The sequence below is a fragment of the Sphaerodactylus townsendi genome, linkage group LG13 (genome assembly GCF_021028975.2).
Source record: "Sphaerodactylus townsendi isolate TG3544 linkage group LG13, MPM_Stown_v2.3, whole genome shotgun sequence".
Taxonomy (NCBI): domain Eukaryota; kingdom Metazoa; phylum Chordata; class Lepidosauria; order Squamata; family Sphaerodactylidae; genus Sphaerodactylus; species Sphaerodactylus townsendi.
Genome location: NC_059437.1, coordinates 8,678,421 through 8,817,136, shown reverse-complemented (window position 1 = coordinate 8,817,136; position 138,716 = coordinate 8,678,421). Strand labels below are relative to the sequence as shown.

Below are 138,716 nucleotides of genomic sequence, written 5' to 3'. Positions count from 1 at the left end.
CACCAGCTTCTCAGGAGCTATGAACGAAAGAGCAATGTTGTCAGGGTCTGTTACTTCAGTCAATAATTGAGACTCAAGATTGGTTCAAGAGCTTTATTCAGAGGTGGGATCCAGCAGGTTCTCACAGGTTCCCGAGAGTAGGTTACTAATTATTTGTGTGTACTGAGAGGGGGTTACTAACTGGTGATTTTGCCACGTGATTTTTGCCTTAGTTACGCCCCTCCTCTCAGCAGTAGGGCGCAGAACTTGAAGCAGTTTAGCAGGAGGTCACCGGCCTGCCTGGCAGTCTGCGCCTGCGTGCATTTGTTTCCCGCCCAAGGACCGGCCCATCGGCTGCGTCCTTGCCACAGCCCCACCCTGGAATGCCCCGCCCATGGAATGCCCGGCCATGCCCCCGTCATGCCCCGCTCAGCCCCCTTGGTGCTACGCCACAGTTCGAATCCCACCACCATGGGAACCTGTTACTAAAATTTTTGGATCCCACCACTGACTTTATTGGACTGTGTCAAGACCTGGGCTGCAAAAAGCCGAAGCTGGCGTTCAGCCTTTTGCAGCTCGTATATATCTTCAAACATTACCTATTCAGATGTTCCTCCCTTCCACTGATTCCCACGGTTCTATTTTTCAGTCATGCCGAAGCAAACATTCTCAGACTGCGCTTTAGGACATGCTAGCGTGCCATGGGAAATAAATTAAAGGCTCCCGGGAGTACAGGAGCTTGCTTGCTGCATCTCTGCATGACTTATTGTTAGAAACAGTATTGTGTTACTGAGCATTCACTCATGCAGTGACACAGTTCAGATAGGGTTGTCAACTTTGGATTGGGAAATTCCTGGAGATTTTTTTGGGGGGGTGGAGCTTGGGGAGAGTAAAGTTTTTTGGGGGGGTGAGGACTCAGCAGAGTATAATGCCGTGTACTCTGACCTCCAATTAATCCATTTTCTCCAGGGCAGGGCCAGATCTACATTTTTTTGAAGGGTTACAAAAGTGCAAAACAAAACACTCCCACATATTATATACATTTTTTTCTTCAAACATATGGACATAATCAATGTATATAATGTACATATTTAACAACTCCTTTAAACAATAGTGCAGTGTTGTGTAGATGACTGGGGAAGGCAACGGCAAACCACCCCGTAAATGTAGTCTGCCTAGTAAATGTCATGATGTGGCGTCACCCCATGGGTCAGTAATGGCCTGATGCTTTCGCAGGGGACTCCTCTACCTAAAGTGACAGAATAAATTGTGTTGACCTGTGTGAACTGTTAATGAACCGTCACACTTTTACACGACCTTATCGATCTGTTCTCTATGACTTACATTTGACGCAGTCAGAGGCGTTAACAGAATTGATGGCTCCCCTGACAAGAACGTGGGATGTAATATTAACCGACAGGCAAGAGTTGGTGGATGGAGCGAAGGTGGTGGGGATCTTAGGGGGCAGTGACCTAGAGTCCCTTTCTCTTTGAGGGATCAAGGACGTTCATAGCCGTGTGTGTGTGTTAGATTTTAGTCGGGCAAACTTTAATAAACTCGGAGGCACGATGAGCACCATTCCATGGCAATAATGCTGGAAGGGAGAGGAGCAAGTGAACATAAGAACATAAGAACTAGCCTGCTGGATCAGACCAGAGTCCATCTAGTCCAGCACTCTGCTCCTCGCAGTGGCCCACCAGGTGCCTTTGGGAGCTCACATGCAGGATGTGAAAGCAATGGCCTTCTCTGCTGCTGCTCCCGAGCACCTGGTCTGCTAAGGCATTTGCAATCTGAGATCAAGGAGGATCAAGATTGGTAGCCAGAGATCGACTTCTCCTCCATAAATCTGTCCAAGCCCTTTTTAAAGCTATCCAGGTTAGTGGCCATCACCACCTCCTGTGGCAGCATATTCCAAACACCAATCACACGTTGTGTGAAGAAGTGTTTCCTTTTATTAGTCCTAATTCTTCTCCCCAGCATTTTCAATGAATGCCCCCTGGTTCTAATATTGTGAGAAAGAGAGAAAAATTTCTCTCTGTCGACATTTTCTACCCCATGCATAATTTTATAGACTTCAATCATATTCCCCCCTCAGACGTCTCCTCTGCAAACTGAAGAGTCCCAAACGCTGCAGCCTCCCCTCATAAGGAAGGTGCTCCAGTCCCTCAATCATCCTCGTTGCCCTTCTCTGCACTGTTTCTATCTCTTCGATATCCTTTTTGAGATGTGGCGACCAGTGAAGGGTGGGGGGTCTCCTAAAACAAGTGAAGAGTGAGGGTCTCCTAAAACAAGAGCTCTTCCAAGTTCAAGCTGTCTGTATTCCAGTAAGACAGAAATGTGGTAGAGAATCTGACTCTCCAGGCCCCACCAGGAAGTTGGCAACCCTATGAAGGGATGAATCCCCTTTCTGTGCCTCTGCATCAGTTGGTTTCCTTACATTGTCGTTGTGTAAAATGTCCATGTAGGTGTCTGCAACAGCTTGTAAACAACCACGTGTTCTGAATTCTCAAGTTTGGGGTAGGGGTTGCTTCCTCCCCTATTCCTATGCTATTCCTAAGAGGCTGCTCCCCCACCCAACAAAATCAGAGGATCGGATCCTAGTGGGCTGCCAAAGGAGGAATAGCCAGAAATCACCACTACCTCTTCTAAAATCCTAAGTATCTGTGTGACTGACCCTTGAAGTTGCCAACTCCATGTTGGGGAATTCCTTGAGAGTTGGGCAGGGTGATTGGGGAAGGAGAGGTTTAGGGTACCTCGAGATCAGTTCTAATCCTAGGAGATCTCCAAGCCCTATATGAAAGTTAGCTAAGATGACCAGATTTTCACCTTTACAATGCGGGGCGCGCGCACACACACAGCCGCAGGAGCGCACTGCCTTTTGCGGCGCTCCCCGGTTTCCCGCCCTGTCACAGGGCGGCAGGGCGGCAGCACGGGAGCGTGCATGCGGCCACAGGAGCACACTGCCTGTGAAAGGGCGGGAAACTGGGGAGCGCTGCAAAAGGCAGTGCGCTCCTGCGGCCGCATGCACGCTCCCGCACTGCCGCACTACCTTCTGGGGCACTTCCCTGTTTCCCGCCCTGTGACAGGGTGGGAAACCAGGGAGCGTCGCAAAAGGCAGTGCGCTCCTGCGGCCGCGTGCGCGCTCCCGCGCTGCCACACTGCCTACTCGGGAGAATTAAAAAAGACAAATTGCTCAAAAGCGTGACTGTCCCGCCAAAAGCAGGACGTCTGGTCACCTTAAAGTTAGCAGCCCTTCCTCTCCCATTGGATAGTAGCACGGAAGTAGGCCGGGGCCTGGGAACAGAATGGGGGGAGGGAACAAAATAGCCAATCCCCCATCCCCAAACCCCTCAGATTGCAAATGTCACCCAGAGACATAACCTTCGTGACTGCCTTACACCCAAACAAGTTTTGTGGGCTATCCTCTGCAGCATTGAGGAGCATCCTTTCCCAATTCCAAGACGTTGAAGAAAAGCAAGCCATAGACTGAAATAAAAGAGAGATGAACTGTGGGACAAATAGAACAGTGAGAAACCCGGCACATTCCTTCAATGCCGTGAAGGTTATTGGAATCTTTGCCTGCTGGTCAAGCAATGTAAACAGACGTGGAAGCCCCCAAGAAGGTCACCGGGCAGACTTACGTGACATTATTCATCGCTGTACCAGTGGGAAATGTAAACACTGGCCACGGTGGGAACTAACAGGGCTTCTGAAAAGTGGAGAGGAGGATGTGCTCGGAATCCCCGAACAGACTGGGGTTCTGCTACTGCGGAGTGACTGGTGTGGTTCCTTCCTTCCACGTGGCATAAATGTGTCATACGCTCCATTGTGAGAACAGCACACACACACACAAAAAGACCCTTTTGTGCTTAACCAGGAACTATTTATATACAAAAAGACTTTGAACTTGTTAAGAAAGGAGAAACAATGTTGTCTTTGGGCTAAGCTGAGCTCACCCTGGACTCCCAGAGATGATGGAGAAACTGGCCATTGACGAAAGAGCCACCTGCTTCTCACTGAGTGAAGTGAATGCGGAGGTGCCATAAAGCACCTGCATGCGAAGGTGCCATAAAGCACGCTGCTGGAAAATGAAGTAAAGATGCCACACCCAAACGAATGCTGTTCGAGGCAAGAGCTCCAAAGAGCTCAAGACTCAATTCCTTTCGCTCTGATTCCCAGTCACCAGGGTTGATGCCAAATCAGGATATTTAGCAGCGATCTCTGCATCATAATTTGCAGAACAGAGAAGTGGTCAGGCGGCACCAAGGAGAGTTCTACATGTCCTACACAAAATAAAGCCCAATGTTGTTGCAAGCCGTGCTACATTATCAGTGCAGTCAGATTGCCAAATGTAACCTCCATCTAAAACTGAAGAGTTGATGTTGTCATCGTGTTGATGGACAACTTCAGTCCGTGCCATTGTCCTCTCCCCCCATCAGCTTTGTAAAATGAGTGCAAATTATAACAGCAGCTTGGGGAGAAGTCTGTGTTTTGTGGACGTCATGCGTGCCTACCAAATAAGACCAGATGAAACTTTTAAAAAATCAGAAATGACGTTGACTGTGTTTTCTCTGTCAAATCTTAGTTCTAGGAACTCGGTATGGGCGTCTCCAGTGATTTCCAGCAACAAGTGGAAACCTGGAGGGGGGTGGGGAATAAATGGCTTGATTGAATTCTGAAAAAAAGCAACTGCAGCATTCCAAACAAAGGTGGGATCCAGCAGGTTCTCACAGGTTCCCGAGAGTAGGTTGCTAATTATTTGTGTGTGCCGAGAGGGGGTTACTAATGGGTGATTTTGCCACGTGATTTTTGCCTTAGTTACGCCTTTCCTCTCAGCAGCAGTGCGCAGAACTTGAAGCAGTCTAGCAGGAGGTGCACTGGCGTGCGTGGCAGCCTGCACCTGCGTGCATTCGTTTCCCGCCCAAGAATCCCACCACCATGGGAACCTGTTACTTAAATTTTGGGATCCCACCACTGATTCCAAGGCACATTTTAGGGCAGAGAATGTGTTAAAATCAGTGGCGTATGTAAGGTATGGGACATAGGGCATGGGCCCTGATTGCCACTTGAAGGGGGCGCCATCTCTGCCTGCTTGCCTGCTCTCTCACTGCAGCCACACCATCATGTATGGCCAACCACCATATATGGCCAACTACCCAATGGCGCAGAGGCACACGGTGGGACAGGAAGTGTGTTGGGGCAATAAATCTTGTGCTGACACACTTCTTGTTTGGGCACATGCTTCTTGCTTTCCCTGGGGAAAGCAACAGCGCTTCTGGTGTGACTTTTTGCACCAGAGGCTGGGGAACGTCAGCAGTGGGTAATTGGCCTATGTCAGTTTTTATGCATAGAGTTCTGAAAAATACACAAGTAACACCAGTAAAAGCAGAGGCAGGCATTGTTTGGTATCATCCATGGGCACAGGGCAGAGTTCAAATGCAAGCACCAGTGTTGTGATTCAGCAGGTGCAAAGCTTCCTATTGATCCGCAAGGCCTCAATTGCTAGAAGGATCATGCATGAAACATACAAGAAATTGTCTTATAGGGAGTCAGACTACCAATGTCAGTATTGTATACTATGGTCGTTTCCCCACTTACCTCGACCACCCTTCGCTGTGCACTACTCCCAGCACGCGTCATTGCTGGTGCGCTCCCAGGCTTCCCCACGCCCCTGCGCTCTGCATGGAATCATCAAAAGGCGCCGTTTTGAGGAGCGCCAGGAATGACGTGCACTGAGGGGGCGCGACAGCGGCAGCGTCGGGGTGGCTGCGTTGTTGCCGCCCCTGTAGTGGGGAGTGTCGGGGGACCCCGCGCTACTTGGGGAGAGTAGTGCGCAGCAGCAGGTAAGTGGGAAAACGACCTATGATTGGCTGTGGCTCCCCAGTGTCTCAGTCACATCATCTCCCACCTGGCCCTTTTAACTGGAGAAACCAGGGATTGAACCCAGAATCTTCCGCATGCAAAGCTGAGCCTCTACCACTGAGGACAAAATCAGAGGCATATCGGGGGGGATGGTGCCCAGGGACAACACCTGCTCCGGGGGGGCCACACACACACTCAGGGGCAGGGCTCCTGGACAGGGCTCCGGGGCAGCTCAGACAGGCACCACAGTGGCAGGCCAGTCCATGGGCCAGCCTGCTGCCACAGCAACCGTCTGAGCCCACCCTGCCTCTCTGCAGGCCACCTCCTGTCCTCCCCAGGCCCTGGGGAGGGCAGAAGCTGGCCTGCAAGGAGGCGGGGGCAGGGCGCCTGCACGATCCCTCAGCGGAGGAGAGGCCTCACACGCTGTGGGAGAGGCCAGGCGCACCGGCAGAGGAGAGGCCAGGTGTAGGGACCCAGCCAGCGCCTGGCACCCCCCATGTGACCAAAAGACATGAGCCCGGGGACATGGGTTACCCTACGTCTCTATAGGTCCATGGTGGCGAACCTTTGGCACTCCAGATGTTATAGACTACAATAGACTACAATATAGACTACAACCCCAGCTGGCAGGGGTTGATGGGAATTGTAGTCCATAACGTCTGGAGTGCCACAGGTTTGCCACCACTGCTATAGGTGGTATGCCACTGGACAAAATATGCAAGGCATAAAAGTGAGGTGTTTGCCTCCCTGAGACAAATTCCTTACAAGGTAAAAAAAAGAGAAGTTGGATTAGAAATTTTAGGATACCTCAGCTCAACACAGACACTTCTGGTTACCTTTCTGTTTTGGTGGCTGGCAGGGGGCAAGAGGTGGAGCGCTAACTGCCAGGTGGCTCCTGGAGATTTCCTACTATTACAGTTGAAACTCCGGACAAACGACGTTATGACTTCTTTGAGGGATGTTCTGTATGGTGTTATACCCTGCTAAGGTTCCTCCCCTCCCTAAACTCCGCCCTCCCCAGGCGCTACCCTCAAATCTCCAGGTGTTTGTTCAACCAGACCTGGCAACCGTAGAGTAGTGTTGTCAGATCACATTAACTTCCCTCAGCCTGGAATGATTCCCATAGGCACAAAATTGAAGCAGGCTAGCAGGAGGTGCACCGGCGTGCCTGGCAGCCTGCGCCTGCATGCATTCATTTCCCGCCCAAGGACCGGCGCAGCGGCTGCGTCCTTTGCCACGGCCCCGCCCAGGAATGCCCTGCCCCTGGAATGCCCGGCCACGCCCCCGTTGTGCCCCGCCCAGCCCCATTGGCGCTATGCCACTGTTTGAATCCCACCACCATGGGAACCTGTTACTAAAATTTTTGGATCCCACCACTGCCCAGGAGGAAGTTTTGGGATGGCAGAGAAATGTGGAAAACATTTTAAGGAGTTTGCCCAGCATGTTATGAAAATGTTTCAGGCCAGAGAATCATTTTCAAGCGGGATTCATTTAAAACATTTTGAGGCTGGAAATAAAACTTTTTTAGGATGCGGGGGAGGGGGGATAATAGAACTCCATGGAGGAAACATTTTATTTCCTGCCTCAAAACACTTTACATGGTTTGTGTGGAAAGGGCCAATTTTTGTAGTTCTTTTTATCAAATCCAACCATTCTGAGAGCAATAAGAAGCCTTTGCCGCCCCTGTGGTGTGGAAAAGAAGAACCTGCTAAAAGAAATAACTACCCAAAAAACTGCTTGAAGTCCATTTTTACACAGAGAAACACAGTTGTGACTTAAAAGGTCATTCGGATGACTCTTTTTCTGAGGACATGGCTACCCATGCTATGATCTGGGCTCAAAGGAAAAGACTTCTCAGGGCTGTTAAACTGACAAGCTGAATTAAAGGGGGTGGGGGAATATATTAGAAAATGTGTGTGGCCATGACAAACCATATGGTCCATGTGTTTTGGCATTCTTTCTTGATAACATAATTACATTTGGAATGAGGCACACGTCATAAATCTCACCATTGTGACAACCTAAAACACAAAAATTTGGGAGAGTCCGGCTTTTCTCAGGAGGAGACTGTGAATTATAAAATATGGGTGAAAGAAGATTGAAATAAAGCTTCCTTTAAAGCTTAGATGTTAATATGTATTCAGGTACTATGTAGAAGGGTATATCTGCGTTAAATACTTAAATTGTTTTTAATCATTACCCCCCTTCTCCTCCCACCCTGGCCAGGAAAACTGGAAACTGTAGTTCTATGAAAGGGGTAAAGTTTCTCGAGGAAAGTTTCTCTTATCACTCTCACCAAACTACAATTCCCAGAGTACTTTGGGAGAAGCCATGCAAATTAAATAGATAAAAAACTCAGAGGTTTGTAGTGTAATTTTTTTGGTTTGGGGTTTTTTTTGGGGGGGGGGGTTTGCTATTAAGTCACAGTTGACTTGCGGTGACCCCATGAGGTTTTCATAGCAAGATAATTTAGAGGTGATTTATCATTGTCTGCCTTGCATTTGCCTGCCTTGCATAGCACACGCATAATCGGTTGCAGCCGTTATAAAGGAACCTATTTTCCTCTTCCCCATTTACATGTGCGCCCTGCAGCCATTCAGACAGTGATTGGAGCCCAAGAAAACACCCCAGGTTGCTTTTGCGCCTTCACGCAGAGACGCTTCTCTTTTTAAAAGGGGGGCGTGTCCCCTGGCCTCCACAACGCGAAAGAAGGCGACCAGAGGTAAGGAGCCTTTGGGAGTGGAGCAGCATGTGCAAAGGCTGCGCCGCCGCCACTGCTTCCAGCGGGACCGTCCATGCGAACGGTCCCGCGGGGGTGCACTGGCATAAACTATGCCGACGCACCCCCCCCCCCCTCGGTGCCCGTGCAAAAAGGGCTGCTGATTCCTCATGGGCCAAAAACAGCAGTGTGAAAACGGTGTGAAAATGGTGTAAAAGGGTTAATACTGTTTTCACACCGTTTTCACACCGGTGTTTTTGGCCCATGCGGAATCAGCCTGAGTGTGACTGATCTGATCTACAGCAACACTGTCCTGGAATCACAGCTGCTCTTCAGACTATAAACATTGCTGATTTATGTATGACCTATTTATTCAAAATATTTATTTCACTCTTCCTGGAGAAATGGCTGCTCAGGAAGATGGACCGCGTGGCATTATATTCTACTGAGGTCCCTTCCCTCTTGGAGCAACACTTTCCCAAACGCCCCCATGAAGTCTCCAGATGTTTCCAAACTTGGGGCTGGCAAGCTTAATTGGTGTGTGTAAGCTACCCACCACAGAAGAACAACTCCCATCAATATCTGACTTTCTCCCAAATATCTGGAACCAGGCATTAAAAATAATCTGACTTAACTCCACAGCTGAAGGGCATCTTTGTGTGGAGGATTCAAAAAAGCTGTTAAAGCTTACGTTTAATTCAGCGCCTGTTTGTTCCCCCTTCTGCCAAATATCAGCGGGGAAGGGCAGGAAAACAGTATGGAACCGTCGGCTCTGCCGGCGTTGTTTCCCCCAGTCCAATTCATCCCTCCTCCTGCTGCAGTTTGTTTATTTATTTATTTATTTATTTATTTATTTATTTATTTATTTATTTATATTTTAGATTTATAGGCCGCCTCTTCCCCGGAGGGCTCAGTTGGAACTACAAAGGGAAAAAACATGGGATACTCAGGCTGAACTTCTAAACACATTTATCTGGAGAATAAGTCCCGTTGAGTTCAATAGAACTCACTTCTGTGTGAACACACTCAGAAGTGCACCGTCGATCACAGCTCGGTATCTCATCTGCCATCGTCCTTAGTATCCTAGGGGGCAGAGCAGAGAGTTCTGGGAAACAATATTGAAGGTTGAGCACTTTTAGAAAAAGGCAGAACTCCAACACGAAGCTAGATGGCGCTGCCTCGCAACTAGAGCTCCTTGTAGTTTACTACGTGGCATTCTTGCCTTTAGTTAACAGCTCAGCTGATGTACAGTAACTGGACACACCTTATCGGTGAAGGTGAACTGTACCTGACCAATTGTCAAACTCTCAGTTCATAGAACAACTCGCTTGATAGGTTCGAGGACTTTATTCATGACAGCAGAGTAACGGCAGAAGTCAGTTCTGGCGAGAAGGCGCCAAACCTGTTGATAATATAATGTAGCAATTCCCACCCCCACCCCCCACCCCCCATGTGAACCAAAGTGACAGTAAGGCTCATTCCGCACATGCAGAATAATGCACTTTCAAACTGCTTTCAGTGCTCTTTGAAGCTGTGTGGAATAGCAAAATCCACTTGCAAGCAGTTGTGAAAGTGGTTTGAAAATGCATTATTTTGCGTGTGCGGAAGGGGCCTAAGAGTCCAGCCTGAGAGTCAGATTCAACCGCAGAACTTCAAGGGCAGGATTCGTGATAAGCCCCTACAAAGCAGAGGCAAAACAAAAGCAAAGCACATCCCCACTAGCCTCCCTCGCCCCATAGGAAGGGCATCCTGACACCAATGATATATTCAGGATTTTAAAAATGGGGCAAATGTCAGCTTGGAGCACTGACGCGTTTCAGTGTGGACAGTTGAGAGTCCCCTCTTTCTTTTCTTTTTTCAGAACATATAATTCATAGCTTGTATCTGCTGTCAGCCAGTTTTAGGTGATTAATTATCTGTTTTTGATGAATTGCTCCATTAAATACATTTGCATGTGGCCAGAAGCTTGATGTATGTGCCTTCTGGGTGCCAATGAAAGAAGAAATTGTCCCTCTTCGTGTCCATGATCGTTCAGATATCCATACTGTGACACAGGAAATGTTCGTGTCTACTTAACTTCCAACAGTGGTCATTCTTAGAACTTGGTTGTCCTAAGAATATTGAGAAGGTGTGGAGCAGCCGGAAAAGATGCAGTGTGAATCAACGTGGGGAGTTGTATTTGCAAGTACACAGGCAAAACTATACACCAATGACAAGGTATACATATATTATGCCATGTGAAAATCCTGTGCCAAACAGCAGAAATATGGGTGCGGCGGAGAACCAGAGTGTTAAATCAATCATTTGGCCTGTTAGATGTTTGCTGCTGAATTAAATTCTGCTTCTGGCCAAATTCCCACTGAAAATTTAATCTTGATACAACCAAGTTTCAAAAGAATCGGCACCTTTTCATCCAGGGTCCAACATCCTCACTGCAGCATGTTTCTAGTGAAGACATTCTAGAAGCCTGCCCCCCTGGGTGGGGGGGAGTGCCTCTGGCTGTCAGGGTGCAATTGTTCAAACTAAGGGGCAGCACTAAAATTTCTTTGTGAGTATTCTTTTAGGAGACCCTCCTGATGGTACCACCCAGGTTTGGGGAAGTTTGGTTCATGGGGGCCAAAGTTACGGACCCTCAAATGTGTAGCCCCCATCTCCTATTAGCTCCCATTGGAGTGTTTTTTTTCAAAAAGAAGAAGAAGAAGAAGAAGAAGAAGAAGAGGAGGAGGAGGAGGAGGAGGAGGAGGAGGAGGAGGAGGAGGAGGAGGAGGAGGAGGAGGAGGAGGAATTTATATCCCCCCTTTCTCTCCTGCAGGAGACTCAAAGGGGTTTACAATCTCCTTGCCCTTCCCCCCTCACAACAAACACCCTGTGAGGTAGGTGGGACTGAGAGAGCTCCGAGAAGCTGTGACTAGCCCAAGGTCACCCAGCTGGCATGTGTGGGAGTGTACAGGCTAATCTGAATTCCCCAGATAAGCCTCCACAGCTCAGGCGGCAGAGCTGGGAATCAAACCCGGTTCCTCCAGATTAGATACATGAGCTCTTAACCTCCTACACCACTGAGGTCCAGGAAAATCCCATGATAAGGGGGGCGGGGAGTGCCAGAAACGGGACTGTGTTCCGTGGTTCGGCAGTGGGGAAATCACGAGGAAACTTGGATATTTCGGGTGACTATCCCAGAATTAATCGCCAGTGGGAAATCACCCTCTGTCTCCGAGCAATTTCGTGAGCAATGTTTCCAGAACTGGTTTTAGTCCGTCTTCATGATATTTACACCTGCTCAAGAGAGAAACCACTTTGGTTTCTTTAAGCGACCACAAACTGGGTTTCTTTTTGCAAAAGGAAAACAGTTCATTGATTTCCTGGAGAGCAAACTACCGTATATATATATAGACAACATCTCTGTGCTTGGTTTCGACAGCTGCTGTTTTCTCTGAAAGATGTTTGGATATGAAGCTCATTTGCCCAGAGGGAATTGCTAGGGAGAAGCAAACAAGAACGTACGAGGGTTCAGCATCAGAGTCAACATAATTCTAATTAGGGGTGCGTAAAAAGAAAACAAGTAACGTTCAAACTTGAGTCTCGTGTTGTTTCAAAAACCTGAGTCGGATTCTTTGATATTGGAAATAAAAATATTAGGACCCTTCCTCAGCCTGTCATTTTAAACCCTTCTACCTGTTCCTCAGGTCTTGCACCTTGTATTCTCGATCACTTGCCTCGTGGTCGTTCACGGAGTCACATATTTCTACAGGCCGTGCAAACTTCCACGTATGATATGCTGGGTCAGCTCACCATTTGTGACAGATTAATTTTCTTTAGGTTAGGCTTTATTTCTGTCCTTTCAACTGTAACATGAAGGTGAACTTGATGAAGATGAATATTGGGATAAATAATGATTTAATGTTTATGGGTGTAATGGAGGATAGAAGGATAGATTTAAAAAATATAGCTATATGTATAAAATAATGATCAAAGCAGCACATGCAACAATAGTTTTAGGCTGGAAAGAAAAGAAAAAATGGGACAATCCAGAAATGGTTGGAATACATCTGGGAACAAGTGACACTGGACATTTTCGATATAATAACAAAAAAAAAAACGTGGCAAGATAAACAGAGGCCCCTTCCGCACACGCAAAATAATGCGTTTTCAAACCACTTTCACAACTGTTTGCAAGTGGATTTTGCCATTCCGCACAGCTTCAAAGAGCACTGAAAGCAGTTTGAAAGTGCATTATTCTGCATGTGCGGAATGAGCCAAAGTGAAATTCTGAAGATATGGACAATATATGTGGACTGGATGAAAGAAGCTGGAGTCAACGAGGAGATATGGGAGAAGAGATTACAAAGGATGAACTTATTGCTGTTTGTGGGATAAAACTATGAAGAAAATACAGGAGGGAGGGGAAAAAAGGGGGAAATGTATTGTTTGAAAACCAATGAAGAAAAGTATTAACATAAAATGGAATATTCAAATGATACAATAAAAATTATAAAATGAAAAAAAAACATGAAGGTGAACTTAATCTCCCTGCTGTGCGGGAGAAAAAAAAGCCCAAATGGTTCTTTTTTAAAACATCTGCAAGACATTATATTTGGGTTGTGCAGAATTGGCCATTGCTCCTAGGATTTGGCAAACCCTGCTGTATCTGTCAACTACATAGCCACAATAGCACAAACAGGCCAATGAAGACAATTCAGAAGCAGAAGCAAGCCTTTATTGGCATAGACAACAGTACAACAGTAATAAAAGCAGATTAAAAAGCATATACAATACAGGTCGAAGGAAATCTACTGGCGTTTAGTAATTTCCAGGAGAAAGTCTGCCACTATCATACAGAGAGAAGGATCCGGGTTGTCCAACAAGTAGTGTAATCTAATTAAATCGGGGAGATGAGGTAAATGTAAAGGAATAAGATTCACATACTTGGACCTGATTTCCTTGAATCTGAGACAGTGTAGTAATTGGTGGGCCAGAGATTCAACTGAGCCATCGTTACATGGGCACAATCTTTTAGCCTTTTCTTGCTTATTAAATCTGCCATGTAACAAGGCAGAAGGCATAACATTAAACCTGGCGAGCATTATGGCTCTCCTTTGAGCAGGGTTTATGAAGCAATACAGGTATTGTGCCAAGTGGCCCCGTTCAAATGGGAGAGAAAACTACAGGGGGGAGCACGTTTTCTTGGCTGCGGTGATTAGGGTAGAGAACTCTCTATCCGATAGTTGACCTTTTAATTTCCTATAAGCTTCTGAATAGGACAAAGGGCAAAGTGAATCCACTGACAGTCCAATAGAGGCCATGAAGACAATTCTGTTGTTCGAGAAGATGGGGCTGGTTGGAAAAGGTCCCCCTCAGTCACATATCTGTGGATGTCACTCCCACATACACACACATCGCAGTGCTTGGGGAAACACTGAGGTGCTGCCTTAACTATAAGACCAGATGTTTCTCAAACACTCCTGAAAGTCTTGGCAGAATCCCAGTTGTGTTTGAGGCATTTAATATATTTACAAATTGCTATTGGGTCAGGCTGAAACTTAAACTGTTTTATGAGCTTGAAGGGGTGATTGACCTTTTTCCTTTCATTCCCTCAGAAGCTAATCAATTTACAAGCTTTGAGTGCTGAATCTCCTTATTTGTCATTTTTTTGATATGAGGGATGAAAGGACTGGAACAAATTTGGCTACTGCCAAAGCAATCTCAGGATCGTTATCTCTAAGCAGATTAAACAAAGTTTCCAAGGGGTCGGGGGTGGGGGTATAACTGGTCAATAATAAATAACTTGATATAGTATTTCCTGACATTCTCAGAAAAAGGTGTTTAAGCAGAACATGAAAAGACGGGGCTCGGCAGCAGCGGCTGGCCCAGGTGGGTGCCATGGCCGCCCATTGCCAGCCCCCCCCCCCGCCTCCCTGCAGGCCGGCTCCTGAGGTGGGGGCAGGGCTCAGTGGCGTGCAGCTGGGGTGCACACTGTTTTGTCAGGTGGGAGGGCACCCGGCACCCCTCCCACATGACCAAAAGATGTGTGCCCGGGGATATGGGTGACCCCATGTCAAGCCCTTCCGGGATGAGGCGGCCTATAAATTTAATTAATACTAACACTAACACTAACACTAACACCAACGCATAAATTCGCATAAATCCATAACGACAATCGACCCATTAACGCATAACGCATAATCGCATAACGCATAAACAACAATAATAATAATAATAATAATAATAATAATAATAATAATAATAATAATAATAATAATAATAATAATAATAATAATAATAATAATAATAATAATAATAATAATAATAATAATAATAATAATAATAATAATAATAATATAGGCCAGCGGTTCTCAACCTGTGGGTCGTGAATGACCCTTTCACAGGGGTCGCCTAAGACTCTCTGCATCAGTGTTCTCCACCGGTAAAATGGATAAATGTTAGGGTTGGGGGTCACCACAACATGAGGAACTGCATCCAAGGGTCGTGGCATTAGGAAGGTTGAGAACCACTGCTATGGGCTGTACGCTTCTGATCTCTCATAATGGAACCTTGCTGGATGACCTTAGGCCCATCACACTCCCTCAGCTCTGAATCTGAGTAATATTTGGATGGGAGACCTTCAAGGAACAACAGGGTGATAAGGAGGCAAGCAATGGCAAAGCCCCTTGCCTTGAAAACTCGATAGGGTTTCCATAATCAACTGTGACTTGATGGCGGAAAAATGTTCCAGATCACAAAACATTTCAGATTGTCTGGCTCTTGTGGATTTCCTGCACTGTGTGGTTTTGGTCAAGTAGTTTTGATCCTAACGCTTGGCCTGCATCTATGGCTGCCATCTTCAGGGGCATGTCATGGTAAGATGTCCTTCTCTTCAGGGCACAGAGACGTCTCATTATGACGTGCCTCGGAAGATGTTTGTTTCCCCCCGTCCTCCACACGAGCAGCAGACGCTAATCTGGTGAACTGGGCTTCTTTTCCCCGCTCCTCCACATGAAACCTGCGGAGTGACCTTGGACTAACCACAGTTCTCTCGGATCTCTTTCAGCCCCACCTACCTTACAAGGAGGGGAAGGGGAAGGGAATGTAAACCGTTTTGAGACTCCTTACAGGAGAGAAAGGCAGGGTATAATAACCAAGGCATGGACGGTCCCAGAACCGGCTGGAACGACGGCGCCGCCGAGTGCCGTCGCCCGGCCAACCCGGCTTGTCCCTGGCCCTCCGGCACATCACCGAGGCCTGGAGACATGCCCCCCGGCCCTGCGTGCCTGCTTGAGTGTCGCAGGGCAGGGGGGCGTGTCCCCAGGCCTCGGCAACACGCCGGAGGGCCAGGGATCAGGTAAGTGACCGGTGGGAGTGGGGGGGGGGAGGCACCTTGGAGCCGCTGCCGTTCGCACAGCAGCAGCTCCAAGCCGGCATTTCCCAACAACCTTGCTCCCCAAGCAAGGTTGGGAAATGCCGGCTTCGCGCCGGTCGGGCGACGCGAGGGCGGCGCGGCTGCGAAACAGCTGCACCCCCTGTGCGAATGGCTCCCTGGGGACGGCGTTTTTGCCATGCCTAGGGCGCCATAAAACGCCCGTGCGGAAAGGGCACAACTTTGCTTCTTCTGCTTCTTTTGCCCTTTGGCCTGATCCCTGAAGCTGGTATTTTATATCTTCCATATTGCTTCTCTAAATATCGACTTCTCTTCAAGAACCTGCCATTTACTTACAATAAGACTATTTTGCTACATGCTCCTATATAAAATGCTGGCTGATGCTCCAAGTGATGGCAAGCCGGCATACTTGGTAGCTGAACAATAGAGGCCAATGTTGGCAAGATAAAGAGTTTCTTGGCTCCTTCAATACACAAAAGGCCGCTGTTCGTTTTCTTAGCAGCGTTCTCCTGGATGGCGCAGGAATTAAGGGCAATCTTTTTTAAAAAAACAAACAGGGAAAGGTTAAAATATCTGCAGTGTAACCTTTTATTACAGGCCAGGATTAACAAACCTTGTTGAAGGATGTCAGGACAACAGGCCAATCGTTTGCCTTTGCCTCCCCCCCCCCCCGCCCCAGTTTTATTCAATGAGAACACCCCTCACCCAGATGTGTGACTCTGTGTTTGGGTAGCTAAAATTCAAACAAAATTATTCAAGTAGCCACCAAAGGAATCTCTGAGCAAAGTACTTCTGAACCTCCTTATTGGTTTGGATCCTCTACAGATAGTCATAATTCTTCCCCTTTAGTTCTACGTTCCCCAAAAACAAGTTTCCAAAACATTCTTTGCCAGTCTATTTCCTTTTCTGCAATTGTCCAGAGTTCTTTCTGGGTCCCCTTCCTTGCCTTCTCGTTTCGGCACTATGACAACTGCCATAGGTCTTCTTCTCCTCTCCTTCCCTCCTTCCTTCCAGTTTCAGCAGAGTCCCAGTGTCCCAGCGCTATTATGGCTACCAGTGTTCTTCTTGTCTCCCCTTCCTTCTCTTTTTCTTACCTACTAGGGTTATCAAATTCACGCTGGGAAATTTCTGGAGATTTGAAGGCAGAGGCTAGAGAAGGAAGGATCTGGGGAAAAGAAGGACCTCATAGGACCTGCTCTCCAAAGCAGCTGTTTCCTCTAGGGCAGGGGTGTCCAACTCTGGCGCTTCAGATGTTCATGGACTACAATTCCCATCAGCCCCTGCTGACATGACCAGCAGGGATCCATGAACTCCCACTCACTCATGTCATCTTCTGCTCCCTGGTCACAAGTAAGGTCTTGGCGGGACGGCGAGAGGAGATGTTTGGCTGTTCATGAGAAGCTGAAGTTTGTTAATCAGGTCACTTTCCCTGTACTCAAACAATACAGCAGACTGTAGTCAGAAGGAGAGGAGTTTGGATTTATATTCCGCTTTTTTCAATTATAAGCCAACTCAAAGTGGTTTATAAACTCCTTCCCTTTTTCTCCCCACAACAGACTTCCTATGAGGTTGGTGGGGCTGAGACAGCACTAGACAGCACTTATTATTATTGCATTCTTACAGCATCTAATGGTAGTCCTAGTTTGCTACCTCCTCTACAAACCAGTTGTCACTGTTTGGCAACACAGAAATGTTTTATATGTGTGCACATAGCCACACATATGCATGCATGCATACATGCAAGTCTTACCATTTGATTCTACAACCACATTAATATCAAGATTACTTCATGAATGCACCTTTTCACTCAGCCTTGTTGGAGTCATAGTACTCCCCTCTCTCTCTATAATGTAATTATCAGACCTGACCATCCATGGCCCTGGGGAGACTCAATTTCAACTATTATGCAGATGCAAAATGGCTGGTGAAGCAGAGGGGAATGCAACTCACCACGGTCTCAGATCAGACTTTCTGTGTGCTTCCAAGACTGGCGAAAGTGTGACTTTTTGTCTCCCTTCACAGGGAAAGTGAAGGAGACCAAGATACATTCAGCTTTCTTTGGGTTTCCCCTCTCCTCCCTGCCTTCCCCCTCCTCCAAAGTTCTACCCACTCTTCCACCAGCTTTTCAGGAGAGTGAGAGGGGATTCATTTTCATATATTAATTTCCAAAACTTTTAACGAACAATGCAAGCAAGAAGAATTCTATTACAATCCATTGCACAAAACTTGTCATCTTACATTTTCCCTACTACTATAATTCATATCTATTAAAACTTTTTATATATTCATAAGTTTAGGAAACCTTTTTTCCCCTCTTCACTTGGATCATCTGAAAGCATATGTCTACTACCCTGTTTCCCTGAAAATAAGACGTAGCAGAGGTTTTGCTGAAGTCCTAAATATAAAGCATCCCCTGAAAGTAAGACGTGGCAAAGTTTTTGTTTGGAAGAATGCCCGTCAAACAGAACACCAGAGCATGCAGCTGTGGAGCGGAAAAATAAGACATCCCCTGAAAATAAGACATAGTGCATCTCTGGGAGCAAAAATTAATATAATAATAATAATAATAATAATAAGCCTTTATTTGGCATAACAATAATCATAACAATAAAAAACCTGAGATAAAAGGTATACAAATACAAAGGTTTAAGATAAAAGGTATACAAATACAAAGGTTTAAGATAAAATATAAATTATTGATTGTGCATCACCTCCAGTAAAAATTGTGCAACCAATTCACAAGTTTCATTGTCAGAATTGTCCAGAAGAAAAGGAAGTCTACTTGATTCTTCCATTTCACTAGGTATCCTAGAAAGAATGTTGGAATATTTTGATCTGATATTAGCAGATTTAGGGCAGCAAAGCAGTTGATGTGCCAATGTTTCAATTTGTTGTTCACCACAAGAGCATACCCTTTCGCTTCGTTCCAAGTTGTTAAATCTACAACGCAATAAAGCGGAGGGGAAAACATTGAAGCGAGCAAGTGTGAGGGCTCTTCTCTGCATTGGATTAGTCAAAAAATACAAATAGGGAGCCATCCTGTTTTGATATAGGGTATTGAAAGATGTAAGGGTGAACAAGTTTTCATAGCAGCCCTAAATAAATTAATCCATTCGCTTTCCAACAATTTTTGTTTTAACAAGTTGTAGGATTCTGAACTAGATAGCGGGAAAAGCGAGTCGAGAGATATACCAAGTGATTCAATCTTTCTTTCGATCAGAGAGAACCATGGATTAGCCTGAGTATCAGACAAAAGTAGGTGAATCAGCGAGTGCTCATCATGCGAGAAATGCAGGCGAAGCCAAAATTTAAAAGCTCTCAACCAAGCCCTATAAACTAATGAATTTTGGCCCAGTTCTAAACAGAGGGCCGCATACGGTACACAATTTGGCAGGCCCATAATTTTACGGAAAAATTTGGATTGGACAGTATTCAAGGAGTCGTCAACTGCTTGGAGCCAGATAGGTACTCCATAAAGTAACTGCGCTTCTATCTTAGAGTTAAAGATTTTTAGTGCTGCTGGGACAAGGGAGTGGCCCTTTCCATAAAAGAAGCGTGCAATGGCAGAATAACTGATGGTAGCACCTGCAATAGCAGCTTTTTTGTGGGGTAACCAGGAGAGGTTATAAGAAAATGTAATTCCAAGATATTTGTATTGGTTAACCTGCTCCACTGGCACTTTATTAATCGCCCAGTTATGTTTTTTGTATTGTTTGGCAAAGATATAAGACACTGTCTTATTTTCGGGGAAACACGGTATATATTCTTACTGGCTGATTTCGCACAGCGAGGTTCCTGCTTCTTCAAAGAGAATTGGCCAGGGAGCCTTTGTTATGGGGCAGGCGTTACCATCAGCGATGTTTCATGGGTTCTCTATTGAGCATGCGTGCTTTAATTTTTAATATACGGTAATCTTCAATGTTCCTCTTTAATCTTATCAGTAAATCAATATATCAATATGTCAGTCTATCAATGGATCGATATATCAACATAAAAAGCAAACTGTTAAAGAAAAGTCTTAAATACAACATCTGTACACTTTAACAACAGAAGAACATGAGAAAGAGATTGCTGGATCAGACCAGAGTCCATCTAATCGAGCACTCTGCTACTTGAAGTGGCCCACCAGATGCCTTTGGGAGCTCACTTGCAGGATGTGAAAGCAATGGCCTTCTGAGGATCAAGATTGGTAGCCATAGATCGACCTCTCCTCCATCAGGCTGCTCTGGGCTGCAAAGTCTGGCCAGTGGGGTGGGGCTGGGCAGGGGCACCCAGCAGCAGCCTACATCGGGCCTGGCCCAGCAAGGCTAGCCCGGCAGCGGCTTCTGCTGGTCCTGACGAGGTGGGGCGAGGGAGGAAAGGAGAGGGGTGTGACCCCTAATGGCACGTACCCGAGGCCATGCTCCCCCTACCCTGTGGTAGCTACGCCACTGGTCAGAGTCTACTCAGAGAGTTTCATGGCTTGAGTAAGGATTTCAACTCATGTCTCTCAGGTCGTAGACTGATATACTAGTCACAACACCACACTGTGCTGTTGTTAACCATCATTAAGAGAGGTCACAGCAGAGGTATATCACCACGAAATAACTTTCTTTTAATCACAATGGAAACTTTGATCTGAACTGGCTGCTAGCAATTGCCTAACTGAAGGGGAACTGGAAAGTGAAACTTCTTGTGTGACCAGGCTGAATTCCAGCACTTCCAAGTTCCAAGCATAGCAAGTTAAAAGGGACAATATATTACCTGCTTCCACACTTCTGTTTCCACAACCCATTTAATAGCAATATCACCTGGCTTCTTATTATGAAAAATGTGGGTTGCAGAATATATTGAATTTGGGGGAAGCCATATTACATACTAGCGGGGCCTGGCCACGCATTGCTGTGGCTTATTGTGGTGAAATGGGAAAGGAACAGTAGCAGCAAATCAACTGCAGAGGCCAGCAGTACGTGCTCATGGAAACGCCAAGAGACTGATACTGTGCAATGTCATTGATGTGTGTGACCACATCCTCCCTCACTTCTCTTCCCTTGCATGGCACCCCTCCCCCTACCTCCCTCCCCTTTCCCTTTGCTAGATTGGGTGGGCCATATCCAGATGCTGTGCCCCCTCCCTCCCCTCCCTTGTATGCCACCCCTCACTCTCTCCCCTCCCTAACTTCTGTTCCCTTGCATGCCTCCCCCTCCATCCCTTCCCTCTCCCACCCTCTCTGTTCCCTTGCATGCCACCCCTCCCTCCCTTCTGTCTCCCTCTGCAAGGTGGATGGGTCATATCCAGATGCTGGGCCTGCTCCCTCCCCTCCCTTGCATGCCACCCCTCCCTCTCTCCCCTTCCTAACTTCTGTTCCCTTGCATGCCTCCCCTCCCCCTCCCTTCTGTCTCCCTCTGCTAGGGTGGGTGGGTCATATCCAGATGCTGGGCCCCCTCCCTCCCCTCCCTTGCATGCCACCCCTCCCTCTCTCCCCTCCCTAACTTCTGTTCCCTTGCATGCCACCCCTCCCCCTCCCTTCTGTCTCCCTCTGCTAGGGTGGGTGGGTCATATCCAGATGCTGGGCCCGCTCCCTCCCCTCCCTTGCATGCCACCCCTCACTCTCTGTCCCCTCCCTCACTTTTCTTCCCTTGCATGCCTCCCACTCCTTCCCTTCCCTCTCCCTCTGCTGAATGTGTATGAGAGTAGGTGAGTTGTGTGGTAGCAGTGGGTGAGGCACAGAGAGTGAAAGGTACCTGCGTGTGGGGGGGAACCCCACCTGACGTCTCACACAGCAACGTGTGCATGTGTTTCACATCCACTCGAGTTATTGCCTATGTACCATTTCCACTGCCCATATCTGGCCATTTGAGCGAATATTCTAAGGGCACGAACATTCTGAGGGTGACAGTTACACACAGGCAGCGTCATGGCCTGGTGTGCCAGGAAAAGGATGTTTTACCTGGCTCAGGTGTGTTGTCAGACAGCGGGAGGTACATAAGAACACAGTCGGGGGAATGAGTACATGTCTGTGAAATTTTCAGAGCATTTGGGCCAGCAGGTGCAGAGTTATTCTCAAAGCAACAAACGCATAGTTCCATTTGTATATATATATATAGATAATTGGCTCGTAGTAATACCATCTTTCTTTGATACGGGACCTCGTTTATTAAAGCAGATTTGTTTCTGAACACTATGTACTGGAAAATGAAAAAGAGTGCCTAATGAGGCCTTTGATATAACACACTTTGCATGGGTTTGTTGACTGGTGACTTGATATCTCCTTTGAAGTCTTAGATGTCAGAATTAAATGTGTAGGAGGACTCAACTCTGTATTTCCCATTCAAATTCTACATTTTGAAACTGGGAGAGTGGAATAAAGATGCAAGTGCAATATCTGATTAAAAAACCGAGGACCTGACTGTATGATATACTAGCAGTAAAGCCTGTTGAGCTGAACAATACGACAGGCTCTAGCTAGCTGTTGGCGGCAGCCCCCCCTTCCTCTTTGAAAAGCACCAGCACAAAGGCAGCAGCCTTTCCTACATTGGCAGCCTTTGCAAGAGCTGCTGGGGAAGTGTCGTCGGTGCCCCTCTGGAAGGAAGTAGAATCTGGTCCTTCTGGATGACCCCAGACTACACTTCCCAGCAGTCCTCACTTTTTCTGGTTCGTCATCAGGAACACACTGCTCAGTCCTATAGTAAGGCTGTGTCTGTGCTGGTTGTTCCAATTCGCCTCCAGTTCAGTTCAGAGGTGGGATCCAGCAGGTTCTCACAGGTTCCCGAGAGTAGGTTACTAATTATTTGTGTGTGCCGAGAGGGGGTTACTAATGGGTGATTTTGCCACGTGATTTTTGCCTTACTTACACCCTCCTCTCAGCAGTAGCATGCAGAACTTGAAGCAGTCTAGCAGGAGGTGCACCGGCGTGCGTGGCAGCTCATGCTCATGCTGCGCGGCATTCGCTTTCCCCTCGCCCAAGGGATCGGCACAAGCGGCTAAGGGCCGCCCTGCCACAGCCCCACCCAGAAAATGCGTTCCCTCGCCTCCTTAGCACATGCCCGCCCACAATTCCCTGTCGCGTTCTCGGCTCCCAGCCCCATTGGCACTACGCCACGGTTTGAATCCCACCACCATGGGAACCTGTTACTAAAATGTTTGGATCCCACCACTGGTTCAGTTCCATTGGGGCCATTCCCTAATAACAATTAAGACTTGCAGGAACATGAAGAGGGGGGTGATTTGGATGGGGACCATAGTAATCAGGGAAATGAGTGTAACCCCCCCCCCCCACACACACACACACACCATTTTTCTGCTCTGAAATGGCCCCAGTATGGATACCAACCTCCAGGTGGGATCTGGAGATTTTCTAGAATTATAACTGGTTTCGGATCCTAGGCCCCTTTGGCATACACATTCAATCAATTTTCACAGTTGTTTGCAAGTGGATTTTGCTATTCCGCACAGTAAAATCCAGCTTCAAAGTGGATTGAAAGTGGATTGAAAGTGCATTATTCTGCATGTGCAGAAGGGGCCATAGAGATCTGTTCAGTGGTGGGATCCAAAAATTTTAGTAACAGGTTCCCATGGTGGTGGGATTCAAACTGTGGTGTAGCGCCAATGGGGCTGGGCGGGGCATGACGGGGCGTGGCCGGATATTCAGGGGGCGGGGCATTCCTGGGTGGGACTGTGGCAAGGACACAGCCACTGCGCCGGTCCTTGGGCGGGAAACGAATGCACGCAGGCGCAGGCTGCCACGCACGCCGATGCACCTCCTGCTAGACTGCTTCAAGTTCTGCGCGCAACTGCTGAGAGGAGGGGCATAACTAAGGCAAAAATCACGTGGCAAAATCACCAATTAGTAACCCCCTCTCGGCACACACAAATAATTAGTAACCTACTCTCGGGAACCTGTGAGAACCTGCTGGATCCCACCTCTGGATCTGTTCCCATGGAAGAAAGGGCTTTTTGGGGGGACAAACACTATGGTATTATACTCCACTGAGGTTCCATCCTCCCCCCCCAACCCTGCCTTTCCTAGACTCTATCCTAAAATCTCCAGTCATTTCCCAACCTGGACCTGGCAAACCTAGAAGAGACAGTATTTGCACCATTAAAGAAACTTGCTTGTAGCCCACTGGCCCATTTAACACCTTCCCATGATTACTTAATCCTTTTTTTAATGTGTTACTCAAGATGGGATTACAGCAAACAATGAAAAATAACAAATACTAAAATGTCCATTTCAAAGAAGCATCACAAGGAAGAGCTGACCTCAAACCGAGGTCCCGAAATTCAGTTTGATAACCAGCGTGGTATAGTGGTTAAGAGCAGCACATCTAATCTGGAGAATCTGGTTTGATTCCCCACTCCTCCACTCGAGCGGTGGGCTCTTTTCTGGTGAACTGGATGTGTTTTCTCTCTCCTAGGCCCCTTCCGCACACGCAAAATAATGTGTTTTCAAACTATTTTCACAACTGTTTGCAAGTAGATTTTGCTATTCCGCACAGCTTCAAAGAGCACCGAAAGCAGTTTGAAAGTGCATTATTCTGCATGTGCGGAATGAGCCCTACATTCCTGCTGGGTGACCTTGGGCTAGTCTGCATGTTCTGGCACTGTATCAAGACAGCCAAAGGCTGGTAAATGAATATATTGTAATAATTTCATAGACAGCCTGGAGCAAAGTGCAGGTGAGTTAATGTCAGTGTTTCATATCCATAAACAGAATGATCACAATTGGTGGGAAATTCTGACAGTAGAGAATGTTATGAATATCCTCAAATAGGAATTGAGAGCTTTTTTGACACTGTGGCCCCTTCCGCACATGCAAAATAATGCGTTTTCAAACCACTTTCACAACTGTTTGCAAGTGGATTTTGCTATTCCGCACAGCTTCAAAGAGCACTGAAAGCAGTTTGAAAGTGCATTATTCTGCATGTGCGGAATGAGCCATAGTTTCAGCGAGAACTCATGTCAATCTGCAGTAGAAATGCAAGATTCAACTGGCTGTTGTGGTTTTTCTGGGCTACATGATGGTGGTCTAGTAGTTTTTGCTCCATAACGTTTCACCCACATCTTGCCGTTCAACTGCAGACCAACATGAGTTCCCTCTGAAACTGAGGCCCCTTCTGCACATGCAGAATAATCCACTTTCAATCCACTTTCACAGCAAGGTGAGGGACAAAAAACAGTGGAGCAAACACCAAAGGGGAGGTTCGGCGACAGGGGTCTGTCGTTTTGGAAGGCCTGCCATTTTGGAAGGAAAAAAACAATCATTTCAGTAAGATTGCATTGTGAAGGAAGTCAGCTCGGAAACGGTTCAGCAAGAAATGTGGTTGCAAAACTGTTTTCAGAAAACAATGGGGAAAAAGCTGCTTGAAAATGTTTCCAAAACTAAATGGCAGAAAAAAATTGTGTGGAGGTCCACAGAAGAAACTTTTTATTATCACCCTGGAAACGCTGCGAGTAACTTGTGCGGGGAAGGCCAAAGACGACCTTCCCAGGGCTAATGAAGAACAGGAGAGGTGGCTCGCACTGTCTGAATTAGGCTCCTGCCCCCTCAGTTGCTCTCTGCTTTAAAAAGGTGCTTGGAAGATCTATTGATGGCTCTAGGCCTTTCCCCACTTACCTTAAGCCCCGGGCTACTTGAGGAGAGTAACGCGGGGTCCCCTGGCACTCCCCACGAGAGGGGCGGCGACAGCGCAGCCGCCCCGACGCTGCCGCTGTCGCGCCCCTCAGCGCGCGGCATCCCTGCGCGGCATTTTGATGCCCCCGCGGTCGTGGTGACGCCTGAGCGCGCGCCAGGGATGCCACGCGCTGAGAGCAGCGTGCGCATAGGGGGGCTAGGGGAGAGTGGGGAAACGCCCTCTTACTACACCTTGCCTAGTTTTGCCCCAAAGGGATGTAGGATGGGACTGTTTTAGCCTTTTCACTTAAGTTCACTGGAATGCTAAAAGGATGCCTAGAAAATATGCCTGGAATGTTGGTGGTTAAGGAGCTTTACACCCAATGGTGGGATTCACACCACTTCGGCAGAACCGGTTGTTAAAATGGTGCTTGTGAACAATCAGTTGTTAAATTATTTGAATACCACCACCAGAACCGGTTGTTAAATTATTTGAATCCCACCACTGTTTACACGCCATGCTTTCCACAGCATTTGTTTTTCTCCCCTTTCCTTAGGAACCTTTCAGCAGCAACCGGCTTGCTATGTTATAGATCAGTGATGGCGAACCTTTTCGAGACCGAGTGCCCAAATTGCAACCCGAAACCCACTTATTTATCGCAAAGTGCCAACACGGCCATTTAACCTGAATACTGAGGTTTTAGTTTAGAAAAAAATGGTTGGCTCCGAGGCGAGCGTTACTCAGGAGTAAGCTTGGTGGTAGTTGGTGGCTTTGCTTTGAAGCAACCGTGCAACTCTTCCAATGGGTGAATCATGACCCTAGGAGGGTTTACTCAGAAGCAAGCCCCATTGACAGCAACTGAGCTTACTCCCAGGTAAAGGATCGTGCTTTAGTTCTTCGCATGAAAATCAGTGGGGTTTAACAGTGCTTAACAGGGTCACCTACACTGCTTCCCCAAAACTAGGTCTTCAGTTTAATGCTAATAATCGAGCCCAGCAGCCCAGGCCAGCCTACATGTGTGTGGGGCACTCTGTTTGGCGCTGGGCATCTAAGGAGAGGGCTCTGAGTGCCACCTCTGGCACCCGTGACATAGGTTCGCCACCACTGTTATAGATCCACCTCAACTATCTTAAGGATGGAATTAAGGTTCACCCTCACTAGACCAGGTCATACCCTAAAAGTTTTCTGCAGTGGTGAAGGATGAAATTCCCTGCAAAGGTTAGCAAGGCAGAATTGAAAACCCAAGTTACCCTCATTGCAAAGAATGACACAATTCAGTAGCCAAAAAAGATCTCAGCATCTCAGAGCTGACCCTGTGAGTCTTTAAAATGTTCTTGAACACACCAAATGCAAAATTATTAATGACTAACAATAAAGCCTTGTTAGAAAAAAATCCAACGGGTTCTAGAAAACTGTTGCGGGCCATTTCTGTCACTGTTCATGAAACATTAAAATTCCACATGCCTGTGCAGCTCTTTAAAAACCTAGTTGTCGTCAAGACGCTTCGCCTTTTATATAGATAAAATATAAATATTTTATATAAAGCGAGGAATGTCTTTCCCTAGGGTAACGTTTCTATAGTGAGGAAGTCCCAATGTACCAGCAACAAATTCCACTTTAATTCCAAGTATTTGTTTTGATATTACTAATACATTGGAAGTGCTTGCATGGTCATAGCAAGTTCCTATTGGACAGCACCAGTGGTGGGATTCTAAATGATCAACCACCAGTTGGCCCCCCACCGCGTGCCCCCCCCCACCGCCCGTTTACCTGACTGCTGCACCCAGCCACCCCTTTCTGATGTTGGGCAGGGGGAGGTGAGAGAAGGTGGGGCAGTGGGAAGATGGCTGCAGGGGGCCAGCAAGGATCCAGACAGCCGCCGACCAAGCCACGCACCTCTGGGCCTGTGTAGGTGCATGACCCAATCTGCAGCCACCCTGGGATTCCAGCCGGTTAACTACTGGTTCAACAGAATGGTGCGAAACGGCTAAATCTCACCTCTGGATAGTGCCTGGGATGTCAGGTCCTCCAACCGCCAAGCTGGAATTGCTTTGCTTGTTTCATTTGTTACTGTTTGACTTCTTCTTTGTTTTGCAACTGCCAAAGCATAGGGAGGTCTACGCCAGTCATGAGAATCCGACGACACACGTGTCAAAGGTAACACACCACGACATTTGCGGTGACACGCTAGTGTTTACCAATACCCAACAACCATTCTCCCTGTTTGAGTTACTTCTCGTGAGTTTGAGTAATTTTTATAATTATTTAATGTTTCTTTGTATAATACATAGAATCACACATGATTGGACTAAAATTTTAAAATAAATGAATATGTAAATAATTGTTTCTCTTTTATTTGTGGGGGGGGAGGGTGACGCATATTAGGCATTTTTAGGATGTTTGACATGCCGAGCCCAAAAGGTTTACCATCGTTGGTTTATGCCATAGGTGTCAAACACGCGGCCCTCCAGATGTTATGGACTACAGTTCCCGTCATCTCCTGCCAGCATGACTAATTGCTCATGCTGGCAGGGAATGATGGGAACTGTAGTGCATAACATCTGGAGGGCCGCGTGTTTGACACCTGTGGTTTATGCTGTGAGAAGCAGTACCTTCTTTTCAATGAGGACTAAAACACAAAAATTACCATTTGTGTAAATTTTACAGGCCCATGTAAGGAATTGGTGTTCTAAGGACAATTTTTTAAAAAAACTTTGACAATGATATATAAGCAAATGCATTTAATGCACCAGAGACTTGCTTTGCAGAGTGAATGCTTCCTGGTTAAAAAGTGTTACTTTTAGAAGAACAATCCAAATGATTTATTTTTAAAAAGAGAAAAGGCCTGGAAAATTAAAGGGAAGGTTTGTTTAAAGAGGTAATTAAAGCAGTTCTACATCCATGCAGATTAAAAGCCCTGTGGAGCTACAACATTCCTGAGACAGAATGCTAAAGATTCCAGGAATTCTCTCAAAGGTAAAATGATTAACCAGCCTTTTGTTCGTGGTCAACAAACACATCCTGTATAAGAGTCTGTTTTCGTTCCGTGATGGACTGAACTTTGTACTTTCATATTGCTTTTTCCAAATAGTGAAGATATGCTTTGGTATAACGTTGCAAATCGCTGAGATCCGCTAAGCAATTACCAGCGGGTGTTTAAAAAATATAAAAATTCGAACTGTTCTTCAAAAGATTGTTTAGGATTTTGCTTGCTGGCTCACGTCTTTTGCTTTCATGCAGTGTTTAAGCTGCCAGCGTTAGATGGGTTGAACTGATATAAAAAGTTATACAGCCATAACGGGCCACGTAAAATGCAAAACCCATATAATATCTTTTATTAGAACCTACCAGACACAGCAAAGCCAGACAGGGAACACCCTGCCAGTTTGGTTGGCCTTAATAAAAAAGGTACTATTACATGGATTTTGTTTTCATTTTTAAATTGGCAGAGCAATTAATTAATTAATTAATTGGTTCACTGACTAGGCCAGGGGTAGGGAACCTGCGGCTCTCCAGATGTTCAGGAACTACAATTCCCATCAGCCCCTACCAGCATGGCCAATTGGCCATGCTGACAGAGGCTGATGGGAATTGTAGTTCCTGAACATCTGGAGAGCCGCAGGTTCCCTACCCCTGGACTAGGCCAAGGGGGTCTAATCAGCGAGGCTGCACAGTAACAGCAAACTTGTTAACATCTGTGTTACCATAAAAGGAAATCAAGAAAGGAAATATGAAGACAGGTCTTCTAAGACCCCTTCTGCACCTGCAGAGTAATGCACTTTCAATCCACTTTCAATGCACTTTGCCGCTGGATTTTACTGTGTGAAATAGAAAAATCCACTTGCAAACAATTATGAAAGTGGATTGAAAGTGCATTATTCTGCAGGTGCAGAATGGGCCTAACTGAATGAGAGCACGATCTCCCAATGACGTCAATTGGCTAGGTTCGGGAAGTAACAGGCCATATTTGGCAATACACCAATGAACCTTTGGAAATAGCCAGTATTATAATGCCCTCCTCTGAAATTCCCTCATAAATGGCAATAGGGGGGTTGATGTCTTTGTATATAAAGAACAACCAAATGGTGTAACATCAGAGGTGGGATCCAGCAGGTTCTCACAGGTTCCCAAGAGTCGGTTACTAATTATTTGTGTGTGCCAAGAGGGGGTTACTAATGGGTGATTTTGCCACGAGATTTTTGCCTTAGTTACACCCCTCCTCTCAGCAGTAGCAGACGCTGGTGAACTTCTTGAAGCAGTTCGGCAGGGAGGTGCATCATACGTGCGTGGCAGCCTGGAGGCTGCGTGCATTTCGTTTCCTGGCCCAAGCGACCGGCAAGAGCATCTGTGTCTCTGCCACAGCCACGCCCCCGTCGTGCCCTGCCCAGCCCCATTGGCGCTACGCCACAGTTCGAATCCCACCACCATGGGAACCTGTTACTAAAATTTTTGGATCCCACCACTGTGTAACGTTAGTACCTATGCACAACAAATCGCGTTACACCCACCACTATAAATTTTAATACCTGTGTCAATTATACAAATTATCACATATACAAAACTAACCAACAATTTCCTGTATGTATATCATTTTATATCAACCCTAACAAAAGTCCAACAAGAGTTTTTTTCACGTAAGATCATTGTCCAAATATTGTCCTACAACTATGGATGTGGCTCACACAGTTTGCTCAACATCCATAAGAACATAAGAACATAAGAACAAGCCAGCTGGATCAGACCAAAGTCCATCTAGTCCAGCTCTCTGCTACTCGCAGTGGCCCACCAGGTGCCTTTGGGAGCTCACATGTAGGATGTGAACGCTAATGGCCTTCTGCGGCTGTTGCTCCCCGGATCACCTGGTCTGTTAAGGCATTTGCAATCTCAGATCAAGGAGGATCAAGATTGGTAGCCATAAATCGACTTCTCCTCCATAAATCTGTCCAAGCCCCTTTTAAAGCTATCCAGGTTAGTGGCCATCACCACCTCCTGTGGCAGCATATTCCAAACACCAATCACACGTTGCGTGAAGAAGTGTTTCCTTTTATTAGTCCTAATTCTTCCCCAGCATTTCTTCAATGAATTTGCTCTTAGTTATTGACAGAGAAAGAGAGGAAAAAATTTCCTCTGTCAACATTTTCTACCCCATGCATAATTTTTGTAGACTTCAATCATATCCCCCCCCAGCCTCTCTCCAAACTAAAGAGTCCCAAACGCTGCAGCCTCTCCTCATAGGGAAGGTGCTTCAGTCCCTCAATCATCCTTGTTGCCCTTCTCTGCACTTTTTTCTATCTCCTCATTATCCTTTTTGAGATGCGGCGACCAGAACTGGACACAGTACTCCAAGCGGCTCACATCTCACTGTTTCTATATGTAAGAGCATGACAATCTTTTGCAGTTTTATTCTCAATTCCTTTCCTAATTATCCCCAGCATAGAGTTTGCTCTTTTTATTGTGCTGCCATGCATTGAGTTGACATTCCCATGGAACTATCAACAATTTAAGACTTAAATCCCTTTCCTGGTCTGTGACTGAAAGCACTGACCCCTCGTAGCTGCAGTATGTGACGCTTTGGATTTTTGCCCCTATGTAAATCACTCTTACATTTTGCTACATGACTCAACTGCATTTGCCATTTCTGGAGCCCTAATTCCCACCCACTCTTATCACAAGGTCCGGCTTTGGAGCTCTTCGCAATCCTTTGTGGTTCTCACCACCCTACATCCAATGATGGGTGATATAGTTCTTGTACCAATCAGGAAAATCCTTGCATGAGGAATCCTTGCATTAGAATGGGATATGCCGTTTTCAACCAAAGATCAGTTGATTAATGGTTAAGACAGTGTGGGCTTCTACAGGTGTGACTGAGTCACTTGGCAACATATACCCACTGATGTCACATATGAATGTCACATACAAGAATCGCATTACTGAAGAAGATCTTTGGTTGAAAACGGCATAATGACGCATATCCCATTCTAATGCAAAGATTAGAATTTACTCCCGAGTAGAAACACTTATTAGTGGTGGTGAAAAGTGCTGTCAAGTCATAGCCAGCTTATGACGAAACCCTTAAAGTTTTCAAGGCAACAGACAAACAGGTGGTTGCCATTGCCTGCCTCTGGGTCAGCCCCCTTGGACTTCCTTGATGTGGTCCCATCTAAGTACTTAATCAGGGCTGACCTTGCTTTGAAGTCAAGATCTGGCAAGAATGGGTTAGATCAGAACCAATACTTTATACCGCTGATTTATAACCTAACCTGTCCTGAAGACTTGGGATAGGTGACATTAAAAAGAAAAAGTTGACAGAGGTAAATAAAACATCATCAAATAAACCTACCTTTCCTCCACACATTCTCATTTGAACCAAGCTGGGCTATCTGTCAAGGCTAGTCCTGACAAGTAGGTTTTACAACACTTCCAAACAGTGCTTCAGCCTTTGAACCACATGAAGGCCCTTTATCCGAAAGAGTTCACGTGGTTAGGAGCAGCCTCCAGATATAAACACATTGAAGCTGCCACCTCTGGGTTAGGAAATTCCTTGAGATTTGGGGGTAGATCCCAGGGAGGGTGGGATTTGAGAAGGGACCAGTGGTCATCTAGTCCAGCCACCTGCCTCATACAGCAGACAACCAGTTCCCTTGGAGAGCCAACAACATGACACAGAGGCCAAGGCGTTTCCTGATGTTGCCTCCTGGCACTGATGTTCATAGGTTTACCGCTCTGAATACGGAGGTTCCCCTTTAGAATCATGGCTATGAAGCCATTAGCAGCCCTTTAAAAGTCATCATCACTACATAAGAACAAGCCAAAGCTGGATCAGACCAGAGTCCACCTCCAGTCTAGCCTCTTGCCATCAAGCAGTGGCCCACCAGGTGCCATGGCTGGGAGCTCACATGCAGGATGTGAAAGCAATGGTCTTTCTGTGGCTTGCTGCTCCCCGGTAATTCCTGGACTTCAGTTAAGGCATTTGCAATCTCAGATCAAAGAGGATCAAGATTGGTAGCCATAAATCGACTTCTCCTCCATAAATTCATGTCCAAGCCCCTTTTAAAGCTATCCATAGGTTAGTGGCCATCACCACCTCCTCGTGGCAGCATATTCCAAACACCAATCACACGTTGCGTGAAGAAGTGTTTCCCTCTTTATTAGTCCTAATTCTTCCCCAGTATTTTCAATGACTGCCCCTGGTTCTAGTATTGTGAAGTAGCTATATAATATTTCTGTCAACATTTTCTACCCCATGCATAATTTTATAGACTTCAACCATATCCCCTCAGACGCCTTCCTCTCCAAACTAAAGAGACCCAAACGCTGCAGCCTCTCCTCATAAGGAAGGTGCTCCAGTCCCTCAATCATCCCCGTTGCCCTTCTCTGCACTTTTTCTATCTCTTCAATATCCTTTTTGAGATGTGGCAACATTCACTCTGAGTAAATTTCACAATTTAATTACTCCTTGAGTAAAGACGTTGTTCTTTTTATCTGACCTGGCCTATCTCCTATCAATTACACTGGGTGTTCCCATGTGCTTGGATTATGTTATCGCATTATGTAGTAGTGTCTGTATTTGCAATCTTAAAATACTTGGAAAGCATGGACATTAATCGCTTATTGACTACACGCACAGGCATAATATTTACATGCATTTACAGAGAGAGAAAGAGAGGGAGAGATACATATACACACATAGATGGATACATACACTTATGTTATTTTAGCAGATAGTCAAGCTTGCAAACAACGGGTTGTGCATTGAATGGTGACTTGCAGCGTCCTACGGGGAATTGGCGTATAAGCATAAACGTATGATGGGCACTTATGTTGCTGGAGAGCCACACATCAGTGAAACACCCAGCCACCAACACAGCTGTGGTGCCAGGGCTCCTTCAGGAGTTCAGGCCAGCACCAAAGGGGGCATTCCTGGGGGGCGAAGCCAGCTTTTGTTGGCTTCCTGAGCCCTTTTGGTCTGGGAATGCCCCCTTTTGCTGCTACCGATTTACGCCAGCAAGATCAGTGGTGCAGCCCGTCGAGTTGCATATGCTGGATGCACAGGGAAAGGGGCAGCGTTGCTTTGTTGCTTCACGGCCACGACACAGCAAGCATCTTAGGAGACAGTGGGACTGCACCGTCTCTGGTTGGGACGCAATTACCCACCACTTCGGACGGTGTTCATATGCATATATCTGCATGGATGCATGCTAAGAAGAAGAGGCATCTGTTTGATAGTGGATTTTGCTATTCCGCACAGTAAAATCCAGCTGCAAAGTGGATTGAAAGCAGATTGAAAGTGCACTATTCTGTGTGTGCGGAAGAGGCCTTTGGGCCCTTGCATTCTCAACTGGATGGTATCCTTTCAAAGGGGCCCTTGGTGGATCTTCAATATCAGATGGGCCACAAAGGAGGAAACCGTATTTTAAGTACGTGGGCGGCCTAAGTATTTGCATGCAAATCCTGAAAGCGGAAGTAGCCACTTTTGCAAACTGTTTGGACGACTAACATAAAGGGAAATGCCAGAGGATCATGTGGTTTGATTTGAATAAACAAGATTCAGCGATAACGAGATCTCCGATAACTGGAGAGATTTTACTTTCCTTTGAACAGTGTTTATGTAATGCTTTTTGCCCTCTGCGTTGGCTATCCGAGATGGTAAATAATTTGCTAGAGCTGAACAAGCAGGGACAGCATATATGGCTTTTCTTCACACCTTTAGCCTGAAGCAATTGAATGTTCTTTTTTATTATTTACTGTTCTGAAAATTCTGTGTGAGAAAATTTTTTTGTAACCTCTGGACTAGAGAGGCACAAAAGAGAGAGAGAAAGAATTGTGAGATATCGACGGATGCTAAAAATTTCAACAGGTGATATTGTGAAGGCCAGTCAAAATCCTTAAGCAAAATAAATTCAAAATGATTTAGAGCCTTACGTGTTTCGTATGAAGTCCATATAGTGATCATCTGAGGGCAGATTCTCCTGTAGACCAACACAGCCCCCCTCTGAAACAGTCTGAGACCCAGTGCTCTTCAATGGGTTAGTGCAGAAGTTAGAACAAAGAGATCATGATTCAAACTCTCACTTACGGTATTTATGAACTTTATGAGATGACCTTGGGTCGGTCACCATTTCTCAGCCTAACCTACCTTATTGAGACATAAGGATACAATGAGGAAGTCATATCTATAATGCCCTGAGCTCCTTGGAAGATGATGATGATGAAGAAGAGTTGGATTTATATCCCCTTCTCTCCTGAAAGAAGCATTCCCTTCCTCCCACAAACACCCCAAGCAGGTAGGTGTGAGGCTGAGAGTCTGAAGAACTGTGATCAGCCCAAGGTCACCTAGCTGGGATGCAGGGTGGAGTGCACAGGTTAATCTCAATCCCCCCAGATAAGCCTCCACAGCTCAAGCAGCAGAGCGAATCAAACCCCGTTCCTTTCAGATTAGAATGCACCTGTTTTAACCATCAAGCACACTGTTGCTCTGTTTTATGAGAGTGGGCTAAAACAAGATAGATAATTCTTCTACATTTTCAGTGGCATTCTGCATAGACCAAATATAACAGGTTCAAAGCCTTTTAAAAAGCATTATTATTATTATTATTATTATTATTATTATTATTATTATTATTATTATTATTATTATTAATAATAATAATAATAATAATAATAATAATAATAATAATAATAATAATAATAATAATAATAATAATAATTTGATTTAATATACCACTCTATCCCCGAAGGACTCAGGGCGATGGACAATATAAAATATCACATATAAAAACATACATTCAATTTAAAACAGTTACGTTGTAAAACAATGTCCCACGAAACCCGAATACAACCCTCCCAGAAAAGAATAATGGGTCCCGATGATGTTAGGGACCCCTTTAAAGCAGAGGGGGGAGCACCCTCAGCAGCTGGTCTCTCCAAAGGCCCAGTGGAACAACTCGGTCTTACAGGCCCTGCGGAACTCTCCAAAGTCCCGCAGGGCCCGGACAGCTGGAGTTATGGAGGACCTATGGAGGAGAAGTTCCCGTGGAACTTGTCCCCCCAATGCTTCTAAGTCTGAACATGGGTTAAAGGAAAGTTGCTAAATTAGTGACTTTTTCCCTTCAACCCGGGTTTAAGGCGGCTCCTGCTTGCCTGTCCAAACTACAACAAGCGGGAAGCATTCTATTCCCACCCCGTTCCATCCACCATTATGGTGGATTCTCCAGCGACCGCCATTAGAGTGGATTCTCTAATAGGCAGCTGTCATGTTGTGCCAGTAGATGGTGGGGGGATTCTCAGGTGGGGGATTCTCAGCTGCGCAGTTTATAACTTTATATAATGTAAGACATCATATCTGTGCCCCAAGGAGCATTCAGGGGAGTCTCCAAAGCATAATGAGAGAGATGGAAAGAGAGGGATGAACAAATGCGGTTGCTCATCTCCAGGTGGGACTTCAAGATCTCCAGACAACAGACATCAGTTCCCCTGGATCAGTGGTGTACCACTAATGGGGATTGGGGTATCCCATGTCCCCGGGCGCATGCCATTTCATCACGCCAGGCACACACACCCCGTGAAGAAATGGCGTGCGCCCGAGTCGCACACTGCTGAGCCCCGCCCCCCCTCCCGGCCTGCAGGGGGATGGAGCTCGGCCGTGGGCACCTGTGGTGCCCGCCTGTGGAGGAGTAGTAGTAGTTTGGATTTATATCCCCCCTTTCTCTCCTGCAGGAGACTCAAAGGGGCTTACAAGCTCCTTGCCCTTCCCCCCTCACAACAAACACCCTGTGAGGTAGGTGGGGCTGAGAGAGCTCCGAGAAGCTGTGATTAGCCCAAAGTCACCCAGCTGGCATGTGTGGGAGAGTACAGGCTAATCTGAATTCCCCAGAGAAGCCTCCACAGCTCAGGCGGCAGAGCGGGGAATCAAACCCGGTTCCTTCAGATTAGATACATGAGCTCTCAACCTCCTACGCCACTGCTGCCACTGTGCCACCTATCACAGCACCCTGCCCTCACGGCAGGCTGGCTTCTGCCCTCTTCAGGCCCAGGAGCCCAGGAACTGGCCTGCCCCTTCCAAGCCCTCCCTGCCGGCTCCTGTAAGTGGGGCGCGGGGAGCTGGGGGGGGGGGAGCGTGCAGGAAGGCAGTCATGCCCCCGAGCGCCATTTAGGCCCCGTACGCCACTGCCCTGGATAAAACAGCTACATTAAAGATTGCTGAACCACCTCCTTCTCTAAACTCTGCCCTCATACAGAATAATGCACGTTCAATCCACTTTCACAATTGTTTGCAAGTGGATTTTTCTATTCCACACAGTAAAAGCCAGCTGCAAAGTGCACTGAAAGTGGATTGAAAGTGCATTATTCTCCGTATGCGGAAGGGGCTCAAGACTCCCGGAATTTCCCAACCGAGAGTTACGGCAATCCTATAAACAAGGGAGGAACATTCATTCATGTACTAGTTGACCATTTCTACGCAGAGTCTCCCAGAATGCACATAAATAAGTACTAGAAAACAGAAACTAGAAAATAAGTCAACTTGTGTTTCTATGAAACCATAGACAGGACAACTTCTAAGTATCTATTAAGTGACACTTGGGGAAAAGCTGGATGGAAGAAGAATTACATTTTGTGAAAAAGCCATCTAGTACAACTTTTGCTGCACAAACAAAGCCAGCGCGCGCAGTGGTGGGATCCAAAAATTTTAGTAACAGGTTCCCATGGTGGTGGGATTCAAACTGTGGTGTAGCACCAATGGGGCCTGGGTGGGGCACGGCGGGGGCGTGGCCGGGCATTCCGGGGGCAGGGCATTCCTGGGCAGGGCTGTGGCAAGGACGCAGCCGCTGCACTGGTCATTGGGCAGGAAACGCACGCCGGTGCACCTCCTGCTAGACTGCTTCAAGTTCTGCGCGCTACTGCTGAGAGGAGGGGCGTAACTAAGGCAAAAATCACGTGGCAAAATCACCCATTAGTAACCCCCTCTCAGCACGCACAAATAATTAGTAACCTACTCTCGGGAACCTGTGAGAACCTGCTGGATCCCACCTCTGAGCGCGCGCCTTCTCTGCTCACTGCACTTACCCATATCGAAAGTGTTTTCGATCTCATCGTTTACCTCAAAGTCTGTCCGCACTCCCCTTCTCGGGACGTTGTTTCTTGGTTGGCATCATTTTATTTTATGTTTTGCTTTTTTACATGGATGTCCTGATTCAATTATCTGGAAAAAACTGTTTTAAAAAGCCTCACAGAATAGTAAAAATCGAGAGGAGAGGGGTAAAGGCTAAGGGGGAGGGAACTGAAAAAAATGGCAGAGCAAGCCCTCAAAGGTAGGTTGGGAAACCACACAGGGGGCATGAATAACGGTCAGAGGTGGGATCCAGCAGTTTCTCACAGGTTCCCGAGAGTAGGTTACTAATTATTTGTGTGTGCCGAGAGGGGGTTACTAATGGGTGATTTTGCCACCTGATTTTGACCTTAGTTATGCCCCTCCTCTCAGCAGTAGCGCGCAGAACTTGAAGCAGTCTAGCAGGAGGTGCACAGGTGTGCGTGGCAGCCTGCGCCTGCGTGCATTCGTTTCCCGCTCAAGGACCAGCGCAGCGGCTGCGTCCTTGCCACAACCCCACCCAGGAATGCCCCGCCCCCTGGAATGCCCGGCCACGCCCCCATCGTGCCCCGCCCAGCCCCATTGGCGCTACGCCACAGTTTGAATCCCACCACCATGGGAACCTGTTACTAAAATTTTTGGATCCCACCACTGATAACGGCCCACCATTTCGCCAGGAAAGAAAATTGTGTCGAACATGTCTGTGCAGAAATGTTTCACCACAAAACAATGCGGTAAAAAGTGCTTTCGGAAACAACCAGGCACAAGGTGCTTGGAAACGTTTTCACAACCAAACAGGGTGGGGGACGTGCAAAGAAATGTGCATGGGAGAAACATTCCATTAGTGGGATGGAAAAGATGCTAACGGGAAAAGGCATGAAGGCTGGAGAACCCAGATTCAGATCCGCACTGGACCATAAAATATGCTGAGTGGCCTTAGGTTGCTCTGAGTATTATCCTAACCTACCCGAAGGCTTGTTGTGACTGTGAGGATAAATGGGGTTGGAAAGATCAGCTGTTTGGAGGAGGGGTAGGTTGAAATGTAATACTTCCTACCAAGTCAGACCATTGGTCTTTCTAGTCCAGCATTGCCGATTACTGTATTTGATTGTCGTACTATCAGAAATCTATTGTCTGATGCTTGGAAAACAAAACTTATCTCCAATCAGTTGTGTTTCCTTTTAATTATTATACTGGATGCCAATAAAGTCCTATATAACTAATCTAAAATAAATAATCTGGCTGGCACCAACTCTACGAGGTCGCAGGGTGGACCTTTACTCGTGGCACCTGCTGCTGTCTGAGATCTTTTATGCGGAGATGCCAACACACTTGCCAAATTGCCTGCAAAAGCGAATTCTAGACATTCTGCACATGTTCAGATGTACCGTTCTTGAAATAGGAGTTCCTGGTGGGGGTATTCAAAGCTCGTTTCTCAGACCACAGCAACCGCTTGGTGGTGGTGGGATTCATTTAGTGTTTCTCCTCGGGAGTAAACCCCATTGAATTTAACAGGGCTTCCCTCTGTATAACAGAGAAACTGGTTTTTGAGAACCTCTAAAAATCCCTCCCTCCCGAGTCAATTTTACCCTGACTTTCTCCCCCACCCAGTCCCTCCAAGTCGCCGCTACAAAACCGCAGTCGCTTGGCGAGCCCGGCCGCCCTTCTTTTCCTCGCCGCGTCCCCCTCTGCGCCTCCCCGCCCCCGCCCAGTCTTGTGGCTTCCCCGGCCGAGCGCCGCGGCGGCAGGGCGCATGCGCGCAGCCCGCATTCCATCATGGCGGAGCCGTCTGACGGGGGGAGCTGCGACGCTTCGCGGCGCCGAACCTGAGGCAGTGGCTGGGTCCCCCTCCCCGCCTCCGACCCCTCCTGGCGCGGTGAGTACCGAGGCCTTGCTGGGGGCTGCACCCCTCCCTGGCCCCCTCCTGTTGCAGAAGGGAAGGAAGTCTCCCAGGCCTGGGTGGGGTGGGGCTGGGGGGTATTGAGGTGGGAGAGGGCCTGAGGTGGGTGGTGGGGGGGTGCTGGAATGGGTTGAGAAAATCCTGGGGGGTGGGCGATGGGAGGAGCAGTAAATGGGGGCGGGGCCAATCTCCCAGCCTCCCCCCCCTCTTCCCCCAATCCTCTCCCCTTCCAGCCCCACCCACTCCTAATCCCATCCATTTGACCCCCTCGACCACCATGTCCTCCTTGTAATCCCTCTCACCCAAACCACTCGCTCTCCTGATCTGCCTCCATCCCATCCCCAACATTGCCTTCCAACCCCCCCCCCCGCTCCTAGCTCTTCCCAGACCACCACCACCCCCTCTACCCCATGCTCATCTCCTGCACAACTGACCTTTCTGGAGGCTGAACTTTTTAGGATTAGGAAAAGATTGGCGGATGGGAAGGAGGTGGCAATCTGGAAAGGTTTAAGGGAGAGTTGAGAGTGACGGGTTGAGTGTCAAGGGGTCTAGATAGTTGGGGTTAAGAGAATGGCTGGGAGGGTATCAGGGGGGAGAGATTAGGATGGGAAGAAAGGGTTGGTGGGGGTTAGGAGACCAGGATGTGTGCGGGTGTCAAGGGGACAGACACCTCGAAGGAAGAAGCTAGAACCCTATGGGAGGTGAGTGGGAGAATGAGGGGAATAGTAAAGCTAAAAGAAGCAAGGGATGGCTTAGGAACTGGCGAAGAAATGGGCTTGCAGGAAGGGGGCTGGGGAAATTGGGTGCAGGTAGAACTAGGCTGTGTCGGGTGCCTGAAGTATATGGGGTGGAGGGGGGCAAAGTTTTGATGCAGATGCCTGAGTGGCCGCTGTTGCGGGTTGAGGTGGTGGATAAGACCGTGCAAATGATGCAAGGGCTGTTTGGGCCTGAAGCGGAACCTTTTATCTGGCTTTGGGGTGGGTGGGTGGGTGCTGGTCTGGTCGGGGCTACATGTTGGGATGGCCTTCAGAGGTGGAGGGCTTCCTTTGCACCTCAGATCCTGTTGTAGTGGCTTGCACAGTCAAACCTCAACTAAACTAGTGTGAAAAAAACCCCTTCCTCTCCCCCCACCCCCCTTCCCTACATACCAGGGAGTCTTTTGCAAGACATTTGGAGCAGAACTGATCCGGCTATCCCTGTCCCTTTGGGGCAAGAGTTAACTCTCGGAGAAATATTGGGACTGTCTTTCCGATTAGGGTTCTTGCTAATTATTGGTTCAGGGGCTAGAGGAGGTGATGTCTTTCCTTCTCTCTCTTCCCCACCCCCTTCCCCCGGTGCCGCTGTATCTGAATGCCACGTAGCCTTTCAGCAATTCCCCTTTGACTGGAGTGAGTGCGGAGCTACTAGATACCCAACGCCTCCCCCAGTTTTTCTTTTTTGTGCTGAAAAGGTAAGTACAATAAGCCGGGGCTCTGGATAGACACGATTTTTATTATTTCCTGCTTCCTTGCTTTAGTGCGTGTGTGTGTGTGTTTGTGTGTGGGGGAATCGTCATCGGCCAAGGCGAGGAGGATTCTGTCGTGACTGTTCTTTAGTTGGTACCCGCCAAGAATTGCTGTCCTTAGACTTTGTGCGCAGTTATTCAGCATGAGGTTGTTGCGGGGGGTGGGGGGGTGGAGAGGTGGCGGTGACTCATTTGATGGGAATCCATCCTTGTTTCTGGGTCAGGGCTATTTCTTGTGAAACCCCTTCCCCAACATATGGTAAGTTGCAGCGTGCAGGTTTGTGCTCTTGCCATTTGGCTGTGGGTGCAAAGCTGGCAGGTGTCCTGAGCTCACCGTTTTTAGTTTTTCCTGTTTGCAGGCATTTCCATTTCTCATATTTTGCTCTCTTTTTTGGAGTTTTTAAGGGTTTTTAGGTTTGGGGGGGAGGGGGAATTGAAAGAATGCTTATATTTTTGCCTTTACACTCAGGGCCTTTAATGAAATATCTCTCTGATTTCTGTGCCAATGTTTTTCTGGTTCATTTTTGGAACTCTTAAACATTGCTGACAGTATATCCTTTGTTCAGTATCCAGGAGTTTCAGCTGATAAACACTCAAGCATGTTTAGGATGGCAGGTTTTGTAATTTAAAAGGAATGGGAGCTATACTTCTCTGTACTTGCAGCAGCACTTGTCTGGCAAAAGAAGCCCAAGTGATTATAAATATTTTTGCTCCTCTTGTGCTTCCGAGCAGTCACAGGTGATAACTGCCTCCATTTACAGTGGAAGGGGGGAAGTGGAGGAGGGACAGAAAAAGAAGAAAGTGATAATGCTGGACATCTTGTGCTTGCTGGGGGGAAATAAAACAGAACATGATCTTTGAATCTGATATTTTGCCTTGCTGGTTTAAGTCTTCAAGAGCCTTTGGAATGCATGCCACTGGTTCAACCATTTTAATTTTCCAATGGGTGTGTGTTGTTTCAGCATGTTAGAACCATTATCTCTGTTTAATGAAAGGTAACAGTTTAAAAGCTGGTGTTTTAAGTTCACAAGTTGCTAGTTAACGTCTCAGCTGAGCCATAACCTAACTGGGGAGAGGGAATTCTAGGTAGGCCTTTCCCTCTGACATCTTCCTGCACTACAGAACTAATGGTGACCTGCCCCATAGGGTTGCTGCAACAATTACTGTGATAATGTCTGTGAAGCTCTGTAAGTGCTTAAGAAGAGTGCTAAATAGACATCAGCTTATTAGATTTCTGTCTCACCTCCAGAGCAGCATTTTAAGTTTCACAACCCTGTGAGGTAAATAGTGATTTTTTTTAGCAGAGATTAGAACTTCATCTGTATGCATTAAGCTCCATCATTTCATTCACTTCGCCATACTAGTTCTCACTAATACTGCTCCTAAGATAAGCTGTGTTCTCTGCATTTCTTCCAACTATTCCAGTGAGCTGCTGACTCTCCAGGCAGTTGGGTGACTGGTGGGCAGCAGTATTGCATCAATATAATTATTGCATCAATTAATATCTCCCTAATTTGAGGCTCATAATCCCACTAGGCATTCAGACGATCGAATGAAATCAGTTTTATTATGATAGAAGGTCAGCAGCCAAATCAAAGGCAAAACAAGAACAATAAATGTTCACAAAAGCAATAAATGTTAGTCAGGCTATGCTGCCCAAGAAGTGAATTATGTTTATCCTATTTGATTCTTGCAGTAAGGTTATGTAGGTAATTAGGCTGTATGTGATCAGGGTTGGCAACTTGGTCAAAGTCAGCACAGCTGTGCGGGGAGTTGAACCTAGATCTGCCTGCTCTAAGCCCAGCATTCTGCTTCTCTGCACCACATTGGTACTGGTAGTATTAAGTTTTTTGTTGGTTACGTTTCTGTCTGTAAAAATATAGCATTTTTATGAAACTATAAATACTTTTGCTTTTTTCAAAATGCTGGATTGGTTTCAAACAGCAGTGCCCATCATCTGTAGTACTGGTGGTGTAGGCACATTTCTTGACGAAAGAAGTCCTAATTTTGCTGCCAAAATCACTGTTTTTGTGGTTCAAACTGTTTGCAAAACAGTCAGGTGACATTTGTATCATGTGGGTTAGGTGGTTTTATTAAGACCTGTGACTGTCTTATATCTGCATAGATTCTTTAATCTCCATCTTTTCCATGCTGCATAATCAAGAGGAAATGTCACTGTTGTCATGCTCAGAGTGGTTACCTGAGCGCTGTTGTAATTTTAGACTGTCCTTTGCTCTGCAGATGGGTGGAGGTGGTGTTCATCAACATATATGAAACCAAAGGTGACAACATTATGAAGTCTTTTGGCTCAGAGGAAAAAAAATGATATTTCAGGACTGCAAGTTTGTATTAACTCACAAGATGTGGCTCTTTGTTTCATCAACTACTGCGGCTTGGTCTTTGAGACCATGCACCCTGATGTTAAATATTTCCTTGATTTAGAGTGTGCAGTTTCGAAACAGAATAAATGTATACAAATGGATCAGTTCTGTCCAGCTGCATAGGCTAGAGTGGAATCCAGTTATTTTGGAGAGCGGAGAGAATTTGTACACAGAGAACTCAGTAACACGTGGTTTTATTAATCATATTTTATTTTCTGCTTTGTCCAGGAAAGCTATTTCATTAATAGTTATTTCATTTGTACTCACAGCTCTATGAGGCAGCTGTATCCTTGGTAGAGTCTTGCAGACTTTCTTAGCTCAACACACACAGTCCCGTGCATAACTTAATATACTATCTTGTGTTTGAAATCTTTGAATAAATTTGTATACATCTGCGGTGCTACGGATTGAGGGCAATTGAGCGTAGACTTCTAATGAGACTTCCATATAATTTATTCCGGAGGCTGTTTTAAGAAGTGGTTGCAATAGTGTTAGCCATGTGAACAATAAAGTGCAGAACATGTTCCATCCTGGTTTTTGGTGCTGTTTGTTCTTGGTGTGTGTGTGTATTTACGTGCTTAATAGCCTGATCTTGTCAGATCTCAGAAGCTGAGCAGAGTAGACCTGGCAAGTATTTGGATGGGAGACCTCCAAGGAATACTAGAGTCGTGATGCAGAGGCAGGCAATGGCAAACCTCCTCTAAACGCCTCTTGCCTAGAAAGCCCCACAAGGGGTCACCATAGATGTGACTTGATGGCAAAAAATCCCATCAATGGTTAACTCGTGAAAAAAGAAGAAGAAGAAGAGTTTGGATTTATATCCCCCCTTTCTCTCCTGCAGGAGACTCAAAGGGGCTGACAATCTCCTTGCCCTTCCCCCCTCACAACAAACACCCTGTGAGGTAGGTGGGGCTGAGAGAGCTCCGAGAAGCTGTGACTAGCCCAAGGTCACCCAGCTGGCGTATGTGGGAGTGTACAGGCTAATCTGAATTCCCCAGATAAGCCTCCACAGCTCAGGTGGCAGAGCTGGGAATCAAACCCGGTTCCTCCAGATTAGATACATGAGCTCTTAACCTCCTACGCTACTGCTGCTCCTCCAGAAGTTTTGCATGGGGTCTGCAACCTGCGGCTCTCCAGATGTTCATGGACTACAATTCCCATCAGCCCCTGTCAGCATGAACATCTGGAGAGCCCTGCTTTCTGATTGTTACCAGTTCCTTTTTTCCTTATGCAAAACTTTAAACTTATGCAAAACTTTAAAAATGGGTGAATTTATATCATGGTAACCCTTTAAATGGCCAGCTTGTCAGCTGCATTCTTTTCTCAAAAGCAAAATTTGGAATACCTTACAATCCTGTCTAAAGATCCATCTTACCCCCTTTCCCAGCAAACCTAATCACATTATCATGTGGGTTCTTGTCAAGTGTTTGCCAAAACCGCTACTTATTCTGTCTCTTTATTATTATTATTATTATTTTGAGCTTTTTTTGCGGGGGGGGGGGGGATATAAATCAACCTCCTTGGGAAGAAATATATCTGGGAATTGTATTTAGATCTGTTCTGGGACAGTGAGTAGAGTAGGACTCCGTTCAATCATCGTGACATTGCAGGCTTCCAAAAGGAACATTTTTTATCACTGCACGTAAACTTGCTGCAGAGACGAGCTTTATACACTGCTTCTCTTTCACCTGCTTTTTGGCATGTAGCATAAGTCAAGTTGTGATTAAGTTTGCCAAGGTCAAGTTGGTCGCTTTCAGCTGTTATCTCTTTTGCAAACCAGACTTGAAATGAAAAGTTCTGGATTCCTGTGTGAGGAATGCACACACTGAAATCTTTATTACATTCTTGAAGAGCTTATTGTAGAAGCAGCCATAATTTACTCTCTGCTTCATGTTAACACAAGCCTTTCTATGTACATTAGACGGTGCAGACACACCATTTCTCAGTGATTGTGCAGCTTGAATACTGGAACTCCCAGAATCCTCAGATTTGCACAGATGTTCTCTAATGATTGAGCTTGTCAGAATATTTCCTTCGTTCTAACATAAGCATTTACTTTTCCACGGGGGGCAAAAGAGCTTGAATGCCTGAGTCATGAGGTGGCTGGAAACAATGATACGGGCTTTCCAAGAAAATGTAATTGAATAATTCACATAATGGTAGCAAAAGAAGGCATGCACACCATGTACAAACCTGGAACCTATGTAAACATTGGGTCTTAGCAGAGCTTCGTAATCTCACATTTAGCCCATGCAACATGATTGATTTGCAGCACAAGAATCCTGGGAACCATAGTTATTTGCCGATTTGGTTTTTACCCCACGTCTTTCCTGACAAATCGGCTCAGGGGGGCACGCAACACAATAAAACAATTTATAATTCCATTTAAACCCTTAATAATTCAATGGCACTATCATATACGAAAGAGAGGGGTCAGTCCTAGAGGGGAAAAAAGGCAGAGGAAAAAGAAGAAGAAGAGTTTGGATTTATATCCCCCCTTTCTCTCCTGCAGGAGACACAAAGGGGCTGACAATCTCCTTGCCCTTCCCCCCTCACAACAAACACCCTGTGAGGCAGGTGGGGTTGAGAGAGCTCAGAAGAGCTGTGACTAGCCCAAGGTCACCCAGCTGGCGTGTGTGGGAGTGCACAGGCTAATGTGAATTCCCCAGAGAAGCCTCCACAGCTCAGGCGGCAGAGCTGGGAATCAAACCCGGTTCCTCCAGATTAGATACATGAGCTCTTAACCTCCTACGCCACTGCTGGGGGAAAAGGGGGAAGGGAAGAGGAAAAAAGAAAAGGTAGACCATCTGAAAATCTGTGATTTCCAAACTTTTTGGGGCTGTTGCCCCCTTGGCTTACAGACCACACCCCTAGTGCCCCCCCCCCAACACACATGAACACATACCTCTCTCTTGGTGTGAGGTCTGCTGCAAAGTCAAAACAACTTTTAACTCATGTATGTATTTCACAAATAAAGCACGGCCTAGTAAAAGAAAACCAATTTATTCAGCTGTTTTAGCAAAGAGTATTGAAAGGCAAGAAGGGTGGGGAGAGGGTAGGTGTGTTCTGGCTGCTACATAGAGAACTCAACATCTGTGGCAACTACTTTGGCGAGGAGAAGGCCATCTGTGGCCTGTCGTCAGGGGCATATCTACAGAAAACTTTGCTCAGGGCAAGCACTGAAATTGCACCCCCCCCCCAACATCTGACACCCCTAAACACCCTGAACCAGCAGAGGTATGGGGGCCATATTACTTCACTCTTGTTCCATCTGAAAAGGTAAAAAGTAGTTCCTTGTGCAAGAGAACCAGATAATTACTCATGCATAGGATGACATCACATAAGATTTACTAGGAAGACTACGTTTACAAGGTGGCTTGCCATCGCCTTCATCCATCCTCTAAGGTTTGCTGCACAGGGAGCCCTGAATTAGGTGGAGGGGAGGTATAAAAATGCTAAAGTTATATCACTGCAGTTCGTGGTTGTTGGGCTATCTGCAGTGGTGTATCTGCCTAGGGACAAGGGGTATCCCTTGTCCCCGGGCGCCACTCTTCTGGTCACATGGGGCCCCCGCAAAATCAGCTCCCCATGTGACCAGGAAGTCCTGCTGTCTCCTCATTTTTGCATGCCTCAGATGGGGTCTCCAAGTGCCCTCAACCCTGCTCTGGACTCCCCACTCCCTTCCTTCCCCCCTTGCCAGCTGGGCTCCCACCCCTTCCTGCTCCCCAAGTCCTACCCCCTGGCCTCAGTGATTATAAAAGAATGTTTCCGAGGCCAGGACTGCAGTCTGTTCTGGCCTGCCCGGAGGGGAGGTCAGAAGAGACTGCAGGCTGCTGGCTGGGAGCCCAGCCGGTAGGGGGAGTCTGGGGGGGGAGGTGGACACCCTAGACCTTGCCCATGTCCATGGTGACATGGATGGGGTCGAGGGCAGAGGGGGCGGAGCCGGGGTGGGTGGGGCAGAGCCTGGGGGCGGGGCAGGGGGGCAGAGCCTGGGGGGCATGCTGGAGACAATTTGTCTCCGGGCGTCATTTACCCCAGGTACGCCTCTGGCTATCTGTACTGGCCAAATGGGAGGATGAGGTACTCTGACTGGGGAGAGGAAGAAGAATACATTACTGACTATAAAAAACTAATTATTTATTTTTCCCCTCAGAGACTGCTTTATAATTTTAACAGTCCAACTGGTTGAAACACATCTGTGGATACTTACATGCTTTACTGCCTCACCCTCTCCCCAAACAACAGACAAAACCCTTGCCCACTCCAATACTTAGGCATACCATCTGCCTTCCATGATTGCACAAATTTAGAAATCAATGTAAAAATCAGGTTGAAATCAATTAATAGCATTGACCCTGCCTAGCTGGCCACAAGAACTTAGCTTTTGTTTATACATTCTGGCATCGCTATGCCTTTGTGACAAGTTATCTAACAAGTTATCTGTCATCTAACATGACAAGTTCTCAAGCCTGCCTGGAAGTTCCTAATCCTTGGCGGCAGAACACTTTGCAGCCTGTGTCTCCTGCCTCTAGCAGTGGCGTAGTGGTTAAGAGCAGGTGCAGTCTTCCCCTCTTTAGGGAGATTTGTTAAGTGATCAAAAGATCCCGTGTTGTGTAGACATCTCAATTTCCTATTTAAGGGCGGGGGGGGGGGGGGGGATACAGGGGAGCCATGACAGAGGACCAGCCAGTCGGCTCATTGTCAGACACCTCAGCCAACCTGCAAATGGTGTGCCCTTCTGGATTAGTCCCAGTTTGTTTGGGGTCACAATATTTAATATCCAGGTGCTGGGCCAGGTTTGCAAGAAAAGAATGTTTAACCAAAAACCTTCTGATTTTGTGGGTGAAACCTCCCCACGTTCCTCTACGGACGGCACTAAAAATACATTGCTGGAGTTCAGGCATCATGTTGGCTTGTTATGGCAAGGCAAGCTGTGCTGGAGCATTGGCTTTGGCTACGAAAGGAGGCAGTTTTGGAGTTGGACAACAGTCGGAGGAGTCAGAGATTCTTGTCTTCTGGGAGAGCCAAGTTGAACCAGTGCAAATGAGATGGAGCCAGTGGTGGGGAGGGAACTGGAGCTATAACAACACAAGCCTTTATTGGCATATAAAACAGGACAATGGGAACTGGAGCTGGAGATAATGGAGCTGACAGAGAGGGGAGCAGCAAAAAGTTGAACTTTCCTTTCCCCGTGAGTCCTCAGAACTCGGGACTGTTGATTACTTCTCTGCATATTATATTGAACGGTTAACTGACCTGATGTGAAGATGCTATTGTAAGGGAAACATAGTGTGGAGCGAAGTATTGCAACATAAATGGTTTGAGCAGTAGAATTTGTCAGATCATTTTAATTTGTTTGGGTTTTTTTTGATAAATCAAGAACATAAGAACAAGCCAGCTGGATCAGACCAGAGTCCATCTAGTCCAGCTCTCTGCTACTCGCAGTGGCCCACCAGGTGCCATTGGGAGCTCACATGCAGGAGGTGAAAGCAATGGCCTTCTGCGGCTGTTGCTCCCGAGCACCTGGTCTGTTAAGGCATTTGCAATCTCAAATCAAAGAGGATCAAGATTGGTAGCCATAAATCGACTTCTCCTCCATAAATCTATCCAAGCCCCTTTTAAAGCTATCCAGGTTAGTGGCCATCACCACCTCCTGTGGCAGCATATTCCAAACAATTCAATCACACGCGCTATGTGAAAGAAATGTTTCCTTTTATTTAGTCTCCTAATTCCGCCCTCACGCATTTTCAATGTATGCCCTCTGGTTCTAGTATTGTGAGAAAGAAAGAAAAATTTATCTCTGTCAACATTTTCTACCCCATGCATAATTTTATAGACTTCAATCATATCCCCCCTCAGCCGTCTCCTCTCCAAACTAGAGAGTCCCAAACGCTGCAGCCTCTCCTCATAAGGAAGGTGCTCCAAGCTACACCCAATGGCTCTGAGATTGTTTCTAAGTGGCAGAAGCCGGACCGATTGTGATTCTTGCACAGGAGGCTGAGGTTGAAAGCAGAAGTCTTCGGTATAACTCCTGTAACTGATGACATCTGAAGTGGGGATTTTCACTAACTGAGGTTTGTTTTTGCTCCAGTATTTCATGTGTTCAAACAAAGTCTCATTCTTATTTACGATGGTAAAAATACTCTTCTTTAAGTGAAAGCAAGTGGTATTAGGTTGAAGCCTTAAATCTGAGACCACTTACATGGGCAGAGGAGGCAGTTAAACAGATTTGTTCCTGTTACAAGCTGAGATGTATTTATGGTGTTCAAATTGAACCTAGTTGAGCCAAATTTTGCCTATTAGTTTAGTCGCGCCAGCATGTTCTAAAGTTAATCAGACATCCTTTTGCATATAATTGCTAGTCTTTGTTCTGTCACGTGCAGGTGGCTTGGTTGTTGTGTGTTGAAATATCTTTTTTTACCAATAGCATTTAAAAAAAATGTTGTATTTCTTTGTATTTTCATTGCTTTCAATTAGAAGTTACAGTCAGTCCTGGAAACATTCCCTACTTGCCTGCTGACTTGAAATCTGGTTCTGGCAGCTAAGAATATGAGATTTGATTAATGTGAGCCAGTGTGGTGTAGTGGTTAAGAACAGTTCTAATCTGGAGAACTGGGGTTTGATTCTCCACTCCTCCACATGAAGCCTGCTGGGTGACTTTGGGATAGTCACAGTTTTCTCTGAACTCTCTCAGCCCCACCTACCTCACAAGTTGTCTATTGTGGGGAGAGGAAGGGAAAGGAGCTTGTAAGCCACATGAGCCCCGGAGTCATATCTGGTGAACTGGATTTGTTTCTGCACTCCTGCATTCCTTCTGGATGACCTTGGGCTAGTCACAGTTCTTCAGAACTCTCTCAGCCCCATCTACCTCACAAGGTGTCTGTTGTAGGAAGAGGAAGGGAAAGGAGCTAATAAGCCTCCTTACCGGAAAGAAAGGGAGGAGTATAAATCTAAACTCCTTCTCTACTTATTCCAGTTACAATTTAGAAATAGCTTGGTAGAATCAGCTTGCAGTCATGCTTGTAATTCTAATGACATCCATTTGACGTACAAGGGTTATGGATGTCAATTTATGGGTGACAAACAAGGGCTAGTTCTGTGGTCTGTTACACAAGAGAAAAGGCAGCTTTGTAAAGAGAGATATTCATTTAATCCCAGCATAATGGTGGTTTTATTAGTTTTCAGTCTGTTGAGTTTACTGTTAATTGTTTTTCATGGCTGTTGTGCTAATGTGTTGAGTTTTCTTAGTTTAATTTTTGACATTGCTCTTCATATGTTTGAAGTCACCTTCGGAATCTTCTTGGGCTCCAGGATGAAAACAGTTGAAATAGGAACAGCAGAACCTTTACTGCACATTCTTTCATTTGGGTTACTGGAGTTCATTCTGTGGAGGGCCACTTTTGAAAAGAGTTTGGAAAATATGGTTGTTTCAAAGGCTACTCCAGAATGCTATCTGGCTTATGGAAAACACAATACTGGTTTTTCAAAGCCTTGTTTGGCTCCCCGATGGTTGTCTCAGGTCAATACATCAGTGTCAGTACATCAGCGTCAGTGGCTGTTTCCTCCATATGGATTGACTTTCACTTTCATCTTCCTTAGGGAACTTTCTGAGTGTCCCATAGTTCCCAGAGGAGGGGATGGGGGTAGAGGAGAACTCTTTCTCAGCAGTGGAACCGTGGCTGTGGAACTCCCTCTGTGGGGAAGTTCCACTGTAACTCTGATCAAAGGTTTAAGGTTTGGGAAGTAAGAACATAAGAACATAAGAACAAGCCAGCTGGATCAGACCAAAGTCCATCTAGTCCAGCTCTCTGCTACTCGCAGTGGCCCACCAGGTGCCTTTGGGAGCTCACATGTAGGATGTGAACGCAATGGCCTTCTGCGGCTGTTGCTCCTGATCACCTGGTCTGTTAAGGCATTTGCAATCTCAGATCAAAGAGGATCAAGATTGGTAGCCATAAATCGACTTCTCCTCCATAAATCTGTCCAAGCCCATTTTAAAGCTATCCAGGTTAGTGGCCATCACCACCTCCTGTGGCAGCATATTCCAAACACCAATCACACGTTGCGTGAAGAAGTGTTTCCTTTTATTAGTCCTAATTCTTCCCCCCAGCATTTTCAATGAATGCCCCCTGGTTCTAGTATTGTGAGAAAGAGAGAAAAATGTCTCTCTGTCAACATTTTCTACCCCATGCATAATTTTGTAGACTTCAATCATATCCCCCCTCAGCCGCCTCCTCTCCAAACTAAAGAGTCCCAAACTTTCCCTTCTATGATTTTAGTTTGGTTCTTCATTTGAATTTACTTATGCTAATCCATGTGTGAATTTAAGCAAAGCTACTGCTATCTACTGCTATTTGAGCACTCAGTTCAGTATCATGGATTTTACAAAACGGCTAGTTGTGTTGGGGACCCCCTTCCCCCCCCCCCCAAAAATAACCTTGGCAGAAATATTTTTATTCATTTTCATTAAGTTGCATTTAACAAACTCTCTCTCTCTATATATATATAGAGCCATAATATATATATATATATATATATATATATATATATACACACACACACACACACACACACAATATCATCTGCTTTCCTCAGAAGAGGGATTGGAAGCACATAAGAAATTCTGCACTTAAGTGTGCTTTGGTATCACTAGCCAAAAGATCTGATATGGTGTCTTTGTTATAGTGTTTTTGAACTTTAGGTACTTGGGGATCAATCTCTTCCCCACCGCTAGGCTAAGATAGGTGGAAAATGGAAAGTATGTCCAGTACTTAGAGAGTTGCAAACATCTGCATTTAAGACATTTGTTTTAAAAGACATTTTCTGTTGTGATGAGAATTGCAGCTCAGGAAATACACTCTAACTACGTCTTAAGTATTTATCAACACTTCTGTTTGGTTGTATGTAGTGAGTGCTGATTGGTACAAGAGTGTTCTTGCCTGAGATGGAAGACTAAAGGGAAGGAAAAATATTTTGAATTCTTGGGTACCAGTGTCATTTTCTGGAAGCTTGAGTTTTCCCCCCAGATTTTTGTTTAAAATATAACTTGCTTGATTTTTGTTTAAAATATAACTTGCTATTGTGAGGCTCGATCTAAAATTCTCCGTGTCCTGTTGGATGAGGGCTCTGGTTTCTCTGAGTCAGCGGGAATTATTGAATTTTCAATTGACAGATCTCAAATTGCTAAGTTGGTGGCTAAGTTCTGCCTAATAGTTTACAAATTTTGCCATAATTTAAGGGAACAGAACTGAGAAAAATGTTCAGTGCTTTAAAATTAAATTATCGTATTGCTTTTAAGTTAAATTAGATCAGGGGTCTGCAACCTGCGGCTCTCCAAATGTTCATGGACTACAATTGGCCATGCTGGCATGGGCTGATGGGATTTGTAGTCCATGAACATCTGGAGAGCCGCAGGTTGCAGACTCCTGAATTAGATGTATTAAATATAAATCTGTGATCAAACATTCAAAAATGTAATGGATGTGTTTTATGTATATCCTAATGATTGGTCTTGAACCATAAATAACATTTGATTTGATTATTAGTTACAGTAAAAAAATATTCTTAACATACTATGTAAGGGAGAGTAGAATTCATGCTTGAGCAGAGAGTATATCAGTTGACAACAAGTATCTGATTCCCAGACCATGGACTAGTGATTGGAAAATGAGACATCCGAATTGAGTCCTATCAACACCCACACAATAATGAGCTTTATCTCCCTTCGCAAAATGTTCCGAAATGCCTTAACTGAAGCGGGGTGTTGCGTTACTTAAAAGCTTTCTCCTTTAGTACCTTAACAGCCCAGCTATCATAATTTTTCGAAACATATGCAATGTAAGTAAATAAAAATAATCAGTATTCTGACTTGCTTGTAAAAATAGATCTAGCCTTGCCTTTAACAGATGTGGTCTTTCCTGTGAAGGAACAATCATTGAAAGAGTCAAGGACACTTTGGCAAAGGAAGAATTTCAAGGTTTCCATCACTGTACACAGCTGAACATTTTCTGTGGCCAAAAGGCTTTTTTGAGGAGGGTGTCCATTTTATACTCCCTGTATTCTACAGCTTTTTGCTGGTTTCCAGTGCCTACTCCCCCTCGAGTGTGACGTTTTGTGGATTTTTTCCCCCTGTTTGACTTACAGTGGCTGGAAACATCTGTAAAATAACTGTTGCAGTCAACAAGCAAACACATGTACGATACCTGGCATTGGCAAAAGGTAGGAAGAACTGAAATGCTCACAGTGTTTCCTGTGGCGTAGGAGGTTAAGAGCTCATGTATCTAATCCGGAGGAACCGGGTTTGATTCCCAGCTCTGCCGCCTGAGCTGTGGAGGCTTATATGGGGAATTCAGATTAGCCTGTGCACTCCCACACACGCCAGCTGGGTCACCTTGGGCTAGTCACAGCTTCTCGGAGCTCTCTCAGCCCCACCTACCTCACAGGGTGTTTGTTGTGAGGGGGGAAGGGCAAGGAGATTGTCAGCCCCTTTGAGTCTCCTGCAGGAGAGAAAGGGGGGATATAAATCCAAACTCTTCTTCTTCTTCTTCCAGTGTCTTCCTAGCATGCCTACACTGAGAAAGGGCTGGGTGATGTGTTCAGGGGTATTGCTAGGGGCAGTGAAAGATCTCTCCCTCTTTGTTAACAACCAGGACTGGGAAGGGAGCCTTACGGGGCAGAGATGAAGGTCACTTAGCAACTGGATTTGGGGCCACTGCTTTTTCCTTTCACATACAAGTCTGGGATCTACATGGTTTTTTTTTTAAAAAAAAAAAACCTAGGTGCTCAGCATTTAAAAAGATTTTTTCCCAAGCTTGTGTTGGGTTTGTATGCCAGTACTGGAATCTGCCCATAATGTAATTTGATACACTCCCTGAAAAGATTTAAAACAACAAACACCAACTAATCACTGCATACTTGAAAAGCATAGACTGCAAGCATGCATTTCTAAAAATAAGATTTTGTATCACCAGGTGTGAATAGAATGGTATTAGCTTCGTTATCCTGTGAGATGGCTGCTTTCTACTGTTGTTTCTTCTGTTTATTTGGAATGTTTTTAAGGCAGGTTTTATTGCTTTCTGTAGGCAAAAGGCGATTGAGAGTCACATGCAGGATAGCTGAAAGTTGCCCTCGCAGACATTGATCATTGATCCAATGAAAAGGGAAACCTTGCCTGTTTTCTGTGATTGGCCTGCCATTCCTAAGCCATCATTCCCTACCGTGTTTCCCCGAAAATAAGACAGTGTCTTATATTAATTTTTGCTCCGTTAGATGCACTATGTCTTATTTTCAGGGGATGTCTTATTTTTCCGCTCCACAGCTGCATGCTCTGGTGTTCTGTTCAACAGGCATACTTCTAAACAAAAACTTTGCTACGTCTTACTTTCAGGGGATGCTTTTTTATCACTTCAGCAAAACCTCTACTACGTCCTATTTTCAGAGGATGTCTTATTTTCGGGGAAACAGGGTATGTATTGTCGAAGGCTTTCATGGCTGGACTCAACTGGTTGTTGTGAGCATTCTGGGCTGTGTGGCCCGTGGTCTGGTAGATCTTGTTCCTAACATTTTGTCTGCATGTGTAGCTGGCATCTTCAGAGGTTATCACAGAGGGAAGAGTGATACGCACTGTGTCCATCTTTCTCTACTTTGGAGCTTCCTTCCAAAGAGAAGCTTGTGGCTGCATATTCTCAGGAGCAGGGTGAAGGCAGCAAATATACATATTGCCTCTACATACATTTTACTAACTAACTAACTAACTAACTAACTAACTAACTAACTAACTAACTAACTAACTAACTAACTAACTAACTAACTAACTAACTAACTAACTAGATTTTGTAGACCACCTAATCCACAAAGGGCTCTAGGTGGTTCACAATGCAATAAAACCCAATACATTGATTAAAACATCTAAAAACATTTGAAGTTCAGTATGCAGCATACTGAACTGCATACTGAACTGCAAATACATGGATACGTATGTGTGCAGCTGTTACTGAGGTCATCATTGTTTAGCCCCCTTGTTGAAAACAATCTAATCAAACCTGATATTAGCTGTGTCCTCTGAGAACTTTGCTGTGCCATGAAACAAGGTTACAGTCGTTCAACTTCCAGTTAGCGATGCTGCTGCTTGTAACGTTGAAAGAGAGTGTCAGAAGTCCTGCTAGCCAAATGTGGAAAGTACTGCTTCTTCCAGCTTGGTGACACTCCAGGTAGCATCCGTTGGGTATCTGAGACTGATATTCAAGTTAACCAGGCAGGTTGTAATCTTCCCTAAGATCTACCGGTAATCTTCTTTGCTCTGCGGAGAGCTTGTAGCAGAGATTCTGGCAAAGTCTTTGAGGCTTTGGCCATGAGTTTCCAGTAGTTTTGTGACATGACATTCAGCTGTGAAGGATGAAGAAACGCCTGATGAGCAGAACTTGTCCTGAATTATTTCCTGCCTTTGAACAGAACAATCTTATTATTCTGTTGTTATTTGGTACTCCAACGACAGGCAGTTTCATTCCACAAACAAGAAATGCAGTTGGTTCCAGATCACTTGGTGTTCTCAGAGCCATAATTGTTATCCTGTGGCTACAGGACCCCCTACCTTTTCTGTCTTGATGTAACCCTGGTGCAAGTGAAGAAGAATCTCAGTTGAATCTAGAGGTCTACATTAGTTTAAAAGGTGAAGGGGAATGGATGAACCCCATGTTTTATTGCTTACTTAAAACAAATGGGAGGGACTCGGGGGAAACTACTACTCAAAGAATGGTTTTATTAAGTTTTTTTGTTGGTTTTTGAATTGTTATATTGGTGATGTAAAGAAATGCAGTCATGGTGTTTTGCAGCGAACACCTTGGCTTGAACTGGAAAGCTCTCCAGTTTGCTTCAGAGCAGCCTTTGACCAATGAGGGAGGCCTATTCAGTGCACACATGTTTTTGTACTTGCCTCTGAAGTGGGTGCCTCTTTCTGAAATGTGGCATATCTAATGCTTTGAAGGAATGGTAGAATGTGAGAAAATTTCATGGCATTTAGATCAACATTGCTCGAACTCCTTGATTATAAGTAAGATGTGGTCCTGATGGGGTTGCTGATATGTTCCCTGGCAAAATTTGCCTCAAATGCAGCATTGTGCCAAGTAGCTTTATGCCTGTGCAGTGATTTGTGCTCCCAGGTCCAGATTGTCGCAGCTGCTTTCATTCTAAATAATTTCAATTACTGATGAAACAGCATGCATCCCCTTGCAGATCTGTTCAAAGCATGGAATTGCTTGCCCTTTGTTGCACCGGGGCAGTTGGATACATCCTAACATTCAGTGGAATTTATTCAAGAATTGATCACAAGAACCCGTTGCAGAATTAGCTGGGCACCTCACGGGTAGGAATCCTGAGCAGGTAACCAAGGGACACAGAAACATCAAAGAAAAAAGTCTCCACTCAGAAATCCCTGATGAGTTTTCCCCCTCTGTTTCACCATGTGCCTTTTGAAACTTGGAGGCAAAGGCAGTGAGGCAGCAAGTGTATGAAAAGCAAATTAAAAACCCCAACGGCATTTAATTGTTTTCTCAGGTTTTGGTTTTGTGTGTCTCATCAGATTTCAGAAGCTAAGCGATGTCGGCCTGCGCAAGCATTTGAATAGGAGACCTCCAAGGAATTCCAGGGTCATGACGCAGAGGGAGGCAATGACATACACCTCTGAATTGTTCTTGCCTTGAAAACCCCACCAAGGGTTACCATAAGTCAGCTGTGACTTGATGGTGAAAAATATGGGCGGGGGGGTGTCTCTTAATTATGTTATTGTTATTGATTCCAGGACCCTTCATTGCTTTTATTATTATATGTGATTATTTAATGTACAGTGTTAATTGTATATAAGCCAGTGACTGCAGGCATAAATGTCGTGAAGTTTTTACTTTGGAGCAGTACGGAATGTGATGGGATAATTCATTGAACTGTCCAGTATATAAAGGTTCTTCTGGAGAGAGCCTTTCATTTGTACTTCAGGAATTCAAGGTTAATGGGGTTTTTATTTAGTCTGTAGCAATTTATTCCCACCACAGTCAAAGCTGTTTCACATATTAATTATGTGGGTATTTCCCTTTATGCATACAGAAAATGTTTGTCTGTGGGTACTTGTTGGGTAAGACCTAAGAAAAGTTTCCAGCGTCTCAGTTCGACATGTGGTGCTTTTGGGGATAAGAGCCAAATATTATCCGCCGGAGAGGGTTGCACATAAGTTCTCTTGGGAAACGTTTCAAATTATTTCCAAAGATTTAATAAAAATATATCTTTAGTTATGAACAGATTGCTGCTATGGAGAGATGGTGGTCTGCACGGGTACTCCCCTTCCCCAGATTAACTTTATAACGAGGGTTTTGTAAAAAAAAAATTCTTATTTTCTGACCTCCCTTGAATTCCGCAATATGGATACTAATTTACCTGAAACGCTCACGGGTGGTCTTCCTGTGGTGAAGAAACCGTGAAAAGTTGTCTGACAAGGTCTCCCTGACAGTCTCATGGTTGTGTTTATCTGGGGGGAAATGGCACAGGAAAATGGGTCTAGAAATTGCAAGCTTGTGAGGGACTTTTGTGTTAAAGATTTGTTTTGCTGCCACAGGGTTTTCAAGGCAAGAGATGTTCAAAGGTGGTCTGCCATTGCTTGCCTCTGAATCATGCTGCTGGTATTCTTTGGAGGCCTCTTGTGCACCTCCTTGCCAGAGTTGAGGTTGAGAGTGTGTGACAGGCCCAAGGTCACCTAGCAAGTTTTCTTGGCGCCGTCTGGATTGGAACCTGGGTTTCCCAGATCCTAATCTGCCCCTTTTAACCCCTACACCCGTGGTGGCGAACCTTTGGCACTCCAGATGTTATGGACTACAATTCCCATCAGCCATGCTGGCAGGGGCTGATGGGAATTGTAGTCCATAACATCTGCAGTGCCAAAGGTTCGCCACCACTGCCCTACACCATGCTGGCTTTCATCTTGGAGCAACATAAGCATAAGCATAAGCATAAGCATTTTATTGTCATTGTGCACGCACAACGAAATTTACAGCAGCATTCCTCGATGCACACAATTTCAGACTCATACAATTTCAGACTCATGCAATTTCAGACTCATACATCATCATCCTCCACCCATCCCTACATAGCCCCAAATACATCAATATGAAGCAGCGGAGTTTAGCATAGCCACAGCTTTAGAGTAGAAGCTGTCTCTAGGCCTCTTTGTCCTAGTTCTGGAGTGGTCCCTGTATCGTCTGCCAGATGCAGGTAGCAGTTTAAAAGAGAGTGTGCTGGATGCAGACGGAGTCCCCTTAGAATATTTTGGGCTTTATTTAGACTTCGGGCATTATAGATTTCTTTCCAAGGAGGAGGAGAGGGCAGCCGTGATAATCCGCTTTGTGTGTATTGATCACCCTTTGGGATGCGCCTTCCTATTCAAGCCTACCTGGTGCAACTGGAGAACCATACACAGATGCACGGTGAGGTTAGGACACTCTCTCTATAGCACAGCTGCAAAAGGACACCAGAGAGTTTTCCATCTGGAGTTGTTAAGCTTCCTTAAAAGCAGCATGCGTAGGAAGGTTAAGAGCTCGTGTATCTAATCTGGAGGAACCGGGTTTGATTCCCAGCTCTGCCGCCTGAGCTGTGGAGGCTTATCTGGGGAATTCAGATTAGCCTGTACACTCCCACACATGCCAGCTGGGTCACCTTGGGCTAGTCACAGCTTCTCGGAGCGCTCTCAGCCCCACCTACCTCACAGGGTGTTTGTTGTGAGGGGGGAAGGGCAAGGAGATTGTACTCTGTTCATATATTGTTTATACTATCATTGTACTGTAATATTGTTAAAAATGTATGCCAATAAAGGCTTGTATATGATTATTTGAAAAGCAAAGGAAAAATGGTTTTTAAAAAGTTACATCTATTTGCTCGCATAAAACTGCCTAATGGCTTAAAACTGTACTAAATTTCTCAGTACCACTCATAGGGTAATTCCAAGCTGGAATATTTGAGCCGTTGGGTTTCTCGTGACAGCTGCAAGAATTACCAGGAGCGGAGGTTCGTTGGAACTTCTGAGTCAGGCTGGTTTTTATGGTCGGAAAAGGCTTATCTCAGAGGGGCGGTGCATCAGCTGCTAGATAATAACTGCTGTGTGTAACTGGCATTTGAATTTCGTCTCCTCTTAATATAAATTGTCACTGTCTGAGTCAGGGGTTCCTGATAGTTGGTACAGTGAACCAGATCTGTCACTAAAAATACATATCTCTGCACAGTCAATTCAGTGCAAGTAAGGAGCTCTTAAGAAAATTACAACCCCAGTAAATACATGATGTCCGTTTATTATAATTGGGCTTGTGGCATTTGAGAAATGATGAGAAATTGAAGTACATAATAAAATAGCAAGTATTGTGGACAGAGAAAGGAAGCAAGCTTCGTGTAAGAAGTAAAAGGTAGTGGCGGCCACACCTGTTTTGCCGTAGGGTGTCCAGGTGCTTCGAGTTTCCAACCAGTGTAACACACTTGAAACCAGTGGAGGAACTTGTCCTCAGGCCCCCTTTGCACCCTCTTGTGACTCTCCCCCCCCTTTGCACCCTCCCCCTCTTTGCATCCTCTTGTCCCCATTCGTTTGACAGTTCTCCCTGCTCACACTCCCCCCCCTCTCATTATACGACTCTCCCGTCCCCTCTCCCCCACCCGATTGCCCTTCTTCCCACAATCTGTTGTCCCTTTTCCTTGGGTGATGTTGTTCCCCTTTATCTCTTTGAGGACTCAGGAGGTAAAAGGTAGAATGTAAAAGTTTCTAAATAAATATATATGTCTCTTTGAGAAAAGTAGCACCTGCCCAGCAGCGATGTCATCTTAGTGTTTCGCTGCTGCAAGTGTAACCTAGCAAACACTGCCATGCCTGCCCCTATGCTGGGGAGCTCAGCAGTTGTTTCAGGGATGGAGAGAGTTGTGCAGTCCAGTTGTCACCCCACACCTAGAACAATAGTGGGGTGGGATGAGGGCCTGGAAGGCATCCTTTCTCTTGAGCAGGGGTCCTCAAACTATGGCCCTCCAGATGTTCATGAACTACAATTCCCATCAGCCTTTGCCAGCATGGCCAAGTGGTAGGGCTCATGGGAATTATAGTCTATGAACATCTGGAGGGCCATAGTTTGAAGACCCCTGCTCTTGAGTCTCAGCCAAACACGCAGTGACTATTCAGGCACCTAGATAGGTTGAACAAGCAAAAGCTCTCTGCCCTTATGCGCCAAGTGGAATGAATGCCCTCTGCTGATGAAGATATAACCTAGCAGCATGTATTGTCGTCTTTACAGTTTTGAAGAGCAGCTGTGAACGTGTTACTCTCTGCAATTTGGCAAGATGTTCTTCTGCCCTGTCCTCCCCCCCCCCCAATTTGTTTCCTTAGTGAGTTTGGGGCCCTGGGCAAACATCCAGGATAGGGGCCTGGAATCACTGCATCCCCTGCCACCATGGGTATCCTGCAACCAAGCAAGGGCTTCCAAGGGGGCTCCAGGAGGGGGCGCACTGCACTGGCCAAGCCTCAGATCTGGTGGCCCTGAATATTGGTAGGGTCCTGCACTTTCCCCTTGCGTCAGGGGAGTAGGACCATGGGTAGTTGCAGCCCTGGGCAACTCTGCCTTGCCCGCCACGAGGTTAAGACTTCCCCTGCTTCACTGTTTACATGTAGATATCAAAGGCTATAAGTACCTGTTGACCCGCTTTCCAAGGTTGTTGTAAGAATGTCATGAATGCCTGTGAAACTCTTAGAGGAATTTAAAGTGTTATAAGCAGGTAGTGTTAATATCTTCACAAGGACAATTTACTTCTGATTTCAATTTGACAGTCACAGCATTGGTTCTGGCTAGAAGTTGTCATGGAAGAATTCAAGCATTCCATGTTTTAGTAGTTCACTACGCCATCGATTCTCTGAACTGTGGTATAAATAACAGATCCTTTGGGGGAGCATTAAAGTAATAATTGGAAGAATGGTGCAGGATGTTTTGTCACAACTTGGAGATAACTCATCAGACCCACTGGAGTACTTTAGTTTCAGAAGATAGCTGTGTTCCTCTGCAGCTAGATTCAAGTCCAGTAGCATCTTAGGGGCCAACAAGATTTGTGGGATAAGCTTTTGAGGGCCAAAGGTCTCTTCATCAGATACGAGTTGGAATGGAGATCTGAGGCCTCATATATACCAATTAGAACATGGGAGAGGTGTTGCAAAGAAGGAGCTCACGATACATAGGTACAGTGTTTATTGTAATCAGATTTATTGCAGCAGAAGGGGAATGCATGGGGCCAGGAAATTAGCTTCTCTAGATAAGAATCCTGTGTCCCTATTCAGCCCTGAGGGCTCATTGTTCTGAATTTATGAAGGTACTCCAGTACATTCTCACATTGTAATCTCCCCTTGAAGCTTCTCTGAGGACTGCAACTCTTGGAAGACGAAAATGTCCCCCCTCTAGTGTTTGAGTGTTGTGGGTTTGGATATTAAAAAATAAATGTCCATTTTTTGCGTAGGGACTGACCTTTTTGTCCAGTATAGAGAATGGAAGGGCATTGCTGACATATGATGGCGCATGCAACATTGGAAGCTTTAGCCTGGAAAATGAGCCTGAGACTATATGACCGGAGTGGCCTGGCAATTATTTTTAGAATTAATATGGGGACAGAATTGGCACCTGGGCTTGTGGCAGGTCCTGGTCCCCAAATCTGTATCCGTGTTAGGAAGGGGTTTGTTGCAGGTGAAAAATTAAAGCTGGGAGGCAAGAAAAGGTTTGCCTCCCAACCTCTGTAAGAGAAGAGTATCTTTGGCCCCTTCCGCACATGCAGAATAATTCACTTTCAGTCCACTTTCAATGCACTTTGCAGTTGGATTTTACTGTGCAGAATAGCAAAATCCACTTGCAAACTGTTGTGAAAGTGGATTTGAAGTGCATTTTTCTGCATGTGCGGAAGGGGCCATAGTCCAGCATGGATTATAACACATTGAACTGTTCTGAGTTGAGAGCTCTATGTGATTACCAGTAGTGTTCTGGTGTTGTTTTGTTTGGGCCTGTCTTTAGCTGGTTATCCATTGGTATCGTTCTGGCATTGATGGTCTGTTTCCTTATTGCATTAGGTAAGTATTGTAATTACAAAACTGTCTGTTGTAGATCCTGCTGCTGAGAATCTCTGTCTGAAAAGTCAGATATGTTCCTAGCTGGAGTATTTTAGCAGCCGCTGTCATAGTGGCCCCCTTGCAGGCTGAAGGCAAGGGTTGGGGTGGGGCTTGGGGAGGCCGGGCCACGCCCCCACGGCTCTTTGGGTGCTAAAGGTTGCCGACCCCTGGTTTAAACTGTTCAAACTGGAATTGTTTAAACAATTTAAATATCTAGGAATTCTGTTCCAGTATAACATGTTCTGGACTATTCATCGTAGCTCAGCAATAGCCATTGCTAATGCATGTTCCTTGGCAATTTTCTATAACGGGTGATCAGTATATTCCTGCAGCCTTGAAAGTCTTTAACGTTAAAATAGGTGCTCAACTAGTATACGGAATCCCACTATGGATTGCAGCAGTTAATCATTCCCTTGATTGTATTAAATCAAAATCTTGCATAAAATCATGGGAATGTTGAGATGTGTTCCGTATTCAGCTCTTCGCATTGAAACCGACCAGAGTAGGTTGGAAACTATAGCATGGCTTAGAACATTCAAATATTAGCTACGAATTCACTGCAGCCTAGATCCCTCTAGCCTCATTTATCAGATGCTTTCTGAATCCAACCTTTCTAACTGGTTAGCCTGTATTGAGAGAAAAATTAGATCTATTGGTTTACACATGGATTCATTATATAAGCATCAGGTACAGAGATCCCAACACTTGTAGAGTATTCTACTCAAAAGGTTTCATTTTCATTTTACTGCTTGCTCCTCCCTCCTTACACTTAGCTCCTTATGCAGATCTGTTCTACTCCAAACAATCTTAACATCTCTAATAATATCTTCTAAATCGAAAAATTGCCCAAAATAATCTTACAGAAATCTCTGAAAGAGCATACCATTGTGAATAGATTAATGGAATTCATTTACCAAAAATATAAACATTGCATGAATATACAGTCTCGTGCTACATAATTAAGAGCTAATCCTTTCATGACGAATAACCTTTGGATTCTAACGTATCTTAAATAGAAGACTGTTTAAAATATCTTTAGATTACTTTTCCCTTTTAAAAAAAGTATTTAAAAATCCAATTTTAAATTTAAAAAAACCCTCCCCTTTAGGGGAGGTGGGCCACTGCGAGTAGCAGAGAGCTGGACTAGATGGACTTTGGTCTGGTCCAGCTGACTTGTTCTTATGTTCTTATGAAAATTGGCACTTACCTTGAGGGCTCCTTCTACTCTGAGAAAGGGAGGGTATCTTGTCCCACCTTGGCTTCAAGCAGGGGATGACAGACCGTCTTCTCCATGTTAGTGTCTTCTCTGTTCCTTTTTCTAATAATGCTGAAGTAGGTTTACTTAGTATTTTAGGGTGGCTACTTCGTCAGGAGTTACTGAACTGAGAAAAGTGGGCGATTCTGCCCAGGAGACAGGAAGTCTGGGAGAATTTTAATCCTTCCACCTTGATGGGCAGATAACCCTCACAGCCACTGCTCATTTCTATAGGTGTTTTAATGTGCCATAATTCATTGATGCAGACCCATTTAACATATTCGTGTTTTACATCATGAGAAACTGAGAGCTGTGCTCTTGTTCTACGGATAAAATAAATCCCAGTGGAAGAATAAAGGGAGTGAATTTAGGATCTCTTCACCCAGTCATGCTATTTCAACAGCTGTGAAACAGCTGTTTCTTACCATATTCATAGTTTGCTGCCTTTGAGGAATCCGTGGGCTGAGAAGTGGCAGAAAGTTACTCTAAAGCTCAAGTGACTGGCTTAAATGAGAGCTTTCATTGTAGCTGCTGTGTAAGGTCAGCGGTCTGTTCCTGTGTTGCAGTTAGCACGGTGAGCCTAAGATTGTTTAAGGCCACCTGGAGAGTTATGGCAACTAGAATTTGATCTGTGGGCTTCTGCTTCCTGGTTCACAGCTCATACTCAGAGCCTCTGTGCCCACTTTATACAACGACTTTAGTGAATGGAGGTGAAGGGGAACAGAACCTGTAGTAACTCCCTGAGTGGAATAGATTTAGATATTCTGTTGTTTGCATCAGTGTTTATCTTTACCAGCACGCCTTTTCTAGACGGTAGCCCTGTTGAATATTGCTTGCTTCCAAGCAGGATTTTGTTGTTGTTCTGCAGTTTTCTATTAGCATTCACTGGCCTCATCACAAAACTGATTCAAGCATCTAGGAAAAGTATGCAGTATAATCCTTCCAAGGCGGTACCATTTGCAGCAGGGGATTATGTGTTTCTCTGCCAGAAGCCTGGGAACGTCTTCCCCTGAAACTCATTGGAGTCCGAACTAGTGTCTTACAAGTTTTGAGAGGGTGTATTTATGTGTCCGTCATTTTAGTACTCAGAGTTGGTATATTGGGGATCTTCAGTAATATTTGATTTTAAGTATATTTTAATTCTTTTAATATATATGCTCTAAGATCTTCGTGAATAAAGATCCTCTTCCTTCCCAGTGATTCTGCCTGTCCTGTCGATTGTCTTGAGAGATCCTGGCCTAAATACTTTCTCCCATGAAGGTAATGTGGAGGCACCCACTGGACAGCAGGGCCTCTTTTGTGATGGCCTCCTGTGTGTAGAATTTCCCCTGCATGAGAATTTTCCCTGAGTGAGTCATAGAATCATAGAGTTGGAAGACACCACAAGGGCCATCCTGTCCAACCCCCTGCCATGCATGAATACACAACCAAAGAACCCCTGACAGGTGGCCATCCAGCCTCTGTTTAAAAATCTCCAAAGAAGGAGACTGCACCACCCTTTGAGGCAGTGTATTCTTCTGTCAAATAGCCCTAATTGTCAGGAAGTTTTTCCTCATGTTTTGGTAGAATCTCTTTCCCTGTACCTTGAATCCAGTACTCCTTCTCCTAGTCTCTGGAGCAACAGCAAACAAACTTGCTCCCTCTTCATCATTAACATTTTTTTTTGTCACCGGGCCTTCTTTAAGAAGATGTAAGCTCCTTAAGTATTTGTTTTAAGCGGAAAGGCTGTGTATAGCAGTCCTAAATAGCTAACTCAAAATGTTACTGAAACACTGTCTTGTTTTTTGAGCAACAAATGAAACCTGAAAATGATTCTTACAGTAGGATCACACTTTTGTTTATTACATTCTATTGTGTTGGTAGCCTGAATATAGGAAACTCTTTAAGTTGTCACCTGCTGTCCCCAGCCCCCCTCCCCCTCCCCCCATACCACCTGCAACTCCAAGATTTAAAGCATGTTTTTCACAGCTGGTTATTTTTAAACTCATAATTTGAATGCTTGTTTAGTAACCAGGCTGTATCCCAGAGGGCTCTTCCCTAGTTGTGCTGTTTTGCTGTGTGCGGAGATGTGTTGATCAAGCTTAAAGAAGTATAATTAAAACAAGAGTCACCTGAACTGCACTTCTGTGCAACATTCTTTTCTGGAGCCCCCTTTTAGCATTAAAAATTGTCTAGTAAATACTAATATTGGGTTTAATGGGTCAGGAAAGTATCCTGTTAGTCATTTTGCTTCAGCCCTCGCAAAATTCCTACTGCCCTTCAGAGATGTGGATTATGTTGGTGAGATGGTTGGAATACTGTAGGGTTTCCGCGCTCCTCTACAAGAAGCCTAATGGGTGACTTTGGGCTAGTCACAGTTCTCTCCCATCTCTCTCGGCTCCTCTTCCCATTTCACAAAGCGCCTGTTGTAGGGAGGGGAAGAGATGGTGATTGTACGCCACTTTGAGGCTCCTTAAAGGTAGAGAAAAAGCAGGGTATAACAACAACCCTTTGCCTTCTGCTCTGGAAGGATGCAGAAAATTGCCCTCTAGCTGGAAAAGATCTGGCGGCCCAGTGATGGGAGAGGCCTGGATGGGCATATGGCATTTCCACTGCAACAGCATCTCTGGACTGAGCACTTCACTTTATCTGTTACCCTGTTTCCCCGAATATAAGACATCCCCGGAAAATAAGACATAGTAGAGGTTTTGCTGAAGTACAAAATATAAGGCATCCCCCGAAAGTAAGACGTAGCAAAGTTTTTGTTTGGAAGCATGCCCGACGAACAGAACCCAGAAAAATAAGACATCCCCTGAAAGTAAGACATAGCGCATCTTTGGGAGCAAAAATTAATATAAGACACTGTCTTATTTTCGGGGAAACACAGTAGGAATAACTACCAAGGGTTTGTGTAGTTCAAAATAATGGATTGCACTTGACACCTGAAGCCAGGAGCTTTGCATGCCCCTGGTTATCTATTATTCTTTGTACGTTTAGCCTGGGGCGGGGGGGGGGGGGGTTGGCCGTTGAGCTCAGCTGGTCCAGCTTGGCACATTGGTGGGTGTTATGCTGTTGTTACCCTAGAGCATCAGTGTCAAACTCGTGGCCCTCCAGATGTTATGGACTACAGTTCCCATCATCCCCTGCCAGCATCATGCTGGCAGGGGATGATGGGAACTGTAGTCCATAACATCTGGAGGGCCACGAGTTTGACACCTGTGCCCTAGAGTGACTGGCTTGTTTTGTCTACCAAGATGAAGCAGTTAGGAATTATTGTGACAGTGCAGTAGTCCACTATCTAACAAAGTGTGGATGCAAACCCGGATGAGAGACTGGGAGAGCTGTGAACGGATCCTTGCCAGAATTTTTTAAATGTTTATGGAACCCGAGCAAGGGTCTGGTTCAGATGTGGGGGGGGGGGGGGGGAGGGCCTATTAACTATTCCTTCTCCAGCAGTTTTGCCAACAAAACAAAACCTACCCTCCCTGCTGTTAAGTTCTTCAAAGGGAAAAGGCAGATAGCAGAAGTAAATAAAGTTACTTCTTCGGGCAACCTCAACTGGCAAAACATTATTGGGAAGAAGAGGTAAGAACCTTTGACCCCAAACACTGCATTCCCCTCCATCAAAAAATCCCCAAATCAGGCTCCCCTATATGGTGTCATCGGCGAAGCATTTTAGAAACGCACTGAGGAGGATCCGGTAACACAACTAGAGTCTCTGTTTTGACCCTTACTTTGCTGTGCATTCATATTTGCGGGCACACTCGCAACGTCTCATTCCTGATTGCCACTTCTTTCCTTTCCCCATCAAACTCACAGAAAGCTGAACCAGCTTCTGTATCCTCAGACCCCTGCCCCGGACACAGTCGTTTGGCCGGGCCTTTGGAACTGTCCTAGGAATGAAAGAGAAATAGCTGCAGGGATGCCTTTGTAATCAGATAGCTTTCAGGGGCCCTAGATGTTGTCTGTTGGTTGGTTGTTCCTCTGCTGTGCAAGTTTGGCTTTGCTGTCTATTGTAAACCACTCTGAGCAGTCGGAAAGATGGGCTAGAAATATTTTAAGTAAAAAAAGGTGGTTGCCGCAATTGTAGTCATCAGCCGTCTAGAGACTTCCCTCTCTTGCGGAGGGTCTGATATGATAAAGTGCTGCATGCCGTTTCTATAAGAAACTTGAGTAATTTCTCTTGTAAACATAGCAGATTGGGCAACAGCTCTGAGCATCTTAGAGAAAATGACTGCAAAGGTACAGCTAGTTGTGGGATTCATACTTTGTTTGTTCCTTTGATCAGAAGGTAAAAAGTCTGTGTTCAGGTGGAAAATTTCCTCAGTCACCTTGGTACCGATAAGAAGGGAACCTATTCAGCTAAATCTCAATGAAATATGAATACATATGTTAAATTGAATGCTGACTACAGGGCACATTTTTGCACAGGTCTTCTCTAAGTTGGAGGAATGGTTGGTTCAGCATATTTCCTGTTTCCTGTTGTGCACACCTTGAAGCCTGACCTGTCGTCAAGGGTTCATGATCAGAATTCGTGATTTCACTTGGCTAGCGAAGACCAACCGGTGCCTGTGTTTCAGAGCCAAACGCTCAGTTCTAATTCGTTGTGTAACTTCGTTTTAATTTTAAAAATGACTGACATTGAACGTGTCTTTCCTTTCCCCAGGTTGATGAAAGAGAACTTGTTAACGAATGGTCATTTCAGCTATGATGGCAGACCAGCCACCTCCATTAGAAGCCACCCCTATTTTGAATGAAGTGCCACTTCTACCTCATATGGTCAATGGGGACACCACGCAACAGGCAAGTGGACCTGCGCAGAATGAAAATCTCCCAAGTTATTTGCTGGAGTTTGTCATTTCCTTCTAGAAACACATAGGGGTCGGGACCCCTTTGGGGGTCGAATGGCCCTTTTACAGGGGTCGCCTAAGACTCTGCATCAGTGTTCTCCATCTGTAAAATGGATAAATGTTAGGGTTGGGGGTCACCACAACATAAGGAACTGTATTAAAGCGTCACGGCATTAGGAAGGTTGAGAACCACTGTGCTAGTCCTTTGGAGCATGACCTCTGTAGTTAGTGGAATCGAGGGAGTCGGGAAGCAAACCTGTATTACTGTTAATGTGTCCGAAAGCTCCTCCTTCTCCTGTGGTGTAGTGGTTAAGAGCAGGTGTATTCTAATCTGGAGGAACCGGGTTTGATTCCCCGCTATGATTCTTGAAATGTGCAGGCTTATCTGAGGAACTCAGATTAGCCTGTGCACTCCAACACACGCCAGCTGGGTGACCTTGGGCTAGTCACAGTTCTTCTGAGCTCTCTCAGCCCAATCTACCTCACAGGGTGTTTGTTGTGGGGGGGAAGGATTGTCAGCCCCTTTGAGTCTCCTTACAGGAGAGAAAAGGGGGATATAAATCCTCGTCCTTCTTCTTGGTGTGCCTGTTAGATCTCAAACTACGGACTCTGTATTGTTGATCACCAGTGTTTATTGATAGGCCTCGAAACATTCAGCTTGACTAAGCCAATTCTGGCGAACCTGGCTTTTGCTAACCCCTTTATTCCGATAGTAATCCCCCTTCCCATTTTGCCAAGAAATGTGAGAAAGAGTTAGTTTGGAGCTAAGGCGCCCCAAGGTTGGCAATAGAGATCGAGCCACCTGGCATCCTGCTCCCACAGGATAATGGAAACAATCCCAGTTCCCATGAGACCAGAGTGTCAGGGGAAAGCCTAGTTATCAACTCGGTGTGTGAAGCCATAAAGAAAAAGATCAAGGAAAGAATGTCCCAGAACGGCAGTGATAACATATAGCCAGCTGGTTACATATATCTTGTAGCAATTACGTTGAGCTAGGAATGCATCTCAGTCACCTATATACAATCCCCCTGACAGCCTTCTTGTTGCCTTTGAAAGCTACGATGGACGCCAGATATGTATCAAGCATATCCCACTGAATGTTAGTTTTAGTCCTGAATTTTTAGGTATCAGCCACGAGCCATGTAGCTTGTGGGCCACTTCTGACCTGTTCTGTTTCATAAGAGTGCAAGAAGGGCCTGACTGGAGCCATCTAATTCAGCATACTTTCTCACGCAGAGAACAACCAGTGATTCTGGAAAGCCAGGAACAGGGCACAGAGTCCAAAGCTCCCCGCTGCTGCCTGCTGGCACTGCTACTCAGAAACTTACTACAACTGAACTTGGCGCTTCTCTTTAGTTACTGTGACTAGTAAGCCACTGATGGACCTCTCCTCCATGCATTCTAGTCCTCTTGCTCTCAGAAGAGGCATACATCAGTGATCGAGCTCTTGCTTGGCGTGCATGAAGTCCCTAGCTCAGTCCCCGCCACGTACAGCTGAGAGAAGAATCTATAGGGGTCAAACTCGTGGCCCTCCAGATGTTATGGACTACACTTCCCATCATCCCCTGCTGGCATCACACTGGCAGGGAACTGTAGTCCATAGCATCTGGAGGGCCGCAAGTTTGACACCTGTGATCTAAGGGGTCAGAGCTGGTGAGACATGTGGTGGTAATGTTTAGAAATAGTAGAGCTTTTATTATGGGGGACTGAAACTAGGAAAAGTGGTAGCGTTTTTCTGCTAAGCAGCGGAATGGTGTTTCTGAACCCGTTACTAATCCAGATTTCTTGCCCAAATGCAAAATTGTAAGAATTTATTTTTGAACGTCGAGGTCTCTTTGAAAGTCGAGTTTACTTGACTGTTCGTGTGGAGGACGTTTGTGCACTAGACATGTTCTGCGCTGCTTGTATAAATCGAAAGGTTGCCAAAAGATTTCATGTCATGTTTGGATCTGAGAAAATTCAGGATGTCAATCTATTAACAGTTATGGGGAAAATTGATCTTCGTTAATTTCCTTGTGGCTTCAGTGCATTGCACAGTGCAATACTGGTTGCTGTTCTTTTGTTTAAGCAATTTAAATGCTGTCATTCATCTGTACAGGCAATAATTTGGAGATACTCAGTATAGATCACTTTTATAGCCATGGAAACTTCTAATGAGAAATAGGTTGAGCTACTTTAGATGTAGCCTAAGGGCATTTCCTTATGTCATGGGCAGTTACTTTATAATCACAGATCGCATTTGAAGTATTGCTGAGTTTCAAAGAGCTTGTCATGTGACACAAGTAGACAGCTGTTGAAGACACTTGGGTCTAAGCCCCCCCCCCAGTAGTTGTGTGTTTTTTTTTGCTCCAGGCCAACTATAAACTCTTTTTAAGATGTGAATTATTCTCCCCTGAGCCAGAGGACATCTTGTGGGTGTTTTTCTCTTCTTCCTGTTGGAGTGAGAACACCCCTTTCCTGCCTCAACTTCGTAGAAAGTTGCTAGTTTCTTACTAATTCCACTTAATCTGCAGAGTTGGAGCAATTTCACCCATTCTCTAATTTTTACTTTGTAGCAGCTTACAGTCACCTTCGTTATCTTTTTGTCCTTTTGCTTCACTTATTTTGCCCCTTTATTTTATTTATTTATCATATTTATATACCGCCCTCCTCCAAAGGCTCCCTCTCTCCCTCCTCCACCTCATCTCCCGAAGAACACCTTCCGCTGGCTTATCAGCCGCATCAGGGGGACGCTTTCTATTGTGTGCCAGAAACATGCAGGGGAACTCAAGAGTTCCTCTTCAAGGAGGACGTGGATTGCTCACTGGAAGCTGGACCTCTGCAGCTGTCCCACAGGCAGAAGTTAGCACGGTCATTTCGGCACCAAATGCAAAAAGGCATGTGAAAATGCAACCACCAGAGAAAATGGCCACCTTAACCTCTAGCCACCACTGCTGAGGGTACGAGGGCTCTGGCAGGTAAGAAGAGGACTCCAGTGTGCATGCGGAGGCTCACAGCTCCCACCGCCATTGCTCCCTGGAAGACCAGCAAGCCGGTATTTTTTCTGCTCCACCCCCAAGGATTACCATACCTTTGTGAGGGAAACTCTAAGGCAGTGATGGCAAATCTATGGCATGGGTGCCAGAGGTGGCACTCCCGGAGCCTCGGGAGCTCCCTCTCTGTGGAGCACGCTTGAACACAGAGTTCGGCCACACCCCCCCCCACACACGCACACACACACACACCCATAGGGCTGGCCCTGGGCCACTGGCATGCACGTGACTCAATGCTACTGGGCTGTGAGCAGGGAGGGACTCCGGGCTGGCGGACCTGGTGCCTGTGCTCCCGGTGGCTGCTGCCTGGGGAGCCGAGGCGGCCGAGAGGAGGAGAGCAGAGATGCTAGAGAGGCACAGAGAAGTGCACGCTGGACTTTGCTGGGAGGGGCTAGAGCAGGCTGGCCCCTGTTCAAGCCCTGGTAGGGGCCGGAGGAAGAGGGGAGCCAACCGCTTAGTTTTCTAAAACTAAAACTAAAACCTCAGCATTCAGGTTAAATTGCCGTGTTGGCACTTTGCGATAAGTAAGTGGGAGCTTCTTGGGTTGCAATTTGGGCACTCGGTCTCAAAAAGGTTCGCCATCACTGGAACAGGTCAACTCCCTAATAACCCAGGGATTTCCTGGGCTGGACTCCAGAACCCACAGTCTCACCTCCCTTTCACCCTTCAGAAGAGTTCTTAGCTTACGAAGAGGGGATACCAAAAGAGTTCTCAGCCCAAGAAGTGTGACTATCAGCTTGTGGGGGACGGGGGAGGCAAGCCATGGCCCACCAAGGCAGCCCTCAAGAGGGGGCATAGAATCCCAGAAAGAGAGTCCTTCTCCATCTCGGAAGGCGAATCTAAGATGAGAGAAGAGGGAGTGTTCTTCTCCAACGAAGAGGAAGGGAAGGTAGATGACTCTCAAGTGCCTGAGGAGGAGGCGGCATGCTTTTTTTCTGATTCATGCCCAGCAGAGCACAACTCCCAGAAGGTACTGGCCTGTCTTCAAGAACATGACTTCCTCATGAACCTCTCCAAGAGCTCACTTGTACCCACACAGAGGCTCAAACATTTGGGGGTTATCATCAGCATCTCGGTCAACACGTTCTTCGTTCATCCAAAGTAACGAGAATAAAGGAGCTGGTGCTGAACTCCGCACAGATCCCCCAACCTCATGGCTCTGTCCTCTTTTCTGGGTTTACTGATGTCCACAATGGATGACATTAAATGGGGGAGATTTCATACCAGAAGCCTGAAGTGGCTGTTAGCTCCCTACCAGGATATCATCATCGAGAAGTGCTTCCTTTCCATTCAGGTACCTTGCCAAGTGAAATGCAGTCTGGGCCGTTGGACCAAATCCTCAAATCTTCTCCAGGACAAGCTTTATTGGATAACTCACCAAATCCAGGTTTTCACAGATGGCAGCCTTTGCCGTTGGGGAACCTTGGTGGAGGACACCCCAGCTCAAGGTCTCTGGTCTCCTAGGGAGACCACCCTGCCGGTTGGAGATGAGAGTGGTCTTCGTCGCTCTTCTGTCATTTCAGTAGAGGCTCAAGGAGAAGCACATCCTCAAATGGATGGACATCATTGCCACCAAGGCTTAGCAGAGGGGCTCTCACTCTTTGGCTGTTCGCTGGGAAGCAGCCAAGTCCCTCTCCCTTGCAAAAGTCCTGCTCTCTCCTAGCAAAAAAAAGAAGCAAAAAAATTGGCCATTTCTCATATATAAGTGTGAAAGCCCCCAGTGAATTCCTCAGCACTGGAAATTTTTCTCTCTTTCTCACAATACTAGAACCAGGGGGCATTCATTGAAAATGCTGGGGGGAAGAATTAATAAAAGGAAACACTTCTTCACACAACGTGTGATTGGTGTTTGGAGTATGCTGCCACAGGAGTTGCGGATAATACTAACCTGGATAGCTTAAAAAAGGGCTTCTGGACAGATTTATCAGAGGAGAAGTCGAGTCTATGGCGTGTTGGCAGAAGAGAATTTTATATCTCCAGGACAGTTACATGGACTATACCTCCTATCAGACTCCTGCCATGATACGGGGCAGGGGCTGATGGGAATTGTAGTCCATAACATCTGGAGTGCCAAAGGTTCGCCACCACTGCTCTATGGCTACCAATCTTGATCCTCCTTGATCTCAGATTGCAAATGCCTTAGCAGACCAGGTGCTCAGGAGCAACAGCAGCAGAAGGCCATTGCTTTCACATCCTGCATGTGAGCTCCCAAAGGCACCTGGTGGGCCACTGCGAGTAGCAGAGAGCTGGACTAGATGGACTCTAGTCTGATCCAGCAGGCTAGTTCTTATGTTCTTAAATGTTTCATATTTTTGAAGTTAATCTTGGAGAAGCCAGCTGCTGCTTTAAAAAAGGCTGTTGGCCTTTAAGTTGCTTGCTTTAAGTGCTTGCTGTGAACCCCAGATTCCAGATTCTCCGTCTTGTAAAAGTGATCCCCCCCCCCCCCCCGCTAGTGTCAAGATGCATTAATTAGAAATGATAGCAACTCGGGTGCTTTGTTGGGTGAACAGTCTGAACAGACGATGAACTAACTGGGTACTAAAACTTTTGCCCTTTAAGCCGACGTCTTCAATGCTTCTCTTCTGTCCAGTGACCAGCTTACAAAATGTTGAAGCTTTGTTAAAGAGAACCTTTCCCAATTACTAAAGTTCAGAATGAACTAAACTCTCTCACAAAATAAACATCTGGTGGTTGGTTTTTTAAAAATAAATTAAGTACCAGACGTACATTGATGCTTGCCTGGAGAATAGTTCTGGGAAAACCAGTTTGTGTGTGTTCCAGTAAAACTTTTATTTTGAAATTGTGTTGTTTGTCCACGTAATAGACATGGCAAAAATTCCCCGTTAACCTTCAAGCCAGGATATGATGTATCTGTGTAGGATTTGTAACTTCAGCAAGTGCCAAATAAAGTGTTCTTTGACTTTAGTTTAGTATATGTGTAGAAAGTTAAAATCAGATTTTGAAAAGTAATATCCAAGTGGGCCAGGCTTGAGAGTTTACCTTGCCCTACATCTACATGACAGGTCTTTCTGATATGCGCAGAGACATAATTTGAAACTGTTTCTATCTGGAGCTGGGATCTTGAGCGTGAGCTGCACTTCCTCTTCACTCAGGGCGCAGGAGTCTTGTGAAGATTGTCTTTCCGCGCACGCTCCTTCAATACATTGAAGCTGTTTTCTTAAGGAATAGTTCCTTCCTTATTTTATCTGGTTAAACATCTTACTGTTATTCTTGCAGTCTGCTTAGAACCTTTCTCTGCACTCATTTCAAATGAAACTTGTTCAGAAAAACTTCCGGATAGAGCGTGCCCCTGATTTCATAAACTTTCAAAACGATTGCAACCAAAGACTAAATTTTGGGATGTGCCGGATAATTGTTCCTTGTTTTAACAAAAGAAAACATCTTCAGTCTGTGATATCCCAGCCGTTCCTTTCCTTCCTCTTCCTTGTTGAAATGTATGTTGTAAGCTTTTGGGAGCAAGGATTTTTAATTCTTTTGTTTTTGTTTATTGGTCCGTAAAAGCCCCTCTGCCATGTTGATATATAAATCATAATTGGGCTACTGTTGTCGAGTGGAAAAAAAATTGTGAACTTCCAAAGCAAGCAACGTGGCCGCATACAAACAGACCCAACCTCCCTGCTACTGACACAGAGCAAGTTATTTCTTAAATTTCCCATGTGTTTGAACCTATAAAATTATGCATGGGGTAGAAAATGTTGACAGAGAGAAATTTCTCTCTCTTTCTCACAGTACTAGAACCAGGGGGCATTCATTGAAAATGCTGAGGGGAAGAATTAGGACTAATAAAAGGAAACACTACTTCACGCGACATGTGATTGGTATTTGGAATATGCTGCCACAGGAGGTGGTGATGGCCACTAACCCGGATATCTTTAAAAGGGGCTTGAACAGATTTATGGAGGAGAAGTCGATTTATGGCTACCAATCTTGATCCTCTTTGATCTGAGCTCAGGAGCAACAGCCACAGAAGGCCATTGCTTTCACCTCCTGCATGTGAGCTCCCAAAGGCACCTGGTGGGCCACTGGGAATAGCAGAGAGCTGGACTAGATGGACTCTGGTCTGATCCAGCTGGCTTGTTCTTATGTTCTTAACCTGAGTGGTAGGAGCCCCAGGGCGCAAAGAGGTAAGCTGCAGTAGGGCAGTCCGAGTTCTGCTCATGACCTGAGTTTGATCCTGATGGAAGTCGGTGTCAGGTAGCTGGCTCAAGATTGGCTCAGCCTTTCATCCTTCCAGGGTTGGTCAAATGAGTACACAGGTTGCTTGGGGGTAAAGTGCAGGGGGCTGGGGGAGGCAGTGGCAAAGCACCCCATGAACACAATCTTCCGAGTAAGTATCGTGATGTGACATCACCCCGTGGGCGCTTGCTCAGGGGTTGACCATGGCTAGTGCTTGGATGGGAGAACAGCAAGGATTGCTATGCAGAAGAAGACAATGGCAAACCACCTTGCAGATCTCATGCCTTGAAAGCCCTATGAGGAGTTGCCATCAATCAGTTGAGAGTTGACGGCACTTAATTAATGTGTTGCCTCTGGAGTGGAACCCTTGAACTATCCTGGTTTGTTTAATAAACCCAGCTCTTCAATTCAAAGGACAAATCAAACGAAGATTTAATCACTGATGACTGTTATTCTATCCCTACTTACTTTGAAGCTTCAGTGCGGCTTAGAACTTCTTTGAATTTTGCATAATACTGTCTGGGGCACTTTCAAATGAGTTCGTCATAAAAGCAGCACCCATGGTCTTCAAATAAACCTCCCTGAGCTCATGAAACAGGTTGGAAAAGTTACCTCACGTGAACTTTCACAGAGCTGGTGTAGATGGCAGGTTTTCTCTGTTCAGCCTCTAGCTCAGTGGCTCTCAACCTTCCTAATGCCGCGACCCTTTAATACAGTTCCTCATTTTATGGTGACCCCCAACCCTAACATTTATCCGTTTTACAGATGGAGAACACTGATGCAGAGAGTCTTAGGCAACCCTTGTGAAAGGGTCGTTCGACCCCCAAAGGGGTCCCGACCCCCAGGTTGAGAACCACTAGCTTCTGTTGCTTAGCGTATCTACAATGGCTACCTTGTACACATTGGTGCCAGTTATGACATATAGGATGAACAAACTCATGAATTTTAATGTATTGTCCAAGGCTTTTATGACTGGATTCAACTGGTTATTGTGGGTTTTCCAAGCTGTGTGGCCGTGGTCTGGTAGATCTTGTTCCTTCATCTGTGGCTGGCATCTTCAGAGGTGTATCACAGAGAGAAGTCTCTTACACACTGTCATAACAGACTTATGGACACGCTGGTCACAGTGTGTAACAGATTTCTCTCTGTGATACACCTCTGAAGATACCAGCCACAGATGCAGGTGAAACGTTAGGAACAAGATCTACCAGACCATGGCCACGTAGCCCGGAAAACCCACAACAGTCATGAAGTTTAGTTGAGGGTTTGGAAGCTGATGGGTAACATTTAGACCAGTGGTAATATCCAAAGTGGCGTCCAAACGTCAGTGGCGTATTGTTTGTCAGTCTTCAAGTAAATCAAATTAGTATAATTTTTCCTTCCAATATTGTTTTGCTTTTTCAGTGGGCAGGGGAAGGATAAACTGCAAAGTAGATGACAGTAATTCATGGAGCTGATGCAAGGTTTAACTTACAAGTGACCTCTTTGTTCTGTTAGAATGATCCACGCCCTAAGCATTTGGTATATACTCCACAGGCCATTACCAAGGACATCTTTTACGGGTGAAGCAGTTTAGAAATTAAGTTCTTATTTCATTTTCATTGCATGATCTTTGAATGTAGTGCCATAACTTCTGCTAAAAAATATCAGACATTTGGTCTGCTCAGTGCTCGGTCGAAAGCTAGGAAAAGGAGGCCTTGAAGCTTCTGGCTTGCTTGTGCTTGTGGAAATAAGCCTTTTCAGTACAAAGCTCACGGTTTGGCTCTCTTTTTTTGGCTGTAACGGCATTAGGTCATCTTCGACCTTTCCTGTTCCCATTATCTGACCAACATATGCGTCATCTTGGCTCTGGGTTGCACAATTAGCCATCCTTGATCCTTTTGCAACTTTCGGGCTTTTAAAAACCAACACAGAAAACAGCCTTGTAAAGTTTGCAGCAGTCAAGCTTAAAATCAAAACCAAAAGCTAGAAACAAAGCAGCATGTTTGTTTATCTTGTACCATGCCTTTCATTTTAATTTTTAGCGCTGTGAACTGGTACAAAGAATGCTTTGTAGAGCCGCTTTGGGCAAAACATTAAAACTGAGCAACTTTGTTTCCCAGAAATACTCTTGGCCCATAACAGCCAGATGTTTGATTCAGAGAGTTTTGAATGACAAGTACTTAATTAGCTTGTGTGCAGAAAATTATGGATTCCAAATATTGTAGCTGGTTGTTGTTCTGAAAGTTTGTTTCAAAGTTGTTTCCTTGACTAACTCTAGCACCAGTTCTGGCCAGCGATTGAAAATGTGCATTGCTTTTGGCCAATAGCAGCCTCAATAGTGCATCCTATTGAGTTGTTAGGGTCTTCATTTTTAGCTTGAGACCATCATCGTTCTTGAAGGAACAGCATACAGTGCGCTACCTGCCTGTGGGTACATCAGTTGTGTTTTTAAAATATCCTTTGTTCAGTAGCAAAGAAACCATTAAACCCCGCAGTTTTCTGCTCAGTGGACATTGTATGGCCAAGTTCAGAACCACTGGCCAAAACCTGATTTAGCTGTTGGCTCTGAGCCTGTGCTTCCTTTTCTTTTCAAATGTTCATTTGCTTGTTTGTTTATTTATGTATTTATGATTTTATATCCCACCCAATCCCTGAAGGGCTCTGGGCGGGTTACAAGATTAGAAGATTAGAATGTGGCTCTCAGCTCAAACTGGCTGAACACATCATTAACAACCAGCAACCCATGCTGGAAAATGATACTCTTCTCACAGTCAATGAGAGGCAAACCTTTTCTTGCCCAAAGGCAGTCTCCCACCGGGGCCTGCAACAAACCAAGGTCTGTCCTCATATCCACTCATTCACTTGTTCATTTCCCAGTGTTATACATGCCCTCAAATGTTGCATTTACCGCCTTCCCTTCCACTTCGGAGACAAGCCATAGTTTGCCATTACATCTTCGTTAGGAAATTGTGGTTTATGCTGTTCAAGCCAGAATTGCACGCTTCAGTTTTGATTTCTGGTTTAGAAGGAAAACACAAGCCATAGTTTGCCTGTGTTAATGCTGGGGCCAGTTATGACCTGCCTTTAAAATAGAAAGAACGGAGGAAATTACAGCATGTGTGCGGTAAGGAGGGAGCTTGCGATTCTTGGCTTGCTCCTGTAATGCCAAACCATGGCTTGGTTCTTCCAAGTGAACTGGGCTCGTATCTTCCTGGTGTCCCTTGCTTTGTACGTTACAATCGTTGGCCTTGATCTGAATGTGTCATCTGTGCTAAGAATATCTCCCTGTTCAGGTAGCTTTTGCCCAGCGAGATTGCTCTTGGCTCTCAGGGCCGCAACCTCTCTTTGCTAACATTGCTTACTGAAAACTCTGTTCATTTGGAAGGAAGTTCCATGGAAACAAACACAACCTGCTTCCATGTAAACATTCTGGGATTAATGGTGCTGATCATGCACTTGGCCTTTATGGCAATGCTTCCTTGATGTTACAATCAGTGCCTTGTCTGTTCAGTTCTCTTGTTCCTCCAGTTCTTTAAAACAAATCCCCCAAATTTTATTGGCAGCCGTTCGTGACAGATAGGGAGAAGGGAAAAAAACCCAGACATGCGGTCTGTGATCTGTTTCATCACATTTGTGTGCGTCTGAGTTTGGATGGTTCATGTTCCTGTCTCCCTGATGCCTGACTGCCTTTTATATATGAAGTACAGCAGTTGTTCTTAGCCAAGCACTCAATTTGGCCCATTATTTATCTCTCTCCACCACGTGGCTACTGCGGCATTGAGTCACCGTACCATAGAAACTGCTGCTAAGAGGCATATTCAGCTGCTGAAACAGAATGTCCAATTTCCGAATAAGATAACTTTTGTGAAAACAGTTCCTTCGCTAATCCAGAAAATTTTAAAGGCTAATGTACAGTTGAAACCAGGGTTTTTTTTTCTTTTGTGGCTAATGAACAAACAGCAAATGACCATAGCAGCAATATTATTATTATGCACAAAAATGTAAAGATCCAACATTACCTACAGAAGTTGGTAAAGGTGATGGAATTTACAGAGATGGCTAAACTTAGTACTTTGATCAGAGAAAAGACAATAGCTTTATTTATTGGTGACTGGAAACCCCATTCAGACTTTTTGCACAGAACAGGGGAAAAAATTAACTAATATTTTCTGGATTTGATTAAGAAAAAAATTTAGATGATGGGAAAAAGAGGGTTTTTTTGTTTTTACTTGAATTTTTTTTTAGAGAAAATTAGAAGCTCTTGTCAGTTTTTTATTTTTTTCATACAAAATCTTCCATAAAAAAGAAAATCATTAAATGTGACTGACTTTGTTAACATTGGAGGAATGCAAAGAGTTCTTTAATAGGAATCTTGCTACTGTGTCCTGTCCCCCCTGCCCACATATCTACCAAAAATAGATAGGAATGGGATGGTGTCCATGTGTGTTTTTTTTTGGGGGGGGGGGGCAGATCATATAGAGGGCCAAAAAAGAGTATTGAACCCCAGTGCTTTCTCCTACTGATGCAACTGATTTAAGATATTATTTTGGGTTGCAGATTGCTTCTAATGTGTTTTATTTCACCTTGAGGAACTGTTACAGCTGAAGGAATAAAAACAACTAAAACATTTATATCCTACTATGCTGCTTGAAATGAAAATGGATCCCAGCATTTATTCTGAAGCCTGCAAATCGCCATTCCCAGTGGTGGGATCCAAACATCTTAGTAACAGGTTCCCATGGTGGTGGGATTCAAACTGTGGCGTAGCGCCAATGGGGATGGGCGGGGCATGACAGGGGCGTGGGCGGACATTCCAGGGGCGGGGCATTCCTGGGCGGGGCTGTGGCAAGGACGCAGCCACTGCGCCGGAGAATCACTTAGTGAGGAAGCGATACCTGCACGCATGACGCCCAGGCTGCCTTACGCAGCCGCTGGTGCACCTCCTGCTAGACTGCTTGCAGTTCTGCGCACTACTGCTGAGAGGAGGGGCGTAACTAAGGCAAAAATCACGTGGCAAAATCACCAATTAGTAACCCCCTCTCGGCACACACAAATCATTAGTAACCTACTCTCGGGAACCTGTGAGAACCTGCTGGATCCCACCTCTGGCCATTCCACTAACAATATTCATGGTGTGATTGATTACAATCGAATAACTGAAACAGCCGGGACACTCACAAGAGAAAGCTGCAGCACTGAGCAGAACTACATTAAAAGGCAGCAAAGAAGAAAGGAAAGATTTCACTCTACTAATACTGAAATGACCCCATAAAACCTATGTCAGTTGCAGACTGGTCTAGAACAGATTTATAACATAGAACAGGGGTAGGGAACCTTTAACACTCAAAGAGCCATTTGGACCCGTTTTCCATGGGAAAAGAAAACACTTGGAGCCGCAAATAATTTTTGACATTTAAAATAAAGATAACACTGTATATATTGGGTTTTTTTAACATTTTACCCGCTCCATTCTGAGAGCGCATGGATACGATCAGCCCTGCCTGCAGAGGCTGAGGAGCAGGACTCAGAGCCAGCGGCTCGGAAGCACCTCGCCGGCTGCCGGAGGCGCCAGCCCACGCTCCAATGGGGCGGCGGAGGAAAGCCTGGCAACGCAGCCCAGCCCGGCCTGTAGCAGGCGGTTGAGTGCGCTCCCGCCCTGCTGCCTGCAGGCCCGAGGGCAGAGATAAGGGGCCAGCAGCTGAAGCTGCCGTGGAGGCCATAGTGCAAGGCAAGAAGAAGCGCTTTATCGCGGCTCTCGAGCCGCAGGTTCCCTACCCCTGACATAGAACATTTATAACGTAGAACAAGGAACCTAGTAGCCTCTTGAGGAACTGTAATAAAAGAAAGATATAAATTCATAGGATAAGCTTGACTGATGCAAGTTTATTGCTCTGCCATTAACTTGCTTTAAATTTTAATGTATCACCATTAATGCTTCATTTCTATAATAAATGGTGTTAACCCTGAATATATTTAGAGATTTGTTTTAGCATTTTAACTATCGTAATGCTCCCGAGAAGCTAATTAAATAAAAAATAGCAGTAAGTTTATCTTTCAGTATTTTCTGATAGAAAAGATGTTCTGCCAGATGGAACAGAATTCAAGATCTTAATCAGGGTTGATGGTGATAAGGACTTAAGTAGGAAAATCTATAAAATTAATTGTAGATCTAAGCAATCTGGAACCTTAAAAAGATGGCGAGACCAAAGAGGTTCATTGTACTAGGAGAAGTTTGCAGATGAATGTGGCCTGATGTTTAAATGACTTTCATACATTTTTCAACGGAGTTGTGTTAAGATAGTTTTAGTAGTTCTATTTACTGTTCAGAAATGAATATGTAACTTATAACAGGAAAATTGCTGGTGATGTCACACTGCTTTTCTTCACATCTTCTGAACATATGCATTAATGTTAGCGTGTTGGAAGGGAATCTGAAAATCAGTCAGATGTGACCAGCTATTACATTCCACTACAAGCGAACTGGGCCTTTTAAAGGATTAGTCTTCAGATAGGCTTTGAACTATTATTATTAACTATTTCAAAGCTGCCTCGCTTTTGAACCCTGCTATCTCAGTCCCAGGGGAAAAAAAAATTAAGACTGTTTATATGTTAGGATAGTTTTGAGTCACAACTTCAATAAAGTTTTGGATAAAAATATTCTAAATAAGTAATATATCAAATTATAGATGTAATGGATTGGAACAGTAAAATCCAGGATAACTCTCTCCCTCTTACTTTGTATTTTTTCTTTTCTTTCTTTCCTTTCCTTGGGTTGGATTCAAACGACTCTTTTGAGTGGAAAGAAAATAGTTGCTGGCGATATTCCAATAACACTTGTGCAAAAGAGTTTACATGGGTTCACATCAGTGGTGGGATCCAAAAGTTTTAGTAACAGGTTCCCATGGTGGTGGGATTCAAACTGTGGCGTAGCGCCAATGGGGATGGCCCGAGGAGACTTACGCGGCGGGGGGGGTGGCTGGGCATTCCTGGGGTGGGAGCATTCCTGGGGGCGGGGCTGTGGCAAAAGGACACAGCGGCTTGCGGTGAGTCGCTTAGGCGGAAAGCGAATGCTGCGCGAAGCGCGGAAGGCTGCCGCATGCGCCGGTGCACCTCCTGCTAGACTGCTTCAAGTTCCTTAAACTACTGCTGAGAGGAGGGGCGTAACTAAGGCAAAAATCACGTGGCAAAATCACCAATTAGTAACCCCCTCTCGGCACACACAAATCATTAGTAACCTACTCTCGGGAACCTGTGAGAACCTGCTGGATCCCACCTCTGGTTCACATGCTTCTGCTTGTGGAAGAGTTTGTGCAAATAGAAGAACAGCTTTATATTGATTATCTCATTCACCATTTCAGTATAAGATACAAAACTCTTCCTTTGAACAGCATTTTAGATTTAACTCACTGTTATTACAATTCTGTTCTTTGAGCCAGGAATTTCTTTATAATGTGGAAGTATTTTGCACTCAAAACATGAGATGGTTTTTGGACCTCCCTGTGAAGAGATGTAGCATCACCAGAGAGAGAGAGCCCTGGGTACAGGCCTAACTAAGCTTCACTAGGGTAGTATAGCATGAGTTGTGGTCTGGGAAGTTCCTATTTATGGTCTCTCTAAATGGATGCCGTTTAGGTCCTTTGAGCCTTCCTGGTAGCAGATGTTGAGATGAACCCTGTCTGGAACCATTTTGCACTAATGGTAACTTCTGTGTGTAAACCCATGCCGTGTTCTGTATGGAAGGTTACCAGCGCATGGATTATCGTAGCCATGCAACATACATAAAAGCAGTAATACATTTTTTTTAAAAAAAGGAAAGAAATGGCAACAGACATTAAACTAGTATTTTTCATCAGTCCAGGAAGCCAATTAAAATTAATGGCTGTCTATGTACCACTATCATGTCTATGATCAGGGGAAACAAGATATGAAGGTGGACCTCAGGCTTGAAACTCTGACTGAGATTGTGGATACCTTCAAGGCATCATGATAAACCACAGTTTTCATGTCTCAGTGCCGGCTGCCCAAAAATTGCTGTATGAATACTGTGGGGTTTCTAAACCATGGCTTGTACCTGTAGCTACCCTGTTTCCCCTAATATAAGACATCCTCGAAAAATAAGGCATAGTAGAGGTTTTGCTGAAGTGCGAAATATAAGGCATCCCCCGAAAGTAAGACATAGCAAAGTTTTTGTTTGGAATCATGCCCGACAAACAGAACACAGGAAAAATAAGACATCCCCTGAAAATAAGACATAGCACATCTTTGGGAGCAAAAATTAATATAAGACACTGTCTTATATTCGGCGAAACACGGTAGTAATTCAGTCTGCATGTAGAAATCCGAGTGTGTTTTTCTGCACACTCCTCTTATCCTCTTGCATATGGTGAGGGAAGCACAGACCTACAAAAAATTTTGTTACCTCATCTATCCGTGGGAGGTTTGAAGGCACTTTCTCGCCATTCCTTCTGCATTATTTCCTCCCAAACTCTCCCTATTGGTAATATGCTTGAGGATCTTTGCACTCCTTCAAGAGGAAGTTTCTAAGGCACAGGTGTCAAACTCGCGGCCCTCCAGATGTTATAGACTACAGTTCCCATCATCCCCTGCCAGCATCATGGCTTGCTCTAGATCCCCCCCCTCAGTTTCCCATTTATTATATCCACACAGCAGCAAATATGCTCTGTTTGTTGTGAAGCTTTGCAAAGAGGCACAGGAATGCAAGGAAACTTGGATACCATTCAGGGAATTCTATTTGGAGGGTGGGACGCGAGGGTGGGCAACGTCTGCAAACAAACTGTGGTCTGTTAAGTACCTCTGCTGCATGAGCAGGGTTTGTCCAGCACACTGTAGTTGAAACAAATTGCAGCTTATTGTGACATTTGAAAATCGTCGTTGTAATGAAGCAGTAAAGGTTTAGAAAAAAATTAACCACAACTGGCTAAAATGCAGATATGAGCCATCAGGTAAGTAACAGCTTTCAGTGACCTGTGAATTATTGTGGAATTATTTTGCAAGGTTAAATATATAAGTAAGCTTAAAACGATTGTCTTACAAAATGTGAGTGTTGCATTCAATAAACTTTGTTTTGTCTTCAGGTGAGGCTGATATGTAGGCACTAGTAGTAAAGCCCACTGTAGGGTAAGAAATACAGTGGGCCTCTAGATAGGGCAGGGGGTGAGAGCAGGTAGGGGCCGGGAGGGCTTGCTGATGACGATGGGGAGGGCAAGGGGGCTTTTGGAGCTCCAGAGCAGTGGCAGCAAGGTGCATCTGCTCCAGGGCAGGGACGGAATGTCCAACAAACCCTCCACCAATAAGGGAGCAGGACTCGCTTGAGTCCTGCTCCCTTATTGGTGGAGGGTGTGTCGTCGAACATTCCATCCCTTAGTATTTTATTATTGGTAAAATTGTATGTTTATTCTCTGTGTTTTGTATTTAGGTTATACTTGTACAGGTAAACCCGGGAGAGACTTTCACAATTAGAACTGAAGATGGACACATTCAGTGTATACCAGGTAAAGCAATCTGTGCTAAATTATCTATGTCCTTCCCCTGCCACCAATCAATAAAATAGTTCTCGGCATTTTTCAGGCAGATCTAATTTATTTACCTGGAGGACTTATTAGGAGCCTTTTGACCGACAAAATTGGTCCCCCAAGGTGATTCACAGCATAATATAAAAGCAAATCACCGCATTTTGAAAAAAAGTTTTAAAAACTTCTCAGCTGCAGTACTGCATGTAAACTGCAGATAAGTCCCAACAGAGCAGATAATGTTAGATGACTCATGCCCAGAAGTCAAGCGATCTACTGGGGTAGGGGGAAGAAGATCGTCATCTGAACTGCTGAACAGTTCTTTCTCAACCCCGAACATGTTGAAGTGAGTGTGAGGAAAAGTCACCCAGGGTGATCTCATAAGGAAACGTTTTATTCAGTGTATTTCCGCATACTCACCATTCTGCCTCTGGCTGTAGTAGTTTTTGATTCTTTAGGGGAAATGAAAAGGAGGTAGATGCCAAACCTTCCCTGACCTCTGGTGTGTTATAAATGAAACATCTGAAAGAAGACCTATATGCCTTTTTTGGGGGGGCGGGGGGGGTGTCTTTGTTTTCCTTTTAATTTCAAACCCAAACCACTTACTTGTTCTTCACCGCAGCTTGGGCAGCCCCATTCACAGCTCCAGGTGGCCGGGTATGGAGCAATGGCTGCACCGCTGCTCCCCAAGGGATTTTTTGGTGGCGCTGGGAGGCTGCGCAAGCATGCTAGCCTCTCTACTGCTGAGAGACCCCCATAGTGTGCAGTGCACTTAAGTCACCCCAGAGGGTTGCAAAGTGTCAACTTGTGAGCATCGGTTAGGATGGAGCCGACTAATGTTGGCTCCTCCCCCGGCCCGGCCCTGCTATGCCGGTGGTGGCAGCTGGAGGCACAGGAATGCTGCCACAGTGCTCTGCACCACGTCCCACCTCTGGGGAGGGCGGCGGCCACTGGATGGCAGTCGTTTCGCCCCTCCACCGGGGTAAGTGCCCTGGAGAGGGCAAATCTGCTGGTGGGGCCGCCCTACCACTCCCATGAGCAGATCCCCCCCTCCCTTGGCTGGTGCTCGTAGTCTTCTATTTTGAAGAACAGAATTTAATGCAGCAAGCAATATTCTGTCTTCTATAACTTGTTCAACTTTGACTTCGTGAAAGTCAAAACAGAGACTTTTCATTATATTCTCTGTAAACCTTTTACTTGTGTTTTGCTCACCAGTACTAGAGTCATATTTTCGTCTAGTATGAAACATTTGGGACATGCTGAGTTTGCTTGGGACTTGAATATCTTTGTGCCAGGACCTTGCCTGTTTGTGACCAATGGCTGCTGAGTTAGAAAATACCTCCAGTGATCAAGCCATTCCTAACTAGGGACAGATAAGCAAGTATTTGGGCTCTTTCTGTATCGCTTCCTACCATCTGTCCTGGAAGCAGGATGAACTAACTATGATTGAGCTAGGACATAGGTGTCCTAGCTCCCAGCATCATGCTGGCGGGGGATGATGGGAACTGTAGTCCATAACATCTGGAAGACCGCTAGTTTGACACCTGGGAGCTAGGAGCAAAAGAAGCAGGGATCACAGGTGTTGCAGAAGGACAGGGGATAAGATTTTTTTTGGGGGGGGGGGAGCATGAGTCATAAGGGGCACTCACCTTATCCATCCTTTGGATCTGAATTTTGTGCTAGCATTAGGAATATGTTGAGATGCTTCATCGGATCCTTAAAGCACGCCAATCCTGGGAAACTGATTTTCTAGGCTCTTCTAGGGAATGCAAAATGCTAACTCGCATATTCTTTTGATCTTCACCATAGTCAGTTTTATTTAGACACCATTTTTAGTGTCAATTGCAGAACTGCTTTTCAAACCTGAAAAAAGTGAATCTTCAAAAAAAATCTTCAGTTTTCTATATTCTTTGTTACTTTATGCAAGTGAGTGCTTGGGTATACTGTCTGAACAGACTTTTGAGAATATGAATACTGAGAAATAATAAAGTGAATAATATAACTCAGTATCATTCAAGGGGAATAATAAAATGTTAGTAAACTAGTACAGCAGCAAAACTAGTATTGCTGTGTCACTGAAATCCTCGAAAGTCTGTGGAACATTCCCCAGGTCATGACTTTATGTGTTGAATGTCAGAGGCATCGCCCTGGAAGTCAGGTTTTTCAGAAATTTTGCCAGATAGATTTACATCTTCCATAGTGATTTCCGTTAAGTTTGAAAACGTTCGCAGATCCACTATTTTCATAAAGGCTTCCTTTAATATGTTTTCATCATTCTGCTTTCAGAGCTGTTGCCCGTTCTCATGTTTTTCTTACATTTCTGCTTTATGCTAGAGTTTCTTGGCATAGTTGTCCAGTTTGTTCTCTGTAGCAGTTTGAAAACAGAGGATGGAAAATCACTTAAAGCCTCATACATCAGAATTAACTGTGCATGCTCATGCCTGTTGTCATTTAGGTTATCAAGATTGTCAAATGAACTGTGACTGCACACGTTCTGCTGCTATATACAGACATGAACACGCTGTTGCTTGGTTTCCTTTCAGGTCCAGCGCATGTTCCTATGATGTCACCCAACGGTTCTGTGCCTCCAATATTTGTGCCTCCTGGCTACGTATCTCAGGTAATCATCTCCTGTCCCACATCAGTGTTCGCAAAGCCTTCAAGTGGGGTATCAGTGGATGTCTGTTCATCCCCAATCATACATAGAGTCCTGGTTCTGGTTTAGGCCTAGTGAAGGCATTTCTCCCCAGAGCAGGAAGGCCTCTCTATCATGGGATTCCCACCAGCTTCCCAGAGAGGCAGGATGTAAACTTCAGCTTCCTGTTCCTGGTGGGTCACCCTTCCTCCTCTCTCAGTTTCTTTCCTTAGCCATGGTTTATAGAACAAGAGCACTGAGCAGGGTCACATGTTTCCTTACTATGGAGAGCCAGCAGTGGTAGACGCTAACCTGCAGAACCGGGATTTATTCTGTTTGGATTTTACAAGGGCCTGCTTCATTCCATCAAGCAAAAGTTAACTGCTGAAGTCACATGCCTAGAATCACATGAGATTCTGGAAAGATCTCTCTTCTTCCAGCAAAAGAGAAGAGACAGGTACACAGGCACAGGTAGACGGCACAGATACCCAGCCTTTGCATAGATAGAGTTTGCTGTTCCTATATATAGTGTGGATTCATTTGTTATCTAGTGAAGTTCTACAAAACAACTCACTCGCATCTCTGCCCTACTATTTGCTCTTCTAATTCATAGCAACACAACAGATTCCGCTCTCTTCCATATGAGCGGCAGACTCTAATCTGGTAAACCAGGTTTGATTCCCCACTCCTACACATGAAGCTTACTGGGTAACCTTGGGCTAGCTGCAGTTCTCTCAGAACTCTCTCAGTCCCACCTACCTATTGGGGGGAAAGGAAGGGAAGAAGTTTGGAAGTGAATTTGAAACTCCTTATGGTTGAGAAAAATGGGATATAAATCCGAATTCTTCTCCTCCTCAATCTTGATGGTGTAGGTTGTACCTGGACTGTAGTTAGCCAAAATCATGATTATCCATATTCTATAATCAGGACTTGGAGCCACTGCTAACCTTGATTATAAATTGTGACTGCTTAAAAAGGGAAGTGGTTCCGGGATGGACCACACAAATCCTCAGGGTGTTTCTAATCCCTTAATCCTCACAAGATACTTTTTATCTTATCTGTTGTTTCCCAGTAGTCAAAACACTGGATGTTCTTTCCCATCCACTGCGGCCAATTCATTGGACAGCGATTCACCGTGGATCTAAACACATCCTTCTGAAAACCAGTTTTCTTCCCTCTGTTGGCTGTGGATTCCACTGTCTGGTTGCTATTCATCTTCAGACCTGGTCTGATTGTTTGTTGAGTTGCAGACCAGGCTAAAAAAATAAAGTAGTCAAGAAAAGAAGTATAATCAGAGAGCCTTTTTCTTACCCACTGCCTTTCAGGGTGCCAAAGCCTGCTTTGTAGCTGCCTCTTCTTTCTTTTCTTCTGAAGAGGAAGAAGGAAATCACACGAGTAGATCTCTCACCCCCATTGACACACCCCTTTCCCCAATACAGCTGAAAGGCAGAGCACAACTCAGTATCACTTGGAATGTAACGCTGGGAAGACTGGACCCTCTGTGTCTCATGAGGAAAAAGGGGAAATGGTTTATATTTCACCCCTCTCTGTTCTAACTCCACTAGCATCTGGGATATGGAACAAATGAGCCAGGTAGTTTTTCATTGGAGACATTGTCACAACCAGGACGAGACACAATTTTATAGCCTCTGTTCTTCCCCCTCCTTTTTTCTACCAAGTTTTCTATAATCTCCAGCTTTCATTTAAAAACTGAAAATAAAATAGCAAACCCCAAATCTCCCCCCAACCATTAAAAGGCACCCATGAAAAGGTGCCTAAAAACAGGCAGGTCTTTAAGGCCCTCCTGAAAATCTCCAAGAAGGGTCCCCCCTCACCCCTTCAGGGATTTTATTTCCCAGAGGTTTGGTGGAAAAGGCCCAGACAGGTCAACCCCGTGTGGCAGAATAACCAACAAATGGCTGTATGACTGTAGTGTAAATTATGTACAAGGATATGTGGAAGAAGAAGAAGAAGAAGAGTTTGGATTTATATCCCCCCTTTCTCTCCTATAGGAGACTCAAAGGGGCTGACAATCTCCTTGCCCTTCCCCCCTCACAACAAACACCCTGTGAGGTAGGGGCTGAGAGAGCTCTGGAAAGCTGTGACTAGTCCAAGGTCACCCAGCTGGCGTGTGTGGGAGTGCATAGGCTAATCTGAATTCCCCAAATAAGCCTCCACAACTCAAGCGGCAGAGCTGGGAATCAAACCCGGTTCCTCCAGATCAGAGTGCACCTGATCTGTAAAACCTGCTCTTAGCCACTACGCCACTGCTGCTCTTTCGAAAATGTGGGTCCCAGGTCATGAAGGGTCATAAAAGTCATTACCAGCATTTCCTTAGATGTTTACTTAAGTTCCTTAATTATCAAGAGCTTCATTTCAGTTTGAACTCCAGTACCTTTTTTTTTTCAAATGACAAACAAACCTGTGTCTTGGTCAATGGAGGAAGCATCTAGTCATTTGGGACATTTATAAACCTTTTATTTATTTGAAACATTTTTATACTGCCTTTCCACCCAGTCAGGGTTCACAAGACAGTGAATATTAAAAAGATGTAAACAATTAAAATACCGTTAAAATGGTAACATTCAGTGAAAAAACGTATAAATACACAGCACTGGAAGTAGGATCAATAACCATTCTTGAGAGTGTAAAACAAAACATGCTTCATCTACTGGCAAAAGAGACCGATAGAGGAAAACTTTCATTTATTTGTTTGATTTCTGCACTGCTGTCCCCAACAACAATAGGCTCAAAGCTGATTATGACAGTATAATAAAGCAATAAAATTGATAATATACAATAAAATTAACAATATACGCTCTAAAACATATGTTCAATGGCACTTAACCAAGCAGTGTGGAACCATCTCAAGACATTTCACAACCTTCTACCCTAAAGCATAAGCTACAGTTTAACCAGGCAAGGGGAGGGAAAAGAAAGGGAGGCTAATTGAGATGGAAACATACTCATTGTTGTCCTCAGCAGCAGTGGCATAGTGGTTTAGAGCAGGTGTACTCTTATCTGGAAGAACTGGGTTTAATTCCTTCTCTGCCACCTGAGCTGTGGAGGCTTATCTGGGGAATTCAGATTAGCCTGTACACTCCAACACACGCCAGCTGGGTGACCTTGGGCTAGTCATGGTTCTTCTGAGCTCTCTCTGCCTCACCTACCTCACAGGGTGTTTGTTGTGAGAGGGGAAGGGAAAGGAGTTTGTCAGCCCCTTTGAGTCTCCTATAGGAGAGAAAGTGGGTTATAAATCCAACTCTTCTTCTTCAATGATAGGCCTGGCAGAATAGCTCTGTGCTGCAGGCCCTGTGAAATTGAGATAAGTCCCACAGACCCCTGGCCTCATTTGACAGAGTGTTCCGCCAGGCTGGGGCCAGGGCTGAGAAAAGGCTGTGGCTCTAGTTGAGGTCGGACACTTTTCAGGCATTGGGGCTCCGTCATCCAGACTGGTTAGGTCATGGCCCCTTCGCTACAGGCTGGGCTATATAATTTGTTTTACAAGCTCTCCTGGATGCTAGGACCTTGCCCTTCCCACTTGAATAGCCCTGCTGATGCATTCAAGTGCTAGGCCAGCTTGCTCCACAGCAGACTTTCAGGGAACAATGGAGAGAGAACAGACACCAATCAAAGTGCCGATGCCCCGGGGCAAAGTAAAAAGAAAAGGACAAGTCCTCCCAGCTGAGTTCCTCGACTTTGGGTGCGGGACCAACAAAAGACCATGCAGATCTGGCCAGGCCCAGGCCCTCCAGAGACGTCTGCCCCCCCCCCCCGAAGAAGAAGAAGAAGAGTTTGGATTGATATCCCCCCTTTCTCTCCTGCAGGAGACTCAAAGGGGCTGACAATCTCCTTGCCCTTCCCCCCTCACAACAAACACCCTGTGAGGTAGGTGGGGCTGAGAGAGCTCCGAGAAGCTGTGCCTAGCCCAAGGTCACCCAGCTGGCGTGTGTGGGAGCGTACAGGCTAATCTGAATTCCCCAGATAAGCCTCCACAGCTCAGGCGGCAGAGCGGGGAATCAAACCCGGTTCCTCCAGATTAGATACATGAGCTCTTAACCTCCTACGCCACTGCTGCTCAAACCAAAACCCCAGGGGAAAACTGATACCCCGTCAGGGTAGGGAGTTGTAGCAGCAGTACCTTCAGCCAGCAGTACAACAGTGAGTCAGGTAGCAACCTGGGGGAACTGGCTCCAGATCACTAACGGGGAGGTTTTGGACCAGCACCAGGCCAATTTTTCTACTCCAAAATGCCCTTCTGCTGGGGGACAACACAGAGCCCGGGTGTTGCAAACATGGAGCCCGCAGCTCTGCTTTCCACTTTTTTCTCCCCGAAAGAGTGGGCAGCTCAGCAGTGGTGGTTTCCTGGCCCAATGGTTTCAGTTTACAAAGGGCTTCAAATGTCTATGAGTTGAGCCTAGAAGCAACTTGGAAGCCTTGAGTTGAGCCTAGAAGCAGCCTTGAGTTGAGCCTAGAAGCAACTTGGAAGCCAGCATAGGAGGAACAAGAGTGGAGCCATATGAACCCCACAACCCACTCTAGTCAAGACTCTGGCTATAGCATTTTGTACCAATTGTACTTTCTGGACAGTCTTCAAGATCAGCCTCCGTGCAGAGCACGTTGCAGTCGTTTAGTCTTGATCTTAACAGGGCATGTATCACAGTGGAAACTGATGGAAGGCACTTCCTGAACACTTCTGCCACTTGTTTATCCAGGAGTACCCCCCCCCGGGGGGCCCCCAAGCTACAAAACTGCTCCTTTAGGAAAAGTGGAACCCCAACCATAAGAGGAGATAACCCTTTTCCCATGTAAAACCATTTTGACCCCATCCCCCCCAACACACAATGGCACCTGTTTTGTCATGATCAAGTTTCATCTTGTCAGTCCTCAACAATTCCATTTTGTTTGTTCTGAATTGTACCTAGTTCTACTGCCATTCATCTTCGCATGGGGCTTTTTTTTTAAAACAAGGAAGAAATTCTCTAAGAACACAAATGCACTAACATAACAAATTAATTGCTCTTGACTTTGAGGTCACATTATGGGTGAGTTTCTGTTGTAATAAGCCCTGCCTTGCCAAATTCTTTTGCCTCCAAAGCCAGCTATTTCCCATCATTCTGACTTTATCAGGAGTTGAGAAACTTTCCGGTAATAGCTAGTAGTTCTAACTCTGTAAACTCTTCGTAGCCAGCTAGGAAATTGTGGCAACTGAATGGCCAAACTAAACATGCTTCAAGCAGAATAATTTTTTAAAGGAACTTTTAACACTGGAAGATTTGTTTTGTCGTCAAGACTCTCTGACCCGGATGCCAGGTTATACTATCATCAACAAAAACACTGTTAGCTTTTTATATATAGATAGATAAAACCTTTTGTTGTGGAGCTGTGAAGTAGTACGGGCTCTCGTGCTGATTTTGAGGAAGTCCTTAACGTCAGTAAGGAATAATTCCTGAGGTAACAGATCCCAGGGCTTGGAAGGTGTGAAAGGGGAATCCTTTCCTTCCACCTGTTTGGTTTGTGTTACAACGGGTGCAAAACAATGTCAGTGCAAATGAAGTAGTCTTTGAGGAACGTTAGTCGGAGGAAGAGATTAAGGTTAGGGTTGTGCTGGCAGGAACACTCGGAGCAGTCACATTAGCCTGTTCTTTGTCTTAGCAAGGCAGATAGTCCCGGGCTCGAGGTGGAATTGGGCTTCCATGGTAAAAGTATTGTCTTTGCTTAAGCCCTTTAGGAGGGCTATGAAGAAGGTATTTTGCAAGGCAGATATGGATGAGGGCCAGACCGGACAACATTTGCTGCCCTCGTGGCTCCCCAATGCAGAGAATGGACTCCCCGTCTCGGCAATGCACTGCCGGGTGCCTCAAGGGTTGTCAGGATGAGCAGAGACACTGTTGTCATAGAAACAGAGCCCCCCCCCCCCCATGGGTCAGTCTGGTAATACCAAATATGGTATTAATCCTCTAAATAAATAAATATCCTCTGCACATGTAGCCTGATCCTAAGATGCATGTGGCACAAGTGTGTAATTTTGGCCACATGAAACTTTGAGATTTTTTTTTTTACATGAAAATGGAATAAAGAATAATGTTAGACATTTTAAAATAAATACCTTCCTCCCAATAGGGCTCCAACACAGCTTACAAAAAAGTTAAAACCAGGTTTCATTATAAAACTTAGCATATAAGCAGACTGTTGACAGGCGTTACAGACTGCTTCACAGGTACGCACAAGAAGTCTGCTAGCACATTTGACTATCCAGCGGAATCAGCTGACACACATTGAAGCTCTAAGTGATTTCAAAAGCTCTGTTAAAACGTTCAGTCTTATAGAAGTGTTTTGCAAAACCTTGAACGGTACAGTTTATTCTAATTTTCATTTATTGTGGCAGGTTGTGTCTGGGGGAGACTCTGCACCGTCTGAGGTTTTGCTTATTTGTAAAGCCTAGCTGAACTGATCTTAACTTTATTTGGCTCGTGTCCAAGGACTAGCTTCCCTCCAGCTACTTCTAACAATTACTGCTAACAAGATGTGAGATTTTTCTGGCAGCCCTTAACTTTCTCTCTCCTTTTTATTGCAAGCTAATGGCACCCGTAGATTGTGGAACGGAACCTTTGTCAGATCATAGCGAACAGAACAGAAGCAACAAACCTTGCCTGAATGCTATTATGCTAAAAGCTATTGGCTGTGGATATTTGTGTGTCTTGTTTTAGGCAGCCTGCGTATGACTTTATGTATTGCAAGGCAAACTGAGACTGTGAATAACAGCGTTGTAATTCTTGATGGGATATTTTCCCCAAGGAGCAGCAGTGGCGTAGGTGGTTAAGAGCTCGTGTATCTAATCTGGAGGAACCGGGTTCGATTCCCCGCTCTGCCACCTGAGCTGTGGAGGCTTATCTGGGGAATTCAGATTAGCCTGTACACTCCCACACACGCCAGCTGGGTGACCTTGGGCTAGGCACAGCTTCTCGGAGCTCTCTCAGCCCCACCTACCTCACAGGGTGTTTGTTGTGAGGGGGGAAGGGGAAGGAGATTGTCAGCCCCTCTCCTGCAGGAGAGGAAAGGGGGGATATAAATCCAGAACTCTTCTTCTTCTTCAAGCTATTTTTTTCCCTTTAAAAACACTCTCATAACGTGTAGCTCCAAAGCTCAAAATATCTAGGATAATTCTCTCCTGACTTTTCGCCTGCATCTGTGGCTGGCATCTTCAGAGGATCTGATACTGGGAAAGCAAGTGGAGTATATATATTGTTGGAGTGTCCAGGGTGGGGGAAAGAACCATTGTCTGTTAACAAGTAAAGGGTGCAATTAGCAAGCTAGATTTACATGTGTTGAGTGGGATCCACCCATTAGCATGTGAGTAACAATGAAGATAGCTAATTGCACCCTTTACTTGTTAACAATGGTTCTTTCCACCATCCTGGACACTCCAACAGGTACATATACTCCACTTGCTTTCCCACTATCAGATCCTCTGAAGATGCCAGCTACAGATGCAGGTGAAACATCAGGAGAGAATGCTGCCAGAACACGGCCATACAGCCCGGAAACAACACAGCACCCCAGTGATTCCGGCCGTGAAAGCCTTCGACAATACATATCTAGGATAAGCTTTCGAAGGTCGCTACCTATCTATCCCTCTCCAAGATCGGGTCTGTCCACACTGTAAAAACCAAGTGGAGACTCTTGCTCACATTATACTTGACTGTCCGAGATGTGTGGGCATCAGGAATTTCTCTCCTGGGCTGGTCTTAGACAAACCTGAAGGAGACTCTGACAACTCTGTTGTGGAGCTTTTGTTAAATAACACAGAGGCCATGCTCTTGGAAAAAGTAGCAAAATTTCTTTTACAAGTGACAGAACTTTCTAAGTAATGTCCAATGCTAGATACAGTTTATCTGTCTGTGTTTTGAATGTACATTGGATTTGTACTTCACAAATGTCTGTAACGCTCTGGAGCGTATTTTAATATGCCTAATAAAGGTAGTTGTATTATATTGCAATCTGTGTTTCAGGGTTTTTTAAAAATATGTCAACAACTTGATCCGTTTTCACTTTGTGTCGTAGGTGGTGGAAGAAAATGGAGTTCGGAAAGTTGTGGTCATGCCACATTCTACTGAATTCCACCCCTCCATGCACCCGCCTCCTCCCCACGTCCCTCATTACATGCATCCGCACCCTGCTTTGCTGCCCCACCCGCCTCACCCAGTGTACCCTCCCGTTCCAGGGACGGGAGAAATGCCTCCACAGTTCATTCACCAGCATCCTCCACCCCCCTCTCCACATGTCTATCAAGAGCAAGGTAAGGTCAGACTCCTGCTTCTCATTTCAGCTAACGAGGGGATGTGCGATCTTGCAGTTAAATTCAAATTCAACAACCTTTATTGGCATAATAATACAATTCTATCAACAGCAAATTCAGTGGCCAAACAGGTAACAAAAATAAAAATTTTATGAATAAATACCAGTATATAAAATGAGAGCTAAAAGAAAGGGGAGAAGGGGGGAAAGGAATTAGGCAAGTTAACCCTTGGATCTCTGGGTTATATACAGATCAAGAAATCTGGCTACTGGATCTGTTACGTTGCTGTTGGTGTTTAATAAAAAGATGCTCTTCTGCAAATCAAATGCGTGCTCTTTTTTTGCTAACAGCGGAGATAGCCATTTTGTTCTAGGTGCAATATGGAGGGGACACTATAGAGCAGTGATTCCCAACCAGGGTTCCGTGGTACCCTGGGGTACCATGAGCACGTCCCAGGGGTACCTTGACAATGCTACTGCCTGCCCCTCCCCCCCCCCCCCCAGAATAAAATGTTTTTTGAAGGGCAAGGGGTTGGAAACCTCATGGGCTCCTTTTAAACAACACTGAAAAACAGCATTGTTTTGTTTGCCTAAATTTGCTGTGGATTGGGGGGGGGGTAGATTTAAAGGGAGCTCTCCCTTTAAATCCCCCCAGTCCATGCCAAATTTAGGCAAACAACACGGCTGTCAATGCTGCTTTTCCTCCCCTCCCCCTGCTTGCCACTCCCCCCATCTACAGGCCAAAAACAGAAAAAACCCTAAAAAATGAAAAAAAAATCAAACGAACCTCAAGGGAATCCTGAGATATGAAGAGCTAGGTTACAGGTACCGCGATGTCAAAAAGGTTGGGAAACACTGCTATAGAGTCTACACCAGTGGTGGCGAACCTATGGCACTCCAGATGTTCATGGATTACAATTCCCATCAGCCCCTGCCAGCATGGCCAGTTGCGTCTCTGGCTAAATGGGTCAGGCAGGAAGTGATGTAAAAGCCCTCTGCCTAAGATCCTGGGGAGCTGCTGCCAATCTGATGATACAGATCTTGATGGACCAAAGCTCTGATTCAGTATCAGGTGACTTTCTATAGGTTCAAGACTGACTGACTGGGGTTCAGTTATTATTTTATATTTCGGATTTCTCATCTGGCCAACGCTTGCAGGCTTTTAAGCTATTGAAAGCAGTTGCGATTAATCTTCTATTAATCACATCTCTTGTTTAACTTCTGCAACCACCTGCCTTTCTAACCCAAAATACGCTTTGTGTGTGTGTTTACTGATGTGCCCATTTTCCCCTCTAGAGTCCCGTTCCCACGGAAGAACAAATTTTGCTCCGCGTGATGAAAGGACTCTCAAAATGCAAGAGCATTTGAAGAAGAGGCTAAAAGACCGACAAGCTAGTGGACATACGAATAACAAAGTGAACAGCCCCCCTTCGTCACCTCATAAAGTTCAGAATTCTTCTAACACCAACGTTCAGAACGGATACGGGAAGGGACAGCAAGCAGCAGGAGGGCAAATGAAGCAGAAGCAAGTGGGAAAGGCCAGGGGGAGCCCCCCAGCTGAGGCAGAAATGGGAGGATTAACATGGGGCTCTTTTCCACTTGTAGGAAACGAGCGTACATTTGATTACCGCCAGGATTCCTGATGAGAATCACACTGTATGACAAACGAGGGGGGAAGTAGTAGTAATGTAAGTTTATTGTCTTGGCCATAGGCCTCACAATCTCCTTGTACACAACATCATAAAATTAGAATGTACACAAGACACCCCATATATACTGACTTACTAAAATAACTAAATTAATACCATAGATATCCTTATCCGTAATACAGCACAACATCATTACACCATACTTAACCTGATTCTTCTTGCAGCATGAGCAAAAAGTGCTACTCGATTGGTAACATACGGATCACCGTCAGATAATAGACAGATCAATTTTCCAGTGTTATCGGTGTCCCCCGCAATTGGAAGAAGTCCTTTAATGTATTTGGTTCTTACGTTACCATAGAGGGGACACTCCAAAACATAGTGCAGAATGTCCTCATCCTCGTCACTACCACAGATAGGTACTAGTACATTACTACATCGTACACTATGTAGAAAAGTAGAAGAGAAGTAGAAAAAGTGTACAGTGCTTTGCTGCTTTGAGATTTAAAGTGACAACATAAGAAGACTTTCTAAAAAATTGTGCTGGCTGATTTAAGTGGTGGAATCTGTAAGGGTCTGTTACTCCAGTCAATAATTGAGAGTCAGGAAAGGTCCAAGAGCTTTATTTTAACTTAGCTGCAAGAAGCTCGAGCTTTTGCATGAGGTGTACATCTCCAAACGTTGCCCATTCGGGTGTTCCCCCCCCACCCCACCCCACCAGTTCCCACGATAGCCTGCATAAGAAAAGGATCCTGTGAAGACAGTATTGTTATGTCTTCACCCCAAGGACAACAATAGTGCTCACTCCCTTCTCCAGGAAATGCGGGGAGGGATGAACATAAGAACTAGCCTGCTGGATCAGACCAGAGTCCATCTAGTCCAGCTCTCTGCTACTCGCAGTGGCCCACCAAGTGCCTTTGGGAGCTCATGTGCAGGATGTGAAAGCAATGGCCTTCTGCTGCTGCTGCTCCCGAGCACCTGGTCTGCTAAGGCATTTGCAATCTCAGATCAAGGAGGATCAAGATTGGTAGTCAGAGATCGACTTCTCCTCCATCAATCTGTCCAAGCCCCTTTTAAAGCTATCCTGGTTAGTGGCCATCACCCGCTCCTGTGGCAGCATATTCCAAACACCAATCACACGTTGCGTGAAGAAGTGTTTCCTTTTATTAGTCCTAATTCTTCCCCTCAGCATTTTCAATGGATGCCCCCTGGTTCTAGTATTGTGAGAAAGAGAGAAAAATTTCTCTCTGTCAACATTTTCTACCCCAGGCATAATTTTATAGACTTCAATGAAGTCTGCATACTCCACTAGTTACAAGCACAGCAGTAGAAAACAGAATGGGCCCTCAGGCCACAGGTAAAAGCAAGTGCAGGTGTGACCTTGGCTCCAGCCTGCTTATGCCAGGCCTGACAAAAACATCCGATCCATTTCTCCATACCTTTGGTGTAAGAAAGCTGAGATATCTGTGGCACCATATCAACTGAAGTGACTTGCCTGGAGGAGGGAGAATCCAGATCCCAATGCCACCTTTTCTTTCATAGTCTACTCTTCCATTATAAGTCAGAGTGAGGAACTACAAGAGAAGAGTGGCATCGCCCGGACGCAAAAGATTGCAACGTGTCCAAAAAACATAGTGCTCAGAAATTATAACTGTGGCCCTGGCATATTTCAACCTGTTTACCTTTTCAAGAAGCAATTGGTGCCAAGTGTGTGTCTGAATACAGGGTCGCTTTAGTGTAACTGGAGATGCCTGCGTCAGGGTCAGAAAATTTGTATCATTCCTCAGGCCAGGGGGACAGTGGAAGCAGCCTAATTCAAGGGAGGTTTCTTGCAAGAGGAACATCCTTGGAAGTTTAGAGACTTGAACGTAGAAGGGAGAGCCGGTATTGCTGAACAGGCCCTTGAGCTGCTAGATTGCTTGAAATTAGGCGTGTAGCTGCCTCCCTGCTTGTGTTTGCACAGAGCCGACAATGACAGGTGCCCAGTTGGCCTCCGTGTTTGAATTCAGTCATGTGCTCCGTAATTGCCTGTGCATTCAAAATTGTCTTATGGGTTTTCATGATGTCAACAAAGTCTTTTTATTCCGCAGTCAGAGTACTGTTCACACAAGTATCTTTCCTGTGCATCTGATATTTGAGTGATGAAACACAGAATGTTTCTGGATTTGGCCACAGGCTAATTAAAATGGTCCATTTGCACTTGTGCTGTTGGAGCAATAGTTGTTATTCCAGCCGTAACTTCAGTGGTAAAGTACTTTGCTTCTGTGCTTTTTGGTATTGTTGACTCTGCTTACCTCTCATTGGACTGGAGTAATGTACCTTGTTTCTGGAGTAACCTGCTGCTGTTTGACAGCAGAGGAACAAACACACCATGGTGTAGGTCCCGTTGCAAAAGAAAAGTGTGATTTGCTCTCCCGTTGCTTGAGGAAATGAAACGTAAGCAATCTGTTTTTCTCAATTTGAGACTACACTGTTTGCAATAAAAAATAGCAAACCTCATAGATAAGGGAAAAGGGATGAGAAGATTCTTCATCTGCATTCAGGCATGAGCTAATGAACCTACTCATCTTTATTCTACCATTTGCATCAATTAGTATCTTGAATTTTGAGCCTTGGTAAAGTAAGTAGAAAAGCTGACATGAAATTATTTGAAACATAAGAAGGGAGTGTATGATTTTTCTCTTTATATCATTTAAACATTCCTTGATGAATCTGTGGCGTGAACGTTCGAATGCTAAAAGCCTCAAACCCCCCGTTATATAAACATTGTATGGCAAAGTGAACAAACATCGTTTGTAGAAAAGCTTTTCTTATCTTGTGTGTTGCCAATCTCAAAAATGGACGTTTCCCAAAGGCTTTCTGGGAAAACTTTTAACTGAAGAGCAACGGTGTGTTTCCAAAATCATGTGGCAAATCAACAAGTTTACTGTTGTGGTTTTAATGCCTCCAAATTCTAAAAAATTGTTCCAGCCAAAGAGAAACAAAGAAAGCCTTCGACAGTACACAGAAACAAAGATGTATTCAGATCCTTGATATGAACCGAGAGGAAGTTTGTGCAATTGTTACTTCAGTCTGCTTTTCTAGATCCAGTGGTCAAAATAAATAAGGGCAATGAATCTTGCACAGTATATACAATGCTTCTTGTGAAGCTGTCTCCATTGTAGTTGCAACAGTGATAATAAATCATTTATCTCTCCCTGTCTAATACATCTTTTATGTGTTTTCAGAATCTGACACAGAATCCAGAAAGACACAAGAGCTCTTTAGCATCAGTAAACCTATAGTAAGTTACCTTTTTTAAAAAAAGTATGATGTTCCATTTGTATTCCTTTCAACAAACTCAACCCAAATGGAAGAGATTTTCTAGTATGCTTGAGGCTGTGGTGTCATACTTTGTAGAATCCCCAGAGAAAAAGGATGATCATAGATGTGAAGTTGCCACAGAATATTCTATTCAATATAGAATAGAATATTCTATTCAGCCCTGTGGAATGATTGAATCCCTTGGATTCTCAGTATCCAACACTGAGGTTACATGTAGGGAAAAGTCCATATTTGAACATTGGCACTACTTAACTGTGCTGTTCCATTAGCAGGTTAAGCACTGATTGGTGGCAACTCTCTAGGGCAGTGGTGGCGAACCTTTGGCACTCCAGATGTTATGGACTACAATTCCCATCAGCCCCTGCCAGCATAGCCATAGAATCTCTCATACGAACCAGGATCGTAACGTATATGCCAGCCGTTTGGCTTTTTAAAAGCTGCCTTTCTGTTTCTTCACTCCTTCACTCTCTATGTTGTTGTTTTGTAAAAAAATAAATAAATTATGATACTGAGGTTTGACCCACAGCCTGCTTAAGTTGGATTCCTGCAAGTGTTGAGCTAAATGTCTTTTGAGGGGTGGGAAAAAGAATAAATAATCATTAAATAGCCATGTTCTAGCAGCATTCCCTCCTGACGTTTCGCCTGCATCTGTGGCTGGCATCTTCACAGATGCCACAGATGCAAGTCACAGATGCAGGCGAAACATCAGGAGAGAATGCTGCTAGAATACGGCTGTACAGCCCAGAAACTGCACAGCACCCCAGTGATTCCTGCCGTGAAAGCCTTCGACAATAAATCATTGAATAGTCAGCCCAAATGGAACTAGACCAGGGGTGTCCAACTCTGGTACGTCAGATGTTCATGGACTACAATTCCCATCAGCCCTTCTGGTATAGCCAGCCCGAATAATCTGAGACTTATCCTCCCACCCCCACAAACTGTCCTGACAGCACATTCACTGCGCGAGACCAACTGACTGCAGTGTTGGCGTGGTTCACTGTAGTTGGGGTGTTGCTAAGGAAATCAGGAGTGTTCCAAGGACTGCTAGACATGATAGTTTTCCTACAGCATCTGTTATCCTCCTGTGAAAAATTACGTACACACATTTGCTTCCAAGTACGTCCCCTAGAAAGCCAGTGGCCCAAATGGATCATCTTCTCACAATCTCAATTGTGTCAGCAAAATAGATGCACATTGTCTCATGCATGATGAAGAATCATGCGAGTTTGGAAACAAATGGTAATTTCAGCAGTGGGGAATAGGGTTTTCCCCCCCTACATATACCTTGCAAATACTGTTTCTTAAAGCATCTGGTTTTTATCATTTCTTCAGCTGACTGAAGGGATTGTACCCAAAGCTACCTTCACATCCCTTTTGCATTAAAAAAAAATCCATTCCTTTTTAACAGAACCAAGGAATAGGGAAAGCATGCCCCAAATGCAAAAGTCTTTTTAATCATTACAGTAGAAAAGGCTGCTTTGATTGGCATGGCTTGCATTTGGCTTAACCTGCCAATAAAATACAGAAAAAAATTATTCTCTATCACTTTGAGTAATATTGTAGCCCTGCCATCATTTGCCATCTAGGCCCCCTAAAGCAAAAAGAAGAAAACAGCCCCGTACAGTACAAAACGTCAAGTAGACACATATTCTAGTTTAGACTTAAAAGTGGACCCGGCATCTGAATCAGTCAAAAGCTGTTGTTGTCAAGGACTTCGTTTGATCACATCTGTGTTTGCACAGTACAGTTGCTAATGGAGGGAACCAGCCCTGAAGTAGTTTCAATAGGAGAACTTAAATACAAATCCAAGTTAAACTCACTGGCTGTATTAAAGAACTGCGAGATTCCCCCCAACCCCCCCCCCCCCACACACACACACACCCCTACGGTGATAAAGCAAACCTGGCACTGGCACGGACAGGTAAAGAAAGAACAGGAGGATGACCCTCACATTCTTTGTTCGATATGCAAGTCATGCTAGAAAAGTAACGTTGCTCGTTCTTTTGTTCTTCAAAGGTTTCTGAAATACAAGCCAGGTCAGCTGTCTTGTCCTGGACTCCTCCAGTGGCTTCACAAGACGGAGAGGCGCAGAATGTCAGAACGGACACATTCATGTTTGATGTGGCAATTTCAAACAGTGGTAAAACCGGAAAATTTAAATCCATTTATGCGTAAGTTCAGTTTCTCAGTTTGCCCCTTACAATCTCTGTTTGACACCACGGGTTGAATCTGACCAGCTTTTTCATTCAGCCTCCCCTAATCTCCTCCTCTTTTTTACAACCCCCACCCCACATTGTTGATGTGTGAGAGGTTGGAGAGTCTATTGTTGATGTGTGAGAGGTCGGAAGGCTTTCCCTTCTCCTTTTTCTTTTTTATCAGTAGAGAAGCTGGTTGGATTAAACCCCCTAACTGGCAGTATGTTCATTAGGACTGATTTCCAGCTTTGTTTCCATGGAAATTATTTTTAGATATATTGTAGGGTGCTTCCCAGTGGAATTCCGGATCGTCTTCAAGGTGTTGGTGTTAACCTTTAACCAGCAGCCTTCATACCTTCGAGACCGTCTAACCCAAGGGTAGGAAACCTGCGGCTCTCCAGATGTTCAGGAACTACAATTCCCATCAGCCCCTACCAGCATGGCCAATTGGCCATGCTGACAGAAGCTGATGGGAATTCTGGTGGAATTCCTGAGCTGTCCCTGAAGAAGTCCCTAGTCCTAACCAGGGGTTGCGGAACCTGCTTGACTGCGGCTCGAGAGCCGCATGCGGCTCTTCTGCCCTTGCACTGCAGCTCCACGAGCTGAGCCACTGGCCCCATCCTTGCCCGCCCTGAATGCAGCAGGCGGAGCACACCTCTGCCCGCGGCCGACAGTTCCCCTCTTCGCCTGCTTGGGCCCGAGGCGGGCGCTTTCCTGGCGGCCAGCGAGGCCGAGCCGCTGGCCCCATCCTTGCCTGCCCTGCAGGCAGCAGGGCGGGCGCATCCATGCGCTTCTCAGAATCAGCGGAGTAAAAGGTTAAAAAACCCAATATATACAGTGTTATCTTTATTTTAAATGTCAAAAATTATTTGCGGCTCCAAGTGTTTTCTTTTCCCATGGAAAATGGGTCAAAATGGCTCTTTGAGTGTTAAAGGTTCCCTACCCCTGGTCTAACCCTATATGTCCCAAATAGGCCTCTGCGTTTGGCGGAGGCCAATTTGCTGGTAGTCCCCTGCCCCTCGTCGATACAGCTGGCCTCTACCCGGGCCAGGGCCTTTAGAGCCCTGGCCCCGTCCTGGTGGAATGCTTTACCATCTGCTGTCCGGGCCCTGGGACATGGTGAGTTCCATGCCAGGGCCTGTAAAGACCCGAGGGGTTATTCCACCGGGCCTTTGGGGATGCCAGCCGCAGACTGCCTGCCCCCTCTTCAGCCCCCACGACAGTTTTGCCATCTTCAGCATTGCCTGATTGCTGATTCCATCCAATTTTGGGCAATTCTGGCCCTCCTGGCCTTTGGGCTGGGCGCCATCTCTGCATGCATCTGGGCATGTATTTTTATCTGTAATTTCTGGAATTGCTGCTATAATGTATTTTAATGAATTTTAATGTTTTATTGCTATATTGTATTTATGAGACCTTATATTGTGTTTGTTTTATGTCTCATTGTACACCGCCCAGAGCCCTTCAGGGGTTGGGTGGTCTATCAAGCCGAATTAATAATAATAATGATAATAATAATAATTCCTGCCTATAGGGTTAAATCCCTAGATTGAGCAAATTTAGGGAAATGCTGAGATTGGCTGTACTGACCACCGTACCTTTGTACCTAGAACCCAGTGCCGTGCTGTTGGCATTGTAAGGATATTCACTGTTAGCAAACATTTAGGATAACGTGGCAAGAAATCCATCATTGTAGTCAGCTGAGGACTGTCGGGCTTATAACTATTTAGCTGTTGTCTAATGGACTTGTTTCTCCGCAGTGGTGAAGAGATGACTATAACTGTTCCTGATCTGAGACCAGCAACAGACTACCACGTTAGGTGAGCATGGAGAGAGAGCATCACAAGAAATTGAAAATGTTGTAGAAACAATGAGAAATGACCTCTCGCTGAATCTTCCTCGCCTCTTCCCAAATAGCACCCTAATTTGATATTATATAAAAGATTAGAGGAATATTTGCATGATAGTAGGGGCAGCAGTGGCGTAGGAGGTTAAGAGCTCGTGCATCTAATCTGGAGGGTTTGATTCCCTGCTCTGCCGCCTGAGCTGTGGAAGCTTATCTGGGGAATTCAGATTAGCCTGTACACTCCCACACACACCAGCTGGGTGACCTTGGGCTTATCACAGCTTCTCAGAGCTCTCTCAGCCCCATCTACCTCACAGGGTGTTTGTTGTGAGGGGGGAAGGGCAAGGAGATTGTAAGCCCCTTTGAGTCTCCTGCAGGAGAGAAAGGGGGATATAAATCCAAACTCTTCTTCTTCTTCTTCTAGATGAGCGAAAGTGAGGCATTGATCTGATACAGTCTGTATCAGGGGTGTCCCATCTCTGGCCCTCCAGATGTTCACGGACTGCAGTTCCCATCAGCCTGTTGACCATGCTGAAAAGGGGTTATGGGAATCGTAGTCATTGAACCTCTGGAGAGCCAGAGTTGGGGACACCCATGGTCTATATTGTTCTGAATACTATATACCAGTGATAGGGAACCTTTTCAAGACCGAGTGCCCAAACTGCAGCCCAAAACCCACTTATTTATCGCAAAGTGCCAACACAGCACTTTAACCTGAATACTGAGGTTTTAGTTTAGAAAGAAAGTTGGCTCCAAGGTTCGCATTACTCAGGAGTAAGCTTGGTGATAGTCGGTGGCTTTGCTTTGAAGCAACCGTGCAACGCTGCGAATGGGTGAATCAGGACCCTAGGAGGGTTTAGAAGCAGGCCCCATTGCCAGCAACTGAGCTTACTCCCAGATAAAGGATTGTGCTTTAGTTCTTCCCATGAAAATCAGTGGGGTTTAACAGCACTTAACAGGGTTACTATACGTTGTGTCCAGCGGCTCAGGTCAGCCTAGATGTGTGTGGGGCGACTTTCCACCCCCACCCCTCCGACGAACTCTGTGCATGCGTGCCCACAGAGAGGGCTCTGAGTGCCACCTCTGGCACCCGTGCCATAGGTTCGCCACCACTGCTGTATACTGTCTTGTGTTTACTAAGTAATATTTCTGGTACTGCAGAGTACTAGATACTTTTTCTTCTCAAACGTATTGCATTTACAGTGTAAAGGACAGCACTGTTGCCTTGTTGCTGCTTAGTGGAGTTGATAGAGTGGCCTTGGAGTTGATAGAGTGGCCAGCCTTGCCTTGCAGGGGACGGTGACAAAAAAAGTCAGAGTGCTCCATGTTTTTTCTTCAGTTAGGACAGAATTGCCTTTTTCACATCGTCTTCTCCCCTAGTTGGGCTGCTGACGTACAAGAAGATCCTGGCTTGTAGATAACTATGTGATTTTGCCATCCATCCACATCTGACTTATGGCGACCCTGTAGAGTTTTCAAGGCCAGAAATGCTCAGAGGCGGTTTGCCATTGCCTGCCTGTGTGTGAGCTGGGAGAGTCCTAAGGAGACCCAGCAGGCTTCATGTGGAGGAGTGGGGAATCGAACCCAGTTCCCCCGAGTTGAGTCTGTTGTTCTAAACCACTATATCGTGCTGGATCTCAAGATAACGGTCTCTCACTGTATTATCACCAATCACAGATATTTAGAAGAAGAAGAGGAGTTTGGATTTATATCCCCCCCTTTCTCTCCTGTAGGAGACTCAAAGGGGCTTACAATCTCCTTGCCCTTCCCCCCTCACAACAAACACCCTGTGAGGTAGGTGGGGCTGAGAGAGCTCCGAGAAGCTGTGAGTAGCCCAAGGTCACCCAGCTGGCGTGTGTGGGAGTGCACAGGCTAATCTGAATTCCCCAGATAAGCTTCCACAGCTCAAACGGCAGAGCTGGGAATCAAACCCGGTTCCTCCAGATCAGAGTGCACCTGCTCTTAGCCACTACACCACTGCTGCTCCCTTTAAATCTCAGCATCATTGTACACCCAGAGCATTTTCTTAACCTTTAATTTTGTTGTCTTCTCCTGGTCACAGAGTTTCAGCCTCAAGCAGTTCCACGAAGGAAATTGTTTCAGAACTGGCAAGTTTCACTACAGAGAGCTGTGAACCAGATCCTCCAGCTGCACCGAAAATAGTCAACAGAACCAAAAACAGCCTGAATTTACAGTGGAAGGTAATTTTTTTTAATGTTAGCTATTTGCGATGGCTTCAGGGCATTGCTCCCCAGGAGTAGTGAACATGAACTGAACTCCCAAATGGCAGAGGTGCTTCCAGACCGTCCAACAAGCTGAAATTGGGCAGTCGCATAGCTTCAGGACATGCTGATTGCTAGATTAGGATGATAATGTGTCACTGAACATGCAGCAGTTGACACTCAGAATCGGGTTTTCCTTGTTCTGTAGGGCAGCGTGCCCACACCGAGCAAGCAAAGCAGCATGTGTGGTAGGATGTTTGGGTGGCTGCCTTCACACCATTACACCAGCCAAGGGAAGTTTTCCCGTTGGAGCTAGCAACATATGTTATAGGGGCTGCAGAAAGCAAGCTGAATTGATTAGTGTATAACAGGGATGTCCAACTCTGGGGCCCCAGATGTTCATGGACTACGATTCCCATTGGGACTGGTTGGAATTGTAGTCCATAAACATCTGGGGCGCCAGACTTGGACACCCTTGGTGCAGGGACGTAGGTAAGGGGGGTTCTCGGGTTCAACCCCCCCTTTGCATGTCCGAAGCTCCGCCCCCCCCCCCCGTTTGTGGGTTTTTGCATTTTAAAGTGGTTTTTTTGTTTTTGGCCTGCAGGGGGCGAGTTTTTAGGCTAACGGCACCAAAATTTCAGGCTATCGTCAGGTGACACTCCTGATACCAACCAAGTTTGGTGAAGTTTCGTTCAAGGGGTCCAAAGTTATGGACCCCCGAAAGGGGTGCAAGCATCCCCCATTGTTTCCAATGGGAGCTAATAGTAGATGGGGCTACCCTTTTGAGGGTCCATATCTTTGGACCTCCTAAATCAAACTTCACTAAACCTAGGTGGAATCATCAGGATAGTCTGCTGCTGATACCACCCAGGTTTGGTGAAGGTTGGTTCAGGGGGTCCAAAGTTACCTACTCCCAAAGGGTGTGCCTCCATCCCCCATTGTTTCCAATGGGAGCTAATAAGAGATGGGGTCACACCTTTGGGAGTCCGTAACTTTGGACCCCCTGAAACAAACTTCACCAAACCTGGGTGGTATCATCAGGAGAGTCTCCTAAAGATATCCTGAAAGTTTGGTGCTGCTAGCTTAACAATTGTACCCCTGACAGCATGCACCCCCCAAATTTCCCTTTAGATTTCTCTTTTTTAAATCCACCCTTAGACATGGGTTTAAGAGTGAGAATCCTGAGGAGGTCCCCCAGTTCAAGCGATTGAGAGAAAGTGATGCTGCTGTTAGGGGTGGGGTAGAATCCACCCCAAAATTCCATCACTTTCAATAGCTTACTTTTACTAAGAGGGACCCCAGATTCTCCAACTTTGCCCCAAAAAAAATGGATTTAAAAGGAGAGTCTGGGAACTGCCCCTAATTTAAACATGTAATTGAAAAGTGATGCATCAGCAGCTTGGCTTGCGCCTCATAGTGGGAGGGAGCGGGGGCAGGTCGCGACCAAACCTCAGATTTTGCACTGGGCTCCATTTTCCCTAGCTATCCCTCTGCCTGGAGTGGAGATCTGCAAACTCTCCCCCATATCCCCCCAGTTCTGGTTCTCTTACTCAGTATAGAATATATGTTGAATATTTCATAAATGTATATATTTCATAAATGTAACAAACTCTATATTTCATAAATGTAACAAACTCTATATTTCATAAATGTAACAAACTGTAGTACTTTGCATTTCCTTGACAAAATTGTCAGTGGTCAGCATTTCCCCTTTTCTTTTCAGTCTCCAAATGATAATGGCTCCAAGATAACAAACTACCTTTTAGAATGGGATGAGGTAAGTTCTTTGCTTTTGAGAGCAGAACTGCAGCGTAGTCATTTGACAGAAATGAAAATGTGTGTTGCTTAAGTCACACATGCCACAAGTTGTACCATTCAGTGAGTTAGGTCCTGTGGATCAGTTCTGCTAACAGCTGCGGTTTTTCTTCAGTGCAAGAACCCATCTGTTGATGCAAGATGCCCTTTTGCTAGTGAGATCCAGTTGAATATAATACTTAGCGTTTGTCAAAGGGCGAGGGTTCACCTTCAGTTAGGAGAAGATGATTCTGTTTCAATCTCTCCTTTCCAGAAAGCCACAATGGAAAATGAGATGGCTCTCAGAACCTTACAGAACACTTTGCTACTGTGTTATTAGTTTTACTTTATCCCTCTAGGTGTGTTTTATTCATTGTCATAATTAGTACTTCAATTGTGATTTCTTTTGATTTTTTGTGTGCAGGATCTTTTAGGCCTAGTGGTAGAAAGCTGCACGTACAATTCTAAAATAACATAAACTAAACATTGATTTTTTTTTCAGTTGCCCAAGTGTGGTCTAGTTTTGTGTATTTCAGTAATCTGCTTAAACTAATAAGTTAAGAGGCAGTATGAGATAGAAGAAGAACATAAACTGAACATATTAACACACACACACACACACACACACACACACCCCAAGGAATGACTGATACTTTGAATTGTGCAGTGTTGGTGCTTAAAACTGACCCTTCAGCTTTCTTTCAATGGACAAGATGATTGCGAAAGCACTTGTGGCTTGAAAGGGTCAACAGCATCAGCAGGTGAAGGGCAGGTTAAAGAGACGGAATTGTTGAAAGACAGCCAAGCCTGGCACAAATCAGTCTGATCAGGTGGGAGAAACTAAGGAAAGGACTCTGGAGCTAGGATGCTCTTTCACTCAGTGGCTTACACAGCGTTGCCACTGAAGTGACTATGAAGGGAGCTCTGGTTGCTAGTCCATAGATCTCCAGAAGTCGCAAGCAAAACTGACCGTGCCTATGAAGCAAATGTGTGAAAATTGGCAAGAAACTTAGAAACACAGTACTTGGCTTTTCTTTGCACAGAGTCTGGCATTTTTGTGGCCTTACTGGGGCGATCTGTCTGGTTAGTCTACTATGTATGGTAAGCGTTCTGATGGTTTTATTTCTTTAAAAAGGGAAAGAACGGAGCATTCAAGGAATGCTACTATGGTCATCTAAAGCAGCACAAACTGACCAAGCTGACCCCTTCTACAAAGTACACGTTCAGGCTGGCAGCTAAAAATGACATCGGAATGAGGTACAGGTGGAATTGTTCAGTTACCTGGTTTCTATGAAGTGTTTAATGACCCAGGCTTTTCCTGATCTCTTGAACTTCTTTCCCCCTTCCCAGTGGGTTCAGCGAGACGTTGGTATGTTACACCATAGGAATCGTTCCCCCACCACCCCAGCCCCCTCGGGTTACTGAAGGAGGAGTGACTTGGTTGTCATTAGAATGGAGTCCTCCAAATGGAATATCCTCTGATGACTCCCTCACCTACATTTTAGAAATGGAGGAGGAAGGTTCTGTAAGTATCTGAGGGTTTTTTATGGGTTTGGACACCAGAGGACCAATGTCTTTAGGTCTAGGGACCTAAAGTTGCCTTCTTGTATAGAACATTAAAATGACACCAGTAACCAGTCCCTGTTAGACATGCAGGTGTGTGGCTGTGTGACCACCATATTGGCGCTGTGTAGATAAGGGGCCGTCGGGCAGTTCAGTGGTGCAGCAGGGACGCTTGGAGGGACTATTGACCACCAGTGATTGATGTTCATGCTGTTTCAGACATCCCAATTCAAGTAGCAGTCACATTTCCCTGAGGTCTTTGAGACATAATTCAATAACAAACTATTGCTGTGCAGATACGAACTCTGTAGTGGTAGGCTCAAATCCAGTGGGTACCAGATGGCCAGTTCTAGAAAGCACAATTCAGTCAATCAACTGATGCAACGTGGCTATTCATTCACAACAAGAAATCGCGTTGCATCAACTGATATTTGTATGTGCAACAAACAAATGTGATATAAAGTGCAACAGTAGTGATACAATACAAAAATTCTACAAGTCCTTCCGAAAGTAATAGTTCGTTTCAGGTTTCCTCATAGAAACAATGTCTTTAGGAGCCTTGTATTCCAATTAAGGATCTCTTGAGAATCATCCAGGTCCGTCTGATGTTTTGTTACTGAAGATTTGTTTTATTTTTGCTGTAAACCAGTCTAAATCCTGCTTTGGCATGGGAGAGTGTTTTATAAATATGTTGTTGTATTTTGAAAGCGCAAAGGTAACAGTTGGATTGTAGCTTTTACATTTCTTGATCTATTAAATGTGGGAAATGTCAGTTTTCTTTTTTCTCTCTTTATTTTCTCCCTCCTTGTCTCCCCTCCCCTCCCCCCTCCCCGCCCCAGGATTATGGTTTTCAAGCAGGGTACAATGGCGATGAACTTTCTTGCACTTTAAAAGACCTTAGGAGAAATACTTCCTATAAATTCAGGGTACGTATCAAATTGAAGCGACTGTGAGAATAAAGATTATTTGCTGGGGGCGTTTTCTGTAAACGAACCCTGAATTCTGCAGTGTGAAATCTGGTGCCTGTTAAGTTGGGGTACAGAGAAATCATGCAAAGAAGGTCACATGAATGCTAATCTCTCGGAATTCCAGGGAAACCACCAAGCCACGTGCTGTAACACGCAGTGCAAACAAGTGTGAGAATCTAAACCCCTGTTCTCTACCATCTCTGAAATTACTTCCCATGTCCAATAGATACTTCATCATAGAAGAGACTGACTTTTCTGTTCCCAGTCCTTTCATCCAATCTCCCCTTAAATTCTTCTCACTTAGACTTTCCCCCACCCCCAGCTGCAGTCTTGACTTGAACCTCGTCCAGATTAAAGGTGCTATTTTACATTCGGTTTGTTTATTGCTTGGCAGCTTTTTGCCCACAACACTGAAGGAAAAAGCAGTCCCAGCGAGGTCGTAGAATACAGCACATGTCCCGACAAACCTGGGCCTCCCAGTAAGCCAGCTGTAAAGGGAAAGATCCATCCTCACAATGTGAAAGTCACCTGGGGTAAGTGAGCTTCTATTTAACACGGCCAAACTCTCTTTCTCTCCTTCCTTATTGTGTCAGGAGAGGCAGCATTGGCTACGGTTCAGCACTCTGCATTTGCTGTTTTGGCGTGGAATTAACAGTGGAGAAGTAATGATTGAGAGATGCATTAGTCTGGACTGATGGGTCTGGCAGTTGATCACAGCCTCTTTGGCATATGTGTCTGTGCAAGCATTGCTCAGAACTCTCTTTTTTTCTCTCTGTCCTCCTTTCCCATGTGTCCAAATCTGATTCTGCATATTTTGCACCTTTTTTGCACTTAATTCCTTGTTCTAAAAAAAACAAAACCTCGAAGATCTTAACATGAAAGACTGTATAAGTTCCTCATGGTGTAAGGGTAGTGTCATGCCCCCACAGAGGCTTTTGTTATTTCCCCATTAATCTTTCGTTTCCCCGTAGTTAGCATGGCTTAGTTCTTTGTTAAGTCTTCTAAGGGAGGTATTTTAGTTAGCCCCTGCCCCTTTAAGACATTTCCCAATAGGCAGTTTCCTTTCTTTACCCAGCAATCCCCTGTTTCAGTTCTAGTCAGTCAGTCACAGTGAGGTGTCAAGGGTAGTTGGAGAATGGAATATTCATGACGTCCGTATTATTATATGGTGGTCCATAGAGCACAAGTTAAGTTTAACAGCAGTTAGAACATGACAAAGACTGAAAGAACTGCAAGGAAGCAAGACACAGTGGACTTTCTTGAAAGCAGCCAAGAGAAGACACAGTCTACAGCTTCAAACCTGCTCAAGACAAGCAAGTATTCTGACTTGGATAGATCCAAGGGAGGAGTTAGAGTCTTGTTTCTCTCAAGTAATAAACCCATTGTAAGAACTGTTGGATCTGGCTTGTGTCTCCCCCACTCTGTTCTAGCCAAGTACAGGGCACCTCAAATGGATTCACTTGGGGGGCAGAACAGGTAGGTCCGAATATTCAGGTCTGACTCTTCTTTCTAGGCAGGGATGTTTAATTAGAGATCACTGTCCTGTGAACCCCACTTTGAACCAAACATATTGCTTCTTTTAGATCCACCAAAGGATACCGGAGGGTCAGATATTTCCAAATATATTCTAGAAATTTCAGAATCCTCACCTGGTAAGCAGATGAACTTTCTTAAGCTATTTGCGCCTGACTGAACAAAATATACGTAGATTTGGTAGCCATGCCATCTATGTTGACGTGATACAGGAAGCAGGGTTGCTGCAGTAGCACTCTGTTCTGTAACCAGTCTACCGTTTAACTTGGTAGATGACATTCTCTAGCAACTCCCTCTTTCTTTCTCAAAGGTGGAATGTAATTCGTATCTAATCTTTCTCTTAGGAAGCAAATGGGAAACCGCATATACTGGTTCCGCACGAGAACATGTTTGTGCTCATCTCAAACCGGGTACTTCTTATCGGTTAAGGGTTTGCTGCGTTGGTAGAGGAGGCCAAAGTCAGGTGAGCGACCAAGACTCCTGAAATCAAGGCACTATATGTATCACAATTCCCTGTAAGCACCGAAAAGCTGCAGAACTTGTCCCAGGAATCGGCTTCTTCGTGGTGGTTCTGATAAGCGTGGGAATAAGATACAGGATAGAATGGTTTAACTACAGATTGTCATTTCTAATTTAAATGTTCACATTACTAGCCCCTGTCACTGCAGAAGGAAGCAATGTTTTTTGAAGTCTCTGACATCCAGAGGATGGTTCGGTAGGGTGTCTGATAGTCAGAAAGTGGGATTTTCACTCTTGGCATTCATTGCCCTTCCCATATGCAGAGTAAATCATGCACAATAAAGCAATATTTGCAAATGTGAAAATACAGGTGGCCACATTTAGCTTTCTTAGCACAGAACATATCCTAGCATAGAACTGTCACTTTCACAGCACAGCACTTTTTGAAGATGGTGCTCCTGATTGTATTTGTGAAATGAAAACGTTGCAGTTGGATTTCCCCAGCGGTAGCTTTAATAAACTAATATTTGTGTTCTTTTCCAGCCATCTGATGTCCTAACTGTTCAAACATCAGCTGTTCCTCCTGGACTGTGCCACCCTCCATGTCTGGCTGGCAAAGCCAAGCCTAGGGAGATTGCTCTTCAGTGGGGTAAGGAAGAAGTGGAAGAGGGGAGAATGAAATTGGGCGTACGGCCCCTTCCACTCATGCAGAATAAGGCACTTTCAATCCACTTTCAGTGCACTTTGCAGCTGGATTTTCCTGTGCAGAATAGCAAAAGCTTGCAAACAGTTGTGAAAGTGGATTGAAAGTGCATTATTCCGCATGTGCGGAAGGGGCCTGCGTTAGCCGCAAGAGAAACCAATCTGCCAAGTAACGTCTGCAAAAGCAGTGCTCGTTTCTTCTTTCTTCCTTTTTCTCCTTAGATCAAACAACCAGGAAGCCATTAAGAAACAAAGATTTTCATGTCCATCACTTTGTCTTTTGCAGATCCCCCTTCCACAGACGGGGGCTCAGAAGTAACAGAATATGTTGTGGAAACAGCAAACTGTGACCAAGATGAGCGCAGGCAAAGCTACCGTGGCCAGGCCCTCGAGTGCACCGTGACCGGCCTTCTTCCCGGGAGGACGTACTGCTTCTGGATACGAGCCGCCAACAGAGCTGGGGTACCTGCTTAGTTCTTTGCAAATCGATCACAGCGTCCCTGTTTTTTCAGTACAAACATCCCGTGCAAATGTCAGCAGGGCGTGGCAGAGCTGTGTTGCCTTTTGCAACCTGGAAACCTAGATTCTGAGCTCAGAATAGAGTGCTCCAATCAAGAATATATTGCTGCATTTGCTCGGTTTGTATCCCATTTTCAAGCCCAGATAAATCACAGTCTAACATGAATGCCCCAAAATTTATCAAGGGGCTAAAGAGGATTGTTGAATATTTGGTGCTGCCATTACATACTTTATCCATATATACCCTGTTTCCCCGAATATAAGACATCCCCTAAAAATAAGACATAGTAGAGGTTTTGCTGAAGTGCGAAATATAAGGCATCCCCCGAAAGTAAGACGTAGCAAAGTTTTTGTTTGGAAGCATGCCCGACAAACAGAACACAGAAAAATAAGACATCCCCTGAAAATAAGACATAGCGCATCTTTGGGAGCAAAAATTAATATAAGACACTGTCTTATATTCGGGGAAACACGGTAGTGGGAATAGGAAATTACCAATAAATAGAAAGGAAAGGAAAAAGGAAAAAATGGGAGGAAGCACAACTGTCACCTAATCCTAGATAAGAGCAGGTGTAGTGGTTAAGAGCATGTGGATTCTAATCTGGAGAACCGGGTTTGATTCCCCACTCCTCCACCTGAGTGGCAGAGGCTTATCTGGTGAACCAGATGTGTTTCCGCACTCCTACGTTCCTGCTGGGTGACCTTGGGCTGGTCACAGTTCTTCAGAACTCCCTCAGCCCCACCTACCTCGCAAGGTGTCTGTTGTGGGGAGAGGAAGGGAAAGGATCTCGTAAGCCATCTGGAGTCTCCTTACAGGAGAGAAAGGTGGGATATAAATCCAAACTCTTTCTTCTTCTAAAGCACTTTTAATTGCCACTGATTGACTCTGTGCTGGACATTTCGGTCTTTCTGTAGTTGCTTTCTTGAGCATAAGAAGGGCAGCATTTGGGATATTCTCATCTATTCTCTTGGGCCTCGGTCCATCATAATTTCTTGTGCATGCTCACGGGGAACTCATGGCATCCATACGTTCCTTCTCTGAAGACACAAGTCTGGCCTAAATAGGCTCCATTAGCCAATGTACGTTTGATTTATTTCTGTTGTTTCATGATTTTCAGAACTGTCTTTTCCCCCTCTTCTACAGCTGGGCCCTTACTCAGAAAAAGCGGAGATTACCACTGCTCCCGGTCCCCCGGATGTGTGCTGTCCTCCCCAGCTCATTTGCAAGACGGCAACTTGCATAGTAGCCTCTTGGGAGGTATGGATTTTCCCCCCTGTATTTTCTAAGTAGCTGTATGGAAGCCCGTATGAAATCAATGAGGGGATTGCATGAAGAAATTAACGGATGGTAATCATTTACAAATTTAGATAATGGAAATCTCAGTGTGACCGGGGCATAAAATAAAGGTCAGCGTTATCTAGAACAATTGAATTCCCTTGTGCTTTTCATCTAAATAAAACAGTTAATGGTAATAGCTAACACTTGCTTGACGTAATTGCTCCAATTATTTTGATATAAACCTTCAAACAGCCTTCTGAAGCTAGACCAGTGTGATTATTCTCATCTTAATGCCAGTGAGGTATAGTGGTTAAGAGCAGTGGACTCTAATCTGGAGAATCAGGTTTGATTTCTGCACTCCTACGTATGAAGCCTGCTGGGTGACCTTGGGCCTGTCCCGGTTATCTCAGAACTCTCTCAGCCCCACCTACCTCTCGAGGTGTCTGTTGTAGGGAGAGGAAGGGAAGGAGTTTGTAAGCTGCTTTGAGACTCTTTAGGGTTCAGAAAAGCGGGGTATAAATCCAAACTCCTTTCTCACGGAACAGGGATAGTGGCTGAAACAATGGATTTCCTGCTTCATTCTCCTGGCCATTGCAGCGCACACCAGGCTAGCTCTTGATTCAAGCAGTAATTTTCTTGAGTAGTCCATGTTCTCATACCTAGGTCAGTATCTTGCCATGGCTTAATGTTGGTCTCTTGCAGGCTGACTTTGCTCTGCTTGCCTCAGCGCAGTATCAGAAGTGGACCTGGAAATCTGGTTTCTTTCCCTTGGTCAGCCATAGACTTGAAATATAGCAAGCCTTTTTTGTCATAGACAACAGTACAACAATCATAAAAAAACGGATTAAAAAGCATATACAATACAAGAGATAAATGTTAGGTCGAAGGAAATCTACTGGCTTTTAGTAATTTCCAGGAGAAAGTCTGCCACTATCATACAGAGAGAAGGATCAGGGTTGTCCAACAAGTAGTGTAATCTAATTAAATCGGGGAGATGGGGTAAATGTAGAGGAGTAAGATTCACATACTTGGATCTGATTTCCTTGAATCTGAGACAGTGTAGTAATTGGTGGGCCAGAGATTCAACTGAGCCATCGTTACATGGGCACAATCTTTTAGCCTTTTCTTGCTTATTAAATCTGCCATGTAACAAGGCAGAAGGCATAACATTAAGCCTGGCGAGCATTATGGCTCTCCTTTGAGCAGAGTTTATTAAGCAAGACAGCCATAGACTTCCTGCAGCGATTTAGCTGGCATTGGCGTTCAGATTCAGTTTTCCACCTGTAAAACAATACTGCTGGCTCACTGCACTGAAAGTTGCAAGGACAGATTGCTGCAAAGCTTATGAAAATAGTGACCAAATAGGGACTGGTTTCAGTCCCAGAGTACTGGGCTTTGTTGCGAGCACATTTTGCTTTTATGTCCTCCAAAGGTGGAAGTATCGCACAGTTACTTCTGCAGTTTGGTATCTAGCCTGTTCATGCCAGACCTATTCAATGCACTTCTCTGCAGAAGTCCTTAGTATTCTTCTCTCTCTCTCTCTCTCTCTCTCTCCCCCACCCCCCACCCCCGCCCCGGCCACTTAGAGTACTGATCCACTAGCTAGGACCCCCGAGAGATGCAGGGGCTGTAAGCTTTCAAAGGGCCTGAGGAGGCAAGACAGACCAGGAGCCTCTAGAGCAGGGGTCTGCAACCTGCGGCTCTTTCAGCCTTATACTGTGGCTCCGCGTGGACTGGAGGACAGAGGGTAGTGTGGGTGTGTCTCTCCAGCCCTCCAGAGCAGCACTGGAAGGAAAGGTGAGTGGAGGGGCTGAACCGGAGGAAGCTCTGTGCGTAGCCGCCTCTCCGGCTCAGTAGATCTTCGGGGCCATGGAAAATGGGTCCAAATGGCTCTTTGGGTGGTAAAGGTTGCCGACCCCTGCACTAGAGAATACAATTATTCACCTACAGAATAAAAAGAGGATCCAAAGCATCGCATCTTATTTGTGTCTTTACTATGAAAGCCTACATATCTAAAAAAAAAAATAAGTGGCAGATTTTAAGGAACCAACATAGACTCTGGCATAATTTCAGCCTCTCTCTCTCACTAATTTTGCCTCCTCTTTTAAACTAGAAGTTCATGAAACCTTTCCACAAAGCTTCCCAGAAGAGCACACTAGGCTGTTGTGACTCTGTTGGCACAAACAATTTCAGAAGGCCAGATTTTGGAGGGCAGTGTGACCTCCAAAACCCCCACAGTCTGTATTTTCAGAAATGCTGAGGAAAGCTGTCACGTACGACGAAAGTCCTCAAAAACCAGAGTACTCAGGATATCATGGTAGCATGGCCAATTGGCCATGCTGGCAGGGGCTGATGGGAATTGTAGTCCATAACATCTGGAATGCCAAAGGTTCGCCACCACTGCTCTAAAGCATCATACTATGGCCAGCCATGACAATTAGGTCCGCATCTATGTTACACTGAACTTCCGATATTGTTGTATTGCTAAACGGCTTTAGTGTTGCAGTTGGTGAACTTGTGGTTAGAAGAGTACAGTTGGAGCGTAGGAGCACCTTAAAGACCAGCAGGATTTCCAGGATATAAACTTTGGAGAATCAAAGCTCCCTTTGTCAGATAATCTGGTAACTGATGAATTAAACTTTGACACTTGAAAGCTTATACCTTGGAAAGCTTGTGGGTCCTTAAACTGCTCACAATACTAGAACCAGGGGGCATACATTGAAAATGCTGGGGGGAAGAATTAGGACTAATAAAGGAAACACTTCTTCACGCAATGTGTGATTGGTGTTTGGAATATGCTGCCACAGGAGGTGGTGATGGCCACCAACCTGGATAGCTTTAAAAAGGGCTTGGACAGATTGATGGAGGAGAAGTCGATCTATGGCTACCAATCTTGATCCTCTTTGATCTGAGGTTGCAAATGCCTTAACAGACCAGGTGCTCAGGAGCAACAGCAGCAGTAGGCCATTGCTTTCACATCCTGCACGTGAGCTCCCAAAGGCACCTGGTGGGCCACTGCGAGTACCAGAGTTCTGGACTAGATGGACTCTGGTCTGATCCAGCTGGCTTGTTTTTATGTTCTTATGCTCCTGGTGCTCTTTGATTAGCCAGTGTTTCGATGGAAAGGCAAAGATCTTATGCTACGAAGAGAGGGGGTTCACCAAACCTCAGTCCTTGTGCGTCCTTCACAGGTGCATCATGAATGAATGTTCCTATGCACACTGTGCTTTGGGTGCTTTTTTATTCATGAAGATTGTGTTTGAAATTACCCTAGAGTCCAGCATGTAATGGTGCAGAAGTTAATGAATATAGACTGGAATGGGGCCAGATCGAAGGATCCATGCACATCGTGTACTCTGGCCCCCTTCTGAGCTACGAAGTGAAAGGACTGACACCTGCGACCACGTACTATTGCAGAGTACAGGTAAGGAAGCCTGGATGGTGCCAGGGCACCGGTACTTAAAGAGAGACATTTTGCCTGACAGTCACATGACCTTGGGCTAGTCACAGCTCTTCTGAGCTGTCTCAGCCCCACCTACCTCACAGGGTGTCTGGAGGGAAGATTTAAGAATATGGCTCTGCTGGAGGGAAGATTTAAGAAAATGGAACTAAAAGAGTTTGTTCATGTGATATGACTACGGTTGAAACACTTGATCATTCTTTGTTTCTATGCCCTAAATGCAATAAGATACGCATGAAATACTTGAATTCCATTTTCTTGCAATGTTCTCAGTGGCATGAGTGTTACAAGATACCCAATCTCCTGAACAGCTCTGATGTGCTCTTTTGTGAAACTGTTGCAAATTTTATACTGGAAATTAGTAGTTTTAACTGCATTTCTTAACCTTGTTTTGTTTTAAAATTTTGTCCTGCTTTATATGCCAATAAAGCCTTGTGTTGTGTTGTGTTGTGAGGGGGAAGGGAAAGGAGTTTGTCAGCCCCTTTGAGTCTCCTACAGGAGAGAAAGGAGGATATAACTCCAACTCTTCTTCTTAGACTTGATGGCAAAAAAAAAAAATAGCAATAATGAGTAATTTGATAATTCACAAACCTGTGAGCTGCTAGAAATGTGAAAATAAATAAAACTCAAGGGAGGATTGTTCCTTGTGGGCTTCCTTCCACAAGTCTGGCTGGCCACTTTGGGAACCAAGGCGCTGAACTAGGTGGGCTCTGTCAGTGTTTGGTTTGTCACGGTCTTCTCCGCCTTAGGCTGTGAATATCGCTGGAGCTGGATTGTTCGGGGAGATCGCCATGGTCACCACCCCACCATCAGTGCCGGCAGCTGTGGCAGTATTGCACTTGCTCGAAGAAGACCAGATGGAAGCCCCCCTTCCTCTGTCCACGTGCCTTGTTCTTCACTGGGAAGAGCCCTGTTGCCATGGCGCAGAGATCACTGGCTACAACATCGAGTACGGGGAGAAGCAGCTCTTAACAGTCAGCAGAGTTACAAGCCATGTCCTGGAGAACTTGCAACCAGACACTTTATACAGGTATTGGTAATTGGTATTAGTAGTTTAATTTAAATATCGCCCTCCCCCCGGAAGGCTCAGGGTGGTGTACAACAGCATGATCCAACATCGATAAACATCACAACAACAATAATCATAACATCAAGTAGCAACAATAAACAATATTTCAGATATCAAAACATCAGTAATCATGATACAACAAAATACAGCATTAATAAACATAGCAGCAACAACATAGCATTATAAAACAGCATTATGAGCAACAATAAACATAGCATAACATTATAAACAACAAACATCAATAGCAAGGATGGGGTGTTGCAAAGTGTTGTTGGAAAGGGGCAGTTCCCTGGGAGTGTCACAGGGGAGACATAAGAAGTGTGTCTAAGTGGGAGGCGGTGACAGTGAACGAAGAATTCCTCAGTCTGTAGAGACTAAATCCAAGCCTGTGGCAACATTGTTTGTCCAAAATCAGTGACTTTGGCAACTCCAGATGGTCAGGTAGGACAGTGTGGTATAGTGGTTAAGAGCAGGTGGATTCTAATCTGGAGAACTGGGTTTGATTCCCCTCCTACCTGCTGAGTGACCTTGGGCTAGTCACAGTTCTTCGGCACTCTCTGAGCACCACCTACCTCACAAGGTGTCTATTGTAGGGAGAGGAAGGAAGAAGAGCTTGCAAGCCCCTTGAGTCTCCTTTCAGGATAGAAAGGTGGGATATAAATCCAAACTCCTCTTCTTCATCTTCCAGTGTGGCTTTAAGAGTTGCATATAGAAGAGGAGATTTCACTTGGGGGATTCTTTTTATTTAGCAAAATTATGATTAGGAAGGGGGGGGGAAATCCATAGCAAGTGATGTACTGCCTTCCGTCCAAGATGCAAGAGCCTCCTCCACATGGCAGCCATGGACGAGGTGGATGTTTCATCCATCATGTGTTAAAGCTCATCTCAGTTGTTTTGCCGTAATTGTGACTGATTTCTTCCCCTCTCCTCCCAGGATCAGAGTTCAGGCCTTCAACAGCCTCGGAGCTGGTCCCTTCAGCCCTTCCATCAAAGCGAAAACAAAGCCTTTACCTCCTGACCCCCCACACCTGGAATGTGTTGTCTTCAGTTACCAGAGCCTTAAACTGAAATGGGGGGAAGGTTCCAGCAGAGCTTTAATCGCCAATCCCACCCAGTTCAACCTGCAGATAGAGGACAAGTTTGGCAGGTAAGAATGGCCTCAAGTACATTTAATTCTGCCTTGGACCTCACTGAGCAAGGCGGACAGCAAAGGAATAAATCTGTCAGCTTCCTGGTTTCATGTTTTGAGGGAGACAGTTTTCCCTTCCTTGCACTCAGATCTTGTAACAGCCTGTTGAAAGTGCCTTCTGCTATAAATCCAGCATTTATTTATTTGCTTGATTTGTAACCTGCATTTCTTGCTGAGACTCAAAAGGCATGTTACAAATAAAAAAATATGCAGTCAGACAAACATAAAAGCGTAAGAGCCAAATACAATAAGCCAAATACAATTGGCATACAGAACATACAATATAAAAAGCGTAAGAGCCATGCTGAATCAGGGGCTGATGGGATTTGTAGTCTATGAACATCTGGAGAGCCGCAGGTTGCAGACTCCTGGACTAGTCACATGCAGTTTGCCTGAACTACCTCATCACTTTGTTATGAGGGCAAAGCTGCATTTTGTGGCTAACTACCCTCAGCTTCTTAGAGGAAGTGTGCAATTAAAAAAAACCTAAAATTTTCTCTTGATGAACTCAGTGAATCCGAAATCAAGCAAACAAACATTGCAAAGCGCTGATACAACTTGGCAGCAAGCTTTCAGTAGACCCAGAATTTCTAACCATTAGAGCTGCAGTGTTCAGTGGTTTGTGAATGATTCCCTTCATACATCTGGTGAAGCGGGCCATGAGATTTATCCTCGGCTAGTTGGTGGGGGGGGGGGGGATTTAAAATTAACAAGAAGTATTAACAAAAAGTAAAATTTTTAAGGGTCTTTTTTTAAGCATCCGCGTCTCACAGCAATCCTGTCTCCCTTTTCTCGCATACAAGAGGCATCTGCTTCATGCTGTCTTGAAGACAGTGTGCCTTTTCTGTGTGGAAAAAGGGAGATAAGTTTGCTGTGATATGGACAGGTGTCATCTGAAAACAGTGTTTTTCTTTAGAGCTGTGCCCCCCTCCCCCCCTCCGCCAGTTCATGTTGAATCATTTGCATGAGTTTAGATCAGTCACCTAAGTTTTCTTCAGCTGGGTGGCAGCATGACTTGACAATTTTTAAAGGAAACACAGCAAGTGATTGATGCTTGATTTACTGGTAGAGATGGACATTGAGCCCAAAGGGACAAGTGAAACAAATTAGGCCTCAGTGTTGATTTTAGGGTATTTCATATATTACAATTACAGTGGGAATGACAAGGTTGAGAGTGTGTATAGAATTTGTTGATCCTTGACTGTAATTTGCTGTATAGAATTTGTCGGTCCCTGACTGTAATTTGCTGGTCTTTGACTGTAATAATAAATTGACAAATTGTAGAATCATAGATGTCGAGAGGCAACACGACCTGAATAAACTCAAACACCCAATCTTCAGCAAAATAATGCTGAATAAACTTTCAATAATGCCTTATCTTACTTCTTTGTTTAACGTTAACTATCGAAGAGCCTACAGCCTACTCCGTTACAACGCCCTTTCGTCTAATTATACCAACGGGATTTATAACAAAGTACCAACTGAGGGCAGAATTTGCAGTTGTCAAATAGGAGGTGTTGAAAACTCGGAACACATATTATTTGAATGCTCATACTATGATGAGATACGTTGGATGCTTCTGTCCTTTGACCAGACAAACATTCCTTTGGCTAAGAAAGAAAAGGTTAAAATACTGTTATCAGATACCAATAAAAATCTAACGTATTCTGTTGCCAAGTTTGCCTGGATATCAAGTAAAATCAGGAAGGCCCGACAGAGCACTACTGGCTCTGCCAGCTAATCCTTATTACTAATTATTATTAGACTGACCCTCCACTCATTATCTTGAGCTGATGTTCTGAGTTCCTGAGGTCTATTATCTGTATTTTGTTAACTGTTTTAATCTGTATATTTGTAATATCTGTAAATTTTACGATTTTAATTCTTTTGGATCTTGCTGGTCAATGACCGTAAATAAATTATGTATGACAAATTGACATTGAGCCCATTTTAGGTGAAAAGAACAATGTTCCCTTGCAATAGGAGCCACGACAGCGCGTCCAGTGTGCATGTCTTTCAAAACATTTTATCTTTTCAGAGGATCAGTTTTTCCTGTGTGTTTAGACTGCTGGGGAAGGGGGAAGACTGCTGTGTGTTTTCCAGGCTGTGTGACCTTGGTCTGGTACTTTTTGCTCTGGTAGTTTTGATTGTGGCCACACAGCTCAGAAAAACCACCACAACCAGTTGATTCCAACCTTGAAAGCATTCGACAATGCATTCTTTTGGTGGTTGTTCTCAGATTCACCACTGTCTACAGCGGACCTTGTCACACGTACAAAGTACAGCGACTCAGCGAATCCAGCACATATTATTTCAGAATCCAGGCATGCAACGATGCCGGCGAAGGAGAGTTTTCTGAAGTTTACGCATTCACCACAACCAAATCTCCACCACCTGCTCTGAAAGGTGAGAACATCCCTTGGCCTCCCCGTTGAGAACTCTTGTGTGGGAAAAATTCAGCAGGACCTTTGATTAGTCATATAGGAATGATTTACTTCAATGTGGAAGAACAAGAGAGGGGCCCTCGTTGTTTAGAAGGTTACAAGAATTCAGAGGGTAGCTGTGTTGGTCAGCAGTAAAACAGCAAGATTTGAGTCTAGTATCAGCTCAGAAAGCAATGAGATTTATTTTATTTTATTTATTTATTTCTCAATCTTATAGACCGCCCAACCCCCGAAGGGCTCTGGGCGGTGAACAACATAAAATAACAGTTACATAATAGACTGTAAATAATTTAAGTTAAAATGCAGCAATTAAGAACGACTAATAACAGCAATGCCCGCAACAATCCCTGTTAAACTCTCCCAGAAGGGGAGAAAAAGAGATTTTGGGGAGTATGAACTTTTCAAGCACTCCCTTCATCAGAAATGAGTTGGAATGGAAGTCCCCTGAGTCCCAGTCAGAAGGGGGGGGGGGTTGCTAAGAAGGAACTCAGGATGCAGAAGTACAGTGGACTGTCATTTAGGTTAGAATACGGGGGGTGATGCTTTGGGGGGACAGAAAATTAGCATTAGCAGTGAGTTAAAGACTCCTGGGTCTATTCAGCCCTGGAAACATATAAAGGAAGCCCCAGTAAAACATTGTATTAGTAGAATAAGCTCAAATTTAAGAGTTGGTTAAGATAACTGATGTACAACATTCACGAATTCTCAATACTTGCTGCAGAAATTTAGCAGCTGAATCTGTTGTGACTGTATCATGATCTGTTTCGTAAACGGTTGTCGTTATTTTTTTTTATGGTCTTACTACCTTTGTAGCCATTGTAGGCTGGTTTCAGTGATAACCAAAGGTTGTCCAACTAAGTTAAAATGCATCCTAACAAGTACTTAAAAAAAAAACACCCTTTTCAGGTCTGGTTTAAGCACTTTTGTTGAAGAAGAAGAAGAAGGAGGAGGAGGAGGAGGAGGAGGAGGAGGAGGAGGAGGAGGAGGGGGGGGGGGGTGGATTTATATCCCCCCTTTCTCTCCTGCAGGAGACTCAAAGGGACTGACAATCTCCTTGCCCTTCCCCCCTCACAACAAACACCCTGTGAGGTGGGTGGGGCTGAGAGAGCTCCGAGAAGCTGTGACTAGCCCAAGGTCACCCAGCTGGTGTGTTTGGGAGTGTACAGGCTAATCTGAATTCCCCAGATAAGCCTCCACAGCCCAGGCAGCAGAGCTGGGAATCAAACCCGGTTCCTCCAGATTAGATACACGAGCTCTTAACCTCCTACGCCACTGCTGCCCCATGAAAAATGTACCCACCAGTACCTGTGCCATCATTTGTTGTGACCCGGCGGGTACTGGCTCAAATGGCTCCTGTGCCACCGATGCTTGCAACCTGAATCCGTGCCATTCTCTTTACGCTGCCCGAGAGCGTGTTTGGGTGGCTTGGCCAGAGAGCGGGCCTTGATCTTTTAAAAAGTACCTTAACTCAATAAGTAACATCAGTGCAAGTCAGAGCCGCCAGGCACATCACTGTCAGCTGGAGGCCAAGTGACGTGCGCTGCGTTTATGCGTACCCTTTGAAGCTGTGGCTCTGAAGTTGGCTTCCGTGGCAGATATCGCAAAAGGTGGCTTGTTTTCTAACAGGAGTTTCACCGACCTGATCCTACCAAAATGGCAACTTCCATGCCGCAATTAAAACCTGGCATAGTGCTGTGAGTAGGACGTGTTTCTAGTTGAAACTGGGTAGGACTGGTTTATATAGGAGAGCTGAGCCCTTTTTCCGCCACCATAGGGATCTTATAACCAAACAAAAGCAGAACTTCCATAGGTGTGAACTGGCTTGATTAAGCATCTGATACTTTTTGTGTTCACCTTCTCCCAGGCCCATAGGTCTAGCGCAGGGATGTCACATTCCTTTGTTATGAGGGCCAGATGGATCGTGGGCCTGATAAGGCCCCTCGAGGGGCTGGATCCCACACAGACTACATTTTTGACACTCCTGGTCTAGCAAGTCGTCTGGGAGCTGAATTTTGCAGCATTGCCGAAGCTCAGTTGGGTGGTCTCTTGGGTGGGAGGCCGCTGGGACACACTATAAGAACGAGGCTATAAAACATAATAAACAGTGATTATATACTGGGGTGCTGTGCGGTTTCCGGGCTGTATGGCTGTGTTCTAGCAGCATTCTCTCCTGACGTTTCGCCTGCATCTATGGCTGGCATCTTCAAATCCTCTGAAGATGCCAGCCCAGAAACCGCACAGCACCCCAGTGATTCCGGCCGTAAAAGCCTTCGACAGTACAGTGATTATATATTTGGCAAGCAGTAGGGGACCTGCTGCCAGGGCTAATGGAAAACTGGCATTATTTAGCTGGTGACTAGACATACTTGGGACCTCCATAGGATTCACTGGTTGATTTTTGCAATCGCACTAGAATTCACTTTTTTTGCTACCTCAGTAATAAATAGCGTTTACCCTCCTTTCCATATGTCTGCAACCTGTGGCTCTCCAGATGTTCATGGACTACAATTCCCATCAGCCCTTGCCACCATGGCCAATTGGGGCCAAGTGGCAGGGGCTGATGGGAATTGTAGTCCATGAACATCTGGAGAGCTGAAGGTGGTGGTACTGGAAAGTTCTGTGAAGTCACAGACAACTTACAACCACCCCTTAGGGTTTTTAAGGCAAGAGACAAACAGAGGCCAACCTGGGCCGTCCAGGTTAGGTCACAGTAGATGTTACATCTCACTTAATACACTTTTTGTCCATATCCTCCTGACTGGAGAGAGGAGGGCAAACAGTAACGGGCCGGTGTGAATGTGGTGGAAGTGACATTGGTTTGTGTTACTTGTATTAAGAAGGACTTCTTAAATTCTGAGTCACGGCCTTTGAATTCTCTCCGTCCAGCACCCAAAGTACATCAGCTGGGAGATAACATCTGTGACGTCACATGGGAACCTTTACAACCAATGAAAGGCGATTCCATTGTTTACATTTTACAACTTGCCTGTGGGAGGGAAGTTGATCAGGTAAGCACAAAACGAATTTTTTTGCTGTTGCGAAAAAGATCCAAATAATCATTCAGAGGAGGAACAACTGAATGCTGACCTGTGGCAAAATCAACCCCAGATCAAAGTTCTTTGTGCCCAGAAGACATGGAACGTGCTTTTTTGTCGTAATACAGATAATTTTGCATTTTGTCGTTCGGAGCTGTCCCCATGATCAAAATCTGAGTTTGTAGGTGTATTCGTTTTTCGTGCACATTTCCTCTTTGTTATGAACAGGATACCACACCTTATCAAAACGTTGTTGGAATTTGCCTTTTTTTGTGGGACTTCCTGGATGGGGAATTCCAAAAAGTCTCAAATCTTTTTGTCAGAGAGATGGTAAACTCCATCTGGGGCCGCACTGCTGCAGATGAGGAAAGCTCTCACTTACAATAAAAAATATTAAGAACATAAGAACTAGCCTGCTGGATCAGACCGGAGTCCATCTAGTCCAGCATTCTGCTTCTTGCAATGGCCCACCAGGTGCCTTTGGGAGCTCACATGCAGGATGTGAAAGCAATGGCCTTCTGCTGCTGCTGCTGCTCCTGAGCACCTGGTCTGCTAAGGCATTTGCAATCTGAGATCAAGGAGGATCAAGATTGGTAGCCATAGATTGACTTCTCCTCCATAAATCTGTCCAAGCCCTTTTTAAAGCTATCCAGGTTAGTGGCCATCACTAGTGGCCATCACTAGTGGCTATATGCAATATTCCTGCATATAGGGCAGTAGTCAGTTGAAGAGAAGGCTGGCCATGTTCCTAAGACTCTAAAATAAACAGAAGGCAAAAATATCACCCTTAATAACACAGATTTGCAGTACTCACTAAATTCTGCTGGCAGGTGCCCTTCTAATCGCCCTGTGTGGCCGTTCCACAGGGACTGCATTTGATTGATTCCTTCTCCTCCTTTCTCAGGTATACAAGGGACCAGAAACTTCATTCCGCTTCACCAACATGCAGACAAACTGTGAATATCGATTCAGGGTGTGTGCCGGGCGCCAGTACCATGACTCGACTGGGTCACAAGAACTCTGTGGACCGTACAGCCCTAGCACGGTGTTCTTATTTCAGAAACAGGAGTCAATCTCCCCGTACTCAGACCCCAGCCCAGAGCTCGCCAAGAGCGGGAGAAAGGCGCTCAGCGATGAACAGTTTGCATTTCTGCTTCTCATCGGGTTCGCGACGGTCGCCATCCTGTTCGCTGTTATCATTCAGTACTTTGTGATCAAGTAGGGCGACTTGGGAATTGGCGTCATTGCTCAGCTCATTATTTTCATATGGAAGTTTATGCCTTCGGTATGTATGTAAATTCCAATTTAAAACGCTAGCTGGGAATGATCCTATACGAGACACATTTCCATTTTTGCTGCTGAGTAATACAGCGAGGCTGGGTAGGTAGACCTCCCCGTTTCCTCCCCTGCACCCCCCCTCCCCCCAAACCAAGTGAAGAAAATCCTTATTGTAGCACAATTGTGCATCTTGTAGTCAGGGTTAGCTGTTCAAAACAGCAACAACAACAGAAGCTGCCTTAACGCGCACTTGTGATTCTCAAAAAGCTGGACTTCATTCTTGCGGTCAGATCTTTTATTTTCCTGTACAGCAAAGCAAGAAAGGGGGAGGGGCGCCGAGGGAGACCAGCCGCATCAACCCAGGTCTTGGCATCCGAGAGAGAAACGGCAGCAGGCAACTTCAGCTTAGACCTGTAGCGTGTTACAGAACATTGCTAGAGTATACCACATTTAATATACTGTAGACAGGGCAGGGAGGTAGGGGAAGCAACCAAAATATTATCAACTTCAAGTTCAGCGATCGTTCTTCTTCTTTATTTTTCTATTTTAATTCGTTGGGAATTCCAATCATTTGCCATCACTTCAAGAGCCAGGGGTTTCCAGAAGGCGTCCGCATTTTTAGAACCGGTATCCAAAAAGCGCTGGAGGCGCCCAGCTGGTCCGCAGACCCCGGGACTGTGTCGGTCTCTCCCTGGGCGAATCCCTCCCCCCCTTCCGTACCGGACATTTCCAAACGAAATGCTTTCTTGTTGTTGGCAAGCAGCTACCAGCCCAACCCCGAGTCCACTCTCAGTGCCTGAGAGGACAGTCACGCCCTGTGCTTCAGAACGGAACCGCCGCAGCGTTTTTGCAGAGGAAAAGCACAGCATTTTTTTTGTCTTTTAATGAGAACAAAAAAAAAGGTGCATTTATGATAAATGTTTCACTATTTGGCTCAAACTGAGCAAAATGTTTTTGTACTATTCTTAACATAAAATTTAAGGGGAAAAAATCAGTCTTTTTTGTTTGTTCGTTTGTTTGTTTTGGATGCCCTTGTTACGTAATCCGAAACAATTGAGTTGCATGTGAAAATGCATTTTTAAAAATAACAATTCTAAATGTTTTAAAGAAAATTGTTCCCTCTGGTAGCGGTTTCATACCCCACTGTTTTTTTGGTTGTTTTGTGGATCGAGGCATTTCCGGTTTGAGACGGAACTCTTCCACGACAGGTCTGGCTTTGAGAGAAACACCTTTTTTAAAAATCAAAATTATATATATATATATACACCATGCACTACATAGTACTGAACTTTCCCAAGCCTCTCTGCACAGCAGATATCTGTGAAGTAAACAGCTGTGTTGCCTTTCCATTGGTTCTCTTTGGAAAGTAGGGAACTACCTGTTTGGTTTTAAAATACAACTTCGAAAAGGAAAAAAAAAACACATGAACTCTAGCTCAAAGGCCATTAATATTTTCTTAGGTTTTGCAAACTGATAGGGACCGAACAGCTATCCTTTCTCAAATATCAGACCCCCCCTTGCACAAGTATGTGGGATGGTGGACGTAACGTGTACCCCATTGTAGCTTGCAACTTCTCTGTTCCAGATAACAGGACATAATTCAAGTGTTTCTCCACTGGCTGTTAGTCCATAATGGTAGCTTAAGGTCTGTGGCATTGTGATAGCATTTCACATGTGGGGTGGGGGGGAAGAAAACGATGACATCGTATCACTTAATATCTTCAAAAAGTAGATTTATGGTGCAATCTGAAATTAACCTTTTTTTTCAAGATGTACTCCTTTTCGTGCTCTATTTATTTTGATTTTAAAAAATCTGGAAAAAAATGTATGTTTGAATGTATTGTTCTATGTGTAGCAGAACTTTTAAGTTAATCATTTATTGTAATGGAAGCCTCTCTTCAGTGTTGGAAAAAGTTTTATACGAATATTAGTGTCTTTAGTTTGCAGAGACGTTTACAACCTGTTTCCTGTCATATTTCACTTTTTAAAAAATAAAATAATAGATTCTTTCCAGCAGATTTCTGTTGCCAAAGGATATTTCTTTTCCTTTTCTTTTCCTTCTTTTTAAATTTTGATTAAACTATCAGACAAAAGGATTGGGGAGGGGGAATCATATGTAATTGGCAATAGTATGTCAGATGCATTTTTTAAAAAAAGAAAATAGGTTTTCTGAACAAATACTAACCAAAATTATGACTTCCTAGAAAGTTAAAAGTTAAATTTGTACTTGTAATTGCCACAAAAATGTTTATATTTCCAGACGGCTTACTGGAAAGCATAATGTAATGTAGAATTTTATGTTTACAATTATACATTCCAGATTGATGTACTTTAGTGGCATTAATGTATTAGATCTCCTTTTCTCTGTATTGTAATTTTTGCTGTATTTCATACTTATGTTAAACCTGGCAGGCATCGTATTACTAAATTGTAACTATCAAATAGATAATATATTTAATATGGCCAATAAAAATACAAAATTGTTCACAGCTGGTTTGTGGTAGAGTTTCTTGGGTTTAGGTTATGAATGCGGGGGTGGGGAGGAAGAACCAGCTTATTATGTAATCTTGCATCTGTATAATGGCTATATAGCCCTAGGCTCCAGTGGTGTAGTGGTTCAGAGCAGGTGGATTCCAATCTGGAGAACCGGGTTTGATTCCCCACTCCTCCATCTGAGTAGCAGAGGCTTATCTGATGAACCAGATGTGTTTCCACACTCCTACAGTCCTGCTGGGTGACCTTGAGCTAGTCACAGTTCTTTAGGATCACCTACCTCACAAGGTGTCTGTGGTGGGGAGAGGAAGGGAAAAGAGCTTGTAAGCCACCTTGAGTCTCCTCTCAGGAGAGGAAGGGGGGATGTAAATACAAACTCTTCTTCTTAAGATCTCAAAAGTTAAGCAGGGTTGCCCCTGGTCAATATATATATGTGTGTGTGTGTTTGTTTATGTGATTTACATACCCCCCTTCCCCTTCCAGGCTCCAGGTGGTCTCCAAACTTCACAAATAAAGTAATAAAATAAATACAAATCCAGTTTTAAAATTTAGTAGTTGTTTCTTATTCGTTCGAGACTAAAAATTCCCATCTTCCCAATAACATACATAATTAATCCAGATGATGGGAGATAACAAGAAACACATCAGAAAGAAGGGGGGCAAAAAGGTAATGGGGAGGGGGGGCCATTCTGATGTACCACCATAGCTGCCTCAACCATATGCCTGGTGGAACAGCTCTGTCTTGTTGGCTCTGTGGAATTGCGGTAGATCTCGCAGGGCCCTGGTCTCCCCAGTCAAAGCATTCCACCAGGTAAGGGCCAGGACCAAGAAGACCCTGATCCTGGTTGATATTAGCTGGACGATTTTCAGGCCAGGGATTACCATCAGATTCTCGTTTGCTGATCGTAATGATCTTTGGGGGACATACTGGAAAAAGAGATCCCATATGTAAACACTTCCCAGCCTGTTTAAGGCAGGGGTGTCCAACTCTGGTGCTCCAGATGTTCATGGACTATGATTCCCATCAGCCCCTGCCAGCATAGCCAATTGTCCGTGCTGGCAGGGACTGATGGGAATCGTAGTCCATGAATAAATGGGGCACCAGAGTTGGACACCCCTGGTGTAAAGGTCAGTACCAGAATCTTGAACCTGATCTGATACTCCACCTGGAGCCAATGCAGCTGGCATGGGAAGCTACCAAGAAATTCCAGGGTTGTTACACAGACATGGGCAATGGCAAACTACATATCCTCCCTTGAAAACTGTGAGGTCACCATAAATCAGCTGTGACTTGATGGCACAAAAATTGAGTAAATTTGAGGCATCAGGGCATGCTAGCCACTGTTCCGTTTCATTCTCAGCCTACATATTACACAGGAGATGCAGTACTGGATATCTCAACATTAGGCTTGGTCAATACTCTAGAAATTCGGTAAATTTTGGATTTATTCGGGCATAAAATTATCTGTACGCCTGAATAAGACAAATAACATATTCGGGTATACCCAAATATTCGGGTATACCCGAAAAATTCAGGTCTGTCTGATTTTTTTTGGTATTTATTGCATTGCAGCCTGCAGGGGGCGCATTTTTAAAGCTAGCGACACCAAAATGTCAGGGTATCATCCGGAGTCTATCCTGATGATACCAGCCAAGTCTGGTGAAGTTTGGTTCTGGAGGGTCAAAGTTATGGACCCTCAAGGGGGTGCCCCATCCCCCATTGTTTTCAATGGGAGCTAACAGGAGATGGGGCTACCCCTTTGAGGGTCCATAACTTTGGCCCCCCTGAACCTAACTTCACCAAACTTGGATGGTATCATCAGAACAGTCTCTGGAGGATACCCTGAAATTTTGGTGTAGCTAGCTTTAAAAACGCACCCCTGACAGGCACCCCAGGAAATTGCCCAAGATTCTTTGCTCTGCAGTTCCTTGGCTCCGTTGTAGCCAACGGGAAATTTCTGAGTGTATAAGCAGGCTACACATTTTTGAAGATAGAGGCACCAGACTTTCAAGGTGGCTCCAGGAGGCCCTCCTGGTAATAGCATCCAGGCTTCTGGGGGTTCAATTTTATGGCCTCCCAAAAGGTTTATTTTGTATCCCGGCTCCTGCATGTGAAGCCTGCTGGCTGAGTTCTCTCAGAACTTTCTCAAACACCCCCCCCCTCCCGCCGCCGCCCCCAGAAGCAAAGGACAGTCTCCAGATGATACCCTGAAATTTTGGTGCCGCTAGCTTTAAAAATGTGCCCCCTGCAGGCCAAAACATGAAAAAACACCAAACTACGCCCCCCCCAGCCCGAATACCTTGCATTCAGATTCATTCATATTCAGGCAGGACATATTTGGCCGATTTTGGCCTGAATATGCCCGAATTTGCCCAGATGGGGGCCGATTCTAGTATTTGTTTCACCCGAATCTCCAAGCCTACTCAACATGTCTATTGCCTTCATTTGTACCCCCTTTTCTCCCCAATGGAGACCCAAAATGGCTTACACTGTTTCCTTCTCTTCCATTTTATCTTCTCAGCCTCCCTGCGAGGTAGGGAGTGCATCATGCGACAACCTTCCATGGCAGCGTGGGGATTAATCTCGATTTTCCATATCCTAATCCAACACTTCGCCACACTGGCTCTGATGTTTGATGTTCAAAACGGTTGTTCTCTACGCCGGTAGCTAAGAGCTGGGGCTTACAAATAGCAGGAAAAGGAAGCAGATCTGACCCCAGATTTCTCCCCTAATGTGGAGTTGGGGAATTAACTAATATAAATGACCTTTGGGTCATACTTTATGAGTTGGGGGATTAACGATTGAGCCTCAATTTACCTATAGCAGCGATGGCGAACCTTTTAGAGACTGAGTGCCGAGAGAAGAACGAGGGGAAACTGGGGCACGTGTGCGCCCTGTGCCCCTTCCATGCCCCCGCCCTGACCTGGAATGCCCCCGGAATGTCCCAAAACATCCCTGCCCCGGAACACCCTCGCCACACCTCCACAGGGGCGCGCACCCAGTATGTCGTGCACCCCTTTCCCCTTGGTGCTACGCCACTGCCGAGTGCCCAAACTGGGGCGACAGCTCACATGCCCACAAAGAGGGCTCTGAGTGCCACCTCTGGCACCCGTGCCATAGGTTCGCCACCACTGACCTATAGCCAGTCTGTCAGGCTTGTATGTGACTGTACTGACATGTAGACTCTGCAGCCAGTTTCAGTGGTCACAACCAGGGCAAACTAAAACAGACCCCTGCCCAGCTCAGTTATAGGTTTTTCAAAGCCACGAGTGTTCGAAAAGACAGAAAAGCGGTGTCTGAAAGAAGACATCCTCTGCAGGTTGGCACATCAATGTTTTTAAAAGTGGAATGTAACGTGTTCCAGAGCTTAGCTTGCTGCCCGTCCTTGACAAAGTTATGGGGATACCAGCCAGCCCATAAACAAAAAATGGGCTGCTTCCTCTTTGCATTCTGCTGCACCAAAAATAACAGGTAACTGAGACAAGGCTATATTGGGGCCTCCAGTGGAGGGTACCCTGAAATTTTTGTGCCGCTAGCCTTAAAAATGCGCCCCCTGCAGGCCGGAACGTGAAAAAACATTTTAAAAATGTAAAAACACACAAACGACCCTGAAATGTTGGCGCCCCCCCCACGTGACCAAATGGGGGGCGCCCGGGGACATAGGGTACCCCCTGTCCCTAGGCAGGAACGCCACTGATTGGGGGAGCCACATTTACTTTTAAAATAATAATTTAATGTTTATTGCAACTTTTCAAGCCACACAAAACCAACGTCTAAAACTACACAAAGTCACGACACCCCCAAAAACATTAAAAAAGGAAAAACAACTTCCGATCTCTTCTGTGCCAACTATAGTTATCCTCAAAGTTTAGCACTTGCTCCTTACCTATAATCACGAACTCTTAAATGCCATCCCTCGAAAGATTCCCGCCTTTTATATAGCTGAATTACCAATCTTCTATTCATCAAAATCACAAATTACCAATTCATTTTTTCCTGTCTTGTGCAAAAACTCCATCAAGAGTTTCCAGTTCACAATGAACGTAGATCGTCTCCTCAGCCACATTTATTTTCCGACAAGTTGTCTACATTCCTGTACAAAAGACACTCAGAGAAGACCTGTGTCTTGCATTGCATTGCTGCAGGTAAGGTTGGTTCAGAGGCCGGGATCTCCACCCTGCAAGATAGGACTTGAGTCACTTCGCACGCGGTTTTCTGAGATTTGGTCCCTTCGGTATTCCCTTTCTTTCTTCCTCTGCCCATTATGAGGTGAGTCAATGCCTCCAGATACAAGAAGCACAAACCACTCAGGTACGCAGCCGCCTGGTCTACCCTGCGAGTTCCTCCAACACCGTTCATTTCCTGAATGACTTTGGACATCTTAGGATCAAGCAAAGTTGAAGCGAGAGAATGGAGAACCGGGGCAAACTGAGGCAGCCATCCAGCTCTGGGCATCCTTAAAAATACTTGGCAGTGAACGAACTGGTCTCCGCTCCTTCCCTGGAAGTCTTCTCGCTCCTGCCAAAGTGTCGGGATGGCCACCCCCGGCTGTGCTTCAGAAACCTGCACACCACTTTCCTGTACCGTTCCGACATGATGTTATACAGGATGGGATTGATCGAGGCCCCCAGGTAAAAGAGCAGCATCGAGATGAGGTTGAAGTACTGGCTCAGTTCGTAGAGAACGAGGCTGCCTTGGGCGAAAAGGATCCGTCCAACGTGCAGTGGCAGCCAGCATAGCACAAACGCCACCACGACCCCTGCTAAGGGAGAGAAAGAAAGAGGATACGTTACTGAATTACAGTCTCTGTCTGACAAAGGGAGGCTTATCTGGGGGATTCAGATTAGCCTGTGCACTCCCACACACGCCAGCTAGGTGACCTTGGGGTAGTGACAGCTTTTTGGTGCTCTCTCCGCCCCACCTACCTCACTGGGTGTTTGTTGTGAGGGGGGAAGGGCAAGGAGATTGTAAGCCCCTTTGAGTCTCCTACAGGAGAGAAAGGGGGGATATACATCCAAACTCTTCTTCTTGTTGTATTGTCAGAAGTCTTTCATGGTCTGAATCAACTGGCTGTTGTGGGTTTTCTGGGCTGTGTGGCTGTGGTCTGGTAGTCTTTGCTTCTAATGTGGGCAAAACATTAGAAGCAAAACATTAGAAGCAAACACTACCAGACCACGGACACACAGGAAAAACCAACAATGGCCAGGAGATTTGACTCTTGAGAGCTTATACCCTTGGAAACTTTGTTAGGCTTTTGGATTCTACTGGACACAAATCTTGAACGTTCTCACTCCCAACTTTTCCCCCTTTTTTTTTTAAAAAAAAGGAAAACACTTTTCCATTCTCTCGCTTCATCTTTACCTGTTTCTAAAGCTGGTGACAGGCGGATCAAATATGGTTACAAGCTGCAAGGGACAGTTTACCTGCTGGATTTCAACCTGGCGGCTTATGCTACCAAGCTTGCTAGCCAGAGGTGGGATCCAGCAGGTTCTCACAGGTTCCCGAGAGTAGGTTACTAATTATTTGTGTGTGCCGAGAGGGGGTTACTAATGGGTGATTTTGCCACGTGATTTTTGCCTTAGTTACGCCCCTCCTCTCAGCAGTAGCGCGCAGAACTTGAAGCAGTCTAGCAGAAGGTGCACCGGCGCAGGTGGCAGCCTGGCGCTTCGCGCGCATTCGCTTTCCACTAAGGACCAGCACACACAGCGTTGCCGCGCCCCGCTTTCACAGCTCCCGGCCCAAAATGCTCCCCGCTACTTCGAATGCTCCGGCCACGCCTCGCCGTCGTGCCTCCCGCTCCAGCTCCCACACATTGGCGCTACGCCACAGTTTGAATCCCACCACCATGGGAACCTGTTACTAAAAATTTTGGATCCCACCCCTGTTGCTAGCCCTTCAGGAAGCCAATTGACAGTGTGGCAAAGCTCCTGCTTATCTGCCCGCAAAAATGTTTTATCCGCTGGGTGAAGGGCTGCCTTGTCCCTCTAGTGCAGGGGTGACCAACCTATGGGGCTCCAGATGTCCATGGACTACAATTCCCATCAACTGGCCATACTGTCAGGGGCTGATGTTAATTGTAGTCTATGAACATCTGGAGCCCCATAGGTTGGCCACCCCTGCCTAGTGCAAGGCCATGAAGTTGAAGCCAGTTTTCGTCTGATTTGGTTTTGGATGCATGAAGCTGCCCTACGCTGAATCAACTCTTTGGTCCATCAAGGCTGGTATTGCCAACTCAGGCTGGCAGCAGCTCTCCAGATTTTCAGGTAGAGGGTCTTTCACATCACCTGGTCCTCTTAGGTGGAGATGTGGGGGTCTGAACCTGCGACCTTGTGCATGCTAAGCAGAGGCTGTCCCACTGAGCCACATGCCCTCCCCAGTTTTAATCATGCACTCATTTCTTTTTTAAATTAAGCCTCTGGGCCTTTTCTTTGCAGGGCTTTGCCCCAAACAAAGAGCGAGTGCCTTTTCAAAATGAATTCAGAGTAATCGGTAGAGCATGCCAGCAGACTAATACAATGTCATGGCACTGCTGAGAACTAGCAATTGCGGGGGTTTTAAAGGTTCTTTGGGGGTCTCCTGTGTATGTGCGTGCGTAACCCCCATGCTCAGAATGGGTTGACCCAGTAAGGGGTAGAGACTCAAAGCAGCAAGAGGCTGCAGAGCTCATGTAGTTTGGAGGAGACAAGGCTACCAGACTCGGACCTTGGTTTGCATAAGCCCTTAACACCTTGTTAAGGTAACTGCAATGTTGTTGGGAACTACTGGGAAGGTAGTTGTTTATATTTGCTATGTTGTAAATGTTGGAGTTTATTGTTCCAGGGTGTCTTTTTTGTGGTTGTAATGGGTGAGAGTTCTCCTGGAAACCTTCATCATGTTGAATCCTGTTCATCAAGCCCTTGGAGTCTTCAGGAGCCAACCCACTTGCAAAGAAGAATTGGACTTGGCAGTATCAGTAGACTGTAAATATAAGGACTTGAAAATGCAACCTGAAGAGGACCTTGAAGTGTGATGTTAAATGTTGATGTTGTATGTTAAGAAAGTAAACCATTTTGTTTTTAAAAATTTGTTGTTGCAAACTCATTCCAAGTTCTGCCCCACAGAACCCACAAGCTGAGGTTACAGGTGCGTGCGTGCTTGCAGGAACTGAAACAAACTGCCAGCTGAGCAGAGCTACAGAGCGGCAAGGGTGCGTGTACCGAACTCAATCTGGTGAGAACTCCCACACGCAACGAGCCGACTGAACGGCATGGCAGTGTTAGGGAGCAAGATGCTCATGCAGTCTGCTGAACAGCTGTGAAACCGCTATCAAAACTGGCCCCCTGTTCACCACTGGCCAACGGGGTGAGGGCCAAACCTGTGGGTGGTCCGGCATCCCTCCTTCAGTCCCGGCT

At 45.3% G+C, this 138,716-nt stretch overlaps 2 protein-coding genes across 3 annotated transcripts in view; one reads left to right on the top strand and one right to left on the bottom strand.

The window, feature by feature from the left end:
* Positions 1-39,365: 39,365 nt before the first annotated feature.
* LOC125442674 (fibronectin type-III domain-containing protein 3A-like) lies at positions 39,366-131,320 on the top strand. 2 transcript variants are annotated; one of them, XM_048514247.1, is made up of 27 exons: positions 39,372-39,486; positions 40,872-40,960; positions 68,446-68,582; positions 85,277-85,352; positions 87,914-87,990; positions 96,070-96,304; positions 97,600-97,878; positions 101,180-101,235; positions 103,293-103,447; positions 105,232-105,291; positions 107,380-107,518; positions 109,263-109,316; positions 110,469-110,590; positions 110,684-110,858; positions 111,736-111,822; positions 112,259-112,397; positions 113,448-113,516; positions 113,742-113,860; positions 114,400-114,505; positions 114,845-115,020; positions 116,222-116,335; positions 119,631-119,780; positions 120,566-120,846; positions 121,820-122,032; positions 124,314-124,480; positions 127,405-127,526; positions 128,458-131,320. In XM_048514247.1, the coding sequence occupies exons 3-27, from the start codon at positions 68,472-68,474 to the stop codon at positions 128,773-128,775; spliced, it is 3,600 nt and encodes a 1,199-aa protein (XP_048370204.1). In that variant the 5' UTR covers positions 39,372-39,486; positions 40,872-40,960; positions 68,446-68,471; the 3' UTR covers positions 128,776-131,320. The 2 variants fall into 2 exon arrangements, with proteins under 2 accessions (XP_048370205.1, XP_048370204.1); XM_048514248.1 differs by lacking the exon at positions 40,872-40,960 and having other exon boundaries at positions 39,366-39,486.
* A 4,462-nt stretch (positions 131,321-135,782) lies between these two features.
* Positions 135,783-138,716, bottom strand: part of LOC125442941 (growth hormone secretagogue receptor type 1-like) — a 7,434-nt gene continuing 4,500 nt past the window's right edge. Inside the window, exon 2 of the mRNA XM_048514742.1 lies at positions 135,783-136,087. Coding sequence (XP_048370699.1) covers positions 135,783-136,087 — 305 coding nt within the window. The remainder of the gene's footprint in view (positions 136,088-138,716) is intronic.

What these genes read in the sequence shown, in the direction of transcription:
- LOC125442674 (XM_048514248.1), top strand. Translation starts at nt 68,472, where the DNA reads ATGGTCATTTCAGCTATGATGGCAGACCAGCCACCTCCATTAGAAGCC. An exon ending in TTAGCATCAGTAAACCTATA is followed by an intron (nt 101,236 to 103,292) that starts GTAAGTTACCTT and finishes TGTTCTTCAAAG; the next exon opens with GTTTCTGAAATACAAGCCAG. An exon ending in GCATAGTAGCCTCTTGGGAG is followed by an intron (nt 116,336 to 119,630) that starts GTATGGATTTTC and finishes AAATTACCCTAG; the next exon opens with AGTCCAGCATGTAATGGTGC.